The sequence below is a fragment of the Impatiens glandulifera genome, chromosome 2, assembly GCF_907164915.1.
Source record: "Impatiens glandulifera chromosome 2, dImpGla2.1, whole genome shotgun sequence".
NCBI lineage: Eukaryota > Viridiplantae > Streptophyta > Magnoliopsida > Ericales > Balsaminaceae > Impatiens > Impatiens glandulifera.
In genome coordinates, this window is record NC_061863.1 from 8,078,439 (window position 1) to 8,222,617 (window position 144,179).

A 144,179-nucleotide genomic window follows, 5' to 3' on the forward strand; every position below is an offset into this window, starting at 1 on the left:
TGTTGCTCTCCAGATCCAACGGCTTCAGCAGCTCCACGTGTAAGATTCTCAGCCCTTTGATATTTTTAATTGTGTCTTGTAACAGAAGTTTAGTTGTTATTCTGTGAGCTTGAATGGAGATTCTTAGTTTTGGTGCCATTACTGAGGTTGCTTAGGGTTTATCGTACGTGTTCGAATAATTTGGAGATGAAATTTTGTTTTTTCTTCCTTACTACTTTGTAGATACTTTTATTGGATGATTACAAAACTGTGGCAGATGGAGATAGTGACTGTACAAGTTCCGACTCTCCAATCATGGAATAAATCCAGATGGTTAGCTCGCAATCATAATTTCCATACATAGTCTTGCAAACATTTATTATCATAAACTTCTCTCCCTTTGTTTGTGTTAATAATTGTCACAAAATTCTCAAGTAATTACAGAGATACAATTTTTGTCTGTTTTCAATCCCAACAATTTTTATCTATTACAGTCTCTCATTTTGGATTTTGTACAAAAGAATGTCCTTCTTTTGGGTGAGCTATTCTGATTCAATTGATAGTCTATGTTTTCTTATTTGCTGACTCCTACACTACGGATTGTCCAAACCATAACCATGGGTTTCATCGAAGATTAGCGTTTAAGAATACATATCTTTTCTTTCCAAGGATCTTTTAACTTTGTTCATTTTTTTTTAAGATTAGCAAATTTGGATATAGATGCTGGATGAAAATAGGGGGAGTGGAGTGGATGCCTTACTTGGCTTTGGTTATATGAGCCACTGTAGCCGTAAGACACTGTATAGTCATTAGCAGGTTTTCGCAATCTCTGAAATTCTGGCATTATAACTTTGCCTAAGTCAGGCCGATCTTTCCTTCGCAGCTTGACACAGTTGAGTGACAACTTCGCAAATGAAAACGCCTCCTCAACCAGCCAACTGGGCACGTTAGGGTCCAACATTTGAGTGAAAGTCCCCTTTTCGATCGCTTTCTCAACGTGGTGAGCCAAACCCATTGGAGACCTGACGGTTATTTTTTGAAAAAGTGATTTTTTTCAATTGTAGATACTTTTATTGAATGATGACAAAACTGTGGCAGGTAACAGCGATCCGTTATAAACTTGTGCTTCATCAGATGTAGATAGTGACATAATTTCTATATATAGTCTTGCAAAGATTTATCGTCATAAAATGTTTTCCCTTCTCTTCCTTTGTTTGTGTAAAACTCTTCACAAAGTTCTGAAGTAATTACAGAGATACAATTTTTATCTGTTTTCAATCCCAACAAATTAGTGAAGATGCTATGCAGTAGTTCTCCATCTATTACGGTCTCTCATTTTGGATTTTGTACAAAATAATGACCTTCTTTGGTACCTTTAGGGTGAACTATTCTGATTCATTTGATAGCCTATGTTTTCTTATTTGTTGACTCCTACGGATTGTCAAAACCATAACCATGGGTTCCTTTCTGAGGTTCTTTTTGTTAACTTTGTTCATTTTTTTCTGAAGATTAGCTAATTTGAATATGGATTGGTGTTTGCTGCTATATTGAGACCAGAAGGTAATGGATGATCGACATAATGGAGGAGTGGATGCCTTACCTGTCTGAATTTCATGTTTTGTAAATGAGCATATCAGCAGGGTACTAGAAGAAAGGAGGGAGCACATTATTCCCACATTGCTAGATTAGAAAGGTAATGTTATGAATATAATTGATTAGAATTCAACTTATAATCGCCGGGTTCAGTAGCATGGGCCTGTAACCCAAGCGGGGGCTATAATGTGACTGAATAATGGGTTCAATCAATTGGGTGGGGTTCTGGGTTGCTAATGCTGGCCTGCCCGTTCCAAGCGAAGAGTTAGGACCACGGGTCTGGGCGAAGGCTCAGGCCTGTGTTCCTTTAGAGTGGAGGGCACAGCGCCAGGCTGGTTTCACAGAGCAGCGACTACTTCCCTCTCTTTGCAGTGGAAGGATAACGGGTCGGTGCTGCCCAAACCCTATCAGCCCATTGGTTGGTCCTAATTGGACAATCACTTTTTGGGTAAACCAGCTCCCTTTATTTTCTAAGGTCTTCTTGAATTCATCCTTCAACATCTCTTTCTGTTTTGCTTCTTGCATGATCGAGTATTTGTTAAAACCTAGTTTTGTTTTCATGCCCGACAGAAATGTTAAGAGTGTTATTGTGAAGCGTTAGCAAACGTTGTATGTTTATTCATTCTTTTATGTTATTGCTTTGCTTCATGAAATTAACCCAATCATTCCATTTAACTTTCTAGAATTGAAGAAATACGATTATTTTACTTCCTCTCTTTGCAGTGGAAGGATAACGGGTCGGTGCTGCCCAAACCCTATCAGCCCATTGGTTGGTCCTAATTGGACAGTCACTTTTTGGGTAAACCAGCTCCCTTTATTTTCTAAGGTCTTCTTGAATTCATCCTTCAACATCTCTTTCTGTTTTGCTTCTTGCATGATCGAGTATTTGTTAAAACCTAGTTTTGTTTTCATGCCCGACAGAAATGTTAAGAGTGTTATTGTGAAGCGTTAGCAAACGTTGTATGTTTATTCATTCTTTTATGTTATTGCTTTGCTTCATGAAATTAACCCAATCATTCCATTTAACTTTCTAGAATTGAAGAAATACAATTATTTTACTTCCTCAACTTGCATTAGAAACGGGAATAATATTTGTAGCTGATGATTGATTATAAGGAGATTAGAAACTGTATGAATTTGATTTAAGATATTGAAGTGGAGGCTATGACGGTTAGGGTTCTAGCTTCCTAAATTCAAAAAGAAAAGAAAAACTAGTGTTTTGGTTGTCACTATGTTATTCATTTCTTAAGAAAGTGATCTTATTAGCCTGTTTACATCCTGAAAAGGGAATACTTCAGTTCTGAAGCTAACTTGAAGTCATAAAAAGGGCTTCTTGGTTCATTAGTAATCATTTGCTTGCATTTTGATATGGTTTGTGACTTTCAAATGCAGTTGATACCCTGTTTCAGAAACTACTTCATTATAGTTTCTAACTATTATTTCGAAAGATATTTATGCATTCGAAATATATTATTGTTGGGATGGTTTGAGAGTTTTTTGCTTATATAAATGATATCTTCACCTGTCTTGTTTCTCATCGATTTTCTCTTTTACACACTAAGCTCACGGTTTGTGCATCACCATTTCACTTGAAGGGAATGAAGATTTTGAGGTCTGGAATAAGTTTCGGTGATGTGGGATGGATTAAAGGCCAAGGGAATTTGAAGTTGAGAAAAGATTTCCCTCTTTCAGTAAATAAATCAACCTGTGAAATCTGATCAATTGAAACTATTAGGTTTTTGGAGAACAAGAGACGAATTGAGAAAATAAGATTGTATTCACGATGATGAAAAATTAGGATCGTGTTCTCTATTTATATGACCCTAATTTATACAATGATCCTTCATCTGTATAAGAATATATAAAATTATACTAAACTTTTAATTGGACCTATTACAACTCAATAACTAGGCATTCCTAGCATTACATAAATTATATATAATTCTTACATTCCCTCCTCAAGATGAATATCTTTAAGATTCATCTTGCTTCTAAGATTGAAAAAAGCTTTAAACTCCAATGGTTTAGTGAAAATATCAGCCTCTTGCAGTTTTGAATAAACATGTTCTGGCCGGATGAATCCTTGTTTGAAATTGTCCCGAACAAGATGACAATCAATATCGAGATGTTTTGTTCTTTCGTGGAAGACTGGATTCTCCGTAATGTGAATAGCAGCCTTGTTATCACATCTTAGAGGTATAGGCAGTTTAATGTGTGTGTGGAAGTCTTTGAGCAGAAATGATATCCATTTTAATTTTAGTTCATCTAAAACTGATAAATGTTTTGATTTAATTCATATGGATATTTGGGGACCTTATAAAGAAGTATCCCTTATTGATTGTCCATATATGCTTACTATTGTTGATGATTTTAGTAGATTTACTTGGACATACATGATTAAATCAAAAAGTTCTATTTATCAAATATTCATTGATTTCCATGCTATGATTAAAACACAATTTCAGTCAACAATTAAAATGGTTAGAACTGATAACGGTAGTGAATTTTTAAGTCATCAATGTCAAACAATTTTTAAAAACAATGGTATTATGCATCAAAGGTCTTGCCCTTATACCCCACAACAAAATGGGGTTGTTGAGCGTAAACACCAACATTTATTACAAGTTGCAAGATCTTTGATGTTTCAAGCCAAAGTTCCTTTAATGTTTTGGTCTTTTTCAATTCTGATGGCAACACATATAATAAATAGAATACCTTCATATATTTTAAACTGGGAAAGTCCATTTGATAAATTATACAAAAGAAAACCAGATTTAAATAATATGAGAGTTTTTGGTTGTTTATGTTTTGCCAAAAATAATATTCCTCAAAGATCAAAATTTGAACCGAGAGCAAGAAAATGCATCTTTATTGGGTATTCTTCAGGACAAAAAGGGTTTAGAGTTTTTGATATCGAAAATGAAATCATTTTTGTTTCGAGAGATATAGTTTTTCATGAAAATATTTTTCCATATCAAAAGAAAAAAGGGCTGAAAAATGAAACAAAAATTTCTGTAAAAGAAAATTTTATTTTTTCTGATTCAGATGAAGAATCAGAAATATTGGAGTCAAATGATACATCAATGACAGAAAATTATGATGATCACTTGACCAGCCCTAATGGTGATTCAAATATTTTTCATGATGAACTAGATGAAAACAATTTACAAAATCTTTTGCAGACAGAGCCAAGAAAAAGTAATAGAGAAAAAAGAAAACCTGTCTGGTTTGACAATTATATTGTTAACTCTAATATTGATTCAAATAATAGTAAGGGATACACACCCAATACATTTCCTTACTTCACTAATTGTAAGGACAATGAACATCTTGAATTTTTGGGTAATATTTCTACCATTAAAGAACCTCAAACATACAAAGAGGCTTCTCAAATCAAACATTGGAAAAATGCAATGGATGAAGAATTGAAAGCACTTAAAAATAACCTAACTTGGGATTTAGTTGTACTTCCGAAAGGAAAGAAATCAATTGGTTGCAGGTGGATTTTTAAAACAAAACTCAACCCGAATGGTACAGTGGCTAAGTACAAGGCGAGATTAGTTGCTAAAGGCTACAATCAAAGGGACGGAATAGATTTTCATGATAGCTTCTCACCGGTTGCAAAACCTGTAACGGTAAGACTTTTACTTGCATTAACTGCTGCTAATAACTGGTTTCTAGAACAGGTGGACGTAAATAACGCATTTCTTCATGGAGAACTGGAGGAAGACGTTTATATGACCATCCCTGAAGGATATACTGAAAAAACAGAAACTGCGAATAAGGTTTGTCGTTTAAATAAAACTTTATATGGTTTAAAACAATCATCCCGACAGTGGAATCTTGAATTTACAAAAAAACTTGTTCAATTTGGTTTTGTACAGTCTATGCATGATAATTGTCTCTTTATATACAAAACTGATTCCACTTTTACAGCTTTAATTGTTTATGTTGATGATGTGTTATTAGCTGGAAACAACATGAAAACAATTGAATCAGTTAAAAAACATCTCAATATCAGTTTTTCAATTAAAGATTTAGGCAAAGCAAATTATTTTTTGGGACTAGAAATTTATAGAACTAGAGCAGGTTTATTTGTGAACCAGCGCAAATATGTGCTGGATATTTTAAACGACACAGGGTTGACTGGCTGTAAACAAGCTGATGTTCCTATGATTAAAGGAACAAAATTGAGTAGCTCTGATACCATGAAATCTGATCAATTGAAACTATTAGGTTTTTGGAGAACAAGAGACGAATTGAGAAAATAAGATTGTATTCACGATGATGAAAAATTAGGATCGTGTTCTCTATTTATATGACCCTAATTTATACAATGAAATCATTGCAAAAGCCCGGTTTAGACTAGGTTTAGGATCCATCAAAAGGATTTGTTGTCTTGCATTATCATAGTAATCATTCAATCCCATTAAAAACTGTGTTAACTTGTTAGAAGAATCTAGTTGGATTACCAATTTCGTCATCCTACAACAACATAATGTTCTTGGATCGCAATCACAGCATGGTAAAGGTTCTAGTACTAAAAGTTCATCCCACAATTTTTTGATTTTCGAATAGTACTTCTCAATAGAAAGTGTACCTTGCCGGAGATTGCTTATAACTTTCTGAAGATGGAAAGCTTGTGGGCCATTACTTTCTTGATACCTTTCTTTGATATCAATCCATAAATCTCTTGCTGTGGTTGTGGAAGAATAATTTGTTTTGATTTCTTCTGAAATCGTATTCAAGATCCACGATCTTACCAAGCAATCAACCTTTCTCCATCTATCGAAGTCGTCTGCTTCTTTTGGCACGACAAGTGAACCGTCAATAAACCCTAGCTTCGACTTGGCTTCTAGGGCTAACCGAAGACCACTGCTCCATCCGATGTAGTTTGATCCATTGAACACTGTTGTGCAGATAATCGCTCCTGTATTGTCTGAGTTACGAATCGCAAATAGATCATTATCGTGTCTCTTCTTTCCAGCCATCTTTCTATCTGGTGAATTGGGCGAAAAGTACTTGTTGGATTTTGTTGATGATGAATCCGACGATGAGGATGAAACACTAGATGTATCACTTGCCTCTTGAATATTTTCTTGATCTTCAAGAAGATCCCGCTCTGATACCATGAAATCTGATCAATTGAAACTATTAGGTTTTTGGAGAACAAGAGACGAATTGAGAAAATAAGATTGTATTCACGATGATGAAAAATTAGGATCGTGTTCTCTATTTATATGACCCTAATTTATACAATGATCCTTCATCTGTATAAGAATATATAAAATTATACTAAACTTTTAATTGGACCTATTACAACTCAATAACTAGGCATTCCTAGCATTACATAAATTATATATAATTCTTACAACCTGAAACTATTTAAGTAACATTTGTTTATTTATATTTTGGCTAAGCATTTAATTTGTTAAATATCTAGTTCTTATGGTTTATTATTACTTTAAAATATATAAATAGATATTTTGAATTATTTGTTAGTCAGTCAAAATATAAATATTTTGAATTATTTGTTAGTCAGTCATAAAGACATTCCACGTTCTCTGTCTATACTACTTCTCTGCCAGAGTGAATTCATTAATATAAAAATAATATTTGATTCAAAACATAGTTATTCTCTCTCATAATTATTTATTTAATTTATTTATTCTCTTATTATTTCTTTAAAAAATATAATATAAAATATATATTTTTAGTTGATTTATAAATTTCCGCTTATTATTAATCTAAAATATATAAATAGATAAGTTAACGACAATATATATAAATAAATAAGTTAAAAAAATGTATAAATAAACAATTAACGACAAAATATATAAATAAATAAGATAACACAAAAAAAATAATCATTTTAAATTATGTGTTAGTTAGTCATAATCATCTTTTCACAACCTTCTCTACATACTAAATATAAAATATATAAAAAGATAAATTAACGACAAAAACAAATAAATATTTTGAATTATTTGTTAGTAAGTCATAATTACATTCCACGAAACTCTTAGTCTATCTTTAATTCATATCTTCTATCTCTACTCAACAAACTATTTAAGTAATTATTTATTTAATTTATTTATTCTACTGTTATTTCTTTAAATAAATATAATATAATATATTTTTTAAAATATATAATTTTTAGTTGATTTATAAATTTTCGCTTGTTATTACTCTAAAATAAAATATATAAATAGATAAAGCTCACGACAAAATATATATATGAATAAGCACAAAATATATATATAAATAAGCTAAAAAATGTATAAATAAACAACTAACGACAAAATATATAAATAAATAAAATAACGACAAAAAAAATAAACATTTTAAATTATGTGTTAGTTAGTCATAACCTTTTCACAATCTTCTCTGCATACAAAATATAAAAATAGATAAACTAACGACTAAAAAAATAAATATTTTAAATTATTTGTACATTTCATGCCATTCTCATACTATCTTAACTCCTATTTCCTATCTCTACTCAACAAATAATTTAAGTATTTAATTTATTTATTCTCCTATTATTTCTCTAAAAAAATATAATATACATATATATATATATATTTTATTAGTCGATTGTTATTATTCTAAAATATATATAAGTTAACGACAAAATTTATCTATAAGTATGCTAACAAAATATATAACTAAATAAGCTAAAAAAATATATAAATAAACAAGCTAAGACAAAAGATATAAATAAACAAGCTAACGAACAAAATATATAAAAGTCATATTCACCTTTCACAACATTCTCCTTATACTAATATATAATATATGAATAAACAAGCTAAGGAATATTTTGAATTATTTATTAGTCACTCATTATCACCTTGATATTCTCTATTTATCTTTAACTACTCTATCATTAACAATGTGAATTAAAATATTCACTCATTACACTAAAATATAATTTATACTAAAAATAATATTTGATTTAAAACATAATCATACTCCCTTTTCAACAAATTATTTAAATAATTATTTATTTAATTTATTCATTCTCTTATTATTTCTCTAAAAAATATAGTATAATATATATATATATATATATATATATTTTAAATATATATTTTTAGTTGATTTATAAATTTTCACTTGTTGTTACTCTAAAATATATAAATAGATAAGCTAACGACAAAATATATAAATAAATAAGCTAAAAAATGTATAAATAAACAACTAACAACAAGATAACGAACAAAAATAAAATAAACATTTTAAATTATGTGTTAATTAGTCATAATCACCCTTTTACAATCTTCTCTACATTCTAACTACAAAATATATTAATAGATAAACTAACGACAAAGGAAAATAAATATTTTGAATTATTTATTAGTCAGTCATAATCACACGTTCTATCTTTAACTCCTATATCAATGACAAAGTGAAATTATTAGTATAAAAATAATATTTGATTCAAAATATAATCTGTACTTAACAAATTATTTAAATAATTATTTATTTAATTTATTTATTCTCCTATTATTTCTCTAAAAAAATATAATATAATATATATATTTTTTAAAATATATATATTTTAAAATATATATTTTTAGTTGATTTATAAATTTTCGCTTGTTATTACTCTAAAATATATAAATAGATAAAGCTAACGACAATAAATATATATATATATATATATATTGAAAAAAAAATATATTTATAAACTAATAAATAAACAACTAACGACAAAATATATAAATCAAAAAGATAATTTTTCGCTTGTTATTACTCTAAAATAAAATATATAAATAGATAAAACTCACAACAAAAAAAAATATATATGAATAAGCACAAAAAAATATATATATAAATAAGCTAAAAAAAATGTATAAATAAAAAACTAACGACAAAATATATAAATAAATAAGATAACGACAAAAAAAATAAACATTTTAAATTATGTGTTAGTTAGTCATAATCACATTTTCACACCCTTCTCTGCATACTAAATACAAAATATATAAATAGATAAACTAACGACTAAAAAATAAATATTTTAAATTATTTGTTAGTAAGTCATAATTACATTCCATGTCATTCTCAGTCTATCTTAACTCTTATTTCATATCTTTGTTCAACAAATTATTTAAGTATTTATTTATTTAATTTATTTATTCTCCTATTATTTATCTAAAAAAATATAATATATATATATATATATTTTTTTTTTTTTGTTAGTTGATTGTTATTTTCTAAAATATATATAAATAGATAAATTAACGACAAAATATATCTATGAGTATGCTAACGACAAAATATATAACTAAATAAGCTAAAAAAAATATATAAATAAACAAGCTAAGGACAAAATATATAAATAAACGAGCTAACGACAAAATATATAAAAGTCATATTTCTCCTTATACTAATATATGAATAAACAAACTAACGAATATTTTGAATTATTTATTAGTCAATCATAATCACCCTCCACAATATTCTCTTCTTATCTTTAACTACTCTATCATTGACAATGTGAATTAAAATATTCACTCATTACACTAAAATATAATTTATACTAAAAATAATATTTGATTTAAAACATAATCATACTCTCTCTTCAACAAATTATTTAAATAATTATTTATTTAATTTATTCATTCTCTTATTATTTCTCTAAAAATATAGTATAATATATATATATATATATTTTAAATATATATTTTTAGTTGATTTATAAATTTTTATTTGTTGATACTCTAAAATATATAAATAGACTAACGACAAAATATATAAATAAATAAGCTAAAAAAATGTTTAAATAAACAACTAACAACAAAATATATAAATAAATAAGATAACGAACAAAAATAAAATAAATATTTTAAATTATGTGTTAATTAGTCATGATCACCCTTTTACAATCTTCTCTATATTCTAACTACAAAATATATTAATAGATAAACTAATGACAAAAGAAAATAAATATTTTGAATTATTTATTAGTCAGTTTGAATTATTTATTAGTCAGTGATAATTAAATGGTCTATCTTTAACAAAGTGAAATTACTAGTATAAAAATAATATTTGATTCAAAATATAATCATACTATGTACTTAACAAATTATTTAAATAATTATTTGTTTAATTTATTTATCCTCCTATTATTTCTCTAAAAAAAATATAATATAATATATATATTTTCTAAAATATATATTTTTAGTTGATTTATAAATTTTAGCTGGTTATTACTCTAAAATATATAAATAGATAAAGCTAATGACAATATATATATATATATATATATATATATATGAATAAGCAAAAAAAAAAATATTTATAAGCTAATAAATAAACAACTAACGACAAAATATATCAATAAATAAGATATCACAAAAAAATAAACATTTTGAATTATGTGTTAGTCATAATTACCTTTCACAACATTCTTGGCATACTAACTACAAAATATATAAATAGATAAACTAATGACAAAATAAATAAATATTTTGAATTATTTATTAATCAGTCAAAATAAATATTTTAAATTATATGTTAGTCAGTCATAATCACATTACAATCCAGGACATTCTCTGTCTATCTTTAACTTCAAATTTATTAATATAAAAATAATATTTGATTCAAAACATAGTCATTCTCTCTCAACAAATTACTTAAATAATTATTTCTTTAATTTATTTATTCTCTTATTATTTCTTTAAAAAATATAATATAAAATATATATTTATATATATTTTTAGTTGATTTATAAATTTTCGCTTATTATTACTCTAAAATATATAAATAGATAAGCTAACCATAATAAAAAAATGTATAAATAAACAACTACGATAAAATATATAAATAAATAAGATAACGAAACAAAAAAAATAAACATTTTAAATTATGTGTTAGTAGTTAGTCATAATCAGGTTTTCACAACATTCTATGCATACTAAATACACTTAATGTGTAATAAACGTATTACACATTACGCGTAAGTGTGATATGCGTAAACTCTAATATATAAACATTTTTTATCCCATGTCTCTCTCTCTCCTAAACAATCAAAAGTGAAGATTGCGACTGATGGATCTATCCGAGATTGAAGCGGCTGAAACTTTCCGGCAAATACGATGACCGCAAACACAGTCTCTCCTCTCATTATCGCTTAGTTGAATCACCTCGTCTCTCAGTCCCCTCTCCCCATTAAGGTAGGTTATCCTCATCTCAATGCACTCTTATGTATGCTACAGTTGGACCTAAAACTTGTGACCTCAGTCAACACTTTTCCTTTTTAGACTCTCTATGTAAAAATATCAAAAAAGAGCTCCGTTTGTAACAAACTTAGCAAATATGTTTATATAACGACTATATGTTTTCTTATCGAATCACAAAGGAGATGCTCACTCTCTATGATTCATTTTATATGCACATGCATTGCATTATACTTTGTTACAACTACAAAATTTTCACAACTTTCTCTTTGCAATAGTCCACGACTACGACAACTAATACGACCTCTAGGAAAAGAGATCCAAAATCTGACTGCTCGACAAACTTAAACATTTGCCACCAGTACTTCCTGAAGGCATCATGTCCCATTCTCCTCAGTATTGAAGAATAAAGGAAGCTTTATCTAGACCTCTCGTACACAGTAATGATGAAATCAAGGAAATTCTCCCATAGTACCCCATCAAGAAATGACATTCATGATGGATGACAAACCCATGATTATGCTTCTAGGTTTGGAATGGGGTTACCTGTTATTACACTCATAGTATGTTCAAGCGATTCGGCTACAATGTTGGCCCAGGAAGAGAATCACTCACAAAACTTTGAGAAATTTCTATAAAATCTTAAAATAACAATTACAAGAGTTGTTATCTCTCTCTTATTTTTCTTCCTCTAATAAGAGTAACATACACTTTATTTATACTAAATAAAAAAAAACTCTTAATTTTCTAATTTAATGAAATTTATTGAAAATATTCTATTTTCCTCATTATTGCAAATATTTTGTTTTCTTCATCATTGTAAATCTGCCGTTTTCCTCATTAATACAGATCTTCCATTTATTTGTAAACGTTGTAACAGCCAGGAGTAATACAACATTCTCCCCCTTAGTCCTGGCGTGGTTCGAGATCACGAACACCAATCAGGTGTCGCATCATCACCAGTTTTGATGCTGGCAAAGCTTTCGTAAGTATGTCGGCCTTCTGTTCATCCGTTCGAACAAATTCTACTTTGATTTGACTTCCTTCAACACACTCTCGAATTAAATGATATTTCATGTCGATGTGTTTGCTACGACCATGAAAAACTGGGTTTTTCATGAGTGCAAGTGCAGACTTGTTGTCAACGTAGAGTTTCACTGCCTTAGGTTTCAAACCACTTAGTTCAAACAACAATGATTTCAACCAAAGTGCTTGACACGCTGCCGCTGCTGCAGCCATGAACTCTGCTTCACATGAGGATAATGCCACTGTTTTCTGTTTCTGGGAGTTCCACGAAACAAGACTATCGTTAATGTAGAACGCCATGCTCCCCGTACTTTTCCGGTCATCTAGGTCACCTGCGAGATCACTATCAGAGTAACCCACTATTTCCTCGTCACCGCCTCCTTTTCGAAACACTAGACCTAAGTGTATAGTGCCTTGAAGGTATCGAAGCACCTGCTTCACTGCCTTGTGATGTATCTCAGTTGGCCTCTCCATGAATCTACTGACAACACCAACAGCATAAGAAAGATCTGGTCTTGTATGAAGGAGATATCGCAAACAACCAATGACTCTTCGATATTCAGTTGCATCAATCGGTTGTCCTTCGGGATCCTTATAGAGTTGAGCCCTATGCTCCATTGGTGCCTTTGTTGAGTTACAATCAAGCATTCCAAATTGGTTCAGCACCTTTTTGGCATATGTTGTCTGCTTGATCGATACACCTCCTTCGAACTGATCTACCTCGATTCCAAGGTAGTATGAAAACAATTCGAGATCACTCATCTCGAACTCCCCCATTATCTGCTTTTTGAAAAGTTTGACACCCTTTGGATCTCCACCTGTTAAAATAAGATCATCCACGTAAATACCAACAATAATTCGGGTATTACCGTTGTCTCTTGTGTACACCGCTTGCTCCTGTGTACACTTTTCGAAGCCCATTTTCTTCAAACTTTTGTCCAACTTTAGATTCCACGCACGAGGAGCTTGCTTTAGGCCATACAATGCCTTTTTTAATTTAAGCACCATATTCTCCTTCCCTGTTGCCTTGAATCCTTCCGGTTGAGTTACGTACACTTCCTCTTCCAGTTCTCCATTGAGAAAAGCTGACTTTACATCGAGATGATAAATTTTCCAACCACAATTGGCTGCCAAGGCAAGAATGACTCGAATTGTGTCCATTCGAGCAACTGGAGCGAAGGTTTCTTAGAAGTCAATGCCTTGTCGTTGCACATATCCCTTTGCAACTAAACGAGCTTTGTGTTGGATCACCTCACTATCTGAGTTTTTCTTGAGCTTAAATACCCATTTGAGTCCAATTACCTTGTGTCCGACTGGCAATGGGACGAGAGACCACGTCTCATTCTTCTCGATGGCTTCAATTTCTTTAGTCATTGCTTCTTCCTATTGTGGTTGTCCAACCGCTTCATTGTAGCAAGAAGGTTCCTCCGTCTGTGCTAACATCAAGTCTTCAAAATCAAGTGTCACTCGAGGTGTTTCTTCCAAGATATCGGTCATGTTCTTGTATCGAACAGGTCCTTCATCACTCCCAATGTGTCCACTTGACCATGGAGCGGGTAAACCATCGCCTTGGTCTATTTGTTCAGTCACTTGCTCGAGTTGTGGAGGATTCGAGACAGCCTCTTGGAACATTTCTGAAGTATACTGTCCTCTTGTCGATCCACTCTCAAATGGGATCGTTCGAATTCCAACATGCTCGTGATTAACCTCTTCGTAAACTTTGAAGGGTTGATCACTCTTTTCATTTTGCCAATCTCATGCTGCACTTTCTTCGAACACAACGTCACGACTCACATGGATCTTGTCATTTTGTGGTTCGAGCAACCTGTGTGCCTTACTTCCTTCTTCGACACCTAAATAGACAAACGACTGACTTCTGTCGTCTAACTTTTTTAGATGGGGAGTGGTCACCTTGGCATGCGCAGTACACCCAAAAACACGAAGGTGCGCTAGGTGTGGCTTCATTCCAGTCCACATCTCAAATGGAGTTTTGTCTCGAACAGCTTTGGTTGGAACCCGATTGAGAAGATAGACTGCATGACGAACTGCCTCCCCCCAATACATGCTCGGGACTGCCATGCTTTTGAGCAACGACCTAGCCATGGCCATAACTGTTCGATTACGCCTCTCCACCACACCATTTTGTTGAGGAGAGTATGGTTCTGTGAATTGTCGCTCTATCCCTGCTTCTTCACACATCTCTCTAAATTCCCTCGAGAAGAATTCACCTCCTCTATCTGAACGAAGGACTTTGATTCGAAGTCCGGTCACATTCTCGACCAATTGCTTCGTCTTCTTAAACGAAGAGCATGCTTCGTCCTTTGTTTTCAACATATGGAGCCACGTCCACCTGGAATTATCATCAACAATCAGCATGAAATATCGATTTCCTCCTGGGGTTGATGGCGTGATTGGCCCACATAAGTCAATGTGCAACAATTCGAGTGGCTTTTTCGCTCGAAACTTGGCTTCTAACGCAAACGGTTGTCTCGTTTGTTTTGCAACTAGGCATGTTCGACAAAGTTGTTTTGGAGGAGAAATTTTTGGAACACCAGCAGTCATTCCCTTATTTATGAGGGACTTTAGTGCTTGGAAGTTAACATGACCGAGACGAGCGTGCCATAACCATGCTGGATCTTCAAGATTAGCTAAAAGACAAACCGTTTTTGCTAATTTCAAGCAAATTTGATATAGTCGATTATGCGTTCGTCTCACTTTCATGATAAGGCATGAAGGGTTCTTAGCGAAGACTTCAAGCTCTTCTCCATCCATCACCACCCTATGACCTGTCTCGGTAAGTTGCCCGAGACTCACTAGATTACTTTTTAAAGAAGGAATGAAAAAAACTCCTTCGAGAAGCCATTGGTCGCCATTTTTGCATTCGAACTTGATAGAACCTTTACCACAAATTTGTACCATGGAATCATCTCCGAACTTCACCTTTCCAGTGACTGCCTCGTCTAGTTCAAAGAACTTCTCTTTATCGCCAGTCATGTGATTGCTAGCACCATTGTCCAAGAACCAAGCATCTCTTGATGTCTCATCGTTCTTAGCTTCTATAATTTCTGGAGTCAGCTTCATTTCATTCAGCATGACAACATTGATTGGTGGAATCTCCTCCGAGATTGCCATAAGTAATGCTGGTTCGACGTTGTCTGCGTGGGTAAGATGTGATACCTCGTTCTTCTTTGCTCGACATTGTGTTGAGTAATGTCCCATCTCGTTGCAATTAAAACAACGAATGTGACTCTTGTCTCGAGGAGCTTTTCGACCACCTGAACCACCTTCTTTGTCTTTCCGAGATGGTGCTCTTCGGCCTCCTCTCCCTTGGACTCTACCTCGGGTTCTACCTCCTTGACCACGGGTCCCACTATCTGTGGAATCCTTTTCCCACTGGTTCAATGAGTCTTCCTCGTCCTTTTTCAACCGTGCCTTCCACTCCTCCTGAGTGAGTAGCACTTGTCCTTCGTTTCCTCCAAAGTTTGTGTTTTTCTTGCGCGTACGCTCCTCGAAGACCTTCAGCCTTCCAACAACTTCCTCAAATGTTAACGTCTCGAGGTTGTAAAACTACTCGATGCCGGCTACCACACTGATAAACCTTTCTGGCACGGTGTCGAAGAGCTTCTTTACTATCGCAATATCATTTAGTGTTTCTCCAAGGCTTGAGTACCTGACTGATATGGATGTGAGTCGACCAGCATATTGATCGAGCGACTCACTGTCGTTCATATGCATCCTATCAAACTCACTCTTCAATGTCTGCAATCGTGCATTCTTCACTCGGTCTGCGCCGACGAACCTCGTCTTGAGACAATCCCACACTTCCTTCGCCGTCTTCTTATTTGCCACCTGCATTAGAAGATCCTCCGGAAGTGCTTGTAGAAGATGTGATCTCGCCTTCTTATCAAGTCGGACATCAATCTCTGTGCCTTCTACTGACTCGACTGCCTCTCATACTCCTTGGTCCTCCATCATAGCATGTACACGAATCACCCAACTGATGTAGTTCGTGTGTGTTAGCTGCGGATAGTGGAATATGCCATTGTTTTGCTGCGCTCCTGATGATCTTGCACCCTTCGACATTTGATCCCACCGGATGATTTTGGGCATTCACCTGATGCTCTGATACCAAATGTTGGCCCAGGAAGAGAATCACTCACAAAACTTTGAGAAATTTCTATAAAATCTTAAAATAACAATTACAAGAGTTGTTCTCTCTCTTATTTTTCTTCCTCTAATAAGAGTAACATACACTTTATTTATACTAAATAAAAAAAACTCTTAATTTTCTAATTTAATGAAATTTATTGAAAATATTCTATTTTCCTCATTATTGCAAATATTTTGTTTTCTTCATCATTGCAAATCTGCCGTTTTCCTCATTAATGCAGATCTTCCATTTATTTGTAAACGTTGTAACAACCAGGAGTAATACAACAACAACTATATAGAGGTCGCCTTCGCTGTAGACTGGCCAATCGATCACATGGTCTATGTAGAATATCTAGAGAAATGACACAATGTCTTCCAAATGAATATATGCAAAAGCGAAGGAAGTACTTGAATGTCATTCTTCAATAATACGAGCAGGTCAAAGAAAATGAAGAGGAGGAAGTTGCTAGTGTGGGAACATGCTATAGTTGGATCTAAAACTTGTGACCTCAATCAACACTTTTCCTTTTTAGACTCTCTATCTAAAAATATCAACAAGAGAGCTCCGTTTGTAACAAACTTAGCGAATATGTTTATATAACGACTCTATGTTTTCTTATCGAATCACAAAAGAGATGCTCACTCTCTAGGATTCATTTTATATGCACATGCATTGCATTGTACTTTGTTACAACTGCAAAATTTTCACATCTTTCTCTTTGCAACAGTCCACGACTACGACAACCGATACAGCCTCTAGAAAAAGATATCCAAAAACCGAACATTTTATATGCCACCAGATGACCGAAGAACTCATAGTACCTGAAATGGTTTCTGTGATCAAATTTAAGAAATTGAATGAATCTTTGCAACATGTGACAGAACAACATGAGGAAGTAATCAATCCACTGGGATTATAACATATTTCAACGGTTGACCAACCACCGCTAACAGAATATGCTAACAGAATATGAACGCCAAATAACTTAAGTTCAAGCCATGTAAGTAGAAATGTAAGCCAGCTAAACAAGATAGCTAAGGGCAAAAACACTAATGAACACTATGACCGGCAAAAACACTAAGTTCAATTTTTTTTTTTAATTTACTTCTCCAATCATGGAATAAATCCAGATGGTTAGCTCGCAATCATAATTTCCATACATAGTCTTGCAAACATTTATTATCATAAACTTCTCTCCCTTTGTTTTGTTTGTGTTAATAATTGTCACAAAATTCTCAAGTAATTACAGAGATACAATTTTTGTCTGTTTTCAATCCCAACAATTTTTATCTACTACAGTCTCTCATTTTGGATTTTGTACAGAAGAATGTCCTTCTTTTGGGTGAGCTATTCCGATTCAATTGATAGCCTATGTTTTCTTATTTGTTGACTCCTATGGATTGTCAAAACCATAACCATGGGTTTCATCGAAGATTAGCGTTTAAGAATACATATCTTTTCTTTCCAAGGATCCTTTAACTTTGTTCATTTTTTTTTTTTTTTGAAGATTCTAGCAATTTTGGATATGGATGCTGGATGAAAATAGGGGCAGTGGGTGTCTTACCTGTCTGAATTTCATGTTTTCTAGTATGTATGGTAAATGAGCAAATCAGCAGGGTACAACAAGTAGGAAGGAGGGAAGACATTATTCCCACATTGCAAGATTAGAAAGGTAATTTTATGAATTTAATTGAATAGAATTCAACTTATTTGCCGGGCTCAGTAGCATCAGCCTGTAACCCAAGCGTGGCTATAATGTGACTGAATAATGGGTTCAATTGGGTGGGGTTAGGGGTTGCTAATAATGCTGGCCAGCTCGTTCCAAGCGAAGAGTTTGGACCTCGGGTCTGGGCGAAGGCTCAGACCTTTGTTCCTTTAGAGTGGAGGGCACAGCGCCATGCGACTACTTCCCTCTCTTTGCAGTGGAAGGATAACGGGTCGGTGCTGCCCAAACCCTATCAGCCCATTGGTTGGTCCTAATTGATAGATTATAAACTGATCTATTAAGTTCATATTATATTTAGCCAAATAACCGAACCAACCCCCTGATGCTTTGATCATCCCTAACATGACATAGTATTGGAGAAATAAAATGAAGCATCTAAAATATGTATCTTTCTTGTTGTGTTGACAGTCGATTCAATTTTGGTATTCTCCACCATTCTTGTATCTCTTCGGCTTGGTTAGTTAGTTACCCATGCTGATATTGCTTCTCGAGCTCTCGTACCCAGCTGATCGACCATATGAGCTCATTTCATCCTTCACAAAACATCATGTAAGATTAGTTAGACAAATTATTACTTACAAAAAATGTTATTAAGATGTTTTTGCTCTTACACTTGTTAAGGATACTTGGCTTTGGTTATATGAGCCACTGTAGCCTTCATATGGTGAGTAAGACACAGTATGGTCAGCAGCAAGTTTTCGCAATCTCTGAAGTTCTGGCAGTTATTATCTGAAGGAACATGATTCCTAACGAATAAACATCGGATTTTACACCAAGCATTCCGGTTTGTTGATACTCGGGATCTATATAACAGAATGTCCCGGCTGTCGACGTCATTCTATATTGAGTGACGGTGTCTGCTACTGAAGGAGGGACTAGTCTTGCCAAACCGACATCGCTAATCTTGCTCACGAAGTTGTGATCTAGTAAAATATTTCCGGGTTTTAGATCACGATGGACAATTGGCTCCGGTTTGGTTTGGTGGAGAAATAATAAGCCTACCGCGATTTCACTCGCTATGCGAAACCTTTGTTGCCATGTTAGAGATGTGGTGTTTCCTTTACGTAGAAGTCGGTCTTCTAAGCTTCCATTAGACATGTACTCGTAAACAAGACAGCCATATTCCGGGCAAGCACCTAGGAGTAGGACCATGTTTGGATGCCTTATGCAGCTAAGCACTTCAACCTGCATCCATCAAATTGTTGTCATCAGTCTCGTAACCAAATTCTTTAGTTGTATCTTGATTCCACTATGAGCTTGTTTGAAGTGGGGATTCTTAAAAAATATTCGAAAAACCCGGTTTCTTTGTGTGTGTGTATTGTCCTATATGCCCTTTTAATTGTAGATGAAAAGACAATAAAGATATTTTAGAACTTTTTTCTTTTTATCTGCGACCCTGTTTATTCATGGGGTGGTTAGCATGACCTCAACAATAATTCAAGACCTTGTTTGATCTTGGATATTTGAATGACTAAGTGAATATTTTCAAATAATCTTGTTTGATGTAGGTTATTTTGATCAAATATTGTTATTCCCTTCGAGTAATTTGTACCTTTGCATTTGACCTTCCCCATCAACCACAAATTCATGCATGTATTTACGGAAGGATTCACATATGTCATCTTACCTTTATTTTAGGCATTCCTCATAATCACAAATTTACACACAAATTTACGTAAGAATTCACATATGTCATCTTACCCTTAACCACAAATTCACATATGGCATCACACCAAGTATGCATTATTTTAATATTTATAAATTCGCATCAATGAGACTCGAACTCTAATCTAAAATATGAAATGTGAACACTTTAATCACTATACCACTTATGATGGTTGAATTTAATTTAAATTTTAAATTTATATAGTTAGTTATTGTTAATTCATTAGACAAAATCTATTGAAACTCACAGCCATTAATGTATTATTAAAAATTTAATAATAAAAAAATATATAAAATGGCTTCGCCCGGACTCGAACCGAAGACCTTCAGTGTGTTAGACTGGCGTGATAACTAACTACACCATGAAACCATGTTGTTATTTTCCCAGACTTGAACAGGAGACCTTCAGTGTGTTAGACTGACGTGATAACCAACTACACCACGAAACCATGTTATGATTTTATTATTCATTAAATAAAAATCTATTTAAACCCATAGCCATTAATGTATTATTGAATATTGACTAAACTGAGTTTTATGAACTTGAATCGAACTTATGTAATAAAAAATATATAAAATAGCTTCGCCTGTACTCAAATTGGAGACCTTCAATGTGTTAGACTTATGTAGAGCTAAAAATGAGTCAAGTCGCTCGTGAGCTGCTCGCGAGCTGCTCGGTCAAAGCTTGACTTGAGTTTAACTTTGTTTAAGTTCAAGCCGAACTCGAGCCAGCTCGTTTAATATTCGAGACGAACTCGGGCTCATATAATACTTGTTCGATGGCTTGTCGAGCTTTTTCGAGCCTAATAATATATATATATATATATATTTAATTTTAAAATTTAATATTGGAGTGCGTCTTTATCATGGCGGGAAAAGAACAAACAACCACCAATCTCAATCAAAGGGAATTCAAGTACAAATAGGAGAGCATATCACACTTTCACACGTTTCTCTTATCTCTCGAAAAACCAACCACCGACCTGAATCGACTTATTATCCCTCGACAAACTAACAACAAATTTCAATGTTATCGGCCTCTTATTCATCAGTAAACCAATTACCAATCACAGTCAACCTCTCATCTCGTAAAATCACACTTTCACACTTACATTCCTTAGATTCCTCAACAAACCAACTACAAATCACAATTGAACTCTAATCTTATGACTTTACGAATCTTTGTTACCGACATTTTTATCCCTTGGAAAATCAACCACCAATCACTAATCTCAATTACACTTTCACACACCTATTTTATCCTTCGAGAAATCAACCACTAACCCGAATCGATTTATTATCCCTCGACAAACTAACCACAAATTCCAATGTTACCAGCCTCTTATTCATTGGTAAATTAATTACCAATCACAATCGACCTCTCATATCGTAATCTCACACTTACATCCTCTAATCCCCTGGAAAACCAACCACCAATCTCAATCGACTTATAATCTCGTGACTTTACAATTTATTGTTACCGACATTTTATCCCTTGGTAAACCAACCACCAATCATAATGTTACTGACCTCTTATTCCTTGACAAACCAATTACGAATCCAAATCACATTTTCACATGCCTCTTATTTCTCGGTAATCCAACCACCAATCTCAATCACACTTTCACACACATATTATCCCTCGATAAATCAACCACCAATCTCAATCGACCTCTAATCTCATCACATCACAATCCTTTATTACCGATCTCTTATCCTTTAGCAAACCATAACTCAATCACACTTTCACAAGTCTCTCATCCCTTGACAAACCAACAATCAATCTCAATCACACTTGTATACACCTCTTATTCGTCGGTAAGCTAACCACCAATTCCAATAATATTTTCACATGCTTCAAACCAACCACCAATTTCAATCACATTTTCAAATGCCTCTTATTCCCATCTCAATCACAGTTTCACGTGTCTCTTATCCTTTAATAACCACCCACCAATCTCAATTGACCTATAATCTCGTGACTTCAAGATCCTTTGTTACCAACCTCTTATCTCTCGATAAACCACATCCGAATCAAACTTTCACATGTCTCTTATCCTTAGGAAAACAAAACACCACTCTCAATTGTTATCGGCCTATTATCCCTCGATAAACCACATCACAATCATACTTGGTTAAAGGTTGTACTTGTTTTGTTAGGTTATAAGTTCAAAACATACATATAACATTTTAAATTTTATTTTTAACTGTTTCAAATTTATTGGCCGGTCAACTCATGATTTTACCCAAATATCCATTTATTCTCACAAATATATCCAAATTAACCGCAACTCTCGACCCGACAAACCAAACAAATTCAAATTATGCAATATATATATATATATATTAGTTAGTTAAAAAGTTCAACTTATAATTTGTTTTGAATGTCTCATCACTCATGTTAATTAATTTGGGGTTGAATTTAAAATATAAAGTAGTATTAGTTTAGTTGTTAAAATGTTGTACTTGTTTTTATTATATTTCAAGTTCAAAATTACATATAACATTTTAATTTTTTTTATAACCATTTTAAGTTTATAGGCAGGTCAACAAACGATTCGACTCAAGTATTCATTTACTCTCACATATATATCCAAATTAACCACAACTCTCGACCCGATAAACCAAACAAATTCAAATTAAGTATTATTATATCTATAGATATCATTATTATATTAATTTTCTTATAAACTTAATAAAACAAAATTTATGTAATTTTATATAACATTATACAATTTTTTTTTATATATTCTAACCCAACTATATAAATAATATGATAAGTTTGTAAAAAATAAAATTCTAATATAGAAGATTCAACTATCTTAAATTTTTTTGAAAGATAACTTCAATTATGAACTCTGAATTCAATAAGAATGAATAAAGAAATATAGTAATTGAACACATCAATCCTAAGATTTTGGTAAGAATCTCTACACAATTTTTTTTTAATTTTAAAAGATTTTTAATTTAAAAGATATGTATTTCAATCTTAATCTTAATAATAATGACAATGACAATATTTTATATAAAAATATAAATATTAAAATAACAAACTTTAGAAGTAGATAACAAAAAAAAATAGTATTTGTCATTTATGAATAAATTTAATAATAATAATATAAAAAATAATAATTATTTTTAGAATAAAATTGGAGAAATACTGCAATTTTAGCATTTCTAGCCAAAATGCTCCAAGAAGAAGATGAAAGGAATCAAATCCAAATAACGGCAGCTAGAAAATGCCACCGCCATCGCAGCCTGCTCAAGTCAAGAACAAGCTCCATTTCTTCTATGGCCATCGCAAACCCACGCAAAACCGACCCACCGTTCGCGGCGGCCTCTTCTCCAATCGCGAAACCCTAAACCCTAAACCTCTATCCCGATTGAATCCACCCATCAACTACGACATTCAAAGATGGGACCCAGATTCACCCAACGCTCTCTCATTCCAACCCACAAAAACCCCATCAGAGAAATTCTTCAACTTAGCTCAAAATCTATCTCCTATCGCCCGCTTCATCGTCGACTCATTCAGAAAACACAAAAGTTGGGGGAAACCAGTCATGGATGATCTAAACAAGCTGAGGCGAGTCACGCCTAAGCTGGTAGCTGAAGTGGTGAAATTTCAGACGGACGCGAGAATGGCAGCTAAGTTCTTCTATTGGGCTGGTAAGCAAAAGGGATATAGACATGATTTCGCATGTTATAATGCTTTTACTTATTGTCTTAATCGGAATAATGAATTCCGGTCGGCGGATCAGGTTCCTGAATTGATGCAGATGCAGGGGAAACCGCCGACTGAGAAACAATTTGAGATTTTGATTAGAATGCACTCTGATGCTAATAGAGGTTTAAGGGTTCATTATGTGTATGAGAAAATGAAGAAGTTTGGATTGAAACCTAGAGTTTTTTTGTATAATAAGATTATAGATTGTTTAGTGAAAACAGATCATTTGGATTTAGCAATGTCTGTTTATGATGATTTTAAAAAAGATGGTCTGGTTGAAGAGAGTGTTACCTATATGATCTTAGTTAAGGGTTTATGCAAGGCTGGAAAGGTCGATGATGTTCTTGATTTGTTGGAGAAGATGAGAACGAATCTCTGTAAACCGGATATCTTTGCATACACTGCGATTTTTCGTGTTATGATTAAGGAAAAGAATTTAGAAGGTTCATTGAGGGTTTGGGAGGAAATGAAGAAGGATAAGATAGTTCCCGATGTTCGGGCATATGCGACGTTGATTATTGGGTTATGCAGGGGAGAAATGGTCGAGAAAGCTTATATGTTATTTGAGGAGATGAAGGAGAAAGGTTGTTTGATCGATAGATCGATATATGGGTCATTGGTTGATGGTTTTGTGGCAAAAGGGAAAATCAGTTTAGCTTTAGACCTTTTGAAGGATTTGATGAATTTAGGGTATAGAGCCGATCTCAATATATACAATTCTTTGATTTCGGGATTGTGTAATGCAGGTCGAGTTGATAAGGCTCATAAGCTTTTTCGATTCACGGTTCAAGAGTCTCTTCAGCCAGACTTCTTAACCGTGAATCCTATCTTGATTTCTTTCGCATTGTCTGATAGAATGAGCGATTTCTTTACCTTGCTCCAGCAAATGAATGATTTGGGTCGACCTGTGATCGACGATCTTTCGGGTTTCTTTACATCTCTCGTGGGAGACTTGACTCGGGTTGAGAAGGCACTAGAAGTATTTGAACACTCAAAATCAAAAGGGTATTGTAGTACGTCAATCTACAACGTTCTAATCGAGGCTCTACACAAAATGGGTGAAACCGAAAGAGCTTTATCGCTCTTCCGAGAACTAACCGATTCCGAAAAACACAAACCTGACTTATCATCTTACAACATTGCTATCATATGTTATAGCGATATTGGAGATATCCAGGAGGCGAGCATTTGCTACAACGAGATGATGAAAATGTCGTTGTTTCCCTCGGTTGATGCCTACATTTCGCTCGTTACTCGACTCTGCGTAACCGGTGAGATCGACGCGGGTATGATGTTGATACGCGACTGCTTAGCAAACGTAACAAACGGGCCCTTGGAGTTTAAGTACTCGCTCACGATCCTCTACGCATGTAAATCTTCTAAAAGGATTGAGGATGTGGTTGAAGTGGTGAACGAGATGATTGAAGAAGGTGGGACACCGGATGAAATCATATGGTGTGCGATTATCTCGGGAATGTGCAAGTATGGTACCGTGGAGGAGGCGAGGAAAGTTTTGTCTTATATGAGGGATCGGAAACTTATGACGGAGTCGGATTTGGTTGTTTACGATGAGAAGTTAATCGATCACATGAAGAGGAAAACCGCGGATTTGGTGTTGTCGGGATTGAAGTTCTTTGGTTTGGAAGGTAAGCTTGAGAGCAAAGGGTTGAAGCTAAGTGATTGATTGAAATCTCATCTAGCATAAGAAATGGAGAAATTTGATCTTGTTGTAATTGAAGGTTGTTACATAATCATTTATTAATTTAAAGGATTAAAAGAAATTTACTGAAATGAATCAATATAAATGATGATTTCCTATTTAGGTCCATTTATTTGTTTTTAGGCAGATTGGGAGTTATTTATCTGTTAGTAATATATATATATAACCTTCACTTTAGTAAAATAAATATACATTAAAAGGCCCCATTAAAATGCATAGATTTATTAGTAGGACATTTTACAATTTGAGGCTTTTCAACAAAAAAGATTAAAACGTGGCATTTAATTACTTTAATTTATTTTCAACTGAATTTTAAAACTAAACATATTATATTCTCTCTTTTCCATTGGTCTCTCTTATCTTTCAACATCTCCTTCTTCAACTATTCAGATATGATTCTTTTAACTTTTTAGGCAATAAGATTTGTTTTCCTGCTGGTTTTGTTTTACATTTTGCAGTAATTTTCAACGATTTAGTTAGTCGATTTAGTTAGTCGGTTTAGTAGCGGTTTAGTGGCTAAATTTTCAAAATTACAATTTAATAGACGGAATGGATATTCTTTTGATGAAAAATTTCAAATAATAAAATATTTGATAATTCGAGCATAAATGACTCAACTTATTATTTGATCAAAACCCTCAAATTCAAGTTAGAAATTGTGATTGAACCTGTTTAATGGTGGAATTATGTAGCTATTAAAAGAGTTTGTTAGTTATAATATTTGTTATTATAGAATTATTCATCTTTATTTTTTGTTTTTAACTATAATGGGTTGGTTTAAACTGATTCCATCATATTTGCCTTATAATTAGTATTTTATTTTTAAGTTGGATTTTCCTATATCTAAAAAAAAAATATGAGCACTTTAACTTGTTTGGTAGATAAAATATTTGGCGATGTTGAATTATTTTAATTAAAATTATGTATATTAATATTATATTTTAATTAATTTTAAGTATTCTTTTCACAATATATTTTGCAACAGTATTAAATATTAGATTATTTAATTTGGTGGTATTTTAATATTTTGATTAAATTTTAAAGAAAAATATCATATTTAATAAAAATATATATATTTGAGAAATTATCATACATTTTATATTATTTTTTAATACAATTTAAGACCTTTTTTATAAAAAAAATGAACAACTTTATTTAATTATTATAAAAAATTAATTCAAATTAAACTCAATTAGGATTTATGAGTTACATATAAACAAAAATTACTTAGTAATAATGCAAAATAACATCTATAAAATCAAAATAAATAATTGATATCAAATTGTACGAAAACATTACAAAAATAAAATTTTCAACCGAACTTCAATCACTTTAAAAACGAACTCATTTGAGTTCCTGAACGATGAGTGTTAAAGAGCAAACTGAACTAACTATTAAAACGGTATAAAAAAAATCTCTACTAAATATTTTAGACGGTATAAAAAAATCTCTACTAAATATTTTAAACGACAGTTAAAATTATTTTTAATCAATGATTAGTAAGTAACACCGAAAAATAATTATAGTGAAAAACTCATATAAATAATGAGAAGACACCTGTAATAGAGTTTATATATGAAAATAAGTTTCAATAACTCTTTATTGAAAAAAAAAACTCCAAATTCAATTATTTTTGTTTCCTTTTCTGTTAAGAGGGGATGGATACTGACTAAATAAAAATATTACCAATACAATCGGATGACATAAACAACAAACATTAACTCATCAACGATTGAAAGTATTATTCAAATTATAAAAATTCGAGACAAATAAATTAATTCAATAAAGCAAGATGAAACCGAATCAAACACAAATATTAACTCAAATCTGAGTGATAGAAAGAGAAATAAGACACCCTCTTAATGTTAAAAAATTTAAAAAATTAATGCTAATTAAAATATAAATTTTAACTTTTCTAGATTGAGGAACTATGTATTCTTTAACCTTTAATAAATATTGGTAAATATATATATTATATATATATATATATATATATATATATTATAATCATATTTGATAAGTACAATAGTTTTAAATTTTGTTTGAACTATTTTATTTTTATTATAAATAACTTATAAAAAATAATTTTAATATAAATGGTGCTTACCTAAATCACCTGAATTTGATAGTAGTGGAGAATCTGGAGACAAGAGACACAGAACTTTAGGAATGGAAATGTGGGCACCACTCCCCTACCACAATCACTAATTGTGGTCCTAAGAGAAAATAATTCTCTAGGCAGAATTGAATATCCTACTACTAAATATTGAATTATAATGATTGAATTGATCAAATCATTTGAAAATAACATTTCAAAATTTCAAATAAAATATTGAGAATGTGGTATTTTCAAATTAGTTCCCCAATATATAATTATGAGAATACAGTATGAAAGAATTGTCAAATATGTAACTTTTAATAGTTGGTTTATTCTAAACACAATAAAACAATGATGTTTGAATGTGTTTTGTTTAAATTTTTTATTTTGCGAACATAGTTAAAATTTCAAAGTATTATCTCACTTAATCATAACGTCACTAGAAACATGAAATAAGAAAAATAACAACGGAGAAATCGCAAAAATAGTACAAGATAATCATATTTAATGTTAACGAGGGTTTATAAAAAAATCGATAGAAAGACGTGGATATCCCAAACATACATGGGTCATGAGTTCAAACTCATCAGATGATACGTTTAATACATTTGATTAATTAGTTAGTTGAGTGTTTGTGATTTATATGATTAATATGTAGGATTAGACGCATTTCGAAAGAGTTGTGAAACCTAACCTTCTAAAAAAACAAAAAACATCCAACATAGTTATTTTGAAAGAGTTAAAATAGAAAAATTAAATATTTATAACGAAGTGAACTATAAATAAATAAATAAATAAATAAAAAGAGTAAAAACTTGATTACTATTTAGTATTCATATTAATATGAAAGATTTAATATTTTGCAAATGTTATCTATTTAACTAAATTTATATGTTCTTCTTAATGTGGATTTGTTGTTTGTTGATTTTTGTAGTTATTCAAGTTTATTTTTTTACGATAATGACGTCTTATTTTATAAACTTGTTATTTGTTTGTTTGTTTTTTTATTTTATTTAACTTGTGGTTTCTAAATTGACATGGTTATTTTCTAGGTTTTATTATTATTTTTTATTTAATTAGTGGTTTCTAAATTGACATGGTTATTTTCTAGGCTTTATTATTATTTTTTATTTAATTAGTGGTTTCTAAAGTGACATGAATATTTTATAGGCTTGTTATTTGTTTGTTTTTATTTTATTTAACTTGCGGTTTCTTAAGTGAGACGATTATTTTTCAGGCTTGTTATTTATTATTAATTTTTTTTTATTTAACTTGTGGTTTTTAAAGTGACATAGTTATTTTCGACTTTTTATATGTTTTTTTATTATTTTTTATTTAACTTGTGGTTTTTAAAATCATAATTTAGTTTGCAAGTGGTTTATTTTTTTCAAAACAAATAATTGGGTTGGAAGAAAACTTTTTTACTTTTTTATTTATTTTTTGTATGTATAAAAGTCACAATAAATATAAAAATAATAATAATTTAGTTAATGATCTATAAAAATACTTTGCATAATAACTTTTACAGCCAATAAAAAATCACCTTATAATATGTATTATACTTTCAAATTTAAACAATAAATAAATCATAATTCAAAAAATAATTTTATCTCAAAAAAATTAATTAATATTTTTTTCTAACTTTGTCTCACTTCTATAATACATTTATGGCCTATTTTTAATATTATTTCATTTATTTATTTATAAAAATAAAATATATAATTCACTAATTTGATTAGTTAACACAGATAAATAAGCATGTTAAGTAGATGGTTATGTCATTTAAAAAATTAGCATGTATTCCGTGCATTTGCACGAGTAATAATAATATAAAAATCCGTGAAAAAAATATTACGGTAAAATTTTTATGGACGGGTCAACCTACAATCCGACCCAAATATCTATTTATTCTCACATATATCCAAATTAACCATAGCTCTCGACCCGGCAATCCGGACACTTCAAAAATTAAGCATCATTATATATATATATATATAGATTATACTTTTAATTTTAATTATATAATTTTTTAATTATAATTTTTCTATATAACTTTTTATTTATCTTTTTCAAATTTTAGTTCTTTTAATTGATTTTTTTTTTCAATTTTGTAAAACTATTTCTTTCAAATTTTATTCTTTGTAAATGTTTGTTTAATTGTAGTATTTTTAACTGATTCTTTTATTTTAGTAATTTATAAACTTTTTTTCAAGTTTTTTTTAAAACTAATTTTGTTTTTTATTTTAGTTTTTACTTGCTTTTAATATTTTTTTTAAAAAAAATTAACCCATATAAAATTTACAAAATAGACAAATAATCACACATCAAACAACTAATATTCTTTTTAGAAAATAGTATATTTTCACCTTCACAATCATACTTTTTAAGTGAGAAAATAATAATAAAATTGTTAAAAAAAAATGATTTATTAATAAATTTATAGACTACTACACAATTTTGTAGATAAGCTTTTGACTATTTTTTTTTTTAAAATTTTAGTGGCTTTAAAAAAACCATTTGTGAGTTATTATATTATATATTAAATAGTTTGAGATAAGTGGCGTGTAATGATAAGTATTGTGACTTGTGGTTATCGATTGAAACTTGTGATGGAAATAGACAAAATCAATAAATACTAATAAGAATAATCAAATGGAATAATAATATTTTAATACAACCTGGTTATTATTTGCATTTGATAAATATTTTTTTTAAAGATATATAAATTATGTTGTCTAAAGAAAATTTCTTTTGTTGGATTATGTGTATATAAAATGATGTAAGTTTAAAAAAAATTAACTATAATTTATGTAAATTCTTAAATTAGTTAAAATTTAAAGTTAATTTTTTTTTTAAAATGATGTAAGTTTAGAAAAAAGTAATTATAATTTATGTAAAATTTTAAATTAGTTAAATTTTAAATGTACGATGATAAAATTTTACGAGTATATAAATAAGTTTGATTTTAATATTGTATATTATTTTAAGAAAAAAATGAATAAAAAATAATTATTTATTCAAATAAATAAATTAATATATTTTTTGTTTTAAAAATTGATTTATTTTAATGTTATTTATTTATTATTATATTTTTAAATAAATTTATACTTAGATATATATACAAATAATAATAATAAGACAAAAAATTTCAGAATATAACAATTTTTAATTTATTATTATCATTTTAGACATGATATTTTTTATTTCTCTCTAATTCGTGTATACCTAATCATGTAGGATAGTGACATTACTTTAGCTATATTTTCGTTACCTAAATCTTTTCTCTTAAATATATTAGTGTCAATTAATAAAATTCGACTATTAATTTTTAAAATAATTTTTTGGTCAGTTTATTTTTGGAAGTCACACATTTAAATCAAAAGAATATTTGTAGTGTTTTAAAAATCTATTAGAATAATTTAGTTTTACGGATCAAATATCACGGCAATTTTGTTTAGGATCGTACTAAGTTTATAAATTATTACCTCAATATATGCAACACATATTTGTGTATTGAACAAATAATTATTTATTACAATAAAAAATGCAAATAAATAATATTGTGATATTATTAATTAAGGACTTATAATAATAATATTAAATTGAAAATAATATATAATGATATCATTATTAAAAAACAATATTGTGAAAACATGAGACATTTCAGTAATTAATAATAGATATTTCTTAAAAAGTATTTGATATAATAGATAAGTTTTAATCCCAAATCCTTTAAAATTTCATATCTTGAATTTTAAAAATACTAAATTGATTATCAAAGTTTTAGTTACTACTATCCCTAATCCCAAATTTATTTATATCCATAGGTTGGACGCGTATCTCCGGAATATAACTATTTCATATAATTGAAATTTAAAAAGTTAAAAACAATAATTGAGAAATGAGAGAGGAAAACTCTAGAGAGGAAAACTCTAGAGATTTGATTCACAATCGGTATGAAATTTAAAAAGTTAAAAACAATAATTGAGAAATGAGAGAGGAAAACTCTAGAGATTTGATTCACGATCGGGTACGTACGGGCGACACGATCGGTACGGGCAGGCACGGGCGATACGATCGACACGGGCAGAAAGGCACGGACGACACGATATTGTCCTGCACCGTAAGTCATCAAATCGACATCGGAATTACCATTAATCAAAGGAAGCGCTATCGACACAAGCGACACGACACGATCGACACAGGCGACACAATAGGCACAGGCGGCACGGGACGATCGACACGGGCATCCCGGTATTGTCTTGCGCCGTTCATTAAGTGTTGCTAGTTAAGGGTTTCTTGTACATTTGTAAGCGCCGTTAAATTTTGTCCTCGATTGCGGTTTACTTTTAATCATCTCTTAGGATTTCTGCAATTAATTTATTCTATTACTCTGTCTCTGCTATTATGGGAAAGGGGAAGAACAAAAGTAATAAATCAAAAGAAGTTAGAGATTTTGTGCTGGAAGGAATTAAGGAAGCAACAATCAAAGAATTTGAAAGAATTTCTGAAGAAGTTATCAAAGAACAGCAGGATACCAACATAATTAAGCAATCTTCTCCAACTACTACTGAGAAAATTCATATTGAAAATAATGCAGGAAAACAAGGGTATAATGAAGGAGCTTGGAAGATACGCTATAATGAAAGAGTTAATCTGTTTGGGCTCAAGAATCATATTACAAAGCTCCTTATGCATGCCAAAAGGGGAGAAATTGTCATCAATAAGGAGAAAGCACAACAAATTACAATTCAACTCAACACCCACTATCTTCAAGACTGGAATCTGTTGAAAAAAGAAGAATATGAAGAAATTGTTCAATGGTCAGTTGCTACAATGAAGGAACTAATGAAGGCTCCCAAATCTAAGTCATATACTATCAGGATCAACTCGACATCAAAAACTAATAAAGTCTGGAAGAACAACAATGCAAAAAAGTAAGAAGATCATTCTTATAAAGGGAAAATCTACTTGGCAATACACAGACAAAAGTGGAGGTACTAAATTCTCTATTTGAATTTAAATTGCCTACTGAAGTAAAAGAAAACTGTATAAAGGAATGGGAAAATGTAGTTGTGGGAAACTATATAGGGAAAAACAGAGTATTCTTCCCAATTACTAAAGATGCACTGTTGAAGCAATGAGAAAGAAAATGGTTGGAGAAGATTTCAGAAAATGTCCATGATTTATATTTATTTAAATTCAAGAAGGGATTTAATCTAGAGGAAATTCTAAAAAATGGGCATACATATATAGGATCCAATTGTATAAAGTTAGAAAAATGGTCTGAAGACTTGAACCTATTGAGTTTATTGGGTAGACCATTATACATGGATCCAATTATTGAAGGAGGAGAGCACCTAACATTTGCTAGAATTAGCATTGAGGTGCATCCTAGAAGCACAATGCCGAAAAGTATGACAGTAGTAGACAGAAAAGGAAAACCTACTGTCATGGAAATTATTTATGAGTGGAGGCCAGATAGATACTCTTTCTGCAATACTTTCCAACATACAAGCCCAAAATGTGATTTGGCTAAGGAAGAAGATCATAAAATTCATAATGGTCAGAAAGTAAAGATACAGGAAAACGATACAAATGTGCATATTTTTAAAAAGCAAAATGTGGTTAAAGAACAGAAAACAGAAGATAAAGAAAATTATGTACAAGAAGAAAGCAATACGAAGAAAGAAGTGGATCCTCAACCTAATCATGTTGAAGAGATAGTTGATGATTCTCAATCAAATCAAGTTGAAGTGGTTACTGATAAAAATAGAGAGGAAGATACTCGAGTTAATCAAGAGGAAGAAGAGAATGTCAATGTTGATACAGAGGAATCTAAAGTTGTTGAGGATTCCAAAGATGAAGCTGAAGGAATTAAAGACAATGATCTCGAAATTCAAGTTGAGAACAACAAGGTGAAGAGCTCAAAAATTCTGAAGAATAATTCTTTCTATCAAATAAGAACAAGTTCATATAAAGAAAGAAATCAAGATGAGAATATGCAGTATTCATCAACCTTTCAATTCATTCCCCGTTCATTGCAAGAGGAAGGGGAATAGGAAAGACAAGGGGAGGGGGAAGGGGAAGACAATATGTTGAAACATCAGGTTGATATGAAAATAAAAATCCTGATTGGAATAATTAGGATTTGATACAGTTTGTAATATTTGTTTGTAATCTCTATTTCTTGTATGTTTGATTGCTACTAATCAGGTTCTTTAGGGTCGTTTGATTGTCATCTTATAATCCTAGCTAAGACTTGTTTAGCTTTGATTCTTGACCCTCCTACTTTTGAGATTTTAATGAAATGGTTTAACCGTTTTCACTCCAAAAAAAAAAATTTAAAAAGTTAACCCAAAATATAATTTTAATAATAATAAGGCTCAAATTACGAAATTTAAGAGAATGTTCAAATAATCAATAAAAAAAAACACAAATTTATCATTCAAACAAATTAATTATATATATATGTCTTGTTTATAATTTTAATAAATCTATTTGACTATCTTATTATTACTATTCAAATTTATTAAAATAAACTATGATATCTTTGAATATATATTATATAAGATTTATGGTGGAAAATTAAGTAACTTTTATATATTTAGTGTAAAATATTGAAAATCGGAATGAATATAAAGAAAATAAAAGAAAATTATGAATAAAATAAGTGAATTAAATCATTTTAAAAAAAAAAAATTAAAGGAACAAATGAATTAAACTAAAAAAAACATTTAAGAAATTAAAAGTTCAAATCACTTTCCTAAATAAATTTTTTTTTCGGGAGTAGACTAAAGCTCTAACATTTCCGTTTCTATATATCAGTACATATCAAAAATACTAAAATAATATTTCTAATTAAATAAATAATAATTAACTAAATTTTAAATAATTAATCCTAGTTTTCTTGACACGGAAATCCTAAACTTTCCAATAAGATCAACCAAGTATTAACAAATCAATCAAACTTAAAAGATTCATTTTCTTCAATCTCATTAATAGTTGAGTCCGAATTCTCAAAATTCCTATTTTTCTTTTCTTTAATTTAAACAGATTCATTTCTTTTTTCAAACACATCTAATATTAATTCAATTATAAAAAATCTTAATTTTAATAATCAAATCAAAAAATAATTAAATTTTAGATTCTAGTATCATTCAATCAATTAAATCTCTAGACATAAAAAACTAATTTAATTTTACTAAAAATCTCTAAAAATATTATAGTCTTAAAATGAATATTTTATTATATAGTAAGTCTAAAGTTTATATAGTCACAGTATTAGATTAATTTGTCTTTCTTAAATAAATGTGTTTTTTTTCTCTATTAACAATATAATAGCAATGTTTGTTAGGTAGGATTAAACTATAGATATAATATAATAATACTAATAGTAAATTTGATTAAGTGTTGGGTTGATTATTTTATATAAATAGTACGTACAAATTTGTACCTAGTGTAACATGTTACAAACCTGTATAAAAATTATATATTTCATATTTATCCTTATATTTTTTATTTATGTTTTTTTAGAAAGCCTTATTTTCATATTTACACTTATATTTTAATTATGTTTTTTTAGCACTACATCCTATCTTAATTATACTTATTTTTTTCTAATTAAATTTTTACTCCCTCAATTTCAAAAATATTAAAATTATTAAAAAAAAATATTAGAACTAGATTCTATTTAAATATATATAATATTAAATATTAAATAAATAAAAATTTATATAAGTTGTTGGTACTATAAAATATATAAACTAATTAAATATATTATGATAAAATTTAATATATTGTGATAATCTTATTAATTAGGTGAGTTATAAGTAACTTGGTTGTCAATCATGATTTAATATAATGGTAAGAAATTTAATTCTTAAATAAGATGGGAGAGTTTAAGATTTTGTCCATAAACAAATAAATAAAATAAGTAAAAAAATTATACGTGAAAAATAAAGTTTTAATATTCAACATGAACAAATAACTATATTTATTAACAAAATTTTATAACATTTGTGTTTACAAATTACAAGTATTAATAAAAAAATATAAGAGAAATAAAAAAATTAAAATTAAATAAATATTAATTTAACAATTAAATTAAATCTATATAAATATAAAAGATAAAAATGTATTTTATATTTTATATAACATTTTTATACTATCAACCAAACACAAAATTATAAAATCTATACAATTTATAACCACCCTCTTATACTTTCAACCAAATACAAATAACATATATAACTTATACCTCTTAATACCCCTTTATAATTTATACCTTAGTGATACTTTTATCGAAATTTTGATAACTTGTATCGAAATTTTGATATACCAACATTTTGATAATATATACTATGTTCAATCTATTATTATTATTATTATGAATTCTCAAAAATTGATTCAAAACTTAGATATATTTTTTAAAGATTTATCTCAATAATTAATAATTAGATAATTAAATTGAAAACGAAATTAATGCTACAAGAATTTTTTTAGAGATTTTTTATTTAATTCTTATGCATATTTAACATATCACGTTGGATAGATTCGTGGTCTTCCATTTTTGTTTTTTTTTTGTGTTTCCTAAATTATTTCTATAATAATAATAATTATTTAAAAATAGTATGAGTAATGGAGTAATAAAAATTGGTGGAGCTTACAAAAGGACGCGTGTCCAAGACAACTCCCATTAATATAGCCGCCTTACCTGAATAAACTACTAAACATTTGATCGGACGGCTGCCGTTTCTCCAATTTTTTTAACATAATTTCTCAATAGACGGCCTTTTTAAAAAAATTATTTAAAAATAATTCAAAGCTCCATCTTCTTCACCTAATTTGTTCTCCTGTAATTCCCTTCTCTCTCCTCTCTCTTCCTTTTTACATACATACATACATACGCTCCACGAAACCTCAGGAATCCGAAGAAGACGCGGAGACGAAGAAGGTACGAGCTTTATAGTTATTCAATTTACGGATGAAAATTGATTTCAGTTCTTCTTTTTATGGATTTTTTTTGGTTACTTTTGATGGTTAATCATTATCTTGGACCTTTTTTATTCGCCTGATTTGATAAATTCAGGTATAAGCTTTGGCGATGATTGATTTAGCTTTTTTTCCTCCCGTTATTTCTGTGAATCGTTCGTTTGATAGTATATATAACGTATATCCTTTATGATTTGGTTGGTTGGATAATTAGTGAAGGAAGGATAGAAAAGATGCTTTTTTTTTCTTTGATCTTTATGAATTATTCATTTGTTGAAGGACCCTTTCTTTTATTGTAATGATTGATGGAAACAAGATAATTTATCTTTTAGCTAATTGATGATTGATACAGATTTGAGAGAAATATTCATGGATGGATCATCTGGGAAAAGAGCTCGAGGAGGGCCTGTTATTCCTAGAAAGGGAACTGGTGTTCAGTTTAAGGAGACGAGTGATAATGGAGATATGAATGCTCAATTCTGTAATCGTTTAGGTTGTCATGGAAGAATCAATCATACAAAAGTTATCAGCAATAGACAGACTAGTAAACTTTCAAGTGGGAAGGCAACAGTGGGAAGTTCTACAAGGACTTCTTCTTCCATGGCAACTATCTCCAAATTACCATTGAAGTCTACCAGAAAGGAAACATCTCCGGTTCTAAAAACCGATACGTTTGAGGCTAGTGGTAGTTCTAGTAAGATTAGAATGATGGAAGTTGGATGCTCAAGTTCATCATCATCATCATCATCAAGTAGTAGGGTGAATAAGGGTATTCAGGAAAATTCACCTGGTTTGTCTGTTCTTCCATTGATATCTAAGAATTCTTCAAGCTGTAACGCAAGAAGGTTTAGTTTAAGAAGTGGGAGATGCAACTCAACCCAAGATGTGGTTCCATCTGGCACAACATCAACAACAAATCTTAATAGAAAGAAAGATGTAATGAAAAAGCAGATTCCTGTTGTAGAAACTAAGGCTTCAGGCAAGAAGGTTAGTGGACCAACCACGACGATTGAAAGGGGTCGTGTTTCTGATCCTTCTAATGGGATCTCCATATCGGATTCAAGACGAACCAGAACACAGAGATTAACGAACATCAACAATAGACCCTATGTGCTTCCTCATCCAACCAGTTGGGAAGTGCCAATGCCTGAACCATCGTTTGTAGGAAACAGTTATGCTCGCACTTCTCAGCGTTTACTTGGGGAATCTTCTTCGAGAGTTTCGAATTTTAACCCTGTTTCTGATGGTAGCAGCAGTTCTAGTACTGGCCGGTCTTCTCCTTCACTGGGAAGAGAGGGCATACGAAGATATAACATGGATGGCTTTGCAGAGGTATATATACCTATATATAACTCTGTTATGTTTGATTATTCTCACATGAGCTTGTTTGACAGAATGCTATTATGTCTAGGTACTTTGGGCACTTGAGAATTTCGACCAAGATGAAGGAATAACACGCGAGGTATTTTCTTCTTTTTGCATTCTTGAATTCTTTTAGACTATGTTTGGTTTCGGTGGAATTGCAATTAGAATTGGAATTGGGGTCTAATCTCAAATTTTTGCTTGTCTGATGACTTAAATTAAGAAATGGAAATTGGAATAATCCTATGTAAATGATGTTTTAAGTTTAAATTCCATAATTCCCACTTTGAAATTGCAATTATATGATTTCTCTAACATAAGAATTGAATTGTAATTATAGTTCCAATTTCAATTAGGCTATGTTTGATCACCATGGAATTTGAATTGGAGGTTCAATTACAAATTTATTATTTGTTTGATGATTAAAATAAGGATTTGGAATTGAAATTATAACTATACTTCCAACGAAACTAAAATGTCTATGATTTTTACTTTTCAATTCTACTTCGGAATTGCAATTCCGTGATTTTTCAGATATAAGAATTGGGTTGTAATTCAATTTCTATTCTTATAATTATGCCATCCAAACATAGTCTTATACACATCCAATCACAAAGCCTGAGGAAAATTTTCTCATGAGTCCCATGTTTCCCTTTACAGCAATTACTTGCTATGGAGGCACAGTTCTTTCTCGGTGGCATGAGTTTTTATGACCAGCACAGAGATATGAGACTCGACATTGACAACATGTCCTACGAGGTTCGTTCTTTTCTTTTCAGACATTCTCAGTGTGTTTGTTTTGATGTATTCATGTTTAATGTTTATCTTTTGTTTTCATCTAATAGGAGTTATTAGCCTTGGAAGAAAAAATGGGAAATGTTAGTACAGCAATAGCAGAAGAACATGTATTAAAGCATCTTAGGAAAAGTATCTATCAACGAACTTCTGTTGATACAATGGGATGCGGTGGCGATCATGATGACATCAAATGCAGCATTTGTCAGGTCTGTATCTGCAACTTTTCTTTTTCCTTCTCTTATTAGATGTCTTCTTTGTTTTCGTAGAATTTGGTTAGATTTTGTTGGCTGTTCTTTGCACTGCATAAGATGAAAGTTATGGCAAAAATCTTCTTCATTGTTTCCATAGATGATGAAGATTTTGAATACATGAATCTAGACAAGGAGACCCTTTGTCTCTTAACCTAGCTTTGTTTAAGGTCTAAAGATTAAAACTTACTAAAATCATGTGTTAGATGCAACCAGTTCAGTGTTGGCTTGCTGGATGAGTTGTTCCATGAATCACTTTGTATACAAATTGAAAACATTTTGAGCCTCGGTATTCGATAACACATCTTATCACTTAATTTGAAAAATTAAGTGTTAAATTGAAATAAGTACATTTGATAAGTGTTACTTAAAGCTACTTAATTTTTTTCATTGAGCTCAAACTAAGTAATGAAATCAAGTTAGAATACTTAGCTTAATTTTGTAATCTATGAATGACTCAACTCGGTATTATAATGTGCATAGACAATTTTAACCGTTGAACAGTAAAATAGTACTCAAGTATTTTCCTGACATTAGTTTCACACATTTATAAAATCAACTTGCACATCAAATACATTTTAGATTTCATTTGGCTTATTCAACATTTATTTTCTAGTTACTTATCCAATTTGACACTTAAAATTTACTATTAAATAAAAAAATAAAATAGTAACAAAAATAGGTTATGAATCTGAATCTGGATCTTGATGAGAAACCGTGACCTTTTTAGATAAAACTTTTGACACTCGACATGCATATTTGGGTGTTGCAGGAAGAATACATGATTGGAGAAGAAGTTGGAGGATTGGATTGTAACCATGTATATCACTTGGATTGCATTCATCAATGGCTGCAGGTAAAGAAATGGTGTCCTATCTGCAAAGCTGAAGCAGCTCCAACAGGCTGTTCTTCTTCTTTGTAGCATGGCAGGAAACATGAAATGGTATTTTTACTACTAGTAAAATTCTTTCTTTTGATTTACCTTTTCACAACTCAGAAAAGGGTTCAATAGGATGGGAATGAACATTTGACATGTAAATATGGCAACTTTGCCTTTGATGAATTCTTTGGTTGTTGACTCATTTTATTGCAAAATTAATAATGCTTTTGCACTATACCTTTATTATATGGTTCTTAATTTTTTTTTTAACTAAGTAAGCCAGCATAAATGATTTAAGATGGAATTGAATCTGTGAAAACCTTTCTTATTATGATCTATTTTAGCTAATAAGTAATCTTGGAAGTGGTTATTTCAATTCTTGCTATAAGTAATTTTTCAAAGGGTTTTTAAAAATAATCTTGGGTCCTTTAGTATTGAAAACATGTTTGGCTAAGAAGTTGATAGGGATATATAATAAAAAATAATTTTATTTAAAAAATGAAATGTATTATATGATTGATAAAAGTATGATTCAAAAGTAATTTTAAATATTTTTTTATAAATAAGTTTGCTAAATGTTATGATTTGTCGGAAATAAATGAGAAACTAATTATTAATTTATGAAAAAATAGAATTTTATTTAAAAAAGTTAGAGATATAATAAATAAATGAAAGTTAAATAGTGATAGTTGTTATAATTATGGAATAAAATCGTATAAAATAAATATTAGCAGACTTTTATATATATATATATATATATATATATATATATATATATATATATATATAAATTATTAGGTGAAGGAATTTGGTCAGAGAAAATTTGGTGAGGGAATGACTTGGCATAATCTTATTTCCTCAAAATATTAAATAATTTTTCTCTTAAATGGGTTTGTATTTTTTTTTTAGTTGTGCTTCTAATTTTATATATCTGAATTTAAAATAATAACAAGAAGAATACGGATAATTTTTTTTAGATTTTTTTTCTCCAAATTTTTTTATTAATTAAAAAATAAAATAATAATTTAAATTAAAAAAATACGAAATTATAGAATTATATCACATCTTGCCAATAAAACTTTTTCGTTCGTCCAGGTTAATTATTTAAAATAATAATTATTTATTAAAAAATATTATTTAAAAATAACTAAAGTAAAAATAATAACTAGTAAAATAATATGTTAATGGATGAAAATAAATCCTCATAAAGGAGGTCATCGAATTAGAAGACTGAAGTGTAGCCTAATGTGCACGAGATTCTACCCATCTCATATACTTTCCACACAAATCACTTTTCATCGAAAAATTACCAACATTGTTAGCTGAAAAAGATAAATGATCTACCACAAAATTATATACAAGTAGAAAAGCGTGTCTCGATGCCGAGAAATGATTTTTTCAACTAGAATTTATCAATAATTGGAAAAATTATTACTCGGGACGTTTATGAGTTAAATGATGATGTGAAGATAGGTATCATTAAATCATTAATGAAAACTCTTGGTTGCGGCATTAATTGTTTAAGTGAGACTAAAATTCAGAAAATGGATTAGTGAATCGTTAGGGATTTATGTAATTGACAGTTTTGTGGTTGAGAGACTCTTGATTCTATAGGGGCGTCATGTGTAATTTTTGTTGCATGTAATGAAGACATGTATGAGAAAATGAATGTTAATATGGGTAGATACTCGGTTAACGTTCAAATAAGAAATCAGGAGGATAATTTTCGATTGATAATTTTTGCGGCATATGAACAGGTTCTTTCACAAATTAAAATAGAGTTTTTAATGAGATGAAGAACGTGACTAGTCTTTGAAACTTACCAATTGTTTTTGGAAGTTAGATTACCGTCTAAAAGAAAATGGGCCAATATGCATAGTAGCATAATGCGCGAGTTCTCAAAGACAATTTAAGAACTTGAACTTATAAATTTTTCCTTAGAAGGCGGTCAATTCACCTTTAGGAGAGGTAATAACAATGAGGGTCACGTTCATTCTCGTATCGACATATTTCTAATTAGTTAATCAATCTTTCGATGATTTTCTAATATATTTCAAAAGGTTCTTCCATGAGTTATTTAGATCATCGACTGATCTTGATGGAACGCTGAAAGATGTAGAACATGTCGACCATTTAGATTAAAAAATAAATGGTTGATCAAAGAGGACTTTATACCGCGTGTGCATTCATGGTGGGTGAATCAGTCATCGATTGATTCTCCATCAAGTAATATCTTTGTGAAATTAAGGAATATGCATAAACTTCTCAAAAGTTGATTCGTGAGAGATCGTGCTTTATTTTGTGTTAAAATAAATGACTTGTGTAATCAAAATAATGTCATTGACGGGGATGAGGATATTCGTGAACTCTCCACTAAGGAGGTTAGTTATCAGATGCACATTGTTAGCACGTTACTCGATATGTATAAGGAGGAAAAAATTGGGCACGCCATTGAAGTAGAGCTACATGGTTAAGAGTTGGAGATAGAAATACCAATTTTTTCTATGTGATCTCTAATGCGCAAACAAGAAATAATGTGATTAATTTGATCTCGATTGAGGAGAAAGTTCATGATAGTGAACCTGAAATCTCTACAAGTATTGTCAAATTCTATCAGGATTTGTTTAAGGAGCCATTTAAGGCCATACCTAAATTGAATGATATAACTTTTGATTCAATTAATATATCACAAAAAGATATGTTGGAGGCTCGTTTTACATTGGAGGATGCTATTAAGGGGTGTGAAAGTTATGAAACGCCGGGATGCAATGTTTTTTTTTTGTCTTTTTTAAGAAGGTGTGACATTCCTAACATTGAAATTATGGAAGCAATTGATAATTTTTATTGTTTTTTATCATTTGATAAGAGTTGGAACTCTACTTTGATATGTCTCATTAGTAAAGCTCTACGAACTATTGATGTGAAAAATTTTAGGCCTATCAGTCTCGTTTCATTATCCTATAAGATTGTCGCAAAATATTTAGCCAACATATTGCGGAGGGTGTTAGAGACGGTCATGTTAGACCCGATTAATCCTCATTAAGAGTGTGTTGTCATTTCTGCCCACATATATGATGTCGTTATTCATTCTCCCCAAGAGTGTGAAAGTGAAAATGAAGAGAATAATGTGTAAATTTCTATAGGGATCTTCTAACTCATCGTTTTGTCATCTAGTTAATTAAGATAAGATTAAATATTTTAAAGATCAAGGAGCTAGATATTCGAGATCTTATTTTTTTAATAAGGCTCTTCTATCAAAATGGTGTAGTAGATTTATAATGGAGTCGAATAGTCTCTTACATAGTTTTGAAACCTGGCCCGATCATCAGCCTAGTGAAGGGATTGAGTCATTGAGTTACTAGTTCAACCGATGGGTCAACTAGTTCAACCGGTGAGTTTCATATAATAATAAAATAATACAAAAATAACTTTGACAAGAAAATGATGACAATAAATTAAAAGAAAGTTGAAATAAAAGAGACTTAATTGGATTATGCGAGAGACAATGCTTCAAATCAAACTACAACCTTCAATTTTTGGATAACTATGCTTTTACCTAGAGACGAAACTAGGTGTAAGTTATGACTAACAATGTCACATTAAATCATTTTTTAGTTTGGTAAAAGCGGAATCAACTAGTTCAGGTAGAAAGTGGAGCTTGAGGTGAATGAAAAGAGGTTGTCATTCTTAGTGTCTAGAACTAAAAATTGGTAATCTACCCACATGAAACTAGAAATAGGTAAACCCAATGGGAACCAAAAACGGGGAGAGGGGAACTAAGAGAGTGATAAGTGAGAAAGAAAAGAAGTGATTTTTTTAAATAGGATAAACTCACTAGGTTAACTTGGTTTGCCGGATTTCCAGTCCAACCGACGGGTTGACCGAGTTTAACTAGGTTGATTGCATTTCCAATTTTTTCATCACCCTAACCTAGTTTGACAACCGGTTCATTGGGTTTGCCTGACCGAGTTTCAAAATTATGATATTTGGGCATCGATAATCAAATGTAAGTATGGTAATGATTGGTCTAGTTGGTTCACAAAAATATCTAATTATCCAATGGGGTGTAGCATTTAGAGGGGAATTTATTCTATATGGAAAAGTTTTTGTTAGCAGTCTAGATTCATTGTGGAGATGGTTCTTCGATTAAATTTTGGGACGATATTTGGTGTAGTATCAAAAGTCTAGCTACGACGTATCATGAGTTTGTTTTCATTATTATATGTAGAAATGTCACAGTTAACGACATGTTTGATCCTCATTCTAGTGGTTTCTCTAGCCGAATTATAGATAGATGAAGATTAAACATTATGGAGACTTCGTCCCATAATAAAATTATATTTTTGGTAGGACGCAAACAAGTATCACCGTTTAGACAAAATGTTATGCGTTGACAAGATATTGATAGTTTCCACGTAGGGACATTACTACAAGTTGTTTGCTAAGATGATTCCATATAATTTTTATTGGAAAAACTTTGGGAGTCAAAGATTCCATCTAAGATCTCGTTCTTTGGATGAAGCGTCATTCTTGGTAGAATTATAACAGATGATATGTGCATGAAAAATATTGTATTATGGCTATGTGTCACAAAGATGTTGAATCGGTAACTCACTTATTTTTGCATTGTCGATAGGTGACTAATATTTAGAGCATTTTGTGAAGTATTATTGTGATTCATTGATTGATGCCCGAGTCTTTGGGTAGTTGTTGAGAAGTTTGGATTGACGCGACTGATATGAAAGACCTACATATTTGGGTTACCATCCCAATTATTTTTTGGTGGATTATTTGGTTGGAGAGAAATCATCGAACTTTCAATTATTGTAGTCATTCGATGCATATTATTCATAATACTATTATTATGACGTTTCTGAGATTAGTTCAGGAAAATTAATAGAGTCTGTCTCGAGGAGTTAATCGTTCTTTTCGAGGATTTACGATCTCGATAATTTATTTAGTACTGATTTTTCATATATATATTTTTTCATTTTATGTCATATTTTGTCGTTATGCTTAAATAATTTTTTTCATTTTTAATATATATTAAACTTTTTCAAAAAATAAAATAAAAATAACTAGTAAAATAAAAAATACTCAAAAATTATAAAAATACTCAAATAAACATGCTCTTTCTTTCGCCCCAAATATTTGTCGTTATCAAATTACACGAACTTTTTTTAAATTGTGCATTTTGACGTTTAAAAATACACACAGGTGGACTCAAATTCACAATTGCTTGATTTGAAGTCAATCACCTTATCCATTCGATCTCGTAGTTCTTGGTATGTGAAGATGCGTTGTTAGGTGCTCCATTTGCAAAATTAGCTATTCTTTTCTTTTTGAAATGAAAGGAATGTAGGAGTTTGTCTCTAGACATTTGACCAAATAAGATCTTAAAACCATCTCTAACCTATACCAACACCCAAACCTAAAACTTATTTTTCTATCCTATCGATACCAATACTCAAACCCAAAATGGGTTTTCTCCATTTTCTCTCTCCTGCAAACGCATACCCTGTTCATGAAACTCAAAATTTTATTTGTTTTTTACATTTAACCCCTGAACTTAATCTAGGTTATTTTATACATTAAACTTATTTATATAATTTATTTATATAATTTAATTCATTTATATAATATTTTTTATATAGCATAAATTTATAATAATGTTCAAAAATTATAATATTACATTTGAAAATTTATCTCCTTTTTATTTGTAAGAATAACTTTTAATTTAGTTTGGGTATTGTAATTTTTAAATTTTTAATGAATTTTTATAATTAATTTACAATCAAATTTAAAATAATGGGGTAATATTAAAATATTATGGTGTAATTTATACTATTGTAAAATATATAGGGTGATATTAAAAAGTTATAAAAGTTAATGTATGGAAGAATATTATAAGAATATTCTTTGAGTTTGAGAATGAGTTTTTCGGTTGGAGTTGAATTACTGTTTGATGTGATATTTGCACCAAAATGAGTTTGAAAATGAGTTTTTCGGTTGGAAATGGTCTAATTAGGCTGAGCTCGAGATCGACTCAATTTAATATTTATTAGTTCGACTCGAACTAAGATCGAACGAGTTTATAAACACTAGTAAAAGATTGACAATTACCGAGAAAGATCTTCGAGAGCGAAAGAATACTATCAAAGATATTTATTTTACCGAGAGTAAAGTATTGCTCTCGGCGATAATCTTATTGTTACCGAGGGCGAAAGAATTCTCTTAGGGATAAGATTATATTTTGCTTTAGCCGCTTCTCTTTCTTCTTTCTCTCTTCTCTCTCGGCTTTCGTTTCTCTTTTCTTCGGCGATCCTGCTCACGATAACATCTCCTAGCTCTATGCATACTCTCTGCAACTATTTTTTTCGGCGTTCCCGCTTGGTTAATCCTGCTCGCGATAAGATCAAAAGAAAGGTACTCTTTCACTCTCTCATTTTCTTTTTCTTAATTAGGATTTTCTTTCTCCAATCTCTAGAAATCTTACAAGATAGTTTTATCAGATATTCTTTGGGCTTCGGTGTAGCTTCCCTGACAACTATAATCGCGGCGAATCATCGTGATCAGTTAGCTGGAATACCGAGGAACAAACTGCGTTGCTATGCTCTTGCGCCTGTTAGGTGTATGCCACTTAACTTAGCCATCAAGTATGCTGACATGATTTACTATGTGGTGTTGCAGGTATGCACCTTACCTGTTTGTTAAAATGCTTCAGAGAAGAATGCTGGTTTATATATAATTGATCATTTGACTGTAGGATGATTTCTTGCCAAGAACAACAACACATTTGGAATATATTTTTAAATCTATCTTCTGGTATTTTTATTTCTTTTCCTCTTTACATTTTGTTTATATTCCTTGATAATTTGGAAAGCTTTCCTTGTTTATTATTAGCAATTTTTTAGAGAGATACCTTCATACCAGAAGGCATAAAGCTTAGAGATCCTAGGAGACTATATGTTCATGGTATAATGTATCATATTGTTGAAAGGAAATTTTGCAAGTAAATCTTTATAAAAAGAAGAAGCATTTTGATCTTCTCTTCTCTTCTCATATTGTCTATATGTATGTCTCTCAGATGTGGAAGGTTTCCTCCAGTAGTAATATATATATACTTGATATATTCTTTGTTTTTCCTTTCCTACCTGTAGGGAATGATGTGTGAGGGATGCGCTTCCAACGTCAAAAGAATACTCGAAAGCCAAGTTTTCTTCTCATTATATATTCTTCTTAATTACCTCTAGGAAGCTTAATTCTTCTTCTTGTTTCTTCTACCTACATTCACAAGTCTCTTCTGCTACGGTTGATCTTCCTACCGAAATTGCAGCTATACACCCACATGTATCCAAACCATTTATTAGCATAAACTCTTGCCAAACATTTAACCAATTGTGGATTTGCATCTAGCCAAACATATTGTTCTTCAATTTTTTTCAATAAATTAACCGTTTATTGAAACTATCTGTTATTCTCATTCAATAATAGGTTAAAGCTAATAAAGTGTGAAGAGTTAATACTTGTCTGTCTTCTTTGTGTAAGTTAATATATGTCTGTTTGTCTATCAATTAACTTTCTTTCTCCGAGAGTAGAGCTAAAGCTCTCGATAATTATTAAATATTTTCGTTGAGAGTCTTTCATTGCTTTCGGTGATAATTTATCTCCGAGAGCTATAAATGCTCTCGCAGATACTCTTTTTTCTTTCACCGACAACTATATCACTGAGACACTGTGAGAGTATTTATTGTCCTTGGCGAACACTATCACCGAAGGCATTTTTTCTTTCTCCGAGAGTTTTGCTCTCCTTAAAAATCATTTTTTTACTAGTGAAATTTAAGCTTGAACTCGACTCGACTATTTACCTACAAGCTCGGCTCGACTCGAAAAGTTTGAACATAAGTTAAATTTTCAAACTCGAATTCGAACTCAAACCAAACTTATTTTCAAAATTAAAATATCAAACTTTCATACATATTCAATATTTAAAACATGATATTTCAAATAAAAATATGAAACAATCATAACTATTCAAAATTTCAAAACATGATAGTCCAAAACATTAAATCACCATTATTAATTAAAACTAGCCTATATTCCGTGCATTTGCACGAGTAATAATATAAAAAATCGTGAAAAAATATTACGATGAAAATGTTTATGGGCGGGTCAACCCACAATCCGACCCAAGTATCAATTTACTCTCACATATATATCCAAATTAATCACAGCTCTCGACCCGGCAATCCGGACACTTTAAAAATTAAGCATCATTATATATATATATATAAGTTAGTTAAAAAGTTAAACTTATATTGTTAAAATGTCCCGCGTTCATCAAACTTGGTGTTGAATTTAAAATATAAAGTGTTATTAGCCTAGTTAGTTAAAGTGTTGTACTTGTTTTGTTAAGTTACAAGTTCGAACCATACCTATAACATATTTAATTTTATTTTTAACCGTTTTAAGTTTATGGGCGGGTCAACCCACAATCCGACCCAAGTATCCTTTACTCTCACATATATATCCAAATTAACCACAACTCTCGACCCGGTAATCCGAACACTTTAAAAATTAAGCATCATTATATATATATATAGATTATAAAACATAAAATTCCAAAAAAAAAGTTTAAATTATATAAATTGTTTAAACATTCAATATATTAATATTTTTTAACTCACGCTCTTCAATTATAACACATTTTCAACTACCTACATTCAATAATATAAAATATTTAATCTTAAAAATAACTAATATAAAAAATAAATATTAAAACAAATAACTAAAATTTAACTTACTTTAAAAATAGATACCAACAACAAAATATACTTTTATTATATATAATATATTAACCATTTTTATCTAATTAAATATTATATAATATATTAATAGTTATATCTCTAATAATTACTTTCATCATATATAATATGTTAATATTTTTTTTTTATCTCTTTTAATATTATATATAATATATAATATATTAACATTTTTTTTCTCTTTCAATATTATATATAATAAATTAATTATTATATCCTTAATATTTACTTTTATTATATATAATATATTAAACTTTTTTTTATCTCTTTCAATATTACATATAATATACTTTTATTATATATAATATATTAATCAATTTTATTTTTTTCAATATTATATATAATAAACTAATTATTATATCCCTAATATTTACTTTTATTATATATAATATATTAACCTTTTTTTTATTTTTTTCAATATTATATATATTATGCTTTTATTATATAATATATTAACATTTTTTTTTTATCAATTTCAATATTACATATAATATACTAATTATTATATCCTTAATATTGTTGGCGACTTTTTTTTTTAATCATCAATCAATCATATTTTGATAAAAATTAAAAATCATTATTTTTCTATATTCATCCAACCCTACGTATACAAGCATAAATTTATCCTAATACATGAAAATTGATATATAAGCATAAGTTTCTCCTAATAGATGAAAAATGATGAACAAAACTTATCGATGAGTTAAACCATTTTTTTCTTTGTTGTTGGATTTCCTTAAAATAAAAAGAAATCAAAGTTATCTAAAAGTAAAAATAATAGTTATTGTAAAAGTGAAAATAAATTTTAATTACATGTAGGCTTCTTGTGAATGAATAAGAGATGAAGACTAAGACTAAGACTAAGACTAAGACGGAAAAAGAATAGATAAAGAGTGAAAGAAATTATGGAGATTGAAGAAGAAGGGATGAAGAGTGAAAGAAATGGTGAGGTGAATAATGAATGAAGAATGAAAGAAATGATGAAGAATAAGTGAAAGAAATGGTGAAGAATGAAAAAATATATGAAAGTCAAGAGAAGAAAAAATATATTATTTAAATTTTGAGTTTTAATATTAAATAAATAAAAAATATTATATATTATGAGGCTCGAAAAGGCATTGAGCAAGCATTATATGAGTTCAAGCATGGCTTGAATATTAAATGAGTCGGCTCGAGCTCGACTCGAACTCGGTCAAAGTCAAACTCAAACTTTGACTGAGCGGCTCGCGAGCGACTTGACTCATTTGCAACCCTAATCCTAATGAATTAGGTGTCTGCTTTAAAACTGTCCGCTCTACACCCACCCGAGAGAGTCTCTTCAGGAAAATCAATGGAAGTTAATGCTAGTTTATATGTTTGTTGGTAATCATTTTTTATTTATGTTTATTATTCTTCAAAGTTATTATCATGTTGAATTAAACTTTTTCAGATTGTGCATTTCGACATTTAAAAATACACACCCGGTGGGACTCAAACCGACAATCGCTTGATTAGAAGTCAAGCGCCTTGTACTAATCCACATGTGCTTGTGTTTCTTTATCTCAGTTATATTCTAGTGAATTATTTGGGTTGAAAGGATAGTAGTTCAGAGAGTCTCCTTGGAAAACCAACTGATTTTAAAATACACACCTGGTGGGACTCGAACCCAGAGGGTCTCTTCGAAAAAATCAGCTAGTGTTTATCTAGCGTTTAAAAATACACACCCGGTGGGACTCGAACCCACAATCGCTTGATTAGAAGTCAAGCGCCTTATCCATTAGGCCACGGGTGCTTGTGTTTATTATTCTCAGTTATATTCTAGTGGATTATTTGGCTCGGAAGGATCAGAAGGATTGTATAACATTCAAAGAGTCTTTTTGGGAAAACCGATTAAAACAATCCATGAATACATTGATTTTTTTTTTGTGATTTTTTTTTTGTGAATATTAATAAGTACTATAACACTAATTTTTATCTTTGTTTATTAGTGATTTTTTTTATTTATCTTTTCAGTATTGTTCCCAAATATTTATTCGTTATCATTAAAAAATTAAATTACACGGTAAGGTAGGACTGAGCTTAAATATATTTTATCTAAATATATATAATGAGTGAATAGTCTATTGCCTGAAAAATAAGAACATGTATGAAATAATATTGAATCTAATTTATCCTTGGTTCTTTTAGTCTCATTTGTATTTTTTACAAATCCATTCATGTTTGGTCACTAACTTGCATAATCTACTAGTCATGTCGAACATGTAAATTGTGACAATATTAATGCTCTTTGTTTATCCAAAAATCATGTTTAACACAACACAACACATGAATCAAATTGAGCTGAATATATATTATTTTCCGGAAAAAAGTAGCTACTAGATATTTTTCGCAAAATTTTCTATTCATTAAATATGAATTTTAGAGATAGGCGTGTAAGAGTTCAGTCGGTTTATACTACGAAATGCACAATCAGTTAGAGTCGATTTGAAAAAAATTCAAATTATCGTTTTAAGTTTATTGTTCGATCCAATTTGATCGGTACAATCGGTTTATTCGTTCGTAAATAAATATTAATTATGTATATTTTATTTTAAAATTTAATTATAAAAAAATGTTTAAATATTAATGATAAGTTGTAACCAAATTATGTATATATTTTAAATTTTAAACATGATTTGTCTGTTGGTTTTGATTCAACCTACAAATCAAATTGTTAAGTTTAATTTAACGTTCATATTGTTATGTTTCAATAAAATTGGAAACAAAATTATATTTTAATTCAAATTATATATAATTTTTTTTTTGTTTATTATTTGATACAAAATGAAGCCTTAAAACTTCAATCTTCCTAAAACATTTCTCTCTTTTTTTGATTTACTCATATCCTTATTGATTAGACATAACAGTTTCAAAAGCTCCCACCATTGCCAACACTCTATTTTTCTTATTCTCTTTTATCAACTTACTTGTGGTCTCCTCTATTACTTCATTGCTCACCGGAGCCGCCACTTCCTTCTTGTGGAATGGCCAGCTGCCGCCTCGCACCACCCGCGGCGTAACCGCCTCATTGCTCCCCGCTTGAGCTTCCATTCTTCTCCTTATTTCCGACGCCTTCAAGAAACTTTCTTCTTTTTTATCGTTGTTGGTTGATTCTATTGCTTTCTCTTCTAATTCATTTTCATTACAATTATGATGATCACTATGCTTTTCGATATTGATTTGTTCCTTATTCATTTCAATGTGGATTTCAGTTTCATCTTGTTCTTGTTTTTGTTCTATTTCATCTCGACAAGCATAGTCTGTTGTCTCGTCAACGTGCAGATGATCACAACGCTCATCTTCAACCGCACTATCTTCCGTCTCGTTGGAATCAATCAAAACTTCTTTGTTGTCGTGAGAAATGATCCTCTCGGGCTCTGTTTCCGATTCCGCCTCTTCTTTAGGCTTTCTATTAGCCGACAATGAGCGAGGGCTCCTTAGATCGCTTGTTTTCGATTTGCTCACGCTCTTGTCTAGTGTTTTGAGAGAAGGAGCTGATTTCGGTTGGGCAAGTTTATGATCTCCCACGGTTTTGGCCGTGCTAAGAGACCTTTGGATCCGAACCGAGGGCGTGGCATTGCTGAACGACTCTCTTCTATTCAAAGGTCGTGGCTTTTCGACACTACGAGTGGTGGAAGAGAGCGGTCTTTTGTCCTTGTTCAACGAATTTGTACTTTTTAAGGTTGCGGCGTTCGTTGGTTTAGGTGAGACAGTTGAAGAAGGCCTTGAGGCGGTTGTTATTGCTTTGGGCGTGCGCGAGGTGGCGATTGAAACGGGCTTTGAGGTGGTAGTTGTGGGCTTGGAGACGATTCGGGGTTGGGAACGAACCAAAGGCGATGACACTCTCTTCTCCTTCCCAATAGCTTGTGTTTTTGCTTGTGTTGTTGACATTGAATGGCTGCTTTATAGAAAAACCAAATGAAGACCACAAAAACACAAAAAACTAAATGAATCTCAAATTGGCCCTTAGAGAGGAGGTAAAAAACAATTAACCTGGTTGGCTTAAAGAAGTCACAAGGCAAATAGTTAAAAGAAGGAGAAGAGGTAAAAATGTGATGGCGAAAGAGAGAAAAATTTGAAGCTTAAAAGGATATGTATTGATTTAGATTAGGCTTAAATAACTAAGCCAAAAAAAACGGATTAATAAACAAATTCAAAAGACTATTTCAAGTCATTTAAGAGAGATTGAAGGCTCTTCTCACATTTTCCATGATTTACTTTTCTCCATTTTTATGGATTCATATCATAATTTGTAGGATTGGGTTGGTTTTCAAATAAATTTAAATACATCTTTTCTCATACATGACGAAGTAGATGTATTTAATATTGTATCATAATTGTTTAATTCATATTCGACTAAAACAATAACGTAAAAATGTAAATAAATTGGTTCAGTTATTTGAATATATATATAACTTAACCTTGAGTGGTTCAATTATTTGAATAGACTATGATTTTTTACAATACCGACCTTCATAGTGCTAGGGTTTAGGGATGATCATGGACCCTTTTTGATATCTTTTACAGCCATTCCCAACCCGTTCACTATCTGGGAATTCCTAAGGCACCTTTTATACATTATTCTTAGAAGTGTTTTGACATTAGACTCGAACTTTGAAATAATCCATACGGGCTCAAATTTTTACATAAGGTTTCGCCTCAAACAGATCAAACGTCCGATTATTTATGACAACATGTTTTTTTTACCCAGCCACGTATTAAAAATAAAAAACCCTAAATCGTAAAATCTCTTTCTCTCACTTATCTTCTTTTCCTCTAGGTTCTTTTACATCTCGACGGCGTTGTGATTCTCTTTGGAGCTTTGTCTTAAATTTTGGGCGCAGTTTATCACTCGAAGCCTTATCTTAAATCTTGAGTGCAATTCATCTTGAATGACTAGTTAAGAAAGAAGGCTAAGTATGACCGACTAAACGACCAATAATGAAAATAAAGCGAAACCTCAATTTTGTACATAGATAAAAGGTAAAACTCTTATTTTACTTTTTATACTACTATTCTTAAAGAACTTATTTTAGTTGTTACATAATTTGGACTAATATATATAGTTATATAGTTGTAATTTATATAATTTTGTAGTTCTTTCACCTTGTTCTTTAAAATTATAAAAAGGAAAATAAGGTTTTTTTACCTTTCACCTATGTACAAAATTGAGATCTTTATTTTCATCATCAGTCCGTCATACTTAGTCTTCTTCTTCAAATAATCACTCGAGATGAACTGCGCCCAAGATTCAACACAAAGTTTCGAGTGATGAACTCGCCCAAGATTTAAAACAAGGCTCCAAAGAGAATCACAACGGCGTCGAGATGAAGAACCCAGAGGAAGAAGAAGATAAGTGAGAAAAATAGATTTTATGATTTAGGGTTTTTAATCTAGGGTTTTTAATTTTTGATTTGTTTTATTTTTAATATGTGACAATTAAATTCTGTGGCATGGTAAAAAAATAGTAAAAAAAACACTTCAAAGTTAGAGCCTCAAATGGTATTAATATATATATATATATATATATATATATATATATATATATATATATATATATATATATATAAATAAATAAACTTTAAATTTTATAAAATATAAAAATAAATAAATATATTAACAATGTTATATATTTAATTATGTTTATTAGTATTTAGAGCCGAATCCAAGAGACGAACTTAGGAAACACAAATATATCCCTCCATATCCAGTAAACTACATGTCAAATCTCCCCAACAGGGAAATTTGGATCATAAGGGCCCTTTGTAATACATTAATTGTCATTTTTATTATGTGACCATTTGAGAATTGCAACACTTAACTATATCAGAATTTAAAAAAAAAATGCAAAATGTATACTAATATTGTCAGATATGAGGTATCTAATAAACTGACCAATCATTCAATTCATTGGCTCTATATAGAAACCGATGAAGTATGATCAGATAGGTATTTAATTCAAAACAAGATTCTTGAAATGTTCGATAAAAATAAAAGTTTAAGTGTTACAAGCTAAGTAAATAAAATCTACAATGCTAAAATCATAGGATATTGAGAAGTCGATCTAGTAGAGCTAGAAAATGACATGTTAAAGAATCAACAGGATATCAACTTTGATCGAAATCTATAATTTTGAATATCGCCACCTCTTTTGGTAAGATTTAACTAAAGAAAATTTTGTAATCACTTGCAAAGTTTGAGCTTTTTGAAAAACGAAGAAACAATGGATTTCGGATATGGTTTTGTGGCAAGACAAGTTGGGATATTCTCAGGTTGCTCGATCCACAGTTTATGAGAAATGCCATTACCTGTGAGTTTCTCCGAAAGGTTCTTGATTTGGGTTTCTCCTTTTACTTCAAGGGTAACCTACAAAATTTCAAAAACAAATAATGAAAAGACAAGACTTGTCTAGTTCTTCTAGTTCTTGAAACTGTTAGGCCTCAATTTACATATGATATAGCCTCAAGAAGATAAGCAAAAGAATCACATTGATTGCAATAGTTGGTTTAGATTCATTTTGGCTTCTTAAACTTGCATCAAAAACTCATTTTGTTTCATCTGGTAGGCTCGTTTTGATTCCTCAACTTTACAAAATTGCTCAAATTACTTATTTTCATTGTAGCTAACTTCGTTAATGTCTTGATATACATACACTTTATAAAAGAAAAAATATATTTCAGTGAAAGATTGAGATGAAAGAGATTCAAAAGTTGTGTAGAGATAACTTGAAGTCATTTTTTGAAACCAGAGTTTATTATCTCAAGGAAACTAGCCCGACCCCACTTCAATTTAGGGTTTTCTTAGTGAGAATTGAATCTGAGATAGGTAAGACTCTTCACTTCAACTTAGGGTGTTCCTAGTGGGAATAAAATCTAAAATAAGTAAGACTCTTCACTTCAACTTAAGGTGTTTTTAGTGGGAATCGAATATGAGATAGGTAAGACTCTTCACTTCAACTTAGGGTGTTATTACTGGGAATCGAATCTGCGATATGTAAGACTCTTCACTTCAACTTAGGGGGTTCTTAGTGGCAAACAAATTTGAGATATGTAAAACTCTTCACTTCAACATAGGGTGTTCTTAGTGAGAATCAAATCTGAGATAGGTTAGACTATTCAATTCAACTTAGAGTGTTCTTAGTGGAAATCAAATTTGTGATAAGTAAGACTCTTCACTTCAACTTAGGGTGTTCTTAGTGAGAATCAAATATGAGAAATGTAAGACTTTCACTTCAGCTTAGGGTTTTCTCAGTGGGAATCGAATCTGAGATAGGTAAGACTATTTTTACTTGAGTTATCCTATTGAGTTAGTCATTTTTAAACAACCTTATTTGAACAAGATTTGTTCTATAAGATCTCACATCTGTATCATTGGTTTCAAGGAGACATGAATCCTAGTTTAGTGGATGAATCATAACCTCATTAACAAGCTCAATACCAAACCTAAGAAATAAAACTGAAAATCTGATACATATGAATGAACAGACAGAGGTTCTACCAGAAAGAGACATGTCCATCCATCCAATTGTCTGATCCACTCTATTTCAATTCCTAAATCATCATCCCTCTCACATCCATCTTCTTTATAATTAATGAAAATGAACATAAAAAACAAGGATTTGCCAATCGATTCAAATCCTCAACCTAGAGACAATCTAAAAATAAAAGCAAACATACTTTTGTTTATCTTACCTTGTGCATACTTTCGAGATTGGAAGGACTGCAGTAGCTTTGAGTATGAATATCATCCTTGTTTAACCAAATAGCGGCGACAGAAGCGTGACATCCCTGCGTCACTACGCTTCCGAGCGGCCAAGAATCGATCAAATCTCGCCGGAGAACCACGTATTGCACTAGAACGTCGGCTGCAGGCGATTCAGAATTGATCGCTGCGGTGGAATCTGGAGCATCGGAAGAGATACAGGGAGCTTCGGATTCACCGGCGGAGATATTGCCGGCAGACATTGACGCTAGAGGAAAGGTAAGGTCGGGTCTTCGAATCGGGTTCGCGAGACTAATACGGTAAATTGGATTTAGGAAAGGGAGATGGGAGAGAGGGAGAATACTCGCCATAGCTTGAGGTCTCACATACTAGATTTTAACTCTACAAAATTAATATTAAAAAGTTGAAAAGTAGTATTTTTTAAATTATTATAATAACAATTCCTCTTAAAAATAATTTTATGTTCATTTGAAAAATAAATTTGACAAAAACTTGTTTAAGTGGAAAGTAGATGAAAACAAGTAATTTTGTTTTTGTAACTTTTAAATTAAATTATAAAAGAGTTGACTAAACTTGTAATTGCCATTGTAATTTTAATTCTAATTTTACAATTTTTTAAAAGTTCATTTCATTAAAAAAAAAAAACCATGTGTTCTTAAAATTAAGGCAAAACAATCGTTGCTCTGGTATTTTCGGAAACGATTTTTTGTGACGAACACTTTGTTGTCGACAATACTCATCAAAATGCCCATGTACTCTTCCCCGTTATTCGTTTGAATATATTTCATTTTTTTCCAGTTTCCTCTCAACTGAGGGTTGAAACATTTTGAATGTGTCTAGCACTTGATCTTTCGTCTTTAATGTATATGTCTAAACTTTCCGGGAATAGTCATCAATGAAGGTTACAAAGTAGTACGCACCACTAAATGATATTGGCTTCATTGGCCCACATACATCAGAATGCACAAAGTCTAGTAATTCTGACTTTCTTTTCGATTTAGATGGTCTAAATGAAACTCGTCCTTATTTTCCAACTAAACCGTCTGAACATCTCTTCAAGTGCACATTTGAAACCTCACATAACACATTTTTTTAGCCAACATAGCTAAGTCTTTCCCGTTAATATGAGCCAAACGTTTGTGCCACAACTCAGAAGAAGAATCAGTTTCACAACTCACAAGTGTTATGTAACATTTAGATATTTTAGAACAAACATTATACAAATTCTAAAGTCTCTACCTTTAGCAAAATCATTGATCCCTTTTTAAGTTTCCATTCAACGTTAGAAAAAGAATTATAGAAACCTTCATCATTCAATCTTACAACTGATAAAAAAATTGAAACGAATATCAGGAATATATTTAATCCCTTTTAGAATAAGAGTAGTGTCATTGGCCTTCTCAACACAAATAGTACAAATTCTAACCACTTTAGCTTGACCAGTATTGCCCATACACCAGTATTGCCCATACGAGCAATACCAAAATCACCAACCTCATATGTTAAGAAAAAATCTCGTTGTGATGTAGCATGAGTAAAAGCACCACTGTCCATAATCTAATCCATCTTATCACAAGACACAATAACATTCTCAACATCATTATAAAACAATAAGAAATTATCAACAATAACATGATTTTTACTTTCTTTGTGGTTGGAAGTAGTAAGTGTGTTTTGAGTTTTTTTCTTGTTCTCCTTCTTCAATTTAAAATATTTTTTTCTTGATATGGCCATTTAGACCACAATGATGACACTCAACATTTACCCACTTATTAGAAGCCTCACAAGATTTGCTAAGATTACTTACATTTCACCATTTACTTCTCGCATAGATTCTGTAACCCAGACCTCATATTATAAAGAACAATCTTGTGTCTTTTGTCTCATCTCTTCATTCAACACATTGCTTTTTACTAAATTCATTGAGAGAACACCATTTGGAGCAAAATTGGAAAAAGTTCTTTTAAAAGTCTCCCATGAATTAGGTAGAATACAAGTAAACATAAACTTTGTATCTCGTCATCAAAGCTGAGTTTACATCGTCTCCAATTGATTAATAATTCTCACAAAAGTATTCAAGTGGTTAGTCATCGGAGAACCAACTTGATGTTGGGGTGTCCGACCTATTGGGTTTGGACTAATAATATATATTATATATTATTATTATATATTATAATGATATATTCTATATTATTCTATAATATTATATATTATTCTATACTATATAATAGACATCAAGGGCTTCCAGCCACAATACACGAGTTTGAGGGAAACAAGACAGAGAGAGCAAGACGAAGGCAAGCGTTAGGAAGAAAAAAAATTCAACTACTTTCACTTCTCTTTCTACATAGTTCTTAAAGGTTTATGCAATCTTTCAGATTGTAAACCTTATTTTGTAAGAACTCTATATTACCCATTATAAATGATATTATAGTTGATGGTTTAAGCGACCTAAGAGTCCCGTAGTTTTTTTGTCTTGTTGAAGAGTTTTCCAAGCTAAAGCTCATGTCTATTTCTTTTTATTGTCTGCTTAGTTGAATGAATATTGATAGCTTATAAATATAACACTAAAACTAAAAGGAATCATTTCTGTAGTATGTTCTTTTTATCAACAAGTGGTATTAGAGTGGGTTGTAGTCCTTGCGTTGTTTATAATAATGGAGAGCAATACGAGTAGAATGATTACGCTTAATGGCTTTAACTATCATGTGTGGAAAGGGAAGATGGAAGATCTTCTTTACATCAAAGATTATTATTTACATGTGTTTGCTGGTGAAAAGTCAGAAGATAAAACTGATGAGCAATAGACCTTAAGTCATCGTCAGGTGTGTGGCTACATTAGGCAATTGGTGGATGATAATGTTCTCAACCATGTTAGTGAAGAGATTCACGCGAAGGATCTATGGAGAAAACTTGAAGAGTTATATGCTCGAAAGACAAGTAATAATAAACTATTTTTGACCAAACAAATGACGGGCTTGATGTACCAAGATGGAAATGTTATGTCCGATCATTTGAATACATTTTAGGGGATTATTAATCAGCTATCTGGAATGGGTATCAAGTTCGATGATGAAGTGCAAGGGTTATGGATTCTTGGTACACTAACAGACTCATGGGAGACGTTCAGAACATCATTGTCTAATTCACCCGCAAATAGTATTTGTACTATGGAGGTGGTGAAGAGTAGTGTTCTCAATGAAGAGATGAGAAGAATATCTCAAAGTTCTTCTTCACATTTTGATGTCCCACTTGTTGAAAGAAGAGGGAGGACTAAGAATAGAGGCCCGAATAAGAAGAGTAGAAGTAAACACAGATATGATAATAATTCTAATACTGAGTGTTATCATTGTGGCAAAAAGGGGCACATCAAGAAATTTTGATGAACGCTCCTAAGAGAGAACAAAAATGCAAATGATAAATAAAGAACAAATTGGATGACAGTGACAAACATGAGAAAGTTAATGTTACCACTGATAATTTCTTTAGTTTGTATGATGATGATGTTAATCTTGTTTACTAGGAGACTTGATGGGTGATTGATAACGGCGCTTCAATACATGCCACATCGCGGATGGATTTTTTCACATCTTACACTTCCAGTGATTATGGAAGTGTTAGAATGTGTAACAATAACATTTCCAAATTTAATAGTTTTGGAAACGTGTGCCTAAATCTTGAAAATGGCAACACGTTGGTTTTGAAGAACATGAAGCACATCCCTGACATCCGTATGAATTTGATATGCACTAGGAAGCTCAATGATGAAGGCTTTTACAATACTTTTAATGACGGTTACTAAAAGCTCATTGATATTGGAAAAGGGAGAAAAGTGCTCCTCATTGTATATGATGCAGGCAACGATTTCAGATTCTTCAATCAATGTAGTTGATGATGAAGAAAACGTTGAGCTTTGGCACAACAAACTTAGTCATATGAGTGAAAAAGATTTGATGATATTGGCTAAGAATAGTATTCTCTCTAGAGTGAAGAATAGTTCTTTGAAGAAGTGTACTCATTGTTTGGCGGGGAACAGACTAGAGTTGCCTTAAAAAATATTCCTTACTCGTGAACACCAGATATACTTGATTTAGTATATTTATGATGTGTGTGGTCCTATGAAAACAGGAACACTTGGTAGTGCCTTATATTTTGTGAGTTTTATTGACGACCAATAAAGAAAGAATTGGGTGTATACTTTAAAGTTCAAAAATTAAGTGTTAGATGTTTTCAAATAGTTCCATACTCTTTTAGAAAGACAGACTTGCACAAAACTTAAGTTTGTTCGAACGGATAATGGTGGTGAGTATTGTGATCTTTTTGATAAGTATTGTAGGGAATGCAGCATAAAATAACACCTACGAAGACACCTTATTTGAATGATTTAGCTGAGAGGATGAACCGAACACTAGTTGAAAGAGAGAGATGTTTACTTTCACAATCACATCTTCCTTAATCCTTTTGGGGTGAGGCTTTGAATATAATGGTACATGTTTTGAATCTCACGTCATGCGTTCTTTTGGATTTGGAGGTGTTAGACAAGATATGGTCGGGAAATAAAGCTTCTTATGATCATCTACGCGTCTTTGGGTGCAAGGCTTTTATTCATATTCTGAAAGATGAACGATCTACGCTTGATATAAAGACAAGACAATGTGTATTCACCGGGTTTGAGGTGGATGAGTTAGGTTTCAGATTCTATGATCCAATTCGGAAAAATCTCATTAAAAGTTGAGATGTTGTGTTTATCAAAAAACCAAAACAAAACATAACAAATATTAATAAAATAGAAAAGAAGAATAACGATGATTTTATTGAGATATATCCAGTTCTTACTCATGCAACGCATCCTAATCATGGGGGAGATGTGTCAATGATAGTGATGGTATCGTTAATGATGAAATTTTGCTGACCAGTGATCCAATTGGAAATGTTGATGAAGAAGTTCAAGATGAACCAGTTGAACATTTGAGAAGATCTATTGGAAAGTATCGTCCCTCGACGAGGTACCCTTTATGTGAGTATGTGATGCTCACAGATGCAGGGGAGCCATAAATCTACCAAGAGGCAGTTTTGTTGATGAGAAATGGTTGTGGTTGAAAGCTATGGAATAAGAGATGCAATCACTTCATGAGAACCACACTTATGACTTGGTAAAGTTGCCACAAGGCAAGAAGACTCTTAAGAACGGATGAATTTACAGTATTAAGATTGAAAATAACAATCCATAACCAAGATACAAGGCTCGGTTGATTGTTAAAGGATTTGATCAAAAGAAATGTATTTATTTTAAAGAGATATTCTCTCTGGTTGTGAAGATTTCCTTGATCCGAGTTGCTCTTAGTATAGCAGTATGCTTGACCTAGTGATTGAACAACTTGATGTGAAAACTCATTTCTTCATGGTGATTTGGAAGAAGAAATTTATATGGAGCAGCTAGAAGGATTCAAAGTTAAGGGAAAAGAGCATCTTGTGTGCAAATTGAAAAAGAGATTGTATGGTCTCAAATAAGCCCCAAGGCAATGGTACAAGAAATTTGTCTCTTTTATGATGAGTCACGGGTATAACAAGATATCGTGAGATCACTTCTTGCTTTTCAAAAGGTACTCAAAAGATGACTTCATTATTCTTCTTTTATATGTTTTATATATTGACGATATATTAATAATCAACCATGATACTAGAAAGATTGATATGATAAAGAGAGAGTTGAGCAAATCTTTTGCGATGAAATATTTCAGACCATATGTTAGTTGAGTATACAGATTCAGATATGGCAGGTGATGTTAATTCCAGAAAATCTATTTCAAGTTTTCTGATGACTTTTACAGGTGCTATTTCATGGCAATCAAAGCTGCAAAAATGTGTTGCGTTGTCCACTACGAAAAGAAGCTGAGTACATTGCAATCATTAAGGGTTGCAAATAAGCTTTGTAGATGAAAAAATTTCTCGAAGAGTTGGGTTGTAACTAAGAGAAATTTGTTGTGTTTAGCGATAGGTAGAGCACTATCCACCTCTCCAAGAACTCTTCATTTTATTCCATGTCGAAACATATTAATGTGAGATACTACTAGATTCGAGACATGCTTGAAACAAAGCAATTGCACTTGACAAAATGTTAGTTCACACAAGTAAGAATGGATCATACATGCTGACGAAAACTTTGTCGAGTGAAACGCTTAAAGCTTTTCGGCGAAGAGCGGGCAAGTTGGAGCCCACCATATGAGCTAAAAGAGGAGTTTGTTGGAATTTCCGGCTCATTAGGCTTGAACTAATAATATATATTATACATGGTCTAAGCATGCTAAATAGACGTGTTGCGAATTTAGACGTTGATGTCTAATTCCATTAGACATGGTAGTCTAATGGGAAACGTAGTTAGACGTTGACGTCTAACTCCTTCAGACAAATATGAAATGATACGTAGTTAAACGCTGCAGTCTAATAGATACGTAGTTAGACATTGAGGTCTAACTCCATTAGACGTGATAGTCTAATGGGTAACGTAGTAAGACGTTGGCGTCTAACTCCTTTAGACAAGTCTGAAGGGATGCATAGTTAAACATTGTAGTCTAACAAATACGTAGTTAGACGTTGAAATCTAACTCCATTATACGTGGTATTCTAATGGGTAACGTAGTTAGACATTGGCGTCTAACTCTTTCAGACAAGTCTGAAGGGATGCATAGTTATACGTTGTATTTTAACAGTTACGTAGTTAGACGTTGAGGTATAACTCCGTTAGACGTGATAGTCTAATGGGTAACATAGTTAGACGTTGGTGTCTAACTCCTTCAAACAAGTCATAAGTGATACGTAGTTAGACGTTGTAGTCTAATAGATACGTAGTTAGACGTTGAGGTCTAACTCCATTAGACGTGGTAGTCTAATGGGAAATGTAGTTAGACGTTGACTTCTAACTCCTTCAGACAAGTCTAAAGTGATACGTAGTTAGACGTTGCAGTCTAACAAATACGTAGTTAGACGTTGAGGTCTAACTCCATTAGACGTGGTAGTCTAATGGGTAATGTAGTTAGACGTTGGCGTCTAACTCCTTTAGACAAGTCTGAAGGTATGCGTAGTTAGACGTTGCAGTCTAACTCCATTAGACTTGGTGGTCTAATGGAACACGCAATTAGACATTGACGTCTAACTCCCTTAGACTAGGCAGTCTAATGGAGAACGTCTAATGCCTAGATTTAACAGCCGTTTTAAGTTAGCATACGTCTACCCACGATCAACTAGTTGTATGCTACTCTACTCCATTCACTCCTGTGCAGACTGACAATCCAGCTAATTGTATCTAATGAACGAACGCCACGTATACAAATGTCCTTCCAACGGTTTGTCCAGTACACGACAATATTAGAGAGGATATTCGGCGCACTACTAGTTTGGTATGGCCACGATCCATTTGATTAGAGTCTGTTGTACTCTTGTCCTTTGGGCGGCCTTCCAATGGACGTTTTCCACGTGTCCATGAAGAAGATTCGACTGTTGGTGTCCTTTTACTACAAATAGATGCTCAAGAACAACGGACGAATTACTGGTGACTGAATTTACAAGCTTACTCTTGCCTTACTGAATCTCTTACATTCTTTAAGTTCAAGAGAGAAAGAATCAAAACATTGTCTAGATATGAGAATATTGTTCATAATATTATAAGTTGAACAGAGGTTGTTCTGTTCAACAAAGTGTTAGCTAGTTCAGTAAACTGTATTTGATTTAAAGAATTTAGTGAAATCCTTCCGGCTGTGGAAGAAGGGGGTGATGTAGGAGGGTTTGCTCCGAACATCCATATACAAATCCCTGTGTTCTTTACTTTCTTTCATTTATCTTTAATTGGTTCAAAGCTTCAAATCCGATGAACACTTCTGCACTTGAAATCGTTTCAAGAGTTCGAAAGATTTGTGAAGAATAGAAACAAATTTTAACTCTAACAGTGTTAAAATCGAATCGTTTTTCATAAGTTGTTATCAATAGTCAGACTTTAGTCTCTATTGTTATCACCGATCCTATCATATTTTATATTATTATATAGTATTTTATTATATATAATAGGCATCAAGGGTTTACAGTCACAATACACAAGTTTAAGGAAAATAAGATAGAGAGAGCAAGACGAAGACACATGTTAAAAGAAAAACTCTTTTTTCTTCAACTACTTTAATTTTTCTTTCTAGATAGTTCTTATAGGTTTAGGTAATCTTTTAGATTGTAAACCTTATTTTGTAAGAACTCTGTATTACCCATTATAAATGATATTATAATGGATGGTTTAGACGATCTAAGGGTCCTATGTTTTTTTACTCATGTTGAAGAGTTTCCACGCTAAAACTCGTGTCTCTTTCTTTTTATTGTCTGCTTGGTTGAATGAATATTGATAACTTATAAATATAGCACTAAAACAAAAAAAAGTCATTTTCGCATTAGGTTCTTTTTATCAACAATTGATACCTTAAAGACATAAATTGTTTTATAAAAAACAACTTATTATTACATGTCTTTCTCTCATACAATTCTTGAAATTAGTCCAAAAAGTACGAGCATCATTAATAGAAATCACTGGTTCAGAACATTATCATCAACCTATTGACGAATATACACATACTTGTCTGTACAAAAATTTCCAATCATCCACACTTTTTTTTGCAGGTTTAGCTGAAGAGAACACTAACAGATGATTTTTTTTATATACAACAAATCTTTTATTTCAGTTTTCCAGATATTATAATTAGAACCATTCAAGCTCACCGTTATAGATGTATTTGTCTTCATCCTTATACTCAAATAAAAAAACAAGATCTGATACCACTTTGATTGGAAAATGTATTCTTCAAAACAGAACACTTTTCCAACTAATTGAGTATAAAGGATGAGCAAAACATAATGAAATTAAAATGACAATACAAGATAAGTTTTAGCGTGAAAACTTCTTTTCAAATCGAGAGTAAAAATTACGGGACCTGAACATGTCTCTTAATAATCCACTATCAGCAACAAAGTTACAAGTAAGGGTTCACTCTAGATATAATCAAACTAGAGATCAATTGCATCAAGACCATACACTCATTTTGGTAAATAACAACAAAGAACAAAAATAACAAGATCAACAAACCTTATCAATTCTATAATTCTAGTTTCTCTTCATTAACTTAGAAGCATTAGAAAACAGACCTTCACCGTTCAGAATGTAGCCCTATAAATAACCAACAAGCAATCAATGTTTGAAGTCGATCAAATGGTGAAAACTTTGACAAATATAAAGTTTCTCTTGTTGTTATCTCAAGTTCCTGAATCTATTTTTGCTCTACTCTCTCTCCCGTTGTTCTGTAAAACCCACTAAAAACCTAACTGAAACATAATATCCATTCACATTATATACTCTGGGCCTAAATAAAGTCCACACTAAGTTAAGTCTCTCCAACTAAGAGGACAAAACCCAATAGAGTTCACACTATTACTCTCGAATGCTTGACTAACTAGTACTTCTATTGGCCAAATTCAAACTTTTTTCTATTTTTATTATCTAAAACCTTCACTAATTTACCTACAAAGAAATATATATATATATATATATATATATATATATAAAGTGAAGAAAATTTGCAAATGTAAGAAATTGGTTTCGATATAATTAGGAAACTCCAATAGTTATGATTCACACTGATTTTTTATATGTATAAAGGATGTAACCTGTTTCACTAATTCATATTTTGAAGTAAGTTACAAAATTATAAAACTTAATTTGTTTAAGAGATAAAATATTTCAGGTTTAATTCTTAAGAAACTCTTAGGTTGAAATAAGGATAATGTATGTATTAAACCGTACTAAATTTTTAAACAAAAGTTATGATATCATAAGTTAAAACTAAAACCATTTCTAAAAATACCAATAACCACATTGTAACCATTAGAAATACTTTATCTCAAAAAAGCTCAAGATTCAAGAAATTTTAGTATCGATTTACGTGTCGAGAATCTTTTTAATAAAACATTATTTTTAAAAAACATTATAAAAATATGTCCCGGTATTTTGAAATTAATTACAATAATAATAATAATTAATTTTTGATCAAATTTAGATTAAAATAATCAAATTACAATTTGATTTAAAAAATCTCCATTTTAAACTAATTAAAATTTTTAATTTAAAAGATTATTTATTTGATGAAAAAGTCGCCAATTGATTTTTTATTTAAAATCAATAAAATTATACGTCTACAAACGTATATTTGACTATAAATTCTTTTTAAGTTTGATGTTTGGTGATACTTGGGAAAAGACTTTCGTACTATATTCTCCATACTTGTTAAAAAACGGTCTCTACTTTAAAAAATCTTGGCTTTTGAAAAATTGGTTTATTACGTTTTATTTTACCAATTATTCTTCAGATCCTAAACATGCATAGATTTTTCTTGCATTTAAAATAATAAAATAATATTTAAATGATGTTACATGAAAAATATCAGTTTCTAAAAATAAATTCCAAACAGGTCTTTATCAAAATATTTTTTTATGAAAATATTTTGAAATTGTTTTCTATTTTTTCTAGATTTTTAGAAAATAGTTTAGGACTTCAAAACTAAAAAAATAATTTTTAAAATATAAAATCCTAATCAAACAGACCTTAGGACCGACCCTCTCAGTCTAGGGTGTTGATCCCAAGGTCCCGGGCTAAAACCCTCTTGGTCGGGGTGAAGGTCTTTCGATCAAGGTGTAGGAGACTCTCGGTCAAGGTGCGGAAGCTCTCAGTCGAAGTGTAGGAGCTCCCGGTTGAGGTGCGTGAGACTCTTAGTCTCGGGCTAAGGATCATCGGTCGAGTGTGGAAGGTCCTCGGTCGAGGTGCAAAGAGCTCTCGATCTTGGGTTAGTCTCAGATTAAGTGTCCTCGGTCAGGTGTAGGGGAGGATTAAATTTTAACGGTCCTAGGTTAAGTTTCCTCGGTCAGAAATGAAACCCAAGTTAGACCTTTGGTCGGTCGTCAAGAACATCAAATTACAAGTTTGATGGTCTTGACTAGGCCCTAATCCATTTATCCAAGGGCATGGGGAGCTTCACCTAGTCTCAATGATCATTTAGAACATCATCTTGATCCATCATTCGATCGGGATGATTCCCTTTTCAACTCAAACAATTTTGAGGAAAAAAACGGGTTTTCAGTTTTAAGGTTTGATGTAGTTTAAGAAGTTTGCCAACAGTTTTCTTATACCTTATAGGATTGAATGAAACCAAAATATGAATACTACCTGATTGTTTTAACCAATCTAAGAACTGAAATTTTTATTTTTATAAAAATTTAGTTTTTGATCAAACATGATCGGGATGGCTTAGAATTGTCTTGAATAAGTTCCTAACATCCTTAGAAACATAATAAAAATGTTTCTGAGTTGTTGTTCTTGAGTAATACAAAAACCTGATTTTGAAAATTTTCAAAATTAAATTTAGGTATTTTTGATTTAAATTTATTGATTCTGTTTTGTTTCGACAAAAAGATTATAAATGATATTAAGATCGTTTCTCAATCAAGAAATTGAACAATCAGATAGTATATAAGAGCGGTCAAACTGAAATGTAAAAATTTAAATTTGAACTTGTAAATCAAATTACAGTATGATTGGAAGCTTACTATGACTTGGAGAACACTCTTGAACTCTTTTAGAAGCTTTATGAATGCATGCTTATAGCCTTACACAAAATTTCCAACTTTTCAGAAAAAAACATGAAAATTTTTAATGGCGGATTTCCTTTGGGAGTGATTGAGGGCTTGTGATTGGATTCCTTACATTCGGTTTGCCTAGAGGAGGCTATTTATAGCCTCACAATGTCAGTTAATCGATCAAGTGGATCAAATTTCAGTCAAAATCCATTAATGGCGTTTTGTATGTACTTCATCCAATTTGATCGATTAGGCCATGATAAGGCATATGATCGTAGGTGAAATGATCAACCTAGTAGGATGATCATTTCAGGTTTTAAATCAACCAATTTTGTGTACTAACAACGGAGTTCCATCTTTGAGAAATCAAAGATCTCAGTTGTTCATCATTGTTGTTCGCCGCGAGTAAGAAGACAAACTAAAAGAGAAACGACGTCATGTTAATCACTCCACTAATTAACTTCTATTTCAACTTAAGGCATTCTAACATTTGTTCTCTTAAAATTCATTCAATTTAAAATTATTGAGAATGATTTACTAGAGGGCCTAAATGATCACCAAAACCTACACTTGATTTAGATTGTTGAGTACTTCCCAACATTTTTTTTTAGATATTTAGAAAACAGTTTAGGACTTCAAAATTAAAAAATAAATTTTAAAATATAAAATCCGAACCAAACAGGCCTTAGAACCGGCCTTCTCGGTCTAGGGTGTCGATCCCTCAGTCCCGGGCTAAAACCCTCTCGGTCGGGGTCAAGGTCTCTCGATCGAGGTGTAGGAGACTCTTGGTCGGGGTGCGGGAGCTCTCAATCGAGGTGTAGGAGTTGTCAGTCAAGGTGCAGAAGACTCTTAGTCCTGGGCTAAGGATCCTCAGTCGGGTGTGGAAGGTCCTCGGTCGAGGTGTGAAGAGCTCTCGGTCTTGGGTTAGTCTCGGACTAAGTTTTCTCGGTCAGGTGTAGGGGTGGGTTCAATTTTTTCGGTCTTGGGTTAAGTTTCCTCGGTTGGAAATCAAACCCAGCTTAGACCCTTGGTCGGTGTCAAGAACATCAAACTACAGGTTTGATGGTCTTGACTAGGACCTGATTCATTGATCCAAGGGAATGGGGAGCTTCACCTAGTCCCAATGATCATTTATAACATCATCCCGATCCATCATTCGATCGGGATGATGCCCTTTTCAACTTAAACAATTTTGAGGCAAAAAATGGGTTTTCGGTTTTTAAGATTTGATGTAGTTTAAGGAGTTTGGCAACGATTCTTATACCTTATAGGATCGAATGAAATCAAAATATGAACACTACTTGTTTGTTTTAACCAATTAAAGAACTAGAATTTTATTTTTATAAAAAATTTAGTTTTTGATCAAACATTATCGGGATGGCTTGGAATTGGCTTGAATATGTTTCTAACATCCTTAGAAACATACTAAAAATATTTATGGGTTGTTGTTAGAACAAAAAACGATTTTAAAAGATTTCAAAATTAAATTTAAGTATTTCTGATTTAAGTTGATTTTTTCCGTTTTGTTTCGACAGAGAGCTTATAAATGAAAACGAAGAGGTAACAAAGAAACTTGACCCGGAAGCAACAATCAATACCGAAGAGGTTGTGGAAAGGGAAAGCGTGGGAGAAAGCAAGAAATGGGAAGTGGGAGAAGGAAATGAGAAAGATAAAGTAGGGGCAGCTTAATCGGGTGAAACTGTGCAATCTCCAATTTAGAAGAGGTTGACCAAAGAAACACGAAAATCCCAAAACAGCAATTAAGAAAATAAAGGAAAATACAATTCCTTATAGTCCTACTATATGGGAAAAACAAAAAGGAAGAAAATGTAAAGGAAAGGGAAGTAAAGTTGAACATCTTCTTTTCATTAATGAACCTAATGACATAGAATATTATAAGGTTAAATGACCCTATTAAGAGAAGAGAGGTTAGAAGAATAGCAGAAAGGAATTAAATCACAGTATTTGGAATTATTGGAACAAAAGTCAAACAAAGTCAAATAGAGAATGTTGCACAGAGTTGCTTTAAAGAAGAATGAGAATTTATTCATAACTCTGATGGGGTTAAAAGTAGAATCTGGGTAGGATGGGATAAAAGAAAGGTTGAAGTCAAGAAAAGTTTTGAAAACAAATAAGTTATTTTGACAGAGGTTATCAATCTGGTGACAAGGGCAAAAATCTTCTTTGCGGTAGTCTATGCAAGTAACTCTGGGACAGAGAGAAAGACACTTTGGAATTATTTAAGAAGAGGCATTACGGACGACGAACAGTGGGTTATTATGAGAGATTTTAACGTTACAAGATTCAGGAATGAAAGAGAGCCTGAGACAGACATAACACAAGACATGCAGGATTTCAATGAATGCATTCGAGACATAAGCTGCATTGAACCGTCTTCCTTAGGTAATCTATTTTCATGGTCAACTTCAAGAGGGGCGGACAACATGAGAAAAAGAAGAATTGATAGAGGTCTAGTGAATGAAAAATGGGTAGAGTTTTACCCAAGAAGCCAAATTCAGGTTTTGAAACCAAGTATCTCTGACCACTGCCCTTTGAAATTCTTTTGGGAGAGGGAGAAAAAACAAAAAAGACCCTTTAAGTTATTCAAATTCTAAATGAAAGATGAAGATTTTAATGAAATCCTTAATGAAACTTGGAACATCAAAATTATTGAAATAATGATGTTTAGAGTTTGTGAGAAACTAAGATTATTGAAAGGAAAGTTGGATCAGCTAGACCGAAAAAAATATAGTGGGATTTCTAAAAGAGTAGAGGAAGCTAGAACGAAACTGGAGGAAATACAAAGCAGTGCACTGAGAACCCCGAACTTACCTTATAACAGGGAAGGGAAAAAGATGCTCTTACGCGATTTAGAGACCTCTATTCTAAAGAAGAAAGCTTTGCTAAGCAAAAATCTAGAGAAAATTGGTTTTCATTAGGAGACAAGAGTACTTCTTTCTTCTATAAAAAATGTTCATCAAGGAATTTCAGAAATCAGGTCCTAAGGCTCATAAACTCAAATGGAGATGTCTTACAGGGACAAAAGACAGTTCATGAGGAATCAATAAATTTCTACAAAAAGCTGATTGGAACAGAAACGAGCACAATAATAGAGGACAATCGAAGATTGCTTCAACAGATTATGCAAACGAAAATCAGTGAAGAAAGTGGTAATCAATTGATTACAAGAGTCAGTATGGAAGAAGTTAGAAAAGTATTGTTTTCGATGAAAGAGGATAAAAGCCCAAGGCCAGATGGTTTCAACGCAAACTTCTTCAAAGAAAACAGGGAAATAGTGGGTAAAGATGCAAGCGAATGGGTTTTGGAATTATTCCAAAATAGGAAAATGTTGAAAGAATGAAACGTCACAGTGTTGAATTTGATTCCTAAGAATTCAATTCCAGAAAAAATTCAGGACTTTCATCATATTTCATGCTGCAATGTTATTTACAAAATTATTTCAAAAATTATTTCGCAACGCTTGAAAACAGTTATTGATAAGCTTGTAGAATTAGAGCAATCATCATTTATTCTTAAGCGCTATATTTCCCATAACATCCTACTCATTCAGAGCTTATTGAATGGATATGGCAAGAAAAACATATCGCCACGTGTGGCTTTAAAAATTGACATTAGAAAAGCTTTTGAATCGATCAGATGGGGATCAATCCATGAATTCCTCCTTGTTGTAGGTTTTCCAATCATTTTCATTGATTGGATTATGCAATGTGTTTCCACTCCTCACTTTGTTGTGAGCGTGAATGATATTCATGGAGGCTTTATCAAGGGTGAAAGGGGAGTAAGGCAAGGAGACCCTATATCTTCTTACCTATTCGTCTTAATAATGGAAATTTTTGACTGCATTTTTAAAATGCTTCTGAGAAATTATCATTTCAAATTTCACATGTACTGCAAAGAAGAAGCAATAACCCATATATGTTTTGCAAATGATCTATTTTTTGTGGCTTATGCAGATGTTGAATCTGTTAGTACAATCAAAGAAGCTCTAACAATCTTTTCGAGCTCAAAATTCACGAAGGTATGAGCTGGTCTCTAAAAAAGATTCTTAAACTAAGAAGCGATATTGCAGATCTTTATGACATCCGACTAGGGGACGGGAAAGGCACTCTATTCTGGCACGACCCTTGGTTTGAAAACCAGCCTATCATCGACAAGGAGCAGTTTCAAAATACTCGTATCAGAAGGGACTGCGCAAAAGCGAAAATCAGAGACATCAAATACGGGAATTGGAACTTGCTCTTGAGAAGAATTTCAGAAGGAAAGAGGATACTTGATCATATAAGTAACATACAACTACACGACAGACCGGATATTCATGAATGGAAAGCTGAGGACAATGGGAAACTGGTATTGAAGAAAATATGGGAGGTAATCCGGGAAAAAGCGCAGAAAGTAGAATGAGCTCCTCTTGTATGGTCAACGAAGATTATCCCTCGACACCAGTTCATCCTATGGCTCGCCTTCTGGGAAAGACTCAGCACACATGATCGTATCAGTAAGTATATGAGCATCCCGGACGCGAGCTGTCTTCTATGCATAGGAAATGAAGAAACCATAGATCACCTATTCGGGAGCTGTTGTATTGCTTCGGCGCTTTGGGACAGATTCTATAAAAGCCTGGAGCTGATCAGTTTCCCGAGCGAATGGAATGAAATCAAAGAAGCGGCACTACTCAAAGCCAAGGGAAATAGATTTGCAACAAGCGTGTTCAAGTGCGGCTTTGGAGCAGTGGTGTATAACATTTGGCAAGAACGGAATGCAAGGGTATATGACAGAACCCGCAGGAGCATTGACGAGTTATGGAAAGATATTGTATCGGATTGCAGCGCCCTCGCGGGAACGTGGAGAGGAATTCCAAGCACGAAGCAGAACTGGAATATCTGTAGGAACTGGAATTTACCGTTTTTTAAACTCACTAGAATTGAAAGCATTGTAAACAGATAATTCATTTACGTTTTTAGCTTTTATTCAGAATGTTACGACTTCAAAATCATTCTAGGCCTGTCTAGAATGATCTCTTAAACTCGTGGTTTTTTTCCCATTTTTGGGAATTTTTAATGAAATGACGCTCAGTCGTTTTACCAAAAAAAAACAATCTTTTCGAGTATTACAGGTTTATGCATCAATGAGGACAAAAGTCAGGCATTTTGATGGAGGAGTTAATAAAGAAAGGAAGGAAAACATATTCAATATTTTGGGAATCAAGGAAGGTGAACTACTAGTGAAATACCTCGGAGTACCCATGTCATCAAAACAACTCTGATATAATCACTTTAGACAATTGATAGAAAAGGTTAGAAATTCTATCTTGGGTTGGGCTACGAAAAAACTGTCTTATGCAGGTATAATCAAGCTCGTTAAAAGAGTCATCTTTGGAATTATTGGCTATTGAGCACAACAGATAGTCATCCCAAAGAAAATAATGGATGAACTCGATAGAATCATGAAAGATTACATATGGGGAACACAAGGTAGAGGAGGCAAAAAAGTTAAATGGGAGGATGTTTGCACTCCCATAGAAAAAGGCAGACTAGGAATAAAAAATTGTGTTGAATAGAACAAAGCCCTCACCATTAAGAGTTTATGGGAGTTGGAGAAGAAAGCGGACTCCTTTTGGGTCAAATGGGTGCATACAATATTTATGAAAGAAGAGTAGAGTATTTGGACACGAAACATCAATGAAAGAATAGCATGGTCACTAAAGAAGATCCTAAAAACAAGAAAATATGTCTTTTAAATGGTGCAAACCACAATTGGATATGGAAGAGGGGTACTATTCTGGCATGATCATTGGCTGAATAATATTCTCATTATATTCAAAGAAGAAATACAAGGAAGCAAAGAGAATACATTATGTACTAATTTAGAGACGTTTATGAAGATAATGTGATTCACTTCTAAGGCGTATTCCAGAAGGTGATAGAATCTTAAACCCAATGAGGCAGAAGCAACTTAATGAAAGAAATGATAAAATATGCTGAAAAACAAAAAGCAACGAGAAGTTCATTACAGGAGAGACATGGTAAATGGTTAGAACAAGAAGACAGGAGGTAGATTGGAATAATGTGGTATGGTCTCCAAAGATTATTCATCATCACCAATTTATTCTCTAGCTGGTATATAGGAAAATATTGACAACAAAAGATAGAATTCGAAAATATATAAACATTACTGATATCAATTGTGTCATATGTTTGGGAGTTGAGGAAAGCATAAAGCATTTATTTGGGGAATGTTCTTTTGTAATATAAATCTGGAGAAGGTATGCTGCAAACATGAACAACATCAACTTTCCAGGAACATTGGAAGAAATCCAAGAGTGGATGAAGAATAAAGCAAAAGGAAGATCATTCTATGTAAGTATTCTGAAATACTACTTTGGAGCAGTAATCTACAATATCTGGAAAGAAAAAAATTCAAGAACTCACAGTGAAAGAAGTAGAACTGCTGAAGATATTTGGGGGGATATAACTTCAGATGGAAATGTACTCACCCAATCTTGGAGACGAATCGAAAGTAATGAAGAGAATAGAAAACTCTGCCAGATATGGGATATTTCGTTTGAGAAAGTTACAAGTAGAATCAAAGAAAAACGCTATAGGCGCTAATTGATTGTTGTTGTTGTCTGTAATTCACTTATTATTTCATTATCAAATCTAGAAATTGTCTAGATCTGATCTTAAACTTTTGTATTTTTTTTCTCTCTTTTGGGTTTTTTTAATGAAATGGCACTGAGATGTTTTCCCGAAAAAAAAAGGTCGTTTCTCAATCAAGAAAATGAACAATAAGATCGGTCGAACTGAAATGTAAAAATTTCAATTTGAACTTGTAAATCGAATTACAGTATGATTGAAATCTTACTGTGAGTTGGAGAACACTCTTCAACTCTTTTAGAAGATTTATGAATGCATGCTTTACATCCTTACACAAAATTTTCAATTTTTCAAAAAAAAACATGAAAATTTTAATGGCGGATTTCTTTTGGGAGTGATTGAGGGCTTGGAATTGGATTCCTTGCATTTGGTTTTCCCAGAGGAGGCTATTTATAGCCTCACAATGTCGGTTGATCGACCAAGTGGTTCAAATTTCAGTTAAAAGCCATCAATGACGTTTTCTCTATACTTCATCCAACTTTATTGATTAGGTCATGATGAGGCATATGATCGTAGGTGAAATGATCACCCTGGTAGGGTGAACATTTCAGGTTTTAAATCAACCGATTTTGTGAACTAACGTCGGAGTTGCATCTTTGAGAAATCAAAGATCTCGGTTGTTCATCATTGTTGTTCACCGTGAGGAAGAATACAAACTAGAAGAAAAATGACGTCATTTCAAGCTAAAGTGCTGACGCATGAGCGTTCTTTCCGCGTTTCGTCTGCGCTTGGGCGTTCCGTTGCGTCTGGGCTAACGACGTTGAGGCGCGCATTAGTTGTTCCGCTGCTTCGTGAACGTGTGTCTCTTCCGTTGCAGCAGGCGACGCGGGTTACTATTGGGCGTTGAATGACAATTCAATGCTCATCCGATGGTTATGAGGTATGTTGCACTGATTTATCTTAATATTGGTTGTAACAGATTTCGATCCTTTTCCAAGAGCTTGTTTGAAATAGATTTTTTTTCAATCCATTTTGGCTCCATTTTTAATCTACAAAATATATAAAATATGTTTAATAAATATGAAATTTATTTTGTCTATTTATTATTATTTTTATAGATTTTTGGGTTTTAATAAATAATTTGTTTATGATAAAATTGATATAAAATTATCTTAAATTATTTATTTTAATTCTCTTTAATTTTTTAAATTTTATTTAAGATAAAATGAATTCAACATTTATTTCAAATTATTTTAATTATTTTTCTTGGTCATTATCTTAATTAATTGGAGATTAATTATTATAATAATTAATCAAATTTAATTGTACTTTTGACCTTAATTTAAATTATTTTGATTTTATTGATTTAAAATAATTATTGTAAAATTTATAAATTGAGGTGACTAAAATTCTAGTGCTTACCCACATTATAAAAAAAAATTATTGTTGGGAAGTATTCAACAATCTAAATGAAGTGTAGGTTTTTGTTGGTCATTTAGGCCCTCTAGTAAATCATCCTCAATCATTTTAAATTAATAATTTTAAATTGAATGAATTTTAAGAAAACAAATGTTATAATGACTTAAGTTGGAGTTGAAATTAGTTGGGGCGAGTGATTAACTTAAAATCTGAATAATTACCCTTTTCAATCTTAAAATTTTAAGAGTTAAAATAATATTTTAACTTTATATATATATATATATATTATATATATATTTATATCACGATTTTGAGAAACAACTCGTACCGCAAAAGTGATATCGCTATTATACGAAAGTGACATCGCTGTTATACAAAAGAGACATCGTTGTTATACGAAAGAGACGAGGTTCGCTCCCTAAAAGCCGTGTTCCCTATCATTCCACTATATATATATATATTATATATATATATTTATATTTATATTTATATTTATATTTATTTTATATTGAATATTCCAAATGCATAAAATTCCAACATGGCTAAATTGACTTTAAACGTAGACTTAGACTTTTCCTTGTTGCTATCACTTCATTGAAAAAACACAACTAAATGAAATCACAAACTTTCTACCATTCATCATTTGCTCTGTTCCTCAATTATCTTCAAAACCATATACAAATATGAATCATATGATTCCACTTCTTCTTCATCTTCTTCTTCCTCTTGTTTCTTCCCATCATCAAATCAATGGACAACCGACATCAACACTAGACAAGCCATCAATCGCCAACGTTTCCACTTCATGGACAATGGACATAGGAGGAATGCCAAGCACAGGAACAAAACGTTTCCAACCAATCCTCACAAGTCAAAGCCCAAACGATAACAATCCATTATTTTCCTGCGGATTCCTATGCAATTACATCGGCACAAGTTTCAAATGTGTCTTCGGCGTTGTCATCTTCCCAAACAGATCCATAACAATGGATCGAAAGCTAATCTGGTCAGCCAATCGAAACAATCCCATATCAGGAAACGGAACTCTGAAATTGGTCGAGGATGGAAACTTACTATTGATGAATTCTAGTGAGAGCTTGGTTTGGAACACAAGCACTGCTGGTAAGTCTGTCACAAGTTTATACATGTCTGAAAATGGAAACCTTATTTTATTTGATAACATAAGTAAGAAAGTCATTTGGCAATCATTTGATTATCCAACGGATTCTTTACTTCCTGGACAAGTTCTACTTTCTGATCAACAGAAACTTGTTTCAAATAAGTCATCATCAGATTTGAGAGATGGGTTATATTCCTTGCTTGTTCAAAACAATAGACTTGTCGCGCAATTTACCTCTAACGAGGTTAATTACACTTATTATACCGATCAAAACGCTGTGAGAATCGACAACTTGAATCGGGCTTACTTTGACTATCGAGATGGGATAGTTTCAAACGCGTTATTTGTTAGGTTGGAAGTGGATGGTCATTTGAGATCTTACGAGTGGAGTGAAATGGGGAATTGGGTTGTGGATAAAGACATGTTTACAATTTCAATAGGTGTTTGCGGGTATCCTAAGGTATGTGGAGACTATGGGATTTGTTCGGAAGGTCAATGTAGTTGTCCTAAAGTTGACAAAACTAGGTTTTATTCTTTATCGGAAAGAAATCCAAATCTTGGTTGTAAATTTGATCATAAACCTATCGATTGCAAATCGCCTAGTTATGATTATGAATTGGTTGAGATTAAGAATGTTTCTTACTTTGGCGTGAAAACGATGTTCATGGACAAAATCGACTTGTCGACTTGTCAGTTGAGTTGTTTGAAGAATTGCTCTTGCAAATCAATATTGTTCATAGGGAAATCCAATAAGGGAGATTGTCTTTCAATGAATGAAGTCCTATCATTGATGGATACGGATCAAAAAGACTCCAATACCACATTATATGTGAAGGTATGTAGAAAATAAAATAAATAATTACATTTTGTTTTGGTTTGGTTTATCATAATTTCTATTAGTTAGAATTTGTTAGTGTGTTTTAATCTAATTCAATCAAATCAAATGAATTCAAAAAGAAAATAATACAATTCATTATGTAAAAAATTTTCAAGAAAAAAAAATCATTTTTTTTTTCTGAAAATGATTAAGTTTGAAAATTTAGGCTATACAATAAGTTATGAGTCTTTAGATAGACATAGTCTCTATTATGTAATAATAACAAATTCTTTTTACATTTTAATTTCTATAGGTACCACTTCCCAAACGTAAAACAAACAAATGGCGTCTTGTCGTTATATTATCGACATCGATAGGAAGTACTCTTTGCGGTTTGGTACTAGTTATCATTTGGGTTATACAATATAGGAAGAAAATTAAATTGGAGCTTCAAGCTAATGAGTATTTTATTAACCAAGTTAAAGGGATCCCATCGAGATTCTCGTTCGAACAACTGAGATTAGTTACTAATGATTTTAAATGAAAACTAGGGGAAGGTGGATTCGGGACTGTCTTTGAAGGGACTTTGAGAAACGGAATGAAAGTCGCGGTTAAGCGTCTTAAACATGAGTTGGATCTAGCCGAAGTAACTTTCTTAGCCGAAGTTCAAACAATAGGGAGCATTCATCATGTGAATTTGGTAAGGCTGATGGGGTTTTGTGCGGAGAAGTCGCATAGGCTATTAGTGTACGAGTTTATGAGTAACGGGTCGTTACACGAATGGATCTTCCCGAAAAAACAAGTGGTTACTCTTCGATGGGAGTTGAGAAGGAAGATCGTGATGGACATTGCTAAAGGTTTGGCCTATCTTCATGGGGAATGTAGGCAAAAGATATTTCATTTGGATATTAAGCCACAAAATATACTCTTAGACGAAAACTTTGATGCTAAGGTTTCCGATTTTGGTTTGTCTAAGCTTATAGACAAAGATCAAAGCAAAGTGGTGACGAATATGAAGGGAACCCCGGGTTATATGGCACCGGAATGGTTGAGTTCTATCATAACCGAGAAGGTAGATGTGTATAGCTTTGGAGTGATGGTTTTGGAACTATTGTGTGGGCGAAAGAACGTCGATTTGTTACAAGCCGATGAAGAAGATATGTACTTGTTGAGTGTATTCAAGAGGAAAGCCGAAATAGGTAGGCTTCTTGATTTGGTTGATAAGAATAGCGAGAATATGCAAATAAACGGGGAAGAAGTCGTGGAAATGATGAAGGTCGCGGCTTGGTGTTTGCAAGTTGATTATGTGATAAGGCCTTCGATGGCCGCGGTGGTTCAAGTTTTGGAAGGATTGGCTAGTGTTGAGGATTTGATCGAGTATAATTTTGTGAACCAAATTGTCCAATCTAGAATTGAAGTGACTAATGATTCGGTTCTTGATCCGTTTTGTTTATCAGGACCAAGGTAGACATGTTTTGTTATTTATGTGACCCTTTTTTTTTTTTTTGTTGTTGTTGTAAAGTAAATGTTTTGTTATTTATGTGACATTTTTTTTTGTTGTTGTAAAGTAAATGTTTTTGTTTGAGATAATGAATACATTTGATTGAACCATATTTTGACAAGGAAAAAATAGTGAAAAACAATAACGACTCTGCTGGGGATCGAACCCAGAATCTCTGGTTTCGTAGACCAGCGCCTTATCCATTGGGCCACAGAGTCAATTTTGTTTTTGTTTAAACTTTAAATTTTGATGGTTTGAAAACTATTATTATCCTTACGGGTTTAAGCTGTGAAATATGAAGCTCTGCCTAGCCATAAATAAATTTCTCCTTTTTAGTTTAAACTATTAGGCTAAAAAATATAAAAACTAAAACACGAACCAATAAATGAAAAAATAATAATTGTTGGATATATATTCCCCTTACTCTATTTTTCTTATCGGATGTAAATTACTTAGTTATTGTTATTTCATTAAAAAATATTCAGATGAGAAAAACCTAAAAGAATTTGGAGTTAGGCAAAAATAAATATTTTCCTTAATTCAATGAACAATCAAACTAAAATAAACAAACAAACATCTAAACAATCCACCTACAAATTATATTATTTTGTGTCTTATAATAAGAGGTATTCATGACTTCTTCATACTTGATGTATCATTTTTTACAAAAATCTTGGCCCATATATACACTCTATCACGCTTTGTCCTAAAAAAAACCTTGAATTTCTTTCCATTAATAGTTAATAAACAATACCACTCAAATAACATTTAATGACATTACTAATAAATGAACCATCCAAATTCTTATCAAAGCACCCATTCTTTGATATGAGTAAGGAGGTACAAAATGGATAAACTCAACCCATATTACTCAACACATATTCAACTAAAATTTAATTTAGTCAAACAATTATTCAATATATATTGATGAATAATGATAGGATCGACTTTATCGATAGAGACGGGGGTCTGACTATTGATGAAGGCTTATGAAAAACGGTTTGAAAGAAATCTTGTTAGGGATTTAATTCGTTTTCTATTCTACGCAAACCCTTGTAACACTTGAAACAAAATCAAGGCGGAATTGTTTACTTAGGTTTGAAGCTCAAGATGAAGAATGAAAAGATGACAGAAATGAAAAGACACAACAGTTTGTTTATGGATGTTCGGAGCAAACTCTCCTACGTCACTCATTCTTCCAACCACCAGAAGGATTCACTATAATATGATTCGAATCAAATACAGTTTGCACACACTTAGCTCACTATTGAACAGAACACACTCTGTTTAATTTACAAGATGAAGAATATCACTCAGCTAATGATGTTTTTGATTCTAGATTTCTCTTGATTCACACACAGTACAATCAGGAAAGCATCTTACGGCTTGAATATTCAAAGGATTGATTTCTCAGTAGTTCTTCTCAGATAGTATTTCTCTTAGTTGATGGAATGGCAGTTCGTCCGTTGTCCTTGACATTTGATAAATATTAGGCAGAGATTAACGATCGAATCTTTAGAATGATACGTGGCACTCTTCCATTGGAAAGCCTCCATAGTATACAGCAGATTCTGAGCATAAGGATCGTGATCGTACACCAGCTGGTAGTGCGCCGAATATTCCATCAGATATGTACCTGCAAAACAAGTAATATGAGGCAAATTTTCTTACGTGGCATTCGTTGGTTGGTTGCATATAGCTATCGTACTAATCTTCACTAGAAAGTGGAGCAGGAGTAGAGTACAGCTATAGCACGTGGGTAGGCGGGTGCTAGCTTCAAGCAAACTGCTTAAGCATAGCATTAGACGTTGTTAGGATCTAGATCGCCGATAGTGGACCGGGGTCCGGCTAAAGGAGAATCTCTGACAACACTCAACGGTTGGCGTTAATCCGGTTAAGAATTAACACTGATTTCAATACTGCACAAGCTGTCACAAACCCTTGAACCGAGTTCAAGAGCGGAAGTGGTTTGTTTCAGATTGAAGCAACAGACACAGGATGGATAGAGATGCGGTTTGGAGAATGTCGGTTGAGAATTAGTGAAGCGGTTAGAATAGTATGAGTCGGTTATAATATAGAACCGGAAGAGAGTAAAGCACAAGACAAGTTTTTATGGATGTTCGGAGATAAAACTCTTACGTTACCCCTTATTCTCAAACCACGAGAAGGATATTCACTAAGTAATACACAAACACAATACACGATCGAGTCTTATTTACTGATCGATGATCACTTTTACAATTCTCACAGAAATTGTAATACACTTCACAAACACACACTTAAGCTTTGAATCTTTAAAGAGATAAGGGATGTTGATCATTTTGTTTTAACTTGCTTATCTGTATCTGTCTCGCTCACAACACTTGTAACACTCGTGTCTTCAGCTTCTTCAGCTTCTCCTTTTATAGATGAAATGTGCCAACGGTCACATTTCTTCAATGGATACCTTCAGGGTAATCCTTGAATCTGATTGGTTGAGCAGAGGATCAGCATAGCATTAAATGCGGTTTAAGCTTCCAAGGCATGGAGCAGACCGACTTGATTTGTCTTTGCTTGATTATGGCAACTGTCGGTTTGACAGTTACCTACACCTGGGAGGTTTCTCCTTTGACTTATACCAGAAAGGAAACTTTTCTTCAGGCAATCTTCTGCAGCCTGCAACATATCATCAAACTTGTATAAATATGGCAATGTCATAGTCTGATCATTTGATGTCATCTTCTGCATATGCCCAAAGTGTTTACTTGCACCAATTTGTAAATTGTTTTTTATTTGATATTCTTGACTTCTTTCTCTAAATAGTCTTCTCGTTGGATTTGGATTGAATACTTCATTCAACTAATCATGTTGACCGGTTGTTCAGTTCAACCGGACATCTTTAGGTTTTGGATTTGTCACTTGCTTCTTCTTGCCGGCTTGATTTCTTGACCGGTTGGAATTCTTGACCGTTCCTGCACAATAAGTTTGTTTTGTTAAGTTCTTATTGATCGGTCAATTTTATCTAACAATTTCTCTCTTTTGATTATTTTATTTAAAATATTCAAAACCATGCGTTCGGTGGTTGTTTAAGGAGTTTGTTGTTTTGAAAAATGTTTTAGAAAAGTCTTTGAAAAGTTTTTCGAAAAATTTTATCTTTGAAAAATTTTGCGAAAAAATTTATCTTTTTATCTACCAATTTCTCCCTTTTGATTATTTTATTTAAAATATTCAAAATCATGCAAGAAGTGAGAAATAGACCGGTTTTCCAAAAATAATTATATATAGAGAGAGAGAATAGTTATAAACCGAAGTAAACATAGGATAGACTAAAGTGGACATGAAGGAAATAAGTGGAAATTTATTCCCTCTTCTTGTCATTCTTCTTGTTGTCCCTATATATGATGTCCCAGAGATATTCAGACATCAGTCCTTTTCCCAGAGTGCACGGATCGTAACCCGGCCTGGAAGAGGATGCTCAATTGCCTGAGTAGCCGGTTGCTGGTGAACGCCGTGTTGGTGGAGCAGAAGGTGCTTGATAGGCTGGAGGTCGGTGAGGAAAGGAGCTTGGAGGAACTATTTGAAGAGGCATCGCATTGATCGGAACAACCCGCGTTCTTTTCTGCAGCGGTGGAACAGTATCCTCATCTTCGTCGGAGTCCGATTGTGCCAAGTTGACTTGTGGCACACCGGTTGGTTCAGCGGAGTCGTTCATCACCGGTTGAACTCTTTTAGTCGCTGCCCTTTCAGCTTGTTTTCTTTTCTTCGTCTCGGCTCGGGTTGTGAGGATGGCCGGAGTAAAGGATGTGGTCGCGTTCTATGTCGGCTCGACATTCTCTTCCTCATTAACCTGTCGGGCCATTTTCGCATCCGATTGTTCCCTTTCCTTCAAGACCCTTAGTTTTTCATTTTCTTCTTCCTAGATCCTTAGAGCTGCCATCTCATTTTCTTTGATTCTTGCTTCCTCGGTTGCAATCTTAGCCGCGATGAGTTCTTCAAGTTGTGCAGAAACCGCTTGTAATGAGGAGTCGGTTTGAGCATGTCCCTTCTCAAGTGATGCAACCTTTTGATCTGTTGAGTCAAGCCGCTGGGTCATAGACTCGATTAACCGGTGAGATGATGTTTGTGTGTGTTCTTCCATCTTCGCCTGCCATGGCGCAATAGTGTCGCGGAAGAATTCCTCGAAGCATTCCTTGACCATTTCTTTAGACATGGCAGACTCCATTGGTGGATCGTTGCGTGGGGAATCATTCTGACCGGACACCAGATTATCCGCCTCAATGTCAATGTGTTTAGAGGACTTACTTGAAGAAGTCCTGGTCGGGGACTTTGGTGGAGAGGAAGCGTTGACTTCCTTTCTTGAAGGTTGTCCTTCGTTAGGCTCTGATCTTTCTTCATCATGACGATCTGACCGAGAGGATAGGGGAGCATAATTCTCATGACCGGTTTCTGATTCCAGCCGGGTCATTGTTTCTTCCAGTTCTTTAGCCGATTTCTGTAGTGCCTCCAGCACCATCTGATCAATGACAGTCATATCATTGGGAGGTTATTGTTGTATGCCGATGATGGACTAGGTGAACTCTATTAGTCTGGCGTAAGTCTCCACGAGCGGTCCTCTCTTAAGAGCAACCGCAACTTTCCTTGTTTTCGCAAGCTCAAAAACCGAATTTTTAAGTTCCACCAGCGCATCCCACTTCAGATGGGCAGGACAATTTGGGATCATATCGGCGAATCCGATTTCCATTCTCATAGATTCCCATTCAAAGAAGATATTACTTCGCACGTGCACCTTCGTAGTGAGTTGTTTTATTACTTGGGGAATAAAAGTATCCCCATAACCTTCAGCACATCTTCTGCAGTTTCCGATTGGTCATCCGGACCGGTTTCGGTTTTAGCATTTACCTCTGGATGTTCTTCAACGTCATCCACTTGATCAATTAATTTTTCTTTGCCTTTTCTGTTTGCCTTGTCAGCATTGTCTGACCGATCTTTCTCGGTTTCGTTGTTAGGAGATGAAGAGGTATTTACAAGATGTGCGGAGTTGTCTTTGGAGCGGATAGAGATGCTAGTCGTGGATACAGCAGGGTTTGAAATATTTTCTTGAACATTCTTCGAGCCAGATGCCCGAGGAACAGATCTTGTTCTTTCGCTTCCGGTTTCTTCTGCCACTAGAGCCTTCTTCTTCTTGGGTTGTGTCTTCTTTACGTGAGCCTTCGGTTGTTTAACCGCTAATACTTTTGTCTTGCTGGGTTTCGTGAAATGGACGGATTTGATTATCTTGCTGCTTGGGAGGAAAATCCCTAGACCGGTCTGGACGTTGAGATGAAGGAGTAGTTTTCCTAGAGGTATGGCGTATCCCTGAGACCGGTTATAATTGGGATCCACCATCTCCCATAGGTTAAAGAAGATCACCTCGGCCCAGTTGATCTTTTCCCCCTTGACAATGCCGGCCATAGTTTCAATCTTGAGGCTGGTGAGGCTATCAAAGTTTCCTCCCCTTGCCTGAATTGATTTTGAAATGAGCGGCCTAAATTCGTTTCAGGTCTCCTTTCCTACCGGAAACCGTTATCGGTTCGTTGGTGCAGGATATGTCATAGCAAACCGCCAGGGTTTCATCTGCATTTCCATCTTCGGTAAAGTCACCGCCCTCTATCGGTAATTGAAACACTTCAGCAAGTAAATCCTTTATAATCTCAAAGGTTCGTCCGCCAACCGTTGTAGAGATGGTTTCGTCATTTAAAGTAGCGTTTGCGAAGGACTCCGTCACCGTATTTTGGTAGATAACAAACGGTCCATTCAGGAAGTGTTCCAGTCCCGAGGCAGTGATTAGCCCTAAGACGTGTCGAGCTTCTTCCGAACCATTGTGTTGAATTTCTTCAAAATCAACTTGCACGATGTGTACGAAGAGAGTAGAGTCACGACCCATTTTGGAATTTAAGAATTTGATCGAAAACTTGGATGTTGTGAGAGTGATTGCATGAGAGAGAAAGCAGAAAGCGTAGAATAAAATTTTGATATGTGTTGTTTATTTATAGACCGCGAGGGACGCATCTTAGAATGTGAACCGGTGCATTAAAAGATGTGAGCTGTCACATCAAGGAAAAGGCACCAAAGTTTCCCTCCAGAACTATTGGTGGTAACTTTGAGCGGTAATATTTTGATGGCAGGTTTGATGATTTAATCGGCAAAGACTTATAATTATAGAAGGGAAAATACACTAACATAATAAAATAAAAACCGATGTAAGATTGGTTGGAACAACATTAGCGGTTTAATAAGGGAACCGTTTTAAAAAGATCCTAGTCAAAGAACCTATTAACCATCCTAGTCATTTTATCTTCCACCGATTCCTTGGTGAGAACATTTGTCGGGTTCACCGGTGATCCCGGTCCGAGATCTGGGGCGGTTGATCGAATGATTCGGCTCAGCTGAGGAGCGTAACCGAGCTTCTTCTTGGTTTCAACCATTATTTTTAGGTTTTCAAAAATGACCGAGGCCCAATTAATAGGAGTTGTGTTTACGATGTAAGTCATCATATCGAAAGTCTTTTTGGAGTAGTTTTGATTCGGAACTTGACACAAAATGGATCGGTTGACAATCTCATGGAGAATTTTGGATGTGGGGGGCAAGATGGGCTTTGAGGCCGTTGTTCTGAACCGGAGTTTTAGACATGGAGAACAGTTCAGCATAATCATCAAGCGTCCCGTTTACCCGAGGTGGGAAATCCGAAAATCCCTCAGTTGGAAGGTTGAACATTTCAGCGATTGTCTCTTCTGAGATCTGAATGATAATGTTATCATTTATGATGGAGACGATGAGATCGTCAAGCATGCAAGCATTGGCGAAAAACTCCAATACCTCAGGAAGAAGGATGGGTTCGGATTTTTCCAGGAATCCGCGAAGGCCGGTGTCGACGAGTGATTCAAAAAGGATTTCCTTTGTTTCAATATCATCAGTAGAGAGCACTGAATCAAAGTTAACACATAGGTAGTTTCGAAGTGTTGGGTGAGACATTTTTCAGAAATGTTGCTTAGAGAGAAGGAGGTTGTATGCTTTGAAAGCTTGCAGGATGTGTTGTGATGTTTGAAGGATGGTGTGAGGCTTCTTAAATAGGATGTAGAGGAGGGAAGGATAACATAAGGACATTAATTGTAGGATATTGTCATTTATGATATGTCTTATCAATGCCTTTAAGGTATGAGGAGTATTTATATTTTCGAAGAAGTTTTCATGGAAAGTGGTGATTTTGATTTGTCCGAGGTAGAGAATCTGGTTGGGAAATAACTGAGTTTAATGTTTTGTAGTTTCATTCGATCAAAATTTAATATGCCAAAAATAGATAAACTAAAAGTATGAAATATATTAAGCCGATGTGAGATAGTGCCACAAGAGGTCAAGAGAAACACAACCGGTGCATGCAACAAAACGACCGGTTGTCCGAAGAGATGGTTCCTTAGCGGCTGGAGGAGGAGCTGCCTCTCTACTTCTTCTTCCAAGCTTTCTCAAAGCGGTCGAAGAATGAATTGGTCGAGTCTCCTATCATGATTTGAAGTGGGCTTAATCCTATGCCCGGACAGAGAGGAACACCGAGATCGAAAAAGAGAGTGATGATTTGGGGAATGTAGCCGGTGTGGCGAGTAGAGATCATCCAGATTAGGTTGTCAAAAAGAAACCTTGACCAGTTGACCGAAACTTCATTTGGGATGGCGGTCATGATGTTGAAGGACTTGGGACAGAAAACATTGGTAACATCCTTTCCAAGGATGAACTTACCAACGATATCGTTGAGCAGCTAATATTCAGCCCTCAACGAGGATCTTGCCCCGTGATCATCAACAGGAAGAGGAGAGCGAGAAAAATGCTGGAACATTGCAGCCTTCTATTCAGCCGAAGGAGTTAGGTCGGTGAGACCTTCTCTTGGAAGGTCATAGCACCGAGCGAAATCTTTCTCGGTGAACACAACGATAGTGTCTCTCACCTTGGATTGAATGAGAGTGTCGAAGAAGGGAGTACCGCGGAAAAATCTTGCGTTACGGAAGAACTCCATAACAGTATCAGGAAATACGATGTGTCGGTCATCCAGAAAATTCCTTAGACCGGAGTTTTCAATTGATTTGAACATTTTGTAGATCTCAAAATGGTTTATCCCCAGGGCGGAATCAAACTCAATTTGAAGGATGTTTTGGAAGGTGATGTGAGACATTTTGCTCTAGTATGATGAGAGATTTCTGAGAGGTGTTGAATATTTTAGATGTGTGATTATGTGTTGATGTGCATCTGACTTATATATTAGGCAGTTGAAGGTGTTAACTAGTGGATAATGCACGTTGTATTCTATTAACCGTTGGATAAGAGATCTTTCTAAGATTTGGGGTGGTTGCTACCCTATGGATGTAAGTCACAGGCCTAGGCGGTGAGAGATATCATATTTTCACGTCTTTTGGGGCATGACTGCTTTGTTTTGAAAAGGAATCTTTTCAGAACAGATACGTCCAAACACAATCAGTTATTCCCTTTGTTGGAAATCCAAATATTCCAGAGTAGAGTATATCCAAACCGGTTGGTTTTCAGTTATTAGTCCCGATGCAGTTATTTGGTAAGGTACTAAATAACTGGTTGGTTTACTACAACTGATAAGCAATGCGGTTTTTCAATAAGTACAGTGGTAATTTAATTTTCTGACATATAAGGAAGAACTGATGGTTTTGTCTGTCCGAGCCGATGTTTCTTTTTAAATGAGTAAAATTTCGGTTTAAGAAATAAGTTGATTTATATCAGCAAGACCAAGAATATTTCTGAAGAAAGAAAACTTAGTTTCCTGCAGAGGCTTTGTGAATATGTCGACTACTTACTGATCGGTTGATACATATTCCAACCGGATGTGCTTTTGCTGGACATGTTCCCGGATGAAATGGTGTCTTATGTCAATATGCTTAGTTCTTGAGTGTAGAACCGGATTGTATGTGATTGCTATGTCACTTGTATTGTCACAAAATATTAGAGATTCTTCGGCGGTGATACCGAAATCTCTTAGCTGCTGTTGAATCCATAGAAGTTGAGCACAACAACTTCCGGCTGCTAAGTATTCAACTTCTGCGGTTGACGCAGCGACCGATGTTTGCTTCTTGCTGTACCATGAAACGAGCTGATCTCCTAGAAATTGACATGTTCCACTGGTACTTTTCTATCAACTTTACATCCTGTATAGTCTGCATCAGAGTAGTTGGTTAGGTTAAAACTGGAGTCCTTTGGATACCACAGTCCGACTTCAGGGATTCCCTTTAGATATTTTAGAATTCGTTTGGCGGCTGTGTAGTGAGATTGTTTTGGATTAGTCTGGAATCTTCCACATACTCCGACCGCAAATAATATGTCCGGTCGACTTGCTGTCAGGTAGAGAAGTGAACCGATGATTCCGCGATAGGCTGTCAGGTCTACTCCCTGACCGTCATCATCTTTATCCAGCTTTATTGATGAACTCATTGGAGTGGAGGCAGGAGAACATGTTTCCATCCCAAATTTCTTAAGTAGCTCATTTGTGTATTTAGACTGGTTAATGAATGTTCCTCCTTCGATTTGTCGAACCTGAAGACCTAGGAAGAAGCTTAATTCTCCCATCATACTCATTTCAAACTTGTTAGTCATTAGTGTTGAAAATTTTTCACATAGCTTAGAATCAGTTGAACCGAAAATAATGTCATCCACATATATTTGAACAAGTAAAATATGTTCCTTCTTCTCGAATTTGAATAGAGTTTTATCTACTGAACCTATAGTAAAGTTGTGCTCAATCAGGAATTTTGTTAAAGTGTCATACCAAGCTCTAGGAGCTTGTTTTAAACCGTAAAGAGCTTTGTTTAGTCGATACACATGATTGATCAGATCAACATTTTTAAAACCGGGTGGTTGTTCAACATATACTTCTTCACGTAATTTACCATTTAAGAATGCACTTTTAACATCCATTTGAAACACCTTAAAATTTTTGAAAGCAGCAAACGCTAGAAAAATTCTAATGGCTTCAATTCTAACTACAGGAGAAAATGATTCCTCAAAATCAATGTCTTCTTCCTGTTTGTATTCTTGTGCCACTAATCTAGCTTTGTTCCTCGTAACCAAACCGTCTTCATTGAGCTTATTTCTGAATACCCATCTTGTTCCGATAATCGGTTGATCTTTCAGTCTAGGAACTAAGTACCAGACTTTATTACTCTCAAACTGGTTTAACTCTTATTGCATTGCTAAAATTCAATCCGGATCCAACAATGCTTCCTCCACCTTTTTCGGCTCAATTTGGGATATGAAAGCGGAGTTTTTATATTGTTCCAGTATTTGTTGCCTAGTTCGGATGGGTAGTGAAGGGCCTACCTATAACAAGCTCAAGAGGATGATTTTTGTTTCTTTTGAAATTCCGTTTAGGGATGTCTACCAAATGACCGGTTACTTGATCAAGACTAGACGTATCAGTATGCTGAACAATGATGTTAGACCGACCGATTTCCTTAGTTGAAACTGAGGTGTCAGCTTCCTACTGTTTGGCAACTTGATCCGGCTAGGTTTCAACAATACCCATTTGGTCTTGGACAAACCGTCTAAAGACTAGAATTTCATCTTCACTGTCAGAATGGATATTTTGGCTTTCCAATCTGTTGTGTAGATCAAAGGATGATGCGGTGTTACTTTCAACCAATTCATCAAATACAACATGAAGAGATTCTTCTACAGTCAAAGTTCTAGTATTATAAACTCTATATGCTTTACTGATCGCAAACTAACCTAGCATTATCCCAACATTAGATTTTACATCAAAAGCATTTAAGTAGGTTTTGCCATTCATATGAATATAGCATTTACAACCGAAAATCCTAAGATATTGAATGTTAGGAACTCTATCAAAATATACTTCATATGGTGTTTTATTGCGATGCTTGTTAATCATAGACCGATTTTTTGTATAACATGCAGTGTTGATAGCTTCGGCCTAGAATTTTTTAGCAACACCTGAATCGGCTATCATAGACCTCGCGGCTTCCTTGAGAGTTCGGTTTCTTCTCTCAGTCAGGCCATTCTGTTGAGAAGTTCTAGCACTGGACAACTCGTGTCTAATGTCGGATTCCTCAAGAAATGCATTTAAAGTGTTATTTGTAAATTCGGTTCCTCTATCACTTCTAATGGTATTTATACGTGTTGATTTCTCATTTTGTAAACGTTTAAGCAGTGTAATTAAATTGGATACAATATCACCTTTGGAGGCCAGAAATATAACCCATGTATATCTAGAGTAATCATCAATAACAACTAAAGTGTGATGCATACCGCTTAAGCTGGTGACCCTAATCAGTCCAAATAGATCCATGTGAAGAAGTTTCAGACATCGGTTAGATTGAATGTTTTCTTTGCTCTTAAAGGATGACTTAGTCTGTTTACCCATTTGACAGACTGAACATATTTTCTCTTTATTGAATCTTATGTTAGGAATTCCTTCAACTAACTTTTTAGTGTGAATATAGTTATAGTTTTGAAATTTAGGTGGTTTAATCTCTTATTCCACAGCCAGGTTTGATCACTTCTAGATACCATACACACAGGATATTCAATTTCATTCTTCCATTCTACCTTGTAGATATTTCCTATCCTATTTCCGGTTAGTAAAGTATTACCCTGAGAGTCCTTAACTAAGCATGCATGTTTATGAAATTCTACAGTATATCCAGCGTCACACATTTGACTGATACTTAGCAAATTGAAATGTAGATTTTCAACAAGAAGTACATTGTTAATTGTTAAATTACCATGGACAATCTTACCCTTGCCCACAGCTCTACCTTTTGAGTTGTCACCGAAAATTATCATTGAATCGGCTTCTATTTTGATGTCGGTCAGAAGATTGATGTTTTCAGTCATATGTCTGGAGCAAACACTATCCAGATACCACTCAGAGTTTCCTAGCCGCTTCTTCATAACCTGTAAAATACACATATTTACAACTATTTGGTACCCACATTTACTTGGGTCCGTGGTTGATTAGTCCATTGGGTATCCATACTCTGATTATTCGCATAAATTTTCCAGATATGGTTTTGATGGTTCTACATGCGCTCGGTTTGGTGTGTTTCTGTCTACTTATTGTTACATTGTGGTATTGAGGTGACATTTGGTCGGTGTAGTGTGGGTTCTTATCATGTAGTTGAGTAGTTTTCCTCTTAGAAAGAGACCATTTGGTTGTATCGGTTGGACCTACATAGGTTATCTCCTTAGCTAGTTTTGAGTCATGAGATGACTCGGTATATGTTGAAGAGCTCTTGATAGAGTTTATGAATGGAAGCTTGTCTTTAGTGAGATTCAATCCTTTGGAGGGTTTGTGTTGGGTGGGTGTTTGACTATCATAACCGAGACCGAATTTGCACTTATAGGGTCTTCTATAGCTTTCCATTTTACTAACTGCTTCACCGGATCTTTTCCATGCTGCCATTAAGTACTTAGTTCGCTCATCTTCTTCTTCGGTCAACTCTTGAACTGACTCCTTGAGTTGGTCATTCTCAGAGGATAGTTCAGGTGTTGCCTCGATTTCTATGATCTCATCGGATTGAACTCTATCGGTTTCAAGGTTGGGCCAGGTTGGTGCTATGGGATCGGTTCTAAAGTTAAGCCGAGTTGGTACTATGGTTATTAAATGTTTATACTCTACTACCATGTCATTTAGTGCAGTGACTAAGTCTTCTCTAGTAAATTCTTCACAGGAAAAATCAAATACTTGTTCTTCATTTTCCATGAGGCAAGAGATTTCATCATCGCTATCACTATGAGCCCATAGACTTCCTCCATCATCGGCTATCATCGCTTTCTGAATTTCCTTTCCTTCACCGGTTTGTGAGTAGTTTCTTTAATTCTGATCATCCGGTTTCCGGTCATCCCTTCGTGGCTTTCTGCATTCCCACATGTAATGTCCCAAACCATCATAATTATAGCACCTAACGTTAGATTTATCACCGTAGTTATAGTTGTAGTTGTTTGTCGGTTGGCTTTTCTTCATGAATCTACCGAACTTCTTTGCGAGCATTGTCATTGCATCCTCAGAGAATTGTTCTGCGGATTTGATCGGTACAGCTGTTGTTGGTACTATGGATGTAACTAGTGCTTTAGTAGCGGTTGAAGTTGATGCTTCATTTTCGATCCTGGATCTCATTTCAAACTCATATGCCTTCAGATCTTCAAATACATCATGTAGCTTCATTTTGTCTAGGCAGTTTGATTCTCTCATCACCATTGTCCTTATATCCCATGCACTTGGAAGGGATCTCAGAGCTTTGATGATTGTTTCCTTGTTATCATATTTCTTTCCAAGCACGAACAACTCATTTACCACATTTGTGAAACGATCACTGAACTCCTTCATGGTTTCACCTGGCCTCATCTTGATGTTTTCAAACTTCTGTGTGGCCACCATTATCTTGTTTTCCTTGGTTTTTTTTATTTCCCTCATGAAGTTGAATCACCGTTTCCTATGCCTCCTTTGCAGTTTTGTAATCTCTGACTTTACTGAAAGTATTTCTGTCCAGAGATTTGAAAATGTGACTTCTGTAGTGATTATCTAGATTATTTCTCCTTTTATCATCGGATGTCCATTCCTTTCTTTCTTTCTCAATCTTGATCGGTCCATCAGACAGAATGAATGTCATCTCATCATCCATAGTCACCAGGTGCAAATGCATGCATATTTTCCAGTTGGCGAAATCGTCTCCTTCTAGCATTGGAGGTTTCTCGCCGAAAGTCATGCTTGCTTGCTCTGTGTCGCTTGAGTATTGAAACTGACTACTCTGATACCACTTGTTAGGATCTAGATCACCGATAGTGGACCGGGGTCCGGCTAAAGGAGAATCTCTGACAACACTCAACGGTTGGCGTTAATCTAGTTAAGAATTAACACCGGTTTCAATACTACACAAGCTGTCACAAACCCTTGACCCGAGTTCAAGTGCGGAAGTGGTTTGTTTCAGATTGAAGCAACACACACAAGATGGATAGAGATGCGATTTGGAGAATGTCGATTGAGAATTAGTGAAGCGGTTAAAATAGTATGAGTCAGTTAGAATATAGAACCGAAAGAGAGTAAAGCACAAGACAGGTGTTTATGGATGTTTGGAGATAAAACTCCTACGTCACCCCTTCTTCTCAAACCACGAGAAGGATGTTCACTAAGGAATACACAAACACAATACACGATCGAGTCTTATTTACTGATCGATGATCACTCTTACAATTCTCACATAAATTGTAATACACTTCACAAACACACACTTAAGCTTTGAGTCTTATTCGATGATCACTTTGTCTTTACTTGCTTATCTTTATCTGTCTCGCTCACAACACTTGTAACACTTGTGTCTTCAGCTTCTTCAGCTTCTTCAGCTTCTCCTTTTATAGATGAAATGTGCCAACGGTCACATTTCTTCAACGGATACCTTTAGGGTAATCCTTGAATCTGATTGGTTGAGCAGATGATCAGCATAGCATTAAATACGGTTTAAGCTTCCAAGGCATGGAGTAGACCGGCTTGATTTGTCTTTGCTTGATTATGGTAACTGTCGGTTTGACAGTTACCTACACCTGGGAGGTTGCTCCTTTGACTTATACCAGAAAGGAAACTTTTCTTCAGGCAATCTTCTGCAGCCTGCGGCATATCATTAGACTTGTATAAATATTGCAATGTCACAGTCTGATCCTTTGATGTCATCTTCTGTATATGCCCAAAGTGTTTACTTGCACCAATTTATAAATTGTTCTTTATTTGATATTCTTGACTTCTTTCTCTAAATAGTCTTCTCGTTGGATTTGGATTGAATACTTCATTCCAACTGATCATGTTGACCGGTTGTTCAGTTCAACCGGACATCTTCAGGTTTTGGATTTGTCACTTGCTTCTTCTAGCCGGCTATATTTCTTGACCGGTTGGAATTCTTGACCGTTCCTGCACAATAAGTTTGTTTTGTTAAGTTCATATTGACCGGTCAATTTTATCTAACAGGCGTATTTCAGTTAGACGACCTCGTCTAATGAAATCAAACATCCCCGTCTAAGAGCAGAATCCATTAGACCTCCTTGTTTAATGGGATTAGACTTATGTCTAATTACAATCACTTCAGACTAATCTGAAGGAGTTAGACTACACGTCTAACTTTCACCAAATAGACTTCACGTCTAATCTTTTACAAACCATTAGACTACACGTCTAACTCCACTGAGTTAGACTGCACGTCTAATTCCGGTTCTACTTCAGACTTGTCTGAAGGAGTTAGACTACACGTCTAACTTTCACAATATATTAGACTACACGTCTAATTCCGAGTATATTAGACTGCACGTCTAACTCCGCTGAGTTAGACTGCACGTCTAATTACGAGTTCCATTAGACTACACATCTAACTCCGCTGAGTTAGACTACACGTCTAATTACGAGTTCCCTTAGACTGCACGTCTAACTCCGCTGAGTTAGACTACACGTCTAATTACGAGTTCCATTAGACTGCACGTCTAACTCCACTAAGTTAGACTGCACGTCTAATTACGAGTTCCATTAGACTGCACGTCTAACTCCGCTGAGTTAGACTGCACGACTAATTACGAGTTCCATTAGATTACACGTCTAACTCCGTTGAGTTAGACTGCACGTCTAATTACGAGTTTCATTAGACTGCACATCTAACTCCGCTAAGTTAGATTGCACGTCTAATTCCAAATTCCATTAGACTGCACGTCTAACTCCACGAGTTAAACTGCACGTCTAATTCCGAATTCATTAGACTGCACGTCTAACTCCACGAGTTAGACTGTGCGTCTAATTCCGAATTTATTAGACTGCACGTCTAACTCCGCTGAGTTAGATTGCACGTCTAATTCCGAATTCATTAGACTACACGTCTAACTCCACGAGTTAGATTGCACGTCTAATTACTCTAGTTAGACTACACGTCTAGTTCTGTGCATCTAATGTCAAATCGGTCTAATGATCCTCATTAGAACCATGTCTCATGAAATATGATTTCGATACACCTGCATCAAAACGCATAAATTATTTCATCATCAAAATCTCAATAGTAAAACTATTTCAACACTTAGTCAAAATAATTTGACTCAACAAATAATATGTGTTGGGTATGAGTTGAATATGAATTTGGTAACCCAAACTAAATATTAGGTTGTAACACATTTTTTACGTTTTTGTCTGAGTTAATATATTTTGATCAGTTTAATAATTGTTTGATTCATTTTACCTAATTTAATACATTTTTTACTTATTCAACATGTTTTTTACTTATTAAACTTTTTTTTACTTATTCAACACATTTTAACTCGTTTAACTAATATTTCATTAGTTTGATATGTTTTAATTTGTTTAATACATTTTTAGTTTTAACAAGTATATAACTCGTTTTAATCAATTTCACATGTTTAACACGTATTGATACGTTTAACACGTTTTTGACATGTTTAACACATTTTAATCCGTTTAACACACTTGTAACACATTTAACATTTTCGGTCTGTTTAATTTGTTTTTTGCTCGGTCTAATATGTCTTTTACATTATTATACGTTTTTTTATCTGTTTCATATAATTTTGATTTGTTTAAAACTATTTTGATATTTTAATTACTAAATTAGTTGAAGAAATAATAGCTGAAATTAATATGGATTATTTAAATAATTCAGTAAAGTCTTAAATATGATAAACTATGTTTATTTTCAAAAACAAATTAATTCATTAAAGTGTTTTAGAACAATGGTGATATGTAAGTAGGGGTGAGCAAACGGGTAAAACCAATTCGTTTTATTTGATCCGTATTAAATCCAAACTAAATTTATTAAATTCGTAATTCAAATCATTTTATCAATTAATACAGATCGGATATGGATTCTAAAAAATATTTATATATTTATAAATGTTAACTTGAAATGATTTAATAATTTTAAATTAATTGGATTATTCAAATCCAATCTAAATTAAACTCAATCCAAATATAATCCAAATCGAAATAGTTAATCCAATTTTTTAATTCGGATTCGGTTCGGATTAGTCCGTTAAATGCTCACCTTTTGTATTAAGAAAATGTAATTATTTTATTATTTAATGTTTAATATTTTAATTATAAAAAATAGTATTAAATTTTAATGTTATAATTAGTTTTGTTTATTTATAATTTGAATGTGAAAAAAGAACTTGTTGACTAAACGATGCATAAATAAGTAAAAAATATATATATTTTACTGATGTGAAATGTAATTTAAAGAAAAATAAATTAAAAATTATATTTTATTTAGATAGTTTGAATAATTTGGATAATCTTAATCCAATCCGAATTTAATCTGATTTAAACTCATCTGATCCAATCTCAATCCAATCCGAAATATCCAATCCAAATTAGTATTTCAGATTCGAATCGAATTGGATTTCAGATTAATTCACTCAATTTTCACCCCTATATGTAAGTTCTGTAAGACTAAACTATAATTAATAAATATATTATTAATAAGTTTTAAAATTTCCAAGTGTTTTCTATTTGACTGTAATTCAACCTAGTCCAAATAAAGAGAATATATTAAAGTTGGAAGATGGTTAGTTTATATTAGATGGGTAAGAAATAATTAAATGAATTTAATTTAATTTGGGTAATTTAGGTAATCCTAACCACCTGAATTTAACCCAACTCAAATTGAACTCAACTCAAATTAACTTATCAAAATCAATATTTTGAATTTAAGTTATGGTTAGAATTTAGTTTAGGTTAACCCAAATTATGTTCACCACTATATATAAGTCCATTAGTTGGGGAAATTTTTCAAACCCATGGTCTCAGCATAATTCCTCCATATTGTAGTCAGTACTCTCGATATTATTATATACTTCTTGATTATGTCCCTTATTGTGGGTCTATTATGAAATTAAATTAATCACCTTAAATAATTACGGGCTTGTTCATCATTTACATCAAAGATGATGAAATGTTCATCTTAAAATAATAATTTCAAATGGGCCTATTCTTTTATCCTAACCTAGATTTATTTTCTTCAAATAAGTTTCCAAATAATCCACATCATAAGCTCAATTTAGTTCTATTTCATTAACTACTAACTTTTAGCTATCAACTTATAATATCACTTTGATTTCAAATCCAGACTGTAAAGCTAAAGGAATGTGTAACTTAAACATTCACTTTCATCTTGTTTGAGATGTTGACCCAACAATTTATATCACAAATTGATTCTCATTCATCCAATTTGGTAAAAAAAAATACAAATAATCATTTTATAAATATTACTTAAAAAATTGAAGCATAAAGAAGATAAATATAATGAAAACAAAAATAACAAGCACCTCAAACCTCAAAAATTAATGTGGATCAATCATTACGATAAAAGAAACATCTAGAACTAGAATAAGATCTTAGACGGAACATGGAGGTTTCCATTACAAATAAATTTATTTTGATTTCATTTTCTAGTTATGAAGCATCGAAGTTTCACTTGATGATTGTTAGAATTTCAAAGCTTTGATTTCTTCTTTATCTTTACGTTTTATAATCTTTTGGATCAACTACATTTATCATTGTAAAAAAAAGAGTGTTGCAATACATGTATCTTTATTCATGGACAACCTTTATTTTCAAAAACATTGACATTTTGCACAACCAATTAGCACAAAAAGTCAAGCATCTCTATGTTTGATGAAAATTAAATGGGCCCATTTTGAACTCTTTTTTTTTCTTTAAGTTAATCTTGGTCAAACTTTTGAACAAGAAAACCTTGATAACTTTTTTCAAAATTATTTCATTTGAACATGATTATATCTAGAATATAACTTAATTAGATATTTCAAAGTTATATACTGTAGTCTCTTTTCATGTGTGTTATCTTAAAAAGACTAAAGTATTCTTAATTTCTATTTGATTTTTTCTACTCAAAAGAACACCTCATTCTTATATAATAAATATGTATATATGAGGATGACTTTCAATGGTCAAATTAGGTTTTTTTTTTTTTTTTTTTTTGTTGTTGTTGTTGTGTATAGTGAGCTATATAATGTCAATTCATTGGTTGGTCCTTCCGAGGTAAATATTTCATTCTTCCTATCATTACATTATTCTTTTGTGGTTTATTTTTGTACATTTTTTTAATTTCACTAAATTAGATGGTCGTTCTGTCTGATTTTTTTCATCAAAATGTGTATCTAAAATTATAATATTTGGTTTAGTTTTGTATATTTTTTAGTTTCACTAAAGATACTCATTCTGTTTAATTTTTTCAACAAAATGTGTATCTAAAATTATAATTTTTTTTACTAAATTTAATATTCATAATTTACCACATATTATTTTAATATAGCTAGATTATCTTAATTCATATATTTGTACTTTTGAAAAAAATATATTAAAAAATGTAAAAAGTTAAAGTATAGGAAATTATATTACTTTAATTAATTTAGATAATCTCAAATTAAAATTAAATGTAAGATGTAATATAAAATAAAGTAGACTAAAAACCAATTAATTCAAGACCCATGGAATAGATTAATATTTTCCCTTTGTTTTGGAGAGATTTGATTCATTATTAGTATGTCTCGAACTTTCCATTGATTAATATTTATGTAATAAAATTGAAATGAAAAAAGTTTAAGATTACAAAATACAAGGTAAAGTATAGATTAGGCTTCCCAAGAAATTCATTAATAATTTGATGCAAAAGAAAAGTTGGGACGAAGTAAAAAATGATATAAATTTTTGGGTTATAAATGTGGATGCATGATTAAAGTATTAGTTTTTTATTTTTCTAAATATTAACATAATTTCACATCATACTAAAAGTTTAACAAATAATAAATCAGATGAAATAAAATAAATGTGGATATGACTTATTAGGGGGAAATTTGACCAAATGATTCTAAAGATGATCTTATTATTTGCCTATGTGGTCACGGTCTAATTTTATTTGTGGTCATGATTGTCTTATTTGCATATGTGTTCATCACCTAATTTTAATTGCGCTGGTGAGCACTTTAATTTTTTTACGAAAATATTCCCTTCGCGAAACGTGATGACCTTCGCGTTTTGGGAATTCTTTTATATAAATACACAATTTTTTTCATTTCGCTATTTTCTTTCTCTCTCTTCTCGCGACGGCACAGCGACGGAACCCTAAACGAACACATTATATAGATCGACGACAAAAACCCGTTCTAATATCAGGTGATTGAATCGATTTATGTTCTTATTTTCGTTATGTTAATCTTCAAACTCTAAACCATGAAGTTTTCTTATTGTTCATCTTAGTTGTTCATTTTGTCGATGATAATGTTTGCAGTTGATGATTCTCTGATTCGGTTACGTTTCAGGGAAGATTCATTTGATTCTCGCGACTAGATTTCTCGCGAAGCGCCTTCCCTTTTTGCGAAGGGCCTTCTCTTTTCGCGAAAACAAGTGCATCTCTTCGTAGAAGCATGTTTTGAATTCGGGTTTACTGCTTTAGCAGATCTCGAACGCTATATTCTAGTTTCCTCAATCTCTGATAAAACCTGCCTCTACTTCTGTTTACCATTATTTATCATTAAGCAAGTATGAAAATGGCATATCATGTTATTGCAAGTTGATGAAGAAATTGTGCATGATGTGGTTAAGAGGGGATTTGATGAGAAACAACTGATTGCAATCAAAATGATGTATGCTCTTTTTTTTATACTTGTGTACTTGGGCTAGTTATCTTGTGACAATATATGAATCATATTTTTATAGTATAGAAAGTTGAGAAATATATTGAAATTAAGAAAAAGGTAGTTCTCATCTTACCATTTCCATCCTGGTCTTGTTATCAACCTGAGCTGGTATTTAATCTTATTACCTCTTTCTAATTATTTAACTATGCTTCATTTTCCGGCTACGGTTGCATATTATCTACTCATTGACAATCGATCACCTGTTTCTAGTGGCTACTTGGGAGACGAGTCCCAGGAATCCATGGTACGTTCTTCAAAACTTATCAATAACTAGTGTACAGTTCTACCTCATATACATAAATATTTGGAAACTAAAATTTGACATAAACTTATCAATAACTAGAAATAAAATAAGTTTTTTTTACCAAAAAAAAAAACAAACAAACCTTGATGCATTTGGTGCAACAGACATTAGATGTTGTCGGAAGGAAAATACTTGAAAAATATCTTATATGTTTATCATGTGAGCATCCTTAACATTCCATCAACCAAAAGTTATATCATGAAATTCTCAGTTTTACTGGGCTTGAATGATGTGGGATTATCAAAATATACCATTCTTTCTTTTATGATAAATATTAAATGATATTATTGTCCTTCTGTCTAAACAGTAGATTGTTTTCAAATAATCCATTACAAAACAACCCTCTCTATTGAGTGAAACCCATTTAGAAATACTTATCTTTTTTGTTTATGTATCCGAATTCATATGAGATACAACCTTTAAGAATAGTTTCCAAACATATATGTATAAAACAATTATAAACATGTTTGGACAAACATATTTTTATGAAACAGATGGTATTTTTAGAAAATTTTATCTTCTTCATCTCTATTTTTTTTTTTTTGTGGAGGAGTTTGGTTCTGGTGCATTGCCACCAAATGAAGCTGTTCAAACATGGTTTCTGGTCACCACTTACATCAAGATACTAGTTTGAACAGTCGGTTTCCAAGTGAAAGAAAATGGATTATTGGATTGCAGGTGCTCATACATAACCATAATCTCCTCTTGCTTATTTAGGCTGATACATACATAACTATTGGAGTAATCTTTAGATGCAGCCGCTGCTTGAATCCAAGCCAAGTTGGATGCTAAGAAGGGTCAAGGAAAGGCTAAGGGCAAAGGAAAATGAAGGGATTTTATCATTCTAATTACCAAGCGCATGAATAATATCTGATGAGAAATAAACACCAGTAAACAATGTTAATTCACTACAGCAAAAACGACACTTGATCGAATTTTGTTCGATAAAATAATATGCTAGGCTTCTTCACATGCAGTATTTTGTATCTTTGTTCTTTCTTGTTAAAAATATCATACTGGAATTAGTTAATAATATATCATTATAAGCATAAGTATTTTGATACATTCTATGAAGCATCACTGTTTAGCCCATATTAACTTGTCTCTTAATTAATACTCTTACACAGAATAATAATAATAATAATAATAATAATAATAATAATAATAATAATAATAATAATAATCTGATATACACCTTTCAATAGTTTCATAACAAAATAAAAATAAAAGTCTCTCATCCTTTAGCCTAAATTAGCATTACCAAGTCAATATTTGCAAAATGAGCAAACACTTTTTAAACCATGTGAGAGACATCAATAGCGTCTTGTCCATTATCGCCCCAGCCTGAGCTGATCTCAAATTTACAAACGGGGCAAGTTCCATGTTGCCTCAGCCATGGGTCAATGCAGCTAACATGGAACTGGAAAATGAAACACACAGTTTGGGGTCAAACTACTAATCCAACATATTGTTAAGACATAATAAACATATATAAATAAACACATCCCAATCAAAATGAAGAACATAAACCTGATGCAAGCATGGCAAACTTCGGACAGCTTCACCAATGTTGACTTGTTCATCACCCATGCCTTTGGTGCCGCCAACCTCAATCGTACTGCCGTGCTTCATCTACATGTGCAAAAAAATAATAATTGTTTCATTTGATAACTGTCATATAAATGTACATGTGCAAGAAAAAATTTAACTGGATTTTTTCATTATACCACTGGATAAAATATTTGGATTCAAACGAATCCGAAATGAACATAATTGTACCTAATTCATCAAATTCCCTCTCGAGAAGTGCAAGCTGAAGTCTGAGGCCATGTAACCTTCCTCTCGTTGCAAGGGCTATAATGGGCGACGTATGCAACCTTAGTTCAGTATGACCTAGAAGTCCACTTGACATGTTGCATACATTCTTAGGATTGTTGCCATAAAAAGACACCAAGAACTAGCCAGAGCTACAAATCAAGGTATCAATCAGTGACTGTATTAGGTCAAAAACAAAAGAGATGATATATATACTCTACTACTTCAGATTTCAAACGTCAAAGAGCTTAGAAAAAAAATGAAAATATAAAAGAGAAGGAGAAAAATGGGGTACCTGTGACAAGGAAAGCAGGTATATTAGTTTTTGGTGGTCGAACTGAATCGTAGCACACGCTAGTACAAATAAGAAAGAAAAACAGTTTTAGGAACTTTTAGATGCAATAAAAGAAAATTTAACCATGGAAATTGAAGAGGCTAAGAAAACAAAACTCACATCGACTTTCGTCGTCGATCTGTATAATGTGTTCGTTTAGGGTTTTGCTGCTGTGGTTCCGCCGCTGTGCCGAGAGAAGAGATAAAAGAGAGAAAGAAAATAATGAAATAAAAAAATTTAAGTATTTATATAAAAAATTTTAAGAGTTAGTGATATTTTGTCTCTTAAAAAACCTTTAGAAACAATTTTTGCAAAAACAAATTAAGAAAAAAAATAAATAAATATTTCAACTTAAATTTAAGACGTTTATAGTCAAAAATATTTATCAATAATCTCACCACCTTAAAGACAATTTTTATGAAAATTAAAACAATTGTTTTTAACTACTTACTTGCATAAAATAAAATAGTAGAATAACCCTGTATAACTTATACATAACAAAACATGCAAATATTTAACATTGGACAATAAAAAAAGTTGTAGCTTAATCATGGTTATACATATGACATGTTTGGTAACAAAAAAAAAAAGTAGTTAAATTTCAAGCTTCTAGATCATTAAGTGAAATAATAATCCACCTTACCCTAGTTCAGAATAAAACATAATCCAGCTAAAATAAATAATGAAATTAAGAAAACTGAATTTTAAAATTAAAAATAATTTTTGTAGAGACTATAGTAGAATGCAAGAGATTGAAAATATTTTTTTTTAGTAAATACTATATTTATAATAAATTAATATAACTTTAAAATATTAAACATATACAAAACAAACTCTTAACTAAAATGAGAAGAAAATCAGTTTTTTTCTTGAGATTTGCCCCAAAAGAACCTTAGTTTGAACAAAATGAGAATGAAAACCAGTTTTTTAATATATAAAAAGATTATAAGTTAAGTTTTGGATAAAAACCTAATAACCACTACATCAAACAAGCCCTAAGATACAAACCCTAAGAGACAAAATTCTTCTAACCTACCTAAATAACAAAAAAACAATAAAAATAAATAAGTAAACCAAATCCAAAACCAAAACCAAAACCAAAACCCAATAAGTAAACCAAAACCAAAACCCAAAATTTAAACCCAAGAACATTTGTTTTTTCTTTATAAATTGTTGTATTTTAAAGAAAATTTACATGAAACTATAAGTCCAAGAGCCAGCAAATAAAAAAATAAAAAAAGACCAATTCAATGTTTTAAATGACTAAAGTCTCCCTCCCTACTATTGACCTATTTTCTAGGTTTCTTTTCCTTCTTCTTCTTTATTATTATTATTAATATTATTATTAATCTAACGTTGACTCAAAGTCAAAGTTAGACCAGCTGCTTCAATCTCCTGCACCCCAGCCTCAGTATGTCGGTGCTCAGCTTCATAAGTCACGATCAGCATCGTCGGATCATCCCTAGCCCTCTCCACATGCTTCTTCGCCGGACAACCCCTATAGGAACTGCACCGGTAATAGCCTCTGATCATACAAAAAAACAAAAAACATAATCAATCTCATGAATCAAATCAAATCAAATCATATCAAAACCAGATCTTGAAAAATGATTAATACCTGGGAAATGGAGAACCCTTGATGGGTTTCTGACCATACTTCCTCCATGAATACTCATCAGACGGAATATCAGCAATTTTTGAACTTATAGCCGGAACCCTAATAGCCCTCCTCAGTTTGAATTTCCTAGGAAAAAAATGATAACTATTTAGTTACAAAGACAGAGAATTGAATTGATTTAGATTCTTCAACTTACTTCTTCTTGGCACAATGACAGCGGACAGGACCGGCGGCAGGTACGCCGAGGGAGAAACCAGAGTTCTCATGATCATGACACCTTTTTCGATTCACCGACGACAGAGGCGGTTTCCCGATGGGATTGGCCATCATCATCGGCAGTGGATTCATAGTTAGGATGAACGGACCCATCTTCCCGTTCGAGACACTTCCATCGCCGGTAATCGTTGACATGAAAGACGAGTTCGCCGACATCGGCGGCGGCGACAAGCTGAACCTTGGTTCCCTAGGAACCTGTTTTGGCAAACCCATTTCGAGTTTGACTTCAGAGCATGAAATCTTCGACTTGGTAAAGTCCAGAGTCAATGATGCCGGCGCCGGCGCCGGAGTCAGAACCGGAGTCCGAACCGGAGTCAGAACCGGAGTCAGAACCGGAGTAGGAGCCGGAGTCAGAACCGGAGTTGGAACAGGAGTTGGAACCGGAGGAAGATCCGGAGTCGGACCAAGGGCGAGAGTAAGAGTCGGATAAGGAGGGGTGAAATGAGAAGATGAAGAAGAAGGGGGTTCACCAGCAGGAGTAACCGGTCCACGGCGGAAACGTGCATGACCGGTTCGGTTCTTTTGAGACTGAGTAGATATCAGTTGAAGCAGATGCTCCATGCTTTTCAAACCAGCGGTAGCCTGTTCCTGCAGAGCCGCCGGTTCGTCCATCTTCGAAAACCCAAAAAGCTCGACCGACATCTTCTCAAGAGAGAGAAAGAGAGAGGGAAAATAAGTGATAGAGAGAGAAAAGTCAAACTCCGGCGACCATAAACTGCCCGCCGGCGAGAAGAAAATACTGTTTCTAGAGAGAGAAAGTTCTTGATGAAGAAGATGGAAGAAGATGAAGACAAACTCTGCTTATAAAGGAAACAGAAAAAAAGAGTCAAATGTTTTAGATCTAATCCAACGGCTGTGATTGTTTTTGAAATTTCCAAGACAAAACAAAAGGACATATTAAAGGGCATCAATTCAACTTTCACTGGTGTAGATGGGTCCCACATTAATATTGGTAATTGAAAATTAATTTTTTGAATATAAATTATAATAAAAAAATACTTTATTAATGGCAGATTTCCAAAATCTCTTTTATGGCTAGAAGTCTTTGTTTTTAAAAAAATCTTTATTTATCCTTATCAAGAAAATCATCAGAAAAAGTAAATCATTTAATATTATAATAATAAAATAATTTAATTATTTTACTATATAATTTACTTTTTACCCAACAAGATTATCTAAATAATTTTAAATTATTATTTTTTTTAAAAGTTGTATTTTTGTTTATAACTTTTTAAAAAGAATAGTGTAGATTTTACTCACTAATTACAAATCACTTTGAAATCAATCTAGATTCTATTTTAAAATTAAATATGTTCATTAATAAAATAAAATAAAATAAAACACATTAGAATATTAGAATTGGATGTAATCCAAAATTTGTTTGAAATTTAATAAATCAAATCAAACATAACCCTAACAGCAATTACTTGTACAACTAAGCATGATTTAAATTTCTGTGTTTAATATTATAATTGAATTATATTCAAAATTATCTTTGAAATTGATTAATATTACTGAAATCAAAGACAACTAAGCATGCATATGGTACAGTAAATAAGTTTCCATATATTATTTTTAAATATGTAAGTAATTAATACATAAAGTTACTTCGACTAAAAGTGTCAAAAACTCAAATTAATGAAGTGACTCAACAAACTTTGCCAGCAAAAAAATATTGTATCTACCCTAATTGTTCAAATTTAGGATATTACCAAACTTATATTTTATTAAAATATAGATTAAAAAAGAGTTTGATTACTTGGTGAAAAGAATTATAACGTATAATATATTATAAAAAAATATTTTCCTTTTGTAAAAGTAATCAAATATATTTTAGTATATTTTTGTTGATAATTTGATATATATCTTATGATGTGATGACGCGGAATATATAGATAAAAATATAAAAAAGTTGTTTTAATATTATCAATGACGTTCTAGATAAGTTTTTATTTATTAAATAATTTAAAGAAGAAATATGGAAAAATCAAAATTTAAGATTTTTCTTTTTTGATTTTTGATTTTTCTTTTTGCTGATGAAGCAATAATTTTTAGAATAATCCCAACACTAATAAAATTATTGTTTTTAATTAATGTTAAGAGGAACAATTAGGTCATGTTTTAGTAATGGTTCTGTTTAATTTTGTGTAGAGTAGTTCAACTGATGGCATTGTTGAATGGTTTGGTTCTTAATGACATATGATCATCTTTAAAAAAAGATTGGTTATTATTAACAAATGTTGTATTTAGATGGAAACATTAGAGTCCACCAATATTTTACTTCAATGTTCATTTGTGTAAATCTTATTTTATCGTCAATAGTTGTGTAGAACGATATTGAGTATTATGGTGGGCTGTTTGAGATTTTTTACCGGTGTATAATTATAATTAAATACAATAAATAATTTTCCAAGTGAAAATTTGGTAGGTATTATATTTTTTACGAGTGAATCCAAGTTTCACTAATTGAATTTTTCTGGCATGGTTACTTTATCGCGTTTTCTAAATAGTTAATCAATACGAGATTGTTTGAAAAATAATAATTTGATACCATCAATGTGAAAATCAAATTAAAAAGTAAAAATAATTTTGTTTAATTTGACATGAAAAATAATACTGAATAAGACGATGAATAAGACGAAGTATTTTGAAGTATGAAAAAATGATTGAATAAGACGAAACATTTTGAAGTAAGAAAAAAAAATTGATAAATTTTTAGAATATGTTACAAATAATATTTTTGATGAATTTTCTTTAACTAAACATGTTTTATTTTGATTTTTGAAAATAATAATACATTTATATGTGTATTTTATTGTCAATAGTTGGGTTCTGGTAGAACGATGCGGAGTATTATTGCGGTTTGTTTGAGATTTTTACTAGTCTATAATGCTGATTAAATACAAATAAATATTTTTCTAATTGACAATTTGGTATGTATTATTCATTTGTACTATTGAAAACAAGTTTCACCAATTAAAATTTTCTGTCTTAGTTATTTTATTGCGTTTTCTAAATATATAATTAATAATTGATATTATTTGGAAAGTAGTATTTTATCACCATTATCGGAACAATCAAATAAAAAAATAAAAATAATTTTGTTTAATTTCACATAAAAAATAATATTGAATAAGACGAATCATTTTGAAGTATAAAAAATATGATTGAATAAGACGAAACATTTTGAAATAAGGAAAGTTGAAGACAAAAAATGATAAAATTTTAGAACATGTTACAAATAATATTTTTGATGAAGTTTCTTTAACCAAACATGTTTTATTCTGATTTTTGAAAATAATAATACATACCAAATATAGCTTAAACTCAACAAGTTTGTTTTATACATATATATGTGTATTTTATTGTTAATAATTGGGTTGAAAGATTTTAGTATTATTGTGGGTTGTTTGAGATTTTTTTTAGTAGTCGATAATACTAATTAAATACAAATAAAAAATTTTCCAATTGAAAATTTGGTAGGTATAATTCATTTTTACTAGTTAATCCAAGTTTCACCAATTAAAATTTTCTTCCATTGTTATTTAATCGCGTATTTTAAGTAGATAATTAATAACATATATATTATTTGGAAAATAGTATTTTATCACGATCATTGTGACAATCAAATTAAAAAGTAAAAATAATTTTGTTTAATTTGACATGAAAAATAATATTGAATAAGACGAATCATTTTGAAATATGAAAAATATGATTGAATAAGAAGAAACAATTTGAAGTAAAAAAAATTGATGAGAAAAAATTGATACATTTTTAGAACATGTTACAAATAATAATTTTGATGAATTTTCTTTAACTAAACATGTTTTATTTTGATTTTTGAAAATAATAATGCTTATCAAATATAACTCAACCGGTTGTTTTTGTTTTTTTTTACATTTATATGTATATTTTATTGTCAATAGTTGGGTGGAACGATTCAGAGTATTATTGCGGGTTGTTTGAGATTTTTACTAGTCTATAATGCTAACTAAATACAAATAAATATTTTTCTAATTGACAATTTGGTAGGTATTATTTGTTTGTACTATTGAAAATAAGTTTCACCAATTAAAATTTTCTGTATTTGTTATTTTATTGCGTTTTCCAAATATATAATTAATAATTGATATTATTTGGAAAGTAGTATTTTGTCACAATCATTGGAACAATCAAATGAAAAAATAAAAATAATTTTGTTTAGTTTGACATGAAAAATAATATTCAATAAGACGAATCATTTTAAAGTATGAAAATTTTGATTGAATAAGACGAAACATTTTGAAATGAGGAAAGTTGATGACAAAAGAATGATAAATTTTTAGAACATGTTACAAATAATATTTTTGATGAATTTTCTTTAACTAAACATGTTTTATTTTGATTTTTGAAAATAATAATGCTTATCAAATATAGATTTAACTCAACCGGTTGTTTTTGTTTTTTTTACATTTATATGTATATTTTATTATCAATGGTTGGGTAGAACGATTCGGAGTATTATTGCGGGTTGTTTGAGATTTTTACTAGTCTATAATGCTAACTAAATACAAATAAATATTTTTCTAATTGACAATTTGGTAGGTATTATTTGTTTGTACTATTGAAAATAAGTTTCACCAATTAAAATTTTCTGTATTGGTTATTTTATTGCGTTTTCCAAATATATAATTAATAATTAATATTATTTGGAAAGTAGTATTTTTTCACAATCATTGGAACAATCAAATTAAAAAATAAAAATAATTTTGTTTAGTTTGACATGAAAAATAATATTGAATAAGACGAATCATTTTAAAGTATGAAAAATTTGATTGAATAAGACGAAACATTTTGAAATGAGGAAAGTTGATGACAAAAGAATGATAAATTTTTAGAACATGTTACAAATAATATTTTTGATGAAGTTTCTTTAAAAAAACATGATTTATTTTGATTTTTGAAAATAATAATACATACCAAATATATCTTAAACTCAACACGTTTGATTTATATATATATGTGTGTTTTATTGTCAAAAGTTGGGTAGAAAGATTTTAGTATTATTGCGGGTTGTTTGAGATTTTTTAGTAGTCGATAATACTAATTAAATACAAACAAAAAATTTTCCAATTGAAAATTTGGTAGGTATTATTCGTTTTTACTAGTTAATTCAAGTTTCACCTATTAAAATTTTCTTCCATTGTTATTTAATCGCGTTTTTTAAGTAAATAATTAATAAAGAGATTATTTGAAAAGTAGTAATTTATCAAGATCATTGTTACAATCAAATTACAAAGTAAAAATAATTTTGTTTAATTGAACATGAAAAAATAATATTGAATAAGATTTTTTAAATACTGTATCTATTAAAATTTATTGAAAATTTATATTATTATAAATAAATAAATTTAAAATTCTTATAAAATATAAATAATAAATAAACATATTAATGATATTTTATATTTAATCGTATTAATTAGTGTTAAGATGAAATAAGATGAGATCCTCGTGGGCTTGACACAAATATCATCCTCCCGTCAACTACAGATCAAAACTTACAATATGAACACATATTTATTTTAATTTTAAACTAAAAAAAAATCAAAATTTTTATCCAAAATTGTTAGATGAATTTACTCAAAATATTTCATTTGCACAATAAATTACAATTTTAGATAAATCATTCAATTAATATTTTTTAATTAAAAATTTAAATAAAAAAATATTTTAATAGTTAATCTGAATAATTCAAGTATAATATGAGATTTTCAAACAATAACCCATTTTGTTATAATAATCCTGTATCAAGCAAAGGTATAAATATGGTGCATTGTAAGCCTTTTCATGTTTAGTTATTTAAATAATTTTGTATACTATTTATCATGTTTTTATTTATTTTTTCATCTATTAAATTGATTAAATCATCAGTCAAAATATTAATATATTTTTGTGTAAATATTTTTAACTCTTATAATTTATATATATCTTGAATTATCATTTTTTTTATAATAGCAATTAAACAAAATTATTTAAATAATTGAATTGGAACAAATCCAATATAAGTTTAATGTTTTTTAAACTAAATAATCAATTAAATTATCATTTAATTAAAAGTTTATCCACTATTAAAAATTCAAATAACTTCATTTTTATAAAAAAAAATTAATTATAAAAATCTAAAATATTCAACATCAAATAACCTATAATAATCAAATAACCCATAATATTATTTGTCGTATTTGTCACTGTCCTATTTCATTAATGAACTGCACAACTTATTTGTCGTTTACATAAGATATAATAATTATAAAATTATGTTTATTTTTATAATTATAACCCATATTCCACAGACGACTTTTACTGCTATTTTCTGTTTGAATAAATCAGAAGAAGACTTTTTATTCTTTGTCTTTGTCGCTACTAAATCTTAAAGTAGTTGACCCACTTTTTCTCTTTCACTTTCATTATTGCTACGTGTGGTATCTTCCTCCTAGGATAAGGGTTAGTTTGATACCGTCTATAAATCCATTTAAATAATTTTCATATATTTATAAATTATTTTTAATTATATTACAAGTCTTTTAAAATAATATTAAAGTTTAATTTAATTTAAATATAAATCAGTTAAAAAAATATTAAACAATTCAAATAAATATTATTTATTAATCATATTTCTATCTCAAATAATTTATTAAATTATATTATCAAACAAAATTAATATTAATAATAAAAAGTTATTTAAATTATAAATATTAAAACATAATTTCAGTTTATTTCTTAAATACTCCAATACAGAAGTTATTATTTAGTTTATTCCATTATTATTATTATTTTTTATCTTTTATTGTTAGTGCGTGCTTGAGTTGAGTTTATGCTTGTGCTTGATATATTTAATTGTTTTAATTTATAATTTTTTGTTTTAAATTATTTAACTTATTTGTTAAAGAATTAAATTTATTTAATTTTATTTAATAATAATAAAAATGTATTCGTTAACTTCTTATAACAGCTTAAATGTGAAACTCAATCAAAATATTATAAATATATTAAAGTTATATTTATTAATTTATATATAAAAGACCAAATACTAATAAAGAGTCAACATGTGGGTCCATGATTTAGGTCGTCCGACTTTTCTCATACAGGTGAAAAATTTGTTGTTGCCAGGTTAGTGCCAACATATGTTTATTTATATATTATTAATGAAAAACAAAAATAATAATAATTAAAAGCGTGGGAGAGTTGACACGGCAATTTGACTAAGAAATTAGAAATTTATTGACTATTTGGCATTTATATATTAATAATAAAAACACTTTGTATTGATTCGGTCTAAGGCTGATATGATTTATCTTATAAATATGAACAAATTACTATATTCTATATCAAACACATTTAGGGTCGGCCCGGCTAACGTCACAGTCACCCTATCCGTTGAGCATCCTAATTATTTTTTTTAATAATAATTTATCAATATTTTTTTTTTTGTTTATGGCACCCTAGAGAAATTTGACGAAATGTCCCAAAAAAGTCCTTCAATGCGCTAATAATTTAATTGCGCAAATGACAACTTTAAAATATTCTGACAAAATTATTCCGTTGCGTAACACGAAGGGCATGATCGTCACGCGAAAGGAAAACCTATGAAATTACCTCATCGCGTAACGCGAAGGGGCACGATCGTCTCGCGAAGGGGCACGATCGTGACGCGAAGGGACACAATCGTCACGCGAAGGGCACAATCGTCACACGAAGGGCACAATCATTCTGAACTTTTCACCGGTTTTTTCTTTGCAAGACGATCATGCCCTTCACGATACGAAGATAATTTTGTCAAAATATTTTGAAGTGGTCATTTGCGCAATTAACCACCATTTAAAGGACTTTTAGGGTCATTTCGTCAAATTTCCCACACCCTAAGCTTTGAAATCTATATTGAATTCACTGCATATTATTTATTCAATTAAGTTGAATAAACAAATGTATTTAACGATAAATTTAAACAAATAAATTGTAAATAGTAAAATCAAACTAGCCTTACTAATAAAATTATAAAACATAATAACACTTCATCAATAATTTGGAAATATGAGTTTAGATAATACATATTCTTAGTTTGACTAATTGAATATTGGTCTCTTGTTACATGGCCTTAGTTTGTTTGTTTGATAAGTGGTTAATTATTTTGAAAAATAATTTAACATCGGAACTAAGATGTAACATTGTAAAATATTTAAGGACGTGCCATTAAGATCTTGTTAGGACGTGCCATTAAGATCTTGTTATTTGAAAAATATAATTTTGTGTTAAATTAATAAAATATTATTTTATAGTTAATATATTATTTTATTATTATTTTAAAAAAAAATAATGTATATTAAAAGTTATAAAAATAGTTTAAACACAACAACAAAGCATTACAAAAAAGAAAAAACGTTACTCAATAGGTTATTGATCTCATAAGTACTCGAGAAAAACGATTAACTTTCCGAAAAACTCCACCGACCTTTCAGAACGAATCTTAGAAATTATCATAATAATATCATTATAAATGATACGCATCGGAGGACTACAATCATTAAAAGTTCGGATAATTTATCTCCAACTAGATAGTTACCAAAACATAATTGGGATGGTAACTAAAATATGTAGGCCTTCCATATCAACCACATCAAAAATTCTAAACTTCCCAACGACTACCCAAAAAATCGGACATTACTAAATGAATCCCATTAATACTCCATAAAAGACTCCATATATTAGCCCCCTCGATAATGCAAAAGTAAGTGAGTTTCCGATTCAACCTCCCCGTGACACATACGACTAGGGGTGAGCATTGGGTGGATTAATCCGAAATCCAATCCAATCCGAATCCTAAATACTAATTCGGATTGGATATTTCGGATTGGATTGAGATCGGATTGGATTGAGTTCAGATTGAATTAAATCGGATTGGACTATCCAAATTATCCAAACTATCTAAATAAAAATATATTTTTTAATTTATTTTTCCATAAATTAAATTTCATCTCAATATAATATATATTTTACTTATCATCACTTTGACAACGATATTTATTTTTATTTTTATTATATTTATTATTCTTTTTATTATTTTTTTTTCAGATTCAAATTTAATAATAATAAAAAATTCGATTTGTTTTATAAAAAAAAGAAAATTTGTTGACTAATTTCAAGTTGATATATATAAATATTTTTTAGTTTGGATTATCCAAACCATTTTCAATCTAATCCGTATCCGATCCGTATTAATTAGTAAAATTATTTGGATTACATATTGGATAAACTTAGTTTGGATTTAATACGGATCTGACAAAACAGATTGGTTTTACCCATTTGCTCACCCTATATATGACTACGCACTAGTAAAAAATTAATTTTTAAGAAGAGCAAAAACCCTCGGAGAAAGACAAAATATCTTCGGTGATAGTGTTCACCGAGAGCGATAAATGCTCTCGCAGTGTCTCAGTGACATAGTTGTCGGTGAAAGGAAAAAGAGTATCCGCGAGGGCATATATAGCTCTTGGAGATATTTAATTTCTTTTACCGAGATCTATTGACTCTTGGTGATAATAAACATTTAAAAAAATGAAATCTGAATAGTCCAACAAATTAAAGATATGAAGTATTATTGATAAATTTACCGAATACAAACTCTTAAAAAACACTTATTAGAACATGCTCGCTCGCGGCCGAAGATCTGAAGGTATTATTGATAAATTCGCCAGATCTAGGTGACGGTTAAAGCATCATATGTAAAAGTAAATGAAAACAAACAAAAACACAAAATCCACAGAGACAGACAGATCCAAGTCAATATATTACAAGCAACGATTAACTTTTTCAATAAGTGGAGAAAAAGATACGAGTATTCAGAATAGCAGACATTATGAGAGCACAACATGTGCGATACAGTGGAGAAAAAAAAGAGGGGTTTTGTTTTGTTACAACATTTTCAGAACGTGCCTCTAATAAAAGGAAAAAGAAAATAGAAAAAGGATATTTAGATGTGAAAGTACAGATCTAAAGAAGTTTGTTTATTCGGACGTTGTCTAACTTCATTAGACATGGTCTAATGAAGTGCACGAGCAGACATCGTCTATTTACTTTAGACATGGTCTAAGTAATGTGGTGCGAGTAGACGTCGTCTAATTATTTTAGACGCGGTCTAAGTAATGTTGAGTTATGGAGCCTACACTTATAATAAACTCTACATTGTTAATTAGAGTTTATTTGAGTTTCTTTTTGGTTTTGGGCTTGGGCCTAACCAAAGTTATTTAAGTTTATTACCTGAATGTTTACCCTATAAATATGTGATTATTAAGGGTTTATATTGTTAAGATAGAATTCTAGAGAGATAAAATGTGAGGCAAAAACTCTGTATTCCTTCTTCTTTTTCATAGTGAAATCTGGTGGTGGCTGAAGTGGATGTAGCTCAATTTGAGTGAACCACTATAAATCCGTGTTTTATTGTGTTCTTTTTTCTTGTGTTTTTTACAGATTGTTTTCAAGAAGGTCGGATTTGGGAGATTCAAATTCTAACAACTGGTATCAGAGCAGCTAGGCTAGATCTGAGCATTGGAAACAATGGCGAGTGAGAATCCAGCTGATATGTTGACGAATGCTGTGACAAATGAGAAACTGAAGTTATGTGCAACTTCAGTTGGTCTTCTTCGTTAAGACACCGAATGGAAAGCCGCTACCGATCGAGAGATGATGAAGTTAGTCTCTAAGTGGGAGATTGTTGAGTTATGGAGCCTACACTTATAATAAATTCTACATTGTTAATTATAGTTTATTTGAGTTTCTTTTTGGTTTTGGGCTTGGGCCTAACTAAAGTTATTTAAGTTTATTACCTGAATGTTTACCCTATAAATATGTGATTATTAAGGGTTTACATTGTTAAGATAGAATTTTGGAGAGATAAAGTGTGAGGCAAAAACTATGTATTCTTTCTTTCTTCTTCATAGTGAAATCTGGTGGTGGCTGAAGTGGATGTAGCTCAATTTGAGTGAACAACTATAAATCTGTGTGTTCTTGTGTTCTTCTTTCTTGTGTTTTTTACAGATTGTTTTCAAGCAGGTCGAATTTGGGAGATTCAAATCCTAACAAGTAATGCGCGAAAAAATGTCGTCTAAGTACTTTAGACGCGGTCTAAGTAATGCACGAGTAGACATCGTCTAATTACTTTAGACGCGGTCCAAGTAATACACGAGCAGACGTCGTCTAATTACTTTAGACATGGTCTAAGTAATGCGCGAGTAGACATCGTGTAAATTACTTTAGACGTGGTCTAAGTAATGCACGAGTAGACATCGTATAATTACTTTAGACGTGGTCTAAGTAATGCACGAGCAGACGTCGTCTAATTACTTTAGACATGGTCTACGTAATGCGTGAGCATACATTGTTTAATTACTTTAGATGTGGTCTAAGTAATGCGCGAGTAGACGTCGTCTAAATTACTTTAGACGCGGTCTACGTAATGCGTGAGTAAACGTTGTCTAATTACTTTAGACGTGGTCTAAGTAATACGCGAGCAGACATCGTCTAATTACTTTAGACGTGGTCTAAGTAATGCGTGAGTAGACATCGTCTAATTACTTTAGATGAGGTCTAAGTAATGCGCGAGCAAACATCATCTAATTATTTTAGACGTGGTTGAAGTAATGCGCGTGCAGACGTCGTCTAATTACTTTAGATGTGGTCAAATTAATGCGCGAGTAGACGTCATCTAAATTACTTTAGGCGTGGTCTAAGTAATGTGCGAGTAGACGTCGTCTAATTACTTTAGCTGCGGTCTAAGTAATGCGCGAGCAGACGTCGTCTAATTACTTCAGACGTGGTCTAAGTAATACGCGAGTAGACGTCGTCTAAATTACTTTAGACGTGGTCTAAGTAATGCGCGAGTAGACGGCGTTTAATTACTTTTAACGTGGTCTAAGTAATGCACGAGCAAACGTCGTTTAATTACTTTAGAAGTGGTCTAAGTAATGTGCAAGCAGACATCGTTTAACTTCATTAGACGTGGTCTAAAGAAGTGCGTAGTCGGACGACGTCCGACTTAATTAGACGTCGACCGACTTCATTAGACGTCGTCCGACTTAATTAGACGTCTGAAGGAGCGTCTGATTATCTACTCAGCTCATCTACAATTCTCGTTTTTGTTGGGTTGAAATTTTTAATTGATTTAAAAATAAATTAACAATTTTGATTTGATGAATGATGAAATAGTTTTTGGATAAAACTAAGTTCAATAATTTTTAGTCATATCAAATATATAAATATATATTTAGATATTAACATCTTAAGTGGTGTAGTGGTAAGCATGCCCGTATGTCATACAGTGACCTGGGTTCGAATCTCACTAGGTGCAGAATTAATAATTAGAGTTCTGTTAATTTGCAGGCACAGCTGAAAGTCAACGCGAAGTTAGACCGATTTATGAAAAACGTCTAATGTTAGACGTGCAGTCTAACTCAGCAGAATTAGATGTAAGTCTAATGTATACGGAATTAGACGTGCAGTCTAACTCAGGGAATTAGACGTGCAGTCTAATATATTTGCGGAATTAGACATAAGTCTAATGGATTGTGAATGTTAGACGTGAGTCTAACTCCTTCAGATTAGTCTAGGGTAGAACCGGAATTAAACGTGCAGTCTAATGGTTATTGGATAATTAGACGTGTAGTCTAATTAAGTGAAAGTTAGATGTAAGTCTAACTCCTTCAGATTAGTCTGAAGTGATTGTAATTAGACGTAAGTCTAATTCTATTAGACCAGGCGGTCTAATAGACTCTGTTATTAGACGGGGATGTTTAAATTTCATTAGACTGATTTTCACAATCCGTCTAAGTGAAATACGTCTAATGCTCAGTTTAAGTAGTATGTTTGAAGCTAGCACCCACCTACCCACGTGCTCTAGCTGTACGCTACTCCTACTCCACTCTCATGTGAAGATCAGTACGACAGCCAACTGTAACCAATTGATGAATGCCACGTAAGTAAATATTTTTCCCACTACTTGTTCTATGCAGGACAATTTCAGAAGAATATTTGGCCAGTACCAGATTGGTACGGCCACGTTCCATATGCACAGTGCCTGCTGTACTTGTGTACTATGGGTGGCCTTCCAATAGATGCTTGCCATGTATCCAAAAGGAGGATTCGACCGTTGAAGCTTTTCAAGAATATATTGCTGCCTAAGGATGAAGATGAAGAGAAGTAGAAAATAAGACAGAAGCTGAAGCTTTCTCTCTCATTAAATCAACAGATTTCCAGAAGCTTGATTTCTTGAATCAACTTACTCTCTCTCTAGATATTTTATTCTCAAGTGTATTTTGTAAATCACTACGTGAAGTTGAAAGTTAAGTTACTGGACTATTTGATAGTCATTAACAGTGTGTTGTAAGTTGAACAGAGGCTGTTCTGTTCAACAGAGTGTTAGTTAGTCAGCAAACTGTATTTAATTGAAAAGTATAGTGAATCCTTTCGGTGGTTGGAAGAAGGGGTGATGCAGGAGAGTTTGCTCCGAACATCATAAACAATCTGTAGTGTTATTTACATCTGTCATCTTCTCCTTCTTTGGTTTTAGCTTCAAACCTAAGCAAACGTTTCTGCACTTGAATCGTTCAAGAGTTTGCAAAGGTTTGTGAAGAATAGAAAGAGATATTAATCCATAACATGATTTCTATTAAACTGTTTATCTGAAGTCGTCAACAATAGTCAGACCCCCATCTCTATTGGTGCCGCCGATCCTATCAATTGGTATCAGAGCCTCGTTTTCTATTCTCAAGCTTCTAAGGAATTTGAATTATGTCTATGGCTGTCATCAACAATGTTCCCATGTTCTCAGAGGAAAACTATGTTGTGTGGAAGGCGAGAGTCCACGCTCATCTAGCTGCCATAGATGATGACATGTGGTTTGTCATCACCGACGGTTCGATAAAGATTGAGAAGGCTAGATCTGAGTGGACCGGTGAAGATCAAAGAAAGAACAACCTCGACAACATAGCAAAAGACATCCTCTACAAGACATTGGATGACAACATGGTACACAAGATCATTACATGTCCCACTGCCAAAGATAGTTAGGAGAAGCTGACTAAACTGTGTGAGGGCAACGAGCAAACAAAAAAAAACAGACTCATGGTTGCCACTCAACAGTTCGATAACTTCAAGATGGGTCCTGGAGAGACGATGACTGAGTTCGATGCGAGATTCAGTAAGGTTATCACTTCTCTATCCACTTTGGGCAAGACTTACAGCAACAGAGAGGTTGCGATCAAGGTCATGCGTGCTTTGCCCAGAGAGTGGGATATTAAGACGATGGCGATGAGGGAGTCTAAAGATCTCAATAAGATGGAGCTCTTTGACTTACTGGCCGATCTGAAGGCCTATGAGTTCGAGTTGAACCATAAAAATGAAGAGAAGCACCCCACATCCACCATCATAACAAAGGCATTGGTGACTGTTGAGGAGCCATCTACTGCCACTACTGTGAAGGCTGCTGCTATGCAGATTAGCAGCGATGCCATGACTCTTTTCATGAAGAAAATCTGCAAATTCATGAAGAAGAGGCACTTCAAGGAAGGAAACAGCAAGCTGAAGCTTGATGAGAAAAAGAAAGATGACAAAAAGAACAAGAAAGAGCTGAAGACTCTTATGGCGGCTGAAAACAAAGCCAAGTGGGCCGACAGCGACTCAGATGATTCATCATCCAGCGATAGTGATGACGAAGAGGTCACTTGCTTCATGGCAAGAGAAGAAGAAAGCTCTAAGGAATCCGATGTATGTGATTTCTCTCCAAAAGAGTTTACACGAGATGAATTAGTGGCTGCACTCAATGACATGTTAATTGAGTACAAGAAACTATCAGACTCTTTTGATGAACTAAACTTGAAAAACAAATCTGATAGCTCTTCTTCATCTCAAAACAATGATTATGAAGTTTTTGAAAACAAAATGGCTGAGCTCTCATCTGAGAATGTGAAGCTCAAGGAAAATGTTCAAACTCTGTTTTCTGAAAACCAACGTTTGACATATGTGGTCGGTTCCTGGACGAAGTCTGGAGATGCAGTCAGACAACAGATAAGTATGCTGAGGCCTGCCAGATACAAATCCGGTCTAGGATTTGATGGCAATGACTCAGACAAGTCTTGTGAAAAGTTAAACCCAAAAACTGACAAGTTTAAGTCTATAAACTTTGTCAAAAGGAGCTTAACTGAGAATGGAACTAATCCAAGCTGTGATGAGTTAACCTTAAAAGATGAGATTACTTTTGTTCCGCCAACTGTTAGCTGGCTGAAACTTAAGATGGAAGCAGCCAGCAAGTCTGGCATATTAAAACTTGACAGAAAGTCAAGGAGTTTTAGACAAAAACCATCCTCTAAGATTAACAGTTCAACTGCTAGTAGGAAGACGTCTGCTAAGCCTAAATCATACGCACCGATCACAACGCAACATGGGAAATCCATAAAAATAATCAAAGTATGGATTCCCAAAGGACTAATAAGCCATGGATCCAAAGAAAAATGGGTACCAGATTCGTTATTGTCTTTGAATGCAGGTAAAATAGGAAAGCAGTTTGGAAGAGCAAGACTGGACAACCGGCTGCTCGGACATAGCATATGACAAGCAACAACCTAAAGTGGCTGACATCTTCTCAATGCCACTTCTCGAGTCTAAGTTTTCTTACCTTAGAAATATTTTTAGGATTGTTAGATTATGATAATGCCTAGATTATGTTTAAATCATGAACTCAACTAGTTTTGATAATTTAGTTTAAATAATCAAAAAGGGAGAAATTGTTGGGTTAAAATTTTAATGTTTAAACTGGTTTTGATAATTTAGTTTAAATAATCAAAAAGGGAAAAATTGTTGGGTTGAAAATTTTAATTGATTTAAAAATAAATTAACAATTTTGATTTGATGATTGATGAAATAGATTTTGGATATCAACATCTTAAGTGATTTTGATGAAAACTAAGTTCAATAATTGTTAGTCATATCAAATATATAAATATATATTTAGATATCAACATCTTAAGTGATGTAGTGGTAAACATGCTTGCCTGTCATACAGGTGACATGAGTTCGAATCTCACCAAGTGCAGAATTAATAATTAGAGTTTTGTTAATTTGCAGGCACAGCTGAAAGTCAACGCGGAGTTAAACCAACCGATTTTATGAAAAACGTCTAATGTTAGACGTGCAGTCTAACTCAGCGGAATTAGACGTAAGTCTAATGGATTGTGAATGTTAGACGTGAGTCTAACTCCTTCAGATTAGTGTAGGGTAGAACCAGAATTAGACGTGCAGTTTAACTCAGTGGAGTTAGGCGTGCAGTCTAATGATTATTGGATAATTAGACGTGTAGTCTAATTAAGTGAAAGTTAGATGTAAGTCTAACTCCTTCAGATTAGTCTGAAGTGATTGTAATTAGACGTAAGGCGGTCTAATAGACTCTGTTATTAGACGGGGATGTTTAAATTTAATTAGACTGATTTTCACAATCCGTCTAACTAAAATACGTCTAATGCTCAGATTAAGTAGCATGCCTGAAGCTAACACCCGCTTACCCACGTGCTCTAGCTATACGCTACTCCTGCTCCACTCTCCTGTGAAGATCAGTACGACAACCAGCTATAACTAATTGATGAATGCCACGTAAGTAAATATTCTTCCCACTACTTGTTCCGTGCAGGACAATTTCAGAAGAATACTTGGCCACTACCAGATTGGTACGGCCACGTTCCATATGCACAGTGCCTGCTGTACTTGTGTACTATGAGAAGCCTTCCAATGGATGCTTGCCACGTATCCAAAAGGAGGATTCGACCGTTGAAGCTTTTCAAGAATATATTGCTGCCTAAGGATGAAGATGAAAAGAAGCAGAAAATAAGACAGAAGCTGAAGCTTTCTCTTTCATTGAATCAACAGATTTCCAGAAGCTTGATTTCTTGAATCAACTTACTCTCTCTCTAGATATTTTATTCTCAAGTGTATTTTGTAAATAACTACGTGAAGTTGAGAGATAAGTTACTGGACTATTTGATAGTCATTAATAGTGCGTTGTAAGTTGAACAAAGGCTGTTCTGTTCAACAGAGTGTTAGCTAATCAGCAAACTGTATTTGATTGAAAAGTATAGTGAATCCTTCCGGTGGTTGGAAGAAGGGGTGACGTAGGAGAGTTTGCTGACTACCAAATTGGTACAACCACGTTCCATATGCACAGTGCCTGTTGTACTTGTGTACTATGGGCGGCCTTCCAATGGATGCTTGCCACGTATCCAAAAGGATGATTCGACCGTTGAAGCTTTTCAAGAATATATTGCTGCCTAAGGATGAAGATGAAAAGAAGCAGAAAATAAGACAGTAGATGAAGCTTTCTCTCTCATTGAATCAACAGATTTCCAGAAGCTTGATTTCTTGAATCAACTTACTCTCTCTCTAGATATTTTATTCTCAAGTGTATTTTGTAAATCACTACGTGAAGTTGAGAGATAAGTTACTGGACTATTTGATAGTCATTAATAGTGCGTTGTAAGTTGAACAAAGGCTGTTTTGTTCAACAGAGTGTTAGCTAGTCAGCAAACTTTATTTGATTGAAAAGTATAGTGAATCCTTCCGGTGGTTGGAAGAAGGGGTGACGTAGGAGAGTTTGCTCCGAACATCCATAAACAATCTGTTGTGTTATTTACATTATGTCATCTTCTCCTTCTTTGGTTTTTAGCTTCAAACCTAAGCAAACGTTTCCGCACTTGAATCGTTCAAGAGTTTACAAAGGTTTGTGAAGAATAGAAAGATATATTATTCCCTAACATGATTTCTATCAAACTGTTTATCCAAAGTCGTCAATAATAGTCAGATCCCGTCTCTATTGGTGCCGCCGATCCTATCAGTTTTCAACAGTTTGACAAGTCAGCTCAAGAAACGAATGAACAACTTCCACGTATGCCTTTATCATTCCAATTGCCCTTGTTGTAACTTTCCAGTACAACACGATTTTAGAGAATATTCTGTGCACTATTAGTCCGGTACGACCACGATCCCAATGATAATATCCCTGTAGTACCATCCCGTACTATTGGTGGTCGTCCAATGGAAAGAGGACACGTGTCCAAAAGGAAGATTCGACCGTTGTTTCTTTTCAAGTATAAATAGCAGCCCAAGGACAACAAACGCATCTCTTAGTTACTTTGGCATTCTCGATCATATTCCCTCTTGCAAAATTTGAATCTATTTGACTCAAAATCTCAAGTGCGAATTACCCATTGTGTGTGTGATTATTCTGTAATTCATCTACTATTCTTTCTGTGTGAAATTTCAATATTGTAAGTTGAACAAAGGTTGTTCTGTTCAACAAAGAGTTAGATAGAAGTTCAGAAGCAGGTGGGTGTTAAGTCTTGTGTTTTCTAATTGGGTTTGTGCAGATGTTGTACTAAATCAAAATCTTCTAGTGTATATCCTTCCTGTTGAGGAAGAAGGGGTGACGTAGAAGTTTTATCAACGAATATCCATAAAACTCCTTGTGTCCTTTACTTTCCGTCCATTGTATTTGCTTGTATGACGCTTCAAATCTAACTAGTTGTTTCTGCACTTGAACTTGTTCAAGAGCTCGCGAAGATTTGTGAAGAACATAAACAAATCTTAATCCTTCACATGATTAATATCGAATTGAAGTTTGAAAGTTGCCAACTATAGTTAGACCCCCGTCTCTATAGTCGACACCGATCCTAACATAATTAAACCTCAATTACTTAAAGTAATTGTCAAGAAAATAAATAATTTGAGATAAATATTATAATCATTTTATCTCAAATTGGTTTAAAGAAAATCAAGGGGAATTTAAATAAATAATTTAGAATAAAAATTGTATCCATTTTATTTCAAATAAATTATTTATTAAATCCCAAAAATATAAAAATAAAATAAATAGGCAAAATAAATGTCATATTTATTAATATTTTATAGGATGAAAATAGAGGAAAAATGGATTGAATTTTTTTAATTTCAAACAAGTTCCAAGACGGGAAAAGGGTAGGAATCTACTACAGCCGAAATCAAGAGAGATTAGTGTAGTCGACCTCATAGTCATCGAATGAGCGTTGAATTGTCATTCAACGCCCAACATTCAACCGCGTAAACCGCTGCAAAGTAAGCGGGACGCTTCTGCACCGCAGGGGATCAACAGATGGACGTCACCAACGATGTTAACCCAGATGCGCGCGGATCGCCCATTGCCAATGGAGGTGTCCGCACTTAGGCTCAAAACGATCACGATTCAGCCCCTCCTCATCGCTTAAACGCGGAAGAAGAAAATGACATTGTTTCTCGCCTAGTTTGTCATCTTCTTTGTGACGAAGAACTAGATAAGAACAATTCAATCTTTTAATTTTCAAAGATCAAACTTTTTCGTTTCTCCACCATTTGACTCTATTCAAAAGGTAAAATGATCATCTTACTCTAGTGATCATTTTATCTACAACATGAGGCAACATCATTGCCAATATGAGCAATTAGCTGAAGATCAAACAAAAAACCATTGATGACCTTTTGACTAAATTGAAGCCACTTGGTCAACCAACCAACCTTAGGAAGCTACAAATAACCTCATTTGAACAAACATAAGGCAAATAATCAAATCACAAGCCCTGAATCACACCCAAGAGAAATCCGTCATTAAAATTTTCAGTCCATTTTTGAAACTTTGTGTAAGGATGTAATGTTTTAATCTAGACATCCAGAAAGCTTCTTAAAGAGTTCAGGAGTATTCTCCAACTCATAGTAAACTTCCAATCATACTGTAATTTTATCTACAAGTTTAGATTGAAATTTTTATATTTTAGTTTGACTAGTTTCATATACTACTTGATTATCTGATTTTTTGATTGAAAAACGATCCTAAGATCATATATATAAGCTTTCTATCGAAATAAAACTAAATCAATCAACTTACATCAGAAATAACGAAATTTGATTTTAAAAGTTTTCAAAATAGGATTTCTAGTCTTGAGTTATTACTAAGAACATCAACCTAGAAACCTTCCTAACATGTTTATAAGGATGTTAGGAACATATTCAAAATTCCAAGCCATCCCGATAATGTTTGATCATAACTAATTTTTTTTTATAAAAAATAAAATTCCAGTTCTTAATTTGGTTGAAACGAACTACTAGTGTTCATGTTTTGGTTTCATTTTACCATATGAAGCAAAAGGAAGCTATTGAAAAACTCCTTACGCTTCAACAAAGCTTAAAACTCATAAACACATTTTCTTTTTTCAAAACTGATTGAGTTGAATGAAACATCATCCCAATCGATTGATGCATCAGAATGATGTTATAAATAATCTTGGGGACTATACGAAGCTCCCATGTCATTGAATCGGAGGATCAAAGCCCAAGTCAAAATCATCAAACCTGTAGTTTGATGTTCTTGACAACCGATTGAAGTCTAACCGAGTTCGATTTTCGACCAAGGAAACTTAGTCCGGGGTTAGTTCACGACCGAGAAAATCAAACCCTCCCCTACACCCGACCAAGGAAACTTAGCCCAGAACGAGAGCTCCTCACATTCCGACCGTGGAATTAGGGGTGTTCATCGGTTAGGTTTTCGGGTTATTCGAGTTCATTGCTTCGGTTTATTCGAATTTTTATTTTTTTAGCCAATTCGAAAACCGAACCGAATTCGAATTTGATATTCGGTTATTCAAACCTAATTCGTTTTTTATTTTATTTTTTGGAACTAGTATAACTCAAAATAAATTGCACCAGCTAGGAATTGAACCCGGGTATGTACCGTGGCAGGGTACTATTCTACCACTAGACCACTAATGTTTTTTTTCTTTTATTATTAATTTTGAATTTAAAATATTCTAATTTGATTATTTTAAACTTTTTCTTAAACTAAGTTTGGAAGAATATATAATAAAAAATGAATTCGGTTTTCGGTTTGGTTTTCGAGTTGAAACCCAAACTCGAAAACCAATTCGAAAACCTTATTTGAATTTGAATTGGCTTGAAATTCGATTCGAAAACCGAAAATGAATTTCGAATTCAGTGAATTCGAATTCGGTCGGATATTCAGTTCAGACCAAATATTGAACACCCCTACGTGGAATCTTGCACCCGACCTAGGATTCCTAACCCATGATTGAGATCTCCTCGCACCTCGACCGATGAATCCGTCACCTGACTAAGAGCCTCCCGCACCTCGACTGAGAGCACCGAGAGCCTCCAACACCTAATTGAGAGGTCTCGCACTCGATCGAGGGATCTCGACCTAAGACTGTGGGTATTAGCCCATGATCAAGAGAAATAACACCCTACACCGAAAGTACCGGTCCTATGGTCTGTTTGGTTGAAATTTTAATTTTAATTTTGGAACTCCCAAATCATTTTCTAAATCTGAAAAAATAAAAACAATTTAAAAATATTTTTAGAATATTTTCATAAAAAAATATTCGATAAGGACCTATTTGAGATTTATTCTTAGATCTTAATGCCTTAAAATTGATATTTTTTAGGTACTTTCCTTATCAATAGTCGACATCAATCTCAAGTACTATAAGTACTAAAAATCTACATACCCAATTTATAAACTTAAAATAATTATTTTGATTTATTTTTGAATAAATAAAATTAAAATAATTAACCTCAAGGCCAAAACCCAATTAAAATAATTAATTAGATTAATTATTATGATAAATAAAACCTATTAACTAAGGAAAATGGTCAAAACAAAAAAATTAAATTATTTGGGATAAAAATTGTACTCATTTTATCTTAAAATAATTTTAGAAAAAAATCAAGGGATTAAAATAAATAATTTAGGATGAAGTGAGGTACCAATTTTATCCCTCAAAATTATTTATTCAACACAAAAATATGAAAAAAAAGAAAAATTGGTAAAATATTTTTCTTATTTATTTAAATATTTTCCAAATCAACTAACGCGGACGTTAGCTTCGTCCGTCAAAACGCAACGGAATGCCCGTGCCTTGACGGAACGCTGACGAAATGCTCCGCACCTTGAAACAACGTAGTTTTGAGCGCCATCGTCGTCTTTAATGCGATCGCTAGATGGATAACCATCCGCAACCATCATTGTTTTTTCAAATATGGAAATTCGTTGTTTTAGGACGGATTGACTCCGTTCAAAGGTGAAATGATCACCCTAATATGGTGATCATTCCCCCTATATCTATAGGCACAATCAATGCCTATATCATCAAGTTGGCTAAAGAATAGCCAAAGCGTCATTAATGGCTTTTGGCTGATTCGATCCACTTGAAGCCTCCACTAACTCAGGGAGACCATAAATAGTCCCCCTAAATATTTCCGAAGACAAGAGATAACATCTCAAGCCCGAAATCAAAGAAATTCAAAAATCCGTCATTGAAGCTTAAAGTTTCAGATTTTTGAAATATTCTATTTAAAGCGCTAAAGCTTGGATCCATGCATCTCAAAAGCTTCCTTAAGGTCTAAGTAGTGCTTCTCTAATCTTGGGTAGGCTTCCAATCATCCTTTAATTCATACTTACAGATTGAAATTGAAATTTTTATTTTTTAGTTTTTATAAGCTTGTATGATGTCTAATTCTTGAATTTGATGATTGAAAATCGATCTTATGATCAATTATGAGCTTTCTGTGAAAGTTACAACCGATCAATGAATCTTAATAAGAAAAACCCAATTTTGAATTTGAAAAAAAATGAGTTATGGGGTTAATTCTCTTGAACCACAGTCTAGAAAGCTTTCTAACATGATTGTAATAATGTTTGATCCATCCCAATCATGTATGATCAAAATCAAAATTTTCAAAATAATTGCAAATTTTGATTTCTTAATTTGATCAAAACGAACCTCCAATGTTCTTGTTTTAGCACCAATGATGTATATAAAATATAAGGAAGTTATTGGATATCTCATTTCTCCTCAAAATAATTTTTAAAACAAAAATCTAATTTTTGATCATAAACTATTTTGAACGATTTAATAATCGTATAGGTCGATTGATTCTTGGAAGCTTTGTGAAGATACCCAAACTCTTGAATCAAAAGATCTTATCTTGAATCAAAATTTCAAAACTTGCAACTTTTGTGTTCTTGAGGACCGAGAGATTTGACCGACAGCCATTGGTCTAGACCGAGACCTAGGACCAAAAAATTCAAACTCGAGAATTTCGGTGGGACCGAGCAGTCTGACTCATGTTCTTCGGCTAGGACCAAGAATTTCCAAACCTAGGACCGATGGCTTCCACCTAAGACCGAGAGGTCAAACATAGGACTGATGAATCTAGACTCTGACTAAGAATTCCTAAACCTATGACTGATGAATTTAGTCCAGAGCTAGCCCATGATCGCTAGTTTCTACACCCTGATCGATAATCCAAGACAAAGACCGAGAGTCCTTAGCACCTCGATTGAGGCTTGTAAGCCCGGACCGATGATTCTGACTAAAGGTCCTAGACCCCGGTCGATGAAAACGAACCATAGCCTTAAGACTCCGATCCTTGGGCAGGTTTGGTTTTCATTTTTAAAATCCAAAATAATTATTGTAATATTGGAACCTCAAACCATTTTCTAAAAATTCGGAAACATTAGAAAATGCTTTCAAACAAAATAATTTTGGAATATTTCCACAAAATATTTCGATAAAGGCTCGTTTGAGATTTATGTTTAAACCCTAATGTGTTTAAACATCTGATGTTTTTCAAGTATTACCTCCCTAAGTCAACGTCATCAGCAACATGTATTAATATTTAAATATTGTTGTTACAATATTTTAAATACTGCCCAAACCTTATGAATGCTTAGGAATGTAAGAATAATCGGTAAAATAAAATATTATATAACCGATTTTTAAAAACCAAATTTATAAGTAGAGACTATTTTTAAAACAGGTACGGAGGATGAAGCGTGAAAGTTATTTTCCAAATATCACCAAACTACGAACTAAAAAAAACTTTGGCCAATACGTTTGTATACGTACACCACTTTTTATTGATTTTCAAAAATCAATTGGCAACTCTATTTCAAAACTAATAATCTTTTAAATTAAATATTTTTAATTAATATAAAAAAACGGATTTCTAAAAATCAAATTGTAATTTGATTACCACAAATCCCCGGATTATTTAAAATTGATCCCAAATTAATTATTTTTAATTAATTTTAAAAGCTTCCAGGGATTATTTAAAAATCTTTTAAAAATAATATTTTATTTCAAAAGAAAATTCCTGACATGCAAAAACTGAAGTTGAAATTCTCAAACCTCGAGCTTTTCCGCGAAACTTAAAGCATAAGAGTTTTTCCGGGGATTATAGGTACCATCATTTAAATATTATTCTATAATTTTAAATGCAAGAAAAATATGTTCATGTCTAAAATCTAAAAAATAATTGGTTAAATAAAAATAATAAAATTATTTTTTTAAAAGCCAAATTTATAAATAGAGACCATTTTTAATATGGGTATGGAGGATGAAGCGCGAAAGCTCTTTTCTATGTATCATCTAACTAAGAACTAAAAGAAAACTCTAGGCTATACGTCTATACACATGACATTTTTATTGATTTAGAAAAATTAATTGGCGACTCTAATTTTAAATAAATAATCTTTTAAATTAATTATTTTAAATAATAATTAATTTAAAACAACGAATTTCTAAAAAAACAAACTGTCATTTTATTAAACGTAAATCCCCCGAATTATTCAAATTTGAACCAAAGGTTAATTTTTTTCATAATTAATTTCAAAAGTTATCAGGAATTATTTAAATCTTTTAAAATAATGTTATATTTTAAAAAGATTCCTCCCACGCAAATCGAGGTTAAAATTATCAAACCTCAAGCTTTCCACAAAACCTAAAGTGAGTTTATTCGGGGGTTATATCTGTCCAAACTAGTTGTTTGACTTGCCTAAATAACTAAACATCGTCACTTAAACCATTATGTGACTACTATATATGTATTATGTGTATACATATATAGTTGAATGAAAATCTTGAGCATGTTTCCTTTTCAAATTAATTTGTTTTGTAAATTGTTTTGAACGTTCAATCTCAGACAATGTCTCTTTGATCCCTTGGATCAATAACTTCCATGAAAGCAGGTGGAATCATATGATTTATGGACTAACTCTTATCATGAAGTTCATCAACTTTAAAATAAACAAGATTTTCATGATGTAAATAAAAAGGAGATGGAGTCATGTCTCCAAAATTTTCTTCATGGGTGACAAAAAGATGTGCCCAACCATAGAAGAATTCAGGGCTATCTTAATGATCGACAACAAAATATTCTACATCTCAAACCTTTTGTAGAATCGATGTCTGTTAGAAAAAATAAAGTAAGTTAAGTTCAAACCGGCCAAAGTACTTAATCAGCTTCAAACTCCCTTGTGTAGGTACAGCTCAAGCCGCACCAGACTGGTTGAGACTTTCTATTTCAACGATCCAGACATAATCAAGTAAACCAGATTGTCTTCAAGTAAACCGGTTTGACTCCCCTCATTGGATCGGCTGAAATATAAAACCATATGAAGCATCACTTCCATCTGGTTCAATATATCGAAGATCTTAAGGCCAACGGGAAAATCATTCAAAGTGATGAAATCTGTGAAGATGACGTAATGAGTATCTCTTGGAAATACACAGAGGAAGGATTCGAATCAGAAACATGCAGCAAAAAGAATGATCACTGATTATCCAAGCTTACAAGCAATGTCTGACAAGGGCGGCCGACTAATACATGTCTGTCATGTGTCCAAAACGGAAAAACGTGCACGCTACCTAACTCTGGCCGGCACGGCTTCAGATGACCAATCCAGCAAAGAGAGAAATATGAATGTTGTCATATTTTCCTTATAAATAGAAGCTCAATAGTGCTGAAGAAAATAGAAAATAGTGTGATCATATAACAAGACGAACTTTACGCGTGACCCTGAATATTGATTGAGATTCTTGAATTTGTTTAGAATCCTGTGTGTATTATACCTTGTGTAAAAGTATTACATCATTGTGTGAGTGGTGTAACCGACGAGCAGTAAATAAGACTCGATCGGAGTGTGTTTGTTGAATATTCCAGTTAGTGAATATCCTTCTCACTGTTTGAGAAGAAGGGGTGACGTAGGAGATTCAACTCCGAACATCCATAAAAACCTGTCTCGTGTTCTTTCATTTTATTTCCAGCTTATTTACTCTAATTAACCGAACTGAAACACTACTCACTCCAACCGAACCGGCTTTCCCTTAATTCAAACCGAACCGACTTTCTCTCCACCTTAACCGACTTCTCCTAATACCTTCCAAACCGAATTGTGTGAGTTGCTTCAGATTGAAACAAACATTTCCGCCCTTGAATTCAATTCAAGAGTCTATGACAATCTGTGTAGTGTTAAGTGCGGTTCTAGTCTTTAACCGGATTAGTTCCAATTGTTGTGTGTTTTTGTGTAAGAGATCTACCTTTAGTTGGACCCCGGTCTTCTATCGGCGATCCCAATCCTAACAATGTCATTAAGAAAGTTGTTTCAACAAGAATACAAATACACTAAAACAACATCTAAAACTATCATAAAGAAGACTACCATTGATTTCCAAACGTGGAAAAAACAAAAGTTAAAAATGGAGAAGTTCCTTTAACCTTGAGCTCATGAATGATGACCATCACGGTATTACTGGCTCATTTCTTTCTAGCTCCGATGGATGACAAATCATCCTCCAAGATACTAAATGTAGCATACCATCTACGTAGAGGAAACAAAGATCCATCGGGTCTCATCCTAGTAGAAACACTGATGGGGTTAAATGAATCATATATAACCTCCACCATGAGCAAAAGAAGGTCACCTCTAATACTCTATATCTGACTTCTCAATAAACTTGAACGCCTCCCACCGACGATCCCTAATGACTCCATGGGTCCTATTATCCAATATCGAAGGATGAGAAAAGCCATACACGAACCTCTCATACGAAACAATGATGACGTTAGAGAATTGCTTCCATGAATCCATTAAGAAAATGACATACATTATGGACGATGAATCCATGATTACACTCATGGGTTTAGAATGAGTCACTTATTACTACACCCACAATATTTTCAAGTAATTTGGTCGTGCATCAAGCCCTCTTATACAGGAAATGCTATTGTCATAGATATTACAATCGACTACAAGTCTTACATTGCCTATAACGCCTCAAAGATGGTATACCAAAGAAACGAAGAAATTACCTGAGGGATATCATCGAGGAGTAAGAACGAGTTAGGAAAAACTAAGAAGATAACTCAAGTGTAGGAACAGGCTATAGTAGGACTTCAAAACCTACGACCTTCATTCTCAATTTTCTCTATCTAAATCTCTCTGTAAATACAAACAAGAGAGATGCATGTGTGTAACAAATTGAAGAGTATTTTGTATAATAACTCGTATGTTTTCAAATACAGGATCAAAAAAGAGATGTTCATTTTATAGGATTCATTTACATGCATATGCATTGTATTGTAACTACGCTACAAATTCATATCATCACCTTTTCTTCTTCAATCTCAGTTTATGACTATGAACAATCGTTACACTCCCAAGAAAATGAGACCCTATAACCAGACACTTTGTATGCCACGAGATGGTTGATGAAATAAAAACATCTGAAATAGTCTATACGATTAAATTTAAGGAAATGAAGGCAATTCTTCAGTATGTGACAGAGCAACTTGCACTAATCACGAGTTCTTTGGCTAATCAATAAATGCCACCCACATTCCAAAATATGCCTTCTTCTTCCTGTATTCCTACCCAACCTATCCCAATCATGTTTACCCATATAAACTCAAATCTTACTAGTCCTCAAACTCAAGAAGAAGTCTTATACTATGAAGACTCAGAAGAATATTTTGATAGAACCATAGTGACCCGACATGAGACTCATGAAGATGAGCTCACTCACATGGGACCACATGGAAAACAAATTCTGGTGGCTGATCAACCACCCTCCACCGAATATGAGCGCCAATTGACTTAAGTTTGGACCATGTAGGCTAAGATGCAAGCCCAACTTGATAAAAGGCTAAGGCAAAAGGCGTCGATGAACATTATGACTAGAAGGATTCCATGAAAATGACCGAAAAAGTAGTTATTCCGATAGGTATTAAATTACCCACCATATCCAAATATATTGGCAAAAACGACCCATCCATCTTCTTTAAGATATATACGTTTTCCATGAATCCATTACAACTTAGAGAGCCTACGGTTCTCCACCTATTTCCCCAATATCTTGATGACACTACTGTACGCCGATAGCATATTTGTAGACCTTTGAGGAACTAACTGTAGCATTCATTAGAATGCTTTAGCATGCACCTTACACTGAAACGACCAAAAAATATGCTTAAAAATCGTAAGCAAAGGGAAAACGAGAAATTCTTGATCTTCATAGAATATTGGAAAGTCGTAGCCGTAGAAATCGATTCCCTCCCAAGTGAGCATCGAAAAATCGACTTGATTGTAGAAAGCGTCAACGATCGATATTTTATAGGAGTCATAGTCAAGACCTTCCAAAATATAAAAAATCTATTAAAAACATGCAATAATCTCGATGATACAATCGAGAAAGAAATAAATGAGGGAAAATTAGGCAAAGCTTATCAACATCCAAGTCGATTTTCAAAAAGGAAAAGAATGAAGTACACTAGGTGACAACCACCTAGAAAGAACGTCCTCGTTCAAAGATGGGCCTTAACATGCCTCCACATGCCAAGGCAAGTATGTCGACCCCTATCGAACCCATGCCTCCAAAGGAACTAAGGCCACCTAGAGTCTTTGATGATCTAGGTATGCCTTTGAGTCAATTCATAGAACTCCTTCAAAAGGACTTAATAAAACCTATGACCATAAGAATAAACATGCCATTCTTGGGAAAATATGAGGGTACTTTGTGTGATTATCACAAAATGAAGGGACATGCTATTGATATTTGTAATTCCCTCAAGCATATATTTCAGGACTTTATTTATCAAAACATCACTGCCAAGCCAGAAATAGCAAAGAACCCTTTGACAGATCATCAAGTCAATGTGATCACAATTGATGAAGTGACACTCGACACTGATACATTGTTGGATCTAATATACGGTTTTGAGCTGAAAGTCAATATGATCGACTCTAGCCCAAGAAAAAGTCTAAAGCCCTCTCGAGCAAGGCTTCAAAATGGTGGGTAAAAACTAAATTGAAAACGACTACCCAAGTCAATGCTCCAACAAATGTTGTGATAACTCGTGGTGGAATTGATTATAAATGAAGTTTCAAGAAAACTACGGTGGCTAATGCGATAATAACCTTCGAACAACCCTCATGGAGAAGGAAATAAAATGAGCCCAGATCTCTAAATCTAATAGAAAGTCTCCTAAGTCAATTAAGAAGGACAAACGCTAACATTTCCATATGGGAAATCCTAATGTGTTCTATTGAACACAAGAAAGCTGTCCTAAATGAGTTAAGCAAGGATAATGTTCTTGTCAACACCACTCTAGAGGAATTGGTAGAAATAATTTTCGAACATGACCGACTTTGAAAAAATGATCTTCCAACAAATGAGACAAATCACGCTAAGGCCCCTTACATTTATGTCCAAATGGAAGGGAAAAACATTCCAATTGGCCCTTATAGACAATGGCTTAGCTCTAAACATATGTTCTTGGAGAACTCTTAAGAAAATTGGCATCTCTAAATACAAAGTCCTACCATATGACTTGTGTGTTAGAGGTTTTGATATCTCACGATGCGAGATAATGGGTTGCATAAAATGCACCATCTAATTGGTCGACATACCCTTCCAAGTCGACTTATGTGTTATAAACATGCAACCTTCCTAAAATCTTATTGTGGGGAGACCATGGTTGCATCAAACTAAGGTCTAACCTCCATGCTTCATCAAAATCTGAGATTCATAGCCAACGACCAAGTTATCACGGTTAACGGTGAGACTAATGCTACTGATGTCATTAAATCAATTCACATTGATGCCCTAGAGGTTGAATAAAGAGAATTTGAGATATATCCAATCTTCCAAGAAGGTAAAGACTCATATAATGATCCCGACTTTAGCACATTCAACCTTCACTCTATAAAAATGATCTGCAAAATGGGATATTTCGCTGGCATGTTCTTAGGCCCGAATACCATCGGCATACCTCATTCCCCCGATCATTCTATGACTCGGACCACTTTGGTTTAGGATATGTACCAATAGGATTCGAAGAAATCCGAAAAGGAAAAATATCCAAGAAACATATATCCATTTCTCCAAACTTGAAGGAAAAGTTCATCCGCAAAGGATAAAGCACATTATGCTTCGACTTCCCTGAACCATTTACCAACTCTAATTTGTAGAGACATTTTCTAGGTCTCGAAATCTTTTTAGATTGTTCCTATAATTCTAGACCTTATTTTTCATGATTAGAAAACGAACGAAATATTGGCATGACTCCTGGAAAGCCTGGCTCAGAATCCCACGACGACTGATCAAGTTCATGAAATCAGTCCCTCAAGTCTGCATGGAACCGATGTCCCCTCATATGTCGAAACTTTGATTGACGAAAATAAAATTAACCACCCTCTTATGTGTGGAGAGGTGTTAGAGGTGTCCCCTCATATGTCGAAACTTTGATTGACGAAAATAAAATTAACCACCCTCTTATGTGTGGAGAGGTGTTTGATTGACGAAAAATGATATTCTTGTTAGAATATCTCCTCCTACATCTAATAAACTTCTTGATCTTTTTCCCAAAAAAAACTCCTTGATGTGATACAAGAAGAAGATTTTGAATGTATAACTAGTAAAGACGACCTCCCATCTTACTCTTATCTAAGCTTCAAAATAAAACACTTCTTAGAAAACGTTGACGAAATTGTCTCTTCTGCCTTAATGAAAATTAAAATAAATCTAAACACGGTAAACGATCCGAGATCATTTTAATCCTCCAAAGTTTAAACCCACAAGAACGTATTGAACTAGTTGAACTAGTTGAACTATTAAAAGTCAATAAAGATGTTTTTGCATGGTCATACAAGGATATGTCAAACATTGACCCAAAGATCAAACAACACCATATTTCCCTTTATCTAGACGTTAAGCCAAAAAAGTAAAAACTCAGACGGATGAATGATGACGTTGTGTCCAACATAAAGGAAGAAATCCAAAAGCAACTCGAAGCTGAATTTATCATGATAGTGGATTATATTACATGGATAGCTAACGTAGTTCTCGTCTTAAAGAAATACTGGAAAATACGTGTGTGTTAAGTATTGAGATCTGAATAAGTCCAGCCCTAAAGGTCACTTCATGTTACCTCACATCGACATACTTATCGACCATTCTTCCGGTCATGAACTCTTATCATTCATAGACAAATTCTCAGGATACAATCAAATCCTAATGACACTATAAGATAAGGAAAAGATCGCATTCATAATAGAAGTAGGTATCTTCTGTTATCGAGTCATGCCTTTCGATCTTAAGAACGAAAGATCAACTTATCAAAGGGCAACCACAATAATCATTCATTACATGATTCACAAAGAAGTGAAAGTCTACGTCAACAACATGATCGTCAAGTCTAAGAATCAATAAGGGCATGTCCAAAACCTCGAGAAATTTCTTCAAAGGATTAGAAAGTACCAACTACGACTTAGCACAAAGAAATACACATTCGGAGCCACATCTGGTAAAATGTTGGGCTTCTTAATCACCCAAATGGAATCGAAACCGATTCCTCTAAAATATGAGAAATAATGGCTATGTCAGTACCTCAAAATGTAAGAGAGGTCCAAGGATTCCTTGGAAAAATCCTATACATTAACCGGTTCATCAGCAAGCTCACCACAACATGTGATCCACTATTTAAGCTTTTGAAGAAAGACTAAAAATTCATATGGGATGAAAATTGTCAATAAGCGTTTGACAAAATTAAGGATTATCTAAAATCCTATTCATACTCATGTTGCCTAGACCTGGCATCCCTCTCATAGTATACCTTACCATAATAGAAATAACAATGGGAAGCCTATTGGCTCAAAAAACGAGGATAAACTTGAAACATTTGTTAACCTCATCAATAAGTGAATGATTGGATGTAAACTTAATTACACTCTAGTCGAGAAAGTATGTTGGACATTAACATGGATCACCAAAAGGTTAAGACACTATGTGCAAGCCATCAAGTTGGTATATAGACTCGATCCAATCCATTTCTTATTCTAACAAAATCTTCTATCGCTTAGGTTATCCAAATGGATGATGATGATGTCCAAATATGACATAGCTTTTACAAATCTATAAAAGGGCATTGTGTAGACTTCCTAGCTGACCAACCCATTATTGTTGAGTCAGAAGACGAACCCAAATTTCCCGATGATGGAATTGTGAGTGTCACGTCAAACACATGAAAATTGATGTTTGACGAAGCTATAAGAAAGTAGAGTTATGGAATTGGGATTCTATTAGTTAACCTAAAAGGGACTTATAACCCAATATCCATAAAACTCGAATACACTGTTACTAATATTGAGGCCGAATTCGAGGCATGTCTCTCGGATCTCAAATTATCATATGAGAAAGGGCAACCAAATTGGAAGTAATTGGCGACTCTAATTTGCTCATATCCCAAGCTAACGACATATGGAAAATAAAAGAGGAAAATTTGAAACCTTGCCCATCTGACCAAACTTATGAAAAATTTGATCAAGTATCATTTGTTAATGCTCAAAGAGCCAAGAACACTTGCGGATGCCTTGGCTACGCTTACAGCCATGACTCAAACTCTCGATGGATTTAAAGTCAAACCTCTTAAAATCCGACAAAAACAAAGACGTGATTTTAAAAAGGGAACAATAACTTCATGTGAGAGTTCTGTCAAGACTTAGTATGATACCCTCCATAAATACATAGAGTACGAAGAATATCCACTTCACTTTTGAGAAATGAACGACGAGCGTTGCGCCAATATTCCATCAATTATGCTTGAATAACAAACAAACTTTATAGACAATCTTTTGATGGTTAAAACATGCTCTATGTAGATGATTCAGAATAAAAAAAGGATCATAGAATAAGTACACGTAGGGACATCAGTTCACACATGAACGGAATGGCCTTAGTCAAGAAAATGCTCCGCCTAAGATATTATTGGCAAAACCTAGAACAAGAATGTGTGAGCTATGTAAGGAGCTGTCATTAGTGCCAAATCTATGCTAACTTAAAGCATACTTTGACATCAATCCTCTACAATATGACACCCCTGACCCTTTTCTACATGGGGCATTGATGTTATTGATAAAATATATCCATATGTTTCAAACGGACACGAGTTTATACTCGTAGCCATCGACTTCTTCACAAAAAGAGTTGAAGCGTCCTCCTACAAAGTCTTGAAATAATCTCATGTGAAAAAATTCATCCATACTAGTATCATTTCTAGATATGGAGTCCCTCACGTCTTGATTTTAAACAATGGATGACACTTTTAAAGAAAATGTTGCAATTACTCGATGAATTCAAAATCGAGCATCATAAGTCATTGCCCTACAAATCCCAGCGGCGAAAAAAAACGTGATTATAATCATCAAGAATATGACCAGTAGGTATAAGGACTGACACGAACAACTACCAAATGCCTTATGGGGATATCGTACAACTGCTCGAACTTCGACGAATGAAACACCCCTACTCGCTAGTTTACAACATGGACGATGTACAATCAATTGAAATCGATATTTTAACTATGAGAATACTCTTAGAAATCCATGTTATCCATGAAGATTGGATCAAATCTCGATACGATCGATTGAAATTAATGGAGGATAATAGTTTAAATGCTCTATGTCAAACACTTTCAGCAAAAAGGTAAAACTTAGGAATCTCAAAGAAGGTGATTTGGTTCTCAAACAAACCAGAGAACTCCTAGACCCTAGGGGCATGTTTCATCCCCAATGAGAAGGACCCTTCCTAATCAAGAAAATACTTTCTGGAGGAGCAGTTCCCTTATCTACTATAGAAGGCGAATAATTTATTATCCTGAGCAATTTCGACCCACTTAAAAAGATATTTACATAATATCAAGCTATGCGTAGAATTGTTTTGAGCTCAACTTTGAAAGAAACTTATTTTAACAGAATATGAACCAAGTTTTGTGAAACTTGCACCACTAACCAAAGGACTCACGTCCGAACTACGAAAGACCTGATTCTTCTCAGTATAAAAATAAAATGAAGAAAGAAGATACATAGGTAACCTACATATAATTGACAACCCTATTGACAATAAATATCGAATGCTATTAATATATTTTTAATGTATTTATAACTAATCCATTAATTTTATCAAACTCATCTTTTTAACCGTTTAAATCGAACCGATCAAACTAACCAATTGTCATGTTAAAATTTAGTAAACCAACGTCAACTAAACTTGTAATTTCGATAAATAAATTGACCAGAAAAAACTAATTATCCCAATATAAACATGTATTTACAAGGTTATGAGTTCGAATTTTACATCTCCCCAAATAACTACCGCATTACTTAAATTAAATGAAATAATACTTATAAAACATATATTGGCATAAGAAGAATATAATTAGAATGACCATCCAAAAGTTCCAAAATATAAAAGAGAAAAAATGATTAAATTTATTTAAGACGAAGTTTCTCCAATTACAATAAAATTCATAAATGAATTATCCATCATAAAGTAAGCACTAGGTCCAAGTCATATCGCACTACCAATGAAATGAGTAAGTCAATACAATTATTAAAAGCTCTTTTATTCCATTTTGTTGAACCATCAAAACATCAGAGCTTCTCAATTTAAGCGACCCAATAAATGTCAATGGTACTCCACAAAATGTTCTAAATATTAACAACCTCGAGACAATACAAAAGAAGGCGAGGAGCCGATTCCACTTCCTTACATCACATACCGACACATGTTTTTTTATAACACACCTCTTTCTATATAGATATTGTTGGAGAAATCGAATAATAGCACATGTTTAGCAATCCAGAAATAGACAAGCTACAAAAAAGGCCTAACAATTCTTTTTCTCATTCTGTATAATCAAATGGGAAGCCAATTCAATTAAGCATCAAACAATCAAAGAAACAGAGAGCAAGACACCATGATTTTACGTGGAAAACCCAAATTAGGTAAAAACCACGGGACACTTCGGCCACTTAAATCATCCACTATATCAAATGGGTATACAATGTTCTTCAATACAAGCCTAGAGGTAATCTAATAAAAATTATCAATTAACCTCATCCTAACTTGTCATTCACATACATTATTATCATCACTAAAGATGACTAACCAAATGGAGAAGGGATAAAGAAAATTAGAAGAAGAACCAGCTACTTCAATGAAGGAATTGCTGCTTCAATGGAGGAATTGTTGCTTCAATGGAGGAAGAGGGAGATAAAAACAAACTATCTGCTTTGTGTTTTTTTTTCTTTAATTAAATATGCCATAATGGGCATTATTAATCTGTCAGGCCTAGCTGCCAAATGAGATGACCCAACAAATCTACTCCGTCAGCGCAACTTCGCGGGCTCTAATAAATCCGCTCTCTCCTGACAATCTTCAAACTTGTCCTTAGCCAAGGACTTCGTAAACATACCGGAACCATTTTCACTTGTATGAATCTTCTCCAAGTTCAGCTCTTTTGCCTCAAGCACATCACATATCCAATTATATCTCACGTCGATGTGTTTGGATCTCGAATGAAAAGCTGAATTCTTTGAGAGATGAATGAAACTTTGACTGTCGCAAAACAAAGGTGAACTTCTCTTGCTTTTGGCCTAACTCTTGTAGGAACTTCTTCATCCATAACACCTCTTTACATGCCTCGGTAGCTTCAATATACTCAGCTTCTGTAGTAGACAAAGAAACACACTTTTGTAACCTTGACTGCCACAAAACAACATCGCCCGCAAAGGTAACCAAAAAACATGATAAGAATTTTCTTGAATCAACATCACCCGCCATATCAGAATCTGTAAAGCCTTCCAAAATATGAGTATCACTTCCGAATCATAAACGTGCTTTCGAAGAGCCTCAAAGATATCTGAGAATCCACTTAACAACCAACCAATGTTCTTCTCCCGGGTTGGAGAGATACCGACTAACAACACCAACTACGTGTGCTATGTCCGGTCTTGTACATACCATGACATACATAAGACTACCAGCTGCGGAGGCATAAGGTAAATTCTTACTTTCATCTTTCTCTTTCTCACTTGTAGGACATTGTTTAGAACTCAACTTGAAATGGCCTGCAAGTGGAACTAAAACCGGTTTTGCATTTTTCATTGCAAACCTCTCAAGTACCTTCTCAATGTACTTCTCCTGTGATAGCCAAAGTGTTCTATTCTTTCTGTCTATTGTGATTTCCATGCCTAGGATCTTCTTCACTGAACCCAAATCCTTCATCGCAAAAGACTTGTTCAAATCCCTTTTGAGCTTCTCAATTTTCGCAATATATTGCCCAACAATCAGCATATCATCAACATAGAGCAGAAGAATAACATAATCATCAACACTGTATCTCTTGATGAAAACACAATGATCATAAGTAGTCTTATTGTACCCATTTGCTTCCATGAATGAGTCAAATTTCCTGTGCTATTGTCTAGGCGCTTGCTTGAGCCCATTCAAGCTTTTCCTCAACCTGCAGACAAGATCTTTTTACCTTTAACTTTGAAACCCTCGGGTTGTTCCATATAGATCTCTTCCTCCAAGTCACTATGGAGAAATACAGTCTTCACATCCAGTTATTCAATTTCCAAATCTTGACTAGCAGCCAATGCTAACACAACTCTGATGGATGACCTCTTCACAATCGGTGAGAAGATCTCTTCAAAATCAACCCCCTTTTATGTCCAAAGCCCTTCACAACCAGTCTTGCTTTGTATCGAGGTTGTGAGCTATTCTCTTGATGCTTCAACTTGAATACCCACTTGTTCTTCAAAGTCTTCTTTCCTTTCAGGAGTTTCACCAAGTCATAAGTCTCGTTCTCTTGCAAGGAATTTATCTCTTCTTGCATTGTCACCGACCACTTGTTCTTGTTTTCATGAGACAATACTTATTGATAGATTGCTGGTTCTCCTCCATCAGTCAACATGACATACTCATTAGGAGGATACCTACTAGAAGGTTGTCGTTGCCTACTAGATCTTCTAATATGCTTATCATCAGGTACCTCTAGAGAACTATCATCATTTTGTTCAGATTCCTCTATTGACTCAGTATCAACTAGAAGAGTCTCATCAACCTCAACTTGAGCATTTTCCACATCATTGGGTTGTGATTGTGGTGTACGAATCCTACCATTGTCGGGTAATTCCTTCTCCGTAGACTTCGGCTTTTTTTTCTCTCAAAGTCTTCAATGGTCTGATCTTCAAATAATACCACATCTCTACTTCTAATGAGTTTCTTATTAACCGGATCCCAATATCGGTACCCAAATTCTCCATGGCCATACCCAATAAAGATACATTGTCTCGTCTTACTATCAAGCTTAGCTCTCTCATCTCGAGGAACATGAACAAACACTTTACAATCAAAAACTCTCAAGTGATCATAAAAGACATTTTTACATCTCCAAACTCTTTCTGGAACGTCGTCATCTAAAAGACTTGAGGGTGAAAGATTTATTAGATCAACCGCTGTCTTTATTGCCTCTCCCCAAAAGGATTTTGGCAACTTAGCATGAGGCAACATACACAAAATTCTCTCATTGATAGACCTGTTCATCCTCTCTACGACTCCATTCTGTTGAGGTGTTTTTGACACAATCTTCAAAAGCTTGATCCCATGACTTTTACAGTATTCCATAAATGGCCCTCTATATTTGCCACCATTTTCCGAACAAACACATTCCAACTTCTTCCTAGTTTCTCTCTCCACAATAACATAAACAACTTGAAGTAATCCAATGCTTGATCCTTAGTCTTCAAGCAATAAGCCCAAACCTTCCTTGAGCAATCATCGATAAAAGTGATGTAATAATGAGTACCACATAAAGTCAAGGAATCCATAGAACATATGTTTTTGTGAACCATATCTAGAATATTGGGCTTCCTAGATGGAGAGAAACTTTTGACGGAAACTATATGTTTCTTACCAACTAAGCAATCTGTGCATGTCTTCAAATCTGTGGACTTTAAGCCCTGAAGATCGATTGTCTTGGAGAGAACTCGCATTCCATTCTAACTTAAGTGACCAAGTCGCTTATGCCAAAGCTGTGCTGAACAATCATTAATTGCATTTGCTTCTCCCCCGTAAGACTTAGTCTATGTCACATAAAGAGAACCGACCTTCTTTCCTTTAGCTATCACCAAAGACCCTTTAGTGAGTTTCAATTTTTCTTCACCAAAGTAACTATGATAGCTCTCATCATCAAGAATACCAGTTGAGATCAAATTCATCCAAATATCGGGAACATGTCGAACATTCTTCAAAAGTAGCTTGCACGAAGTGTTAGTATCCAAACAGACATCTCTTTTTTCAACAATCTTACACGTAACATGGTTTCCCAACGTCACTAAACCAAATTGTCCACTAGTGTAAGAAGCAAATATATCACAACGATTGGTGACATAATAAGAAACACCTGAGTCTACCACCCATTGTGTATCTTGAGAAACCAGGTTGATACTATCATTGTCGTAAACAATATCGATGTCGTTACCACCCACATCTGCAACCTTACTACTTCCATCTTGCTTATTCTCCTTTTGTTCCCGCTTCAAAGATCTGCACTGATACTTCTTGTGTCCTGGCTTGCCACAATGATAACATGTAATCTCTTTTCTCGAGCTGGATGTTCCCCGTGACCTGTCTGAACTGCCACTGCGATTCTTTGGAGTTTTACTTTTACTTCTACCACTTCTCTCGGTCACGAACACCTAACTTAGAGTCGAGAAGCCATGTTCTTTTTTCTAGCCTCTTCATTCAACACGCTCTCTTTCATCATTTTCAAAGTGAGCTTACCTTGTGGAACCGAATTGGTAATTGAAACCACAAGTGTCTCCCAACTATCAGGCAGAGAATTAATCAAACACATAGCATGAAGCTCATCATCAAATTTCATTCCTATCGCAACCAACTCATTTAGAATACCCTAAAAAATATTTAGATGCTCGGACATAGAAGACCCATATTGATATTTCAACGAGAAAAG

General features: G+C 32.8%; 10 protein-coding genes, 1 long non-coding RNA gene and 2 other non-coding genes across 13 annotated transcripts; 5 read left to right on the forward strand and 8 right to left on the reverse strand.

The window, feature by feature from the left end:
• Positions 1-5,882: 5,882 nt before the first annotated feature.
• LOC124924279 lies at positions 5,883-6,704 on the reverse strand. The gene has a single exon (XM_047464338.1). The coding sequence runs from the start codon at positions 6,702-6,704 to the stop codon at positions 5,883-5,885; it is 822 nt and encodes a 273-aa protein (XP_047320294.1).
• A 12,644-nt stretch (positions 6,705-19,348) lies between these two features.
• LOC124924281 (U-box domain-containing protein 52-like) lies at positions 19,349-19,816 on the reverse strand. Its single transcript, XM_047464339.1, has one exon. The coding sequence runs from the start codon at positions 19,814-19,816 to the stop codon at positions 19,349-19,351; it is 468 nt and encodes a 155-aa protein (XP_047320295.1).
• Positions 19,817-23,519: 3,703 nt separating this feature from the next.
• Positions 23,520-25,884, forward strand: LOC124926136 (pentatricopeptide repeat-containing protein At4g20740). Its single transcript, XM_047466311.1, has one exon. The coding sequence runs from the start codon at positions 23,569-23,571 to the stop codon at positions 25,738-25,740; it is 2,172 nt and encodes a 723-aa protein (XP_047322267.1). The 5' UTR covers positions 23,520-23,568; the 3' UTR covers positions 25,741-25,884.
• A 10,816-nt stretch (positions 25,885-36,700) lies between these two features.
• Positions 36,701-40,401, forward strand: LOC124927404 (probable E3 ubiquitin-protein ligase HIP1). Its single transcript, XM_047467810.1, has 6 exons — positions 36,701-36,830; positions 37,221-38,200; positions 38,280-38,330; positions 38,891-38,989; positions 39,076-39,234; positions 40,049-40,401. The coding sequence occupies exons 2-6, from the start codon at positions 37,238-37,240 to the stop codon at positions 40,196-40,198; spliced, it is 1,422 nt and encodes a 473-aa protein (XP_047323766.1). The 5' UTR covers positions 36,701-36,830; positions 37,221-37,237; the 3' UTR covers positions 40,199-40,401.
• Positions 40,402-46,385: 5,984 nt separating this feature from the next.
• LOC124926173 lies at positions 46,386-47,304 on the forward strand. The gene is made up of 3 exons (XR_007098337.1): positions 46,386-46,582; positions 46,692-46,846; positions 46,923-47,304. It is a non-coding gene; the product is annotated as an uncharacterized LOC124926173 (long non-coding RNA).
• Positions 47,305-50,676: 3,372 nt separating this feature from the next.
• Positions 50,677-50,749, reverse strand: TRNAR-UCU. The gene has a single exon. It is a non-coding gene; the product is annotated as a tRNA-Arg (tRNA).
• Positions 50,750-51,843: 1,094 nt separating this feature from the next.
• LOC124924282 (microtubule-associated protein RP/EB family member 1-like) lies at positions 51,844-52,887 on the reverse strand. Its single transcript, XM_047464341.1, has one exon. The coding sequence runs from the start codon at positions 52,885-52,887 to the stop codon at positions 51,844-51,846; it is 1,044 nt and encodes a 347-aa protein (XP_047320297.1).
• A 2,034-nt stretch (positions 52,888-54,921) lies between these two features.
• On the reverse strand, positions 54,922-57,100 carry LOC124926172 (putative peptidyl-tRNA hydrolase PTRHD1). Its single transcript, XM_047466353.1, has 2 exons — positions 56,688-57,100; positions 54,922-55,362 (listed from the first exon to the last, which is right to left on the reverse strand). The coding sequence occupies exons 1-2, from the start codon at positions 57,066-57,068 to the stop codon at positions 55,180-55,182; spliced, it is 564 nt and encodes a 187-aa protein (XP_047322309.1). The 5' UTR covers positions 57,069-57,100; the 3' UTR covers positions 54,922-55,179.
• A 19,896-nt stretch (positions 57,101-76,996) lies between these two features.
• LOC124927183 (EP1-like glycoprotein 3) lies at positions 76,997-79,845 on the forward strand. The gene is made up of 2 exons (XM_047467552.1): positions 76,997-78,364; positions 78,660-79,845. The coding sequence occupies exons 1-2, from the start codon at positions 77,093-77,095 to the stop codon at positions 78,888-78,890; spliced, it is 1,503 nt and encodes a 500-aa protein (XP_047323508.1). The 5' UTR covers positions 76,997-77,092; the 3' UTR covers positions 78,891-79,845.
• LOC124924283 (G-type lectin S-receptor-like serine/threonine-protein kinase SD2-5) lies at positions 78,945-79,814 on the forward strand. The gene has a single exon (XM_047464342.1). The coding sequence runs from the start codon at positions 78,945-78,947 to the stop codon at positions 79,812-79,814; it is 870 nt and encodes a 289-aa protein (XP_047320298.1).
• Positions 79,846-79,992: 147 nt separating the features above from the next.
• Positions 79,993-80,065, reverse strand: TRNAR-ACG. Its single transcript has one exon. It is a non-coding gene; the product is annotated as a tRNA-Arg (tRNA).
• Positions 80,066-102,077: 22,012 nt separating this feature from the next.
• LOC124924284 (E3 ubiquitin-protein ligase SDIR1-like) lies at positions 102,078-102,840 on the reverse strand. The gene is made up of 4 exons (XM_047464343.1): positions 102,670-102,840; positions 102,579-102,598; positions 102,421-102,522; positions 102,078-102,310 (listed from the first exon to the last, which is right to left on the reverse strand). Exons 1-4 carry the CDS (start codon positions 102,800-102,802, stop codon positions 102,185-102,187), a joined length of 381 nt encoding a protein of 126 aa, XP_047320299.1. The 5' UTR covers positions 102,803-102,840; the 3' UTR covers positions 102,078-102,184.
• Positions 102,841-104,379: 1,539 nt separating this feature from the next.
• LOC124927380 (probable WRKY transcription factor 17) lies at positions 104,380-105,626 on the reverse strand. The gene is made up of 3 exons (XM_047467788.1): positions 104,854-105,626; positions 104,658-104,783; positions 104,380-104,564 (listed from the first exon to the last, which is right to left on the reverse strand). The coding sequence occupies exons 1-3, from the start codon at positions 105,573-105,575 to the stop codon at positions 104,390-104,392; spliced, it is 1,023 nt and encodes a 340-aa protein (XP_047323744.1). The 5' UTR covers positions 105,576-105,626; the 3' UTR covers positions 104,380-104,389.
• Between the last annotated feature and the right edge of the window lie 38,553 nt (positions 105,627-144,179).

Bases quoted from the DNA above. Each gene is read 5' to 3' on its own strand.
- LOC124927380 (XM_047467788.1), bottom strand. From the start codon at position 105,575: ATGTCGGTCGAGCTTTTTGGGTTTTCGAAGATGGACGAACCGGCGGCT. The intron at 104,784-104,853 runs GTAAGTTGAAGA...TTTTTTTCCTAG, and splicing joins TGTCATTGTGCCAAGAAGAA to GAAATTCAAACTGAGGAGGG. The intron at 104,565-104,657 runs GTATTAATCATT...TTGTATGATCAG, and splicing joins AAGGGTTCTCCATTTCCCAG to AGGCTATTACCGGTGCAGTT.
- LOC124924283 (XM_047464342.1), top strand. From the start codon at position 78,945: ATGAAAGTCGCGGTTAAGCGTCTTAAACATGAGTTGGATCTAGCCGAA.
- LOC124924282 (XM_047464341.1), bottom strand. From the start codon at position 52,887: ATGTCAACAACACAAGCAAAAACACAAGCTATTGGGAAGGAGAAGAGA.
- LOC124924279 (XM_047464338.1), bottom strand. From the start codon at position 6,704: ATGGTATCAGAGCGGGATCTTCTTGAAGATCAAGAAAATATTCAAGAG.
- LOC124926136 (XM_047466311.1), top strand. From the start codon at position 23,569: ATGCCACCGCCATCGCAGCCTGCTCAAGTCAAGAACAAGCTCCATTTC.
- LOC124924281 (XM_047464339.1), bottom strand. From the start codon at position 19,816: ATGGTCCTACTCCTAGGTGCTTGCCCGGAATATGGCTGTCTTGTTTAC.
- LOC124927404 (XM_047467810.1), top strand. From the start codon at position 37,238: ATGGATGGATCATCTGGGAAAAGAGCTCGAGGAGGGCCTGTTATTCCT. The intron at 38,331-38,890 runs GTATTTTCTTCT...TTCCCTTTACAG, and splicing joins ATGAAGGAATAACACGCGAG to CAATTACTTGCTATGGAGGC. The intron at 38,990-39,075 runs GTTCGTTCTTTT...TTCATCTAATAG, and splicing joins TTGACAACATGTCCTACGAG to GAGTTATTAGCCTTGGAAGA.
- LOC124926172 (XM_047466353.1), bottom strand. From the start codon at position 57,068: ATGGCGAGTATTCTCCCTCTCTCCCATCTCCCTTTCCTAAATCCAATT. The intron at 55,363-56,687 runs GTAAGATAAACA...GAAATTTTGTAG, and splicing joins ATCTCGAAAGTATGCACAAG to GTTACCCTTGAAGTAAAAGG.
- LOC124924284 (XM_047464343.1), bottom strand. From the start codon at position 102,802: ATGTCAAGTGGACTTCTAGGTCATACTGAACTAAGGTTGCATACGTCG. The intron at 102,523-102,578 runs GTACATTTATAT...TTGCACATGTAG, and splicing joins TTAAATTTTTTCTTGCACAT to ATGAAGCACGGCAGTACGAT. The intron at 102,311-102,420 runs GTTTATGTTCTT...TTCATTTTCCAG, and splicing joins GTTTGCCATGCTTGCATCAG to TTCCATGTTAGCTGCATTGA.
- LOC124927183 (XM_047467552.1), top strand. From the start codon at position 77,093: ATGAATCATATGATTCCACTTCTTCTTCATCTTCTTCTTCCTCTTGTT. The intron at 78,365-78,659 runs GTATGTAGAAAA...TAATTTCTATAG, and splicing joins ATACCACATTATATGTGAAG to GTACCACTTCCCAAACGTAA.